This window comes from Microchirus variegatus (assembly GCF_963457635.1).
Source record: "Microchirus variegatus genome assembly, chromosome: 18".
Lineage (NCBI taxonomy): Eukaryota > Metazoa > Chordata > Actinopteri > Pleuronectiformes > Soleidae > Microchirus > Microchirus variegatus.
This window is the reverse complement of record NC_139819.1, coordinates 18,104,808-18,248,986: the sequence shown is the minus strand read 5'-3', so window position 1 is coordinate 18,248,986 and position 144,179 is coordinate 18,104,808. Positions and strand designations below refer to the sequence as shown.

At 40.0% G+C, this 144,179-nt stretch overlaps 1 protein-coding gene across 1 annotated transcript; it reads left to right on the top strand.

Moving 5' to 3' along the window:
* Positions 1–30,965: 30,965 nt before the first annotated feature.
* On the top strand, positions 30,966–135,350 carry kcnt1b (potassium sodium-activated channel subfamily T member 1b; the record flags this gene model as incomplete). Its single annotated transcript, XM_083904649.1, has 29 exons — positions 30,966–31,060; positions 92,371–92,450; positions 93,483–93,588; positions 94,457–94,513; positions 94,599–94,647; positions 94,829–94,888; positions 98,084–98,158; positions 98,276–98,359; positions 101,210–101,304; positions 101,927–102,107; positions 102,357–102,521; positions 102,785–102,921; positions 104,440–104,503; positions 104,661–104,769; positions 104,853–104,961; positions 113,008–113,157; positions 113,253–113,488; positions 115,357–115,570; positions 116,862–116,967; positions 117,936–118,108; positions 119,695–119,766; positions 120,639–120,773; positions 120,856–120,971; positions 122,540–122,637; positions 122,813–122,896; positions 122,985–123,113; positions 123,960–124,257; positions 130,792–130,876; positions 135,230–135,350. The coding sequence occupies 29 exons, from the start codon at positions 30,966–30,968 to the stop codon at positions 135,348–135,350; spliced, it is 3,483 nt and encodes a 1,160-aa protein (XP_083760775.1).
* Between the last annotated feature and the right edge of the window lie 8,829 nt (positions 135,351–144,179).

The window sequence follows — 144,179 nt, the reverse complement described above, 5'->3', positions numbered from 1 at the left end:
GTGCCTGATGAAATAAAGCGCGTAATTGAAGAGATAGCTGATGAAATAGGCGCACGTCATCTGCCCTTTTTATCAACAATCTTAAACATACAAGCAATTGAAATCACTAACATAGAAAAAATGCCATCAAAATAATGTCCCAGCAAAAGCAAAAGCAATGCTTTATTGTTGGCTGATGAGACAGGCAAAAATGCTTTCAAGAGATGCAATAGTGAAAATTTTGAAAGAGGTGAAACTAGCAACGCCTGAAATTGTCACAAATTGCCCTCAAATACAATCTGACCAAACAACTCCTTCAGAGGAGAATGAAGATGATTTTCTGCTCAATGTAGCTGCTGCTATAAATCAGATAAGAGACAGACAGTCTGCAGCACCAGCCGCCGCTGCTGAGGAAAACAGAGAAGAGAGTGTAATATTCAAAAGACCTGATAATGTCAGAGGAGCGGAAGCTCTCCCAATTAAAACTCAGGCAGCAACCCGACCAAAAGTATTACCTGAAAAAACTAGTAGAAAATCACACAAATCGGGCTCTACTTCACGGAGAAAATCTAAGTCTGATAAAGACAAGGCGGAAGTAGAGCGTGAAGGAGATTTTGGGTGGGAAAGAGCCAGACCCAAGGGGGCAGGCCTTTACACAGACGCAGAGGGCTCTGACGAAGGCAGCATACAAGAAGCCCGAGTCACAAGAGCACGAACGCGTAACTGTGATCCTACTAGATTTTATTCAAGACAACATAGCCCCACAGATGCAGGCCGATACACAGATGCAGAAGGCTCTGACGAAGGCAGCGTACGTGAAGAAGAAATCACAAAAACATGCATGCGTAACCGTTGTCTTGGTAGACGCACGGGAGGCCACAGGGCTGGGAGAATAGGAAGAGCATTTCATAATCTAAGTGCTCCAAAAATAATGATTGGTGACGTGCCCATTTGTAAACCATGGACACCAAAAGAAGCTTCAGAAATGACAAAGGACACTCCATGTCCTATCACACGGCCTACTGAGTTCTTAGCATGGCTAGAAAACACAAGCAGTTTGTACAATTGTCTGATACCTGATGTGAAACACTTACTTATCAGGACTTATAAATCCCAAATTTATAAGTCCTTACAAATTGCAAATGTGTAAGGATGAATTTCACTTCCCTGAATCAGAAGACGGCCAGTGGCCAGAAACAAAAAAATTGAAGGATTGGCTACGAGTTGAAGCACAAACAGCTGTGACAAAATGCGCCCGGCAACGTGCTGACTTCTCTGAAGTAGTTAACTGTATACAGGGCAGTAAAGAAAGTGTACCTGACTACCTACAGCGATTTGTTCAAGTATGGGATGAAAGTGCAGGCATTAAAAGAGAAGAAAGTAATTCTTTGGCTGTACAGACACTGTTGCTTAACATGAGACCTAGGATTGCTCAAGCATATAAGCTAACACAAATTGGCCTTTAACACCATGGGCTACAACACTTGATACCTTGTACAGTATGCATAGAAATGACATTTTTGCCTCTGAGCCAAGAAAAACTAGTAAACAGTTGATGCAACAGGTCCCTAATAATAAAACAAACACAGTTCCTCGTCCAAGAAAAGGTCAACAACAAGCGAGAGGCGTTTGTTTTAAATGTGGACAACCAGGACACTGGGCAAAAGCATGCAGAGGTAAATGAGCTCACAACAATGCTTTTAATACTGATCAAAAGCCACAAGACTGGTCAGCAGGACCAGGTCAAAGGCCGCAGGGCTGGACAGGAGTGTCAGGTCAAATACCAGTAATTTGGATGGGAGGACAGGGCTATACCCCACAAGGATGGGGTGGAGGAATGCAGGCGTACGGCCTTCAGCAGGCGTACGGTTCTCAGCAGGCGCTGAGCCCTCCGCTGGCGCTGAGCCTTCCACCAATAGCCCCTCCCGCATCTCCATATCTTGCACTCCCAGCTCCTCCAGCTGCTGATAACTCACATTCAACCTTCAACTAGGGTTGCCACCTTTCAGAAATGAAAATAAGGGACGCCCCACAACGGCTCATCGGGGCCATGACCACCACGGAGCCGACTAATCTAGAACATCTAGGCACGTGTGTTGTAAGGGTGTCAGGGGTTTTTCAAGTAAAATTTCACTATGGTGAGTACATGGCGAGGGAGCGGAGCGCCTGGGCGGGGGCGGGTTGGTGTGGAGCATTTGAAAATTTGAGGTAAAAATGGGGCATTCTGAGGCTTTTTGAAGGACCATTATGATGACTCATGAAGTAAGGCCAAGTAACTCAAAACATTACAGAACTCTGTATTACAGAAAACATCTACTTTGGGAAGCAGCTGGGGGAACACATGAACATGAAATGTCTTTATTGGCAAGAGCAATATAACTAGGGATGCACCGAAAATCAGGAAACAGTTGGCCGAAACGGAAAAACCGAAATAAGTTATTGTGCCAATTCTGTACCATTGTTTTTTTTTCTTCTAATTTTGTTATGGCAGGGACTGTGTGTGCTTACCTCACTAAAATCAAGGCATTGCAATTATATTATATTATAGAGTGTGCCCCCTCATCTGGTGCAGCTGGCCTTTTTTTCTGCGCACCGCACCTGCACTGTGGTTTCTCTCTCTTTCTCTGCTGCGTTGTGCGTCGCTGCTGCGCTCTGCGCTTTTCCTCCAAGCGATCTTTCCGTATCAGCACAGACTGGATTATTTCTCTACACGCAGTGTTATCTTTACATCCAATAATAATCTTTATGACGATGATCGAGTACAGTTGCGATGACGTGCAGGGGATCAGAGTACATCTTAGTGTTTACAACTCTTAACAGCGCACTTTTAATTGTTTTCACTCCATGGTCTCAATCTTTTTGTAGGAGAGTTTTAGTTTAGTTGTAATTAAGGGGATATCCGATTAATCAGATGATCTGATGTCTTTAGTTAACTGTGAGCAGCACCGATGTGTGGCGTCTGTTGCTAGGCAACCGTGACAACAGCACGCGCACAGAGGACCAGAGCCGGGGCGGCCGAGATCCTGCGTAGATCCCGCCACGACAAGTTTGCTGGCCTTATTATTCCCTGTGTTTTATTTTCATCTTTTTCTTTAGTGTCGATGTGTGTGTGACAGACATGTGGATTGGATATTTAAGGAAATACGGAACAAACCGCGTCCCGTATTGGTTCAATACGGGACGCAACATTTAATTGCCAAATAAAGGACGATTCCGTATTTTACGGGACGGGTGGCAACCCTACCTTCAACCAACAAAGATAGGGAGGCCTAGGGGAGAAAACAGGATCAGAAAAATTAGTGAACTTACAAGCAGCCACAATACAAATATCTAAAAATCCCAGAGAAGATCCTATTATACCTGTTCAGGTTAATGGTGGTCATGTAGACATATTGATTGATAGTGGAGCAACTATTTCCACTGTTAGAGCTCAAGAAAATCTTTGTGAACCATCAGATGCATTTGTAACAACTATGGGTGTAGCAGGAATTCCACAAAGAGAACCCATGTCACACAAAACAGATATTAATGTAGCCTCTATCCACTGTACACCAGAAGGTTTGTTTTTAACTCTGCCTGATGATAAGGCTGAACACGCATATCAGTTCATGCAAACAATTGAAGATTGTTTATATTGTTGGACTTTGCCAAATTATGAGATGCTTTCTGTGTTTACAGTACATCGTGTGCAGGCGATTGCAAAGGTCTCTCCCTCCTGTGCTACATTGGTGTCTGCAATGAGGCCACTTCTGAGCTGTCATTGTACTGCTGCATTTAGCCCAGGTGAACAATACAAACAATTTGCCAAAAGATTTCTGAATCAACAGCTGGTTAGTGAACAGTGTTTATTTGTTGGGCCTGAAGGGTGCGCAATTCCAATTGCATTAACCTACTCACAGTTGCAATCATTTAGTGTGACAGAGTCACATCCACATGTCACAGTAGCTGTGACTTCAGGTAAGGAACCAAAACATCTGGGGAAGATGGTGGCAAGGTGCATTTATTTGCGTCAACATTTGTCCATTGATACAACTCAATCAGTGGTACATTTGGGAGAAAATCTGTATATGATGCACTTGAAGGAGCACATTGAGTTACCTGAAAGCACATTCATTTTACAACAACCCCCACCTCCACCTCAGTATGGTCCTCCTTCAGATCTGGCAGATGTTCCTCCCACCTTGTGGGCAAAACATAAAAATCACGTTGGCCTTGTTACTTCAGCGCCCCCACATCATGTTGAGCTTAAGGCAGGAGCATTTTTGCCCAGAATAAGGCAATATAATTTGGCTCCAAAGGCTGTTGCAGGTATTGAAGGTGTTATTCAGGATCTTTTGGAGCAGGATGTGCTCATTCCAACCACCAGTCCGTGCAATACGCCTATTTTGCCTATTCCAAAAGCCAATCAGCCTGATGTGTGGCGATTTGTACAAGATCTAAAAGCCATTAACAGCATTGTAATTCCACCTGCTACTATTGTGCCTGACACTAATTCGATTTTGGCTTCATTGCCTTCAAATTCTACACACTACACAGTTGTGGACCTGAGTTCAGCTTTCTTTTCAATTCCTTTACATCCAGATAGCCAGTATCTGTTTGCATTCACATATAAAGGCAGACAATACACCTGGAAAAGGCTGCCACAGGGTTTTGTTTCCAGTCCCACAGTTTATGCTGCAGCAGTAAAAAGAGACTTAGACGATCTACATCTTCCAGGAGGTTCCACTCTCCTGCAGTACGCAGATGATCTTTTAGTGGCTTCACCATCAGAGGACGCATTTAAAACAGACTCTGTCCTGCTTCTGAAAAGACTTGCCGAGTATGGTCACAGAGCATCACTGACTAAGTTGCAATTTTGTAGGTCAGAGGTCACCTACTTGGGTCATGTTTTGAAGAATGGACAGCGTCTCTTGTCACCTGAACGTGTGTCATTGTTATGTAATATGCCTCCCCCTATCACCAGGAAGGAGATGCTTTCTTTCTTGGGGATGGCCAATTACTGCCGCCACTGGATTTTTGATTATGCTACAATGGACTCTATTCTGAGAACCGCAACACTGCAGGCTGCTCCAAACACAATACAGTGGACTGATGACATGTATCGTGCATTTAACAACTTGAAGGGAGCTCTCACCTCTGCTCCTGCTCTGGGACTGCCTGATTACCATCAGCCATTCCATCTCCATGTTCATGAAAGGGAGGGCGTGGCTACCGGTATCCTAGTGCAGAAACATGGGTCTCATTTTCGCCCTGTAGCATATTACTCGTGTCGTCTGGGTAACGTGGTCCTTGGCATGCCTGGCTGCCTTAGAGCAGTAGCTGCAGTTGCAGCAATGATTGACAAAACAGCTCCAATAGTACTGGCCCATGACTGTGTTGTGTACGTTCTACATGCGGTTCTTCATGTCTTGAGTACATCAGCAACTCAACACATGACAGCTGCGTGTCGTTCAGGCTATGAAGCAATCATTCTTGCAAGTCCACACATAACTGTAAAACGTTCACCTTTGAACCCTGCCACTCTCCTTCCATTGACAGATCCTGATTTAGATCACGATTGTACAGCGGTCATTGATAAGTGCACTTCTCCCAGGCCTGACCTGATGCAAACACCAATTCCAAATTCTGAAGTGATCTATTACACAGATGGATCAGCTAGCAGACCTTCTGATCATGTTCATTTAGCAGGCTATGCAGTTGTTAATGATTGGGACGTGATAGAAGCAGGACCAATGTCTCCAGGTACCTCAGCGCAAGCTGCTGAGCTATATACACTCACTAGAGCATGCCAGTTAGCTTTAGGGAAAGTTACAACCATTTACACTGATTCCCGATATGCGTTTGGAGTTACACATGATTTTGGTCAAATTTGGAAAATGAGAGGTTTTGTAACATCTTCTGGGAAGCCATTGCAACATCATGCCCTTGTTAATGACCTGCTAGATGCTATTTTATTGTCATCACAACTTGCAATTGTCAAATGTGCAGCACACACTTCTGGTACTGATCTTGTCACACGAGGAAATGCACGAGCTGATGTCGCAGCTAAACAAGCCGCATTATCCTCTTCTTCCTTGGTACATCAATGTGCCTCCGTACAACCACCACAACCAATTGACTTGACTTCCGTTGATGATGTCGTGATTATGCAAAATCGCGCTGATAATAAGGAACGTGATCTTTGAGTTAGGAAAGGTTGTACAATCGATCGGGAGTCCGGCTTGTGGCTCCATCCTGATGGGCGACCCGTTTGTCCACGATCTTTCCTCCATGTGTTGGCACGTGTTGCTCACGGCCAAGCACATGTGGGAAGAGGGGTGATAAACGATGTAATTCGGTCTCAGTGGTTCGCGCCAGGCATCACGCAGGTAACTCAGACACTTGTAGAAAACTGTATGATATGCCAGCAAAACAGAAAAATTACTAGCACAGTAAGGCATGACCACTTAGAGCCCCCATCAGGTCTTTTTGTAAATATGCAAATAGACTTTGTACATATGCCAAGCTGTCAGGGTTACAAATATATGCTAGTAATCACTGACCGCTTCTCCAAATGGGTGGAATGCTTTCCAACCAGAAAAGAAGATGCAAAAACAGTTGCGAAATGCTTGTTGAGAGAAATCATTCCAAGGTTTGGGGTACCACAAGGAATAGATAGTGATAGGGGACCTGCGTTCATTTCAAAGATAATGCAGACTTTATCAGCCATTTTAGGGATTAAATGGCAGCTACACGTGCCCTATCATTCACAGAGTTCAGGTCAAGTTGAACGAATGAATGCAACAATCAAAGAGAGGTTAACCAAGGCAGTAATGAGCACAGGTCTGAAATGGCCCGATGTGCTACCTCTGGTATTGTATTCCATTCGAAGCGCACCAAACGCAACTACAGGGCTTAGCCCTCATGAAGTGTTGATGGGGAGACCAATGTCCACAGGGGCAAGTCCCCCTTTGACACATCATAAAACCAGTTTGCTCTGGACAGATGAGTTCATGACTGAATATGTGAAGAAACTAACTGAGATTTTAAGGAAACATCATTCACAGGTAGCAGAGAGGCTGCCGAAACCCTCGGAGGGGCCAATTCACCCTTTCAAAGAAGGGGATTTTGTATTAATGAAATCCTTGGAAAAAGTTTCTTTGTCTCCTAGGTGGAAAGGACCATATCAGGTGCTGTTCAGCACACGCACGGCTCTCAAATTGGAGGGCAAACCAGAATGGATCCATGCCACAAGATGCAGGCGTGCTCCAGCAAACAATGGGGAAGAAAAGAAAGACCAGGAGCAGCAACCGGCTGGTTGCTCCTCCTCCTCATCTTCCTAAGCAGTGAAATTGGACATGACACTGCTGTCAAGGAGCAAGGCACTGATGAGAACTGTAAGACAGATCTTTTTATTCCTGATGGACCTAAGCCCACTGTTAAGATGAATACAGTTAAAAGAACAGATGAAGACTGCATCTTTAATAACAGGCTGAGACGAAGGAGTCCACATGTTAAAGTTGTTAGATATTCTCGTGCTATGAAAACTGTTGTGTTTAACTGTCCTGTTAACAGGTGTGTTGAAAAGGACTGTCTTGTTGCCACAGCTCTCAACCCCTGTCGTGAGCGTTTCTGTTGGACGGTGTATGACCGGAATAGTGTTAAAAGTGTACGGATATCCACCAACACTGTGGAGGTAACATTCACAATCACACAAAGAATGACAGGATCACTTGAGTTATGGTGCTTCACAAAGTTGCAGTTGTTTAGCTCACCAGACTGTAATTTGTGGAAAGTCAGCTATAGAGAAACAATAGGTAATCTGCAAAGCTGTAAGTCCCCACATGTACCAAATGTCACAGCCATACAGGCATTTGCAGGTAAAGACAATTCAGCTCTGCAGTTAATGATAGATTATGCGAGGGAACGCAATCTCAATAAATGCTGGGTGTGTCAAAACATGCCCGCTTCAGTTCATTCTCCAATGTCAAAACCGATTCCGTTTGCGAAAGCAGATTATGATCAATATGATTGGAATGGATTAAGCATCAGATTAAATAATAAAACAGATGAGTGTTACACCCCAACATATCCCATTGAGTTAACGAATTCCACTCAGTATCAGGATCTAGCTCTCTATGTGGTTAAAACTATTAATGCACATTATTTACCAGAGCATTTCAATCAAACTTATCTTCTTCATCTTGTCCATGTTCAATATTATGTTCATCTAGGAATGGAACATAGGTTTCAGGTTGTATTAGTCCAAACTAACTGTTCAAAACCATCCAGTGCCTACAACTGTGTTCCTCAGCCATATTCTGACATAGCCTTAGCTGAGGCACTAGTGTCTGTCCAGCCCTGGATTGGTGAGCGACAGGTGAGTATGGTTAAAATTCGAACGCGAGACTGCGCAGCTCCTCAACAAACACTTACCACTCCCTTGAGAAATTGTGGCACCTACTTACCCCCAGGGTACACTCATCCACTTGTGGATGTACCTATTTGTTTTCGGGGTGTGGGAAGGGGACAGCAAAACTTAGGTATAAGTCATCGCAAAACAGTGACTGATGTTATTCTGAGGAAAACTGCATTACCTGAGAGGGTATATTTGGTTTGTGGTGACAAAGCTTATAGATGTGTACCTTCTAATGAACCTCAAGGTGAATGCTATTTGGCTTATCTGATTCCCTTGATTAGGAAAGTAGATGCATCTGAAATAGCTGCTCTATATAGTCCTTTACATCGTGATAAACGGGAAATCTCATTACCTAATCGCATCTTTGGCACACTTCTTCCCTGGTATGGTATTTACACCACCCAGGAGGAACTAAAATCTCTAACACAAGTTTTGGAACGCCATCTTAATGCCTCTACTGGGGCAGTGCGGGCTGAAAATAGAGAAATTCAGGAGATCAAGGCTGTCACTTTGCAAAATCGTATGGCTCTTGATTTGACCTTAGCAGCGCAGGGGGGAACATGCAAAGTTGTTGGAACTGAATGTTGTACTTATATCTCTGATTCAATGTCGGAAGTTAGAAATATGGTTCATGATACTGCTGCTGGTATTAAAGAACTTCACCAGGAGCATGGTTTTGGGAGTGGGAGTCTGTCTACATTCTTTGGACCCTGGGGAGTGGGCTTGTTCAAAGTTCTAACTCCCCTGATTGTTGTGTGTCTCCTTGGCTTTATTCTCTGTACTTGTGTGTCAGGGGTGATCAAACTGATTATGGCACGTGCTGCCAATGCTGTAAACCAGGCCACACAGGTGCAGATTGAAGTCTCAGGTTCTCCAGGGGCCCAATGTCCTCCTGAGTTTGAGGAATGGATGTACGGGCCTGCAATTGGTGATGATAATGACGTTGTTGTTGACGACTGGGAGGAAGATACATGTTGAATGGCAAACTCATATTCCTATTCTAGCATATAAATTGGACAAAATTAAAAAAAACTGTTTGAGAAATATTAATAACATTCCTAGAAAATTAGCAATGTGTTTTGATAAGATTACTTTAATCTTTAGTTTTAATTATCTGTACCTCTTTAACATTTGCTTTCATGTTGTGCTTTCAATCATTTCAGAGCAATGATCAGATCAAAACTAAACTGTTTTGATAATTTTTCATTGCCAAGGTTAATTTAGTTTATTGATTTTTAAACAGTTCGGTTTATGTTTCCACCTTCCTCCCATTATGAAAAAGGGGAAATACATGTTTTTATTAAGCAACAAAATGTAAAAAAAAAAAGATTTATGTATTTAAATTGGTTGAACACTAGTCTGTAAAATGTTTTGTTGGTAAAGAAGATAACGACGTTGGTTTTCAGACCGCCATGCATCGTATGTGCTAGTAACCTCTCCATGGCTGGTGACTCTCTACTGCACGGACAGTGCACGAGTTGAAGTGAATACGATTGCGCGAAATACATTTTGCAGTAATGTGTTTATGAGTTGAAGTGAATACGATTGCGCGAAATACATTTGCAGTAATGTGTTTATGTGTGATTAGTATGATTTTGTGTATGCATTTTCAATTCCCTGCACTACATGTTTAATGCTGATTCATGATAATTGATGTTTTTATTTCTTCATTTATCTGGGATGTAATGTATGATGATCATTGTATTTCTACATCACCCACCACAGTGTGTAACATCTGACAGATGGAGAAGTTTTCTGTAGGTCTTTTTTCCTCAAAAACATCGAGGTTTGACCATTATAGATCAGAATAGTCAGCGCAGGTGTCTTTTTAACCCTTCTTCTGCATACTGAGGAAGGTTTTTGGCTCCTGTGTCATGTGATATGTGACCTCCGCTGTGAGCGCCTGTGATGCTCTGGTGTCATAGGGGTTCTTCTTTCCATGAGGAGACAATTTTGTCTAAAATGTGTCCTTGTTGACCTGGACGGCGGAATTCATGAGTCATATGGTACATAAGAGATGGCTAAAGAGGGGTGATGTTATGATTTCTTGATGTCTTGATTACAATGTTTAAGTTCTTTGTATCAGTCATGACTATGTTTATGATTGATTGTGTTTTTTTGTTAGAAAAGCATTTTCTCAACTGATGCCAGGTGAAGTCCTTGGGTTAGGGTATTTGATACATGTATTCTGGTGATTTAATGGTTAGATGTAATTGATTGGGTTATTGAGGCTCTGTGCTTTCTAGTTTATTGATTGTACAAATCAATAAAAGGGGGCATTGTAAGTGAAAAATATTGCGACCTGGCTCTGGCTACAGAGCCTGGCTCTGGCTACACTCGGCCAGAGTTGCTAGCCAGAGCCCGCAGCGGCACAAAACGTTCGCCAGGTACTCGGTTTCGGCCGCAGGCACCGTGAAAAAGCTGGCATTTTCCCTCGCACCCACATCAGTTTGAAAACTACATTCTGTCATTATCTTCTCAGTTTGCAAGGCCAAATTAAAGAGAGCGAGAGCCGGTGGTAGCTTTTTAGCAAAGATGACGGACACTGTATTTACATTCTGGGAATGAAGTCTCGTCCATTCTGGGAAGTCTCGTCGCCCTGTGGGTGAGTCAAAAAAGTGCAGAACTAGAGTTGTAGTTTCAACACTGAAACTAATGCGCCCCCTCACACGTGACACACCTCGTCAAATGACGCGTTTTGCGTCATCTGACGCGGTTTGTCACGTGTGAGGGGGCTCTATTGCAAAAGGGAAAACGGATTTATTACAGCTCAGTGAAAAACTGCGGGAGGGAAACACATTTTCTAAAATATACTACCCATATTCTAGCAACACAAAGCCACATGCAAATCAGTGAAGTATCCCTTTAATACTCATAATGCTTTATACAATAAAAAGGTAAATAATACACTGTGAGGATTTGATCCTATGACCTTGCCGGTATAAGTCCATCTTGTTACCCACTGGACTATCGCTGATGATGATAAAGGGGTAAGATAGTCATACCATAAGGGAAACTGAGGGAACAGTTTACAAACAATTTTTATTTTTTCCACACCTGACCCTAGCAGGACTCCCTAGGAAACAACGCGCGTTGTTTTTTGAATTGCGTTTCCGTTTTGAGATGCATTTCCGTTGTGTTGTGGCTTTTTGATTTGGCTGGCGTTGTGAGATAATGTTGTTGTGTTAAACACTTTGGTGTTTGTGTTTTCTGCTTGGGGCTCTCTGTAGTGTGCACTTCTACCAAGTGGTAGCTGCAGCGGCAGCTCTACCAAGTGAGCTATTGTGACTTAATGTTTTCTTTGTTTGCTTTGGTGTTTGTGTTGTCAGTTAATGTTTTTTCGTGTTTTCTGCTTTTGTGTTCGCGTTGTGAGTTAATGTTTTCGTGTTTTCTTCTTTTGTGTTCGCGTTGTGAGTTAATGTTTTCGTGTTTTCTGCTTTTGTGTTTGTGTTGTGAGTTAATGTTTTCGTGTTTTCTGCTTTTGTGTTCGCGTTGTGAGTTAATGTTTTCGTGTTTTCTGCGTTTGTGTTGTGAGTTAATGTTTTCGTGTTTTCTGCTTTTGTGTTTGTGTTGTGTGATTTGTGTTTCCGTTTTGAGTTAATGTTTTTTTGTTTTTGATTTGCGTTTGTGTTTTTTGATTTGAGTTTGTGTTTTTTGATTTGCGTTTGTGTTTTTGATTTGCGTTTGTGTTTTTGATTTGTGATGTGTTTTCCACCTCAGGGCCACCGTAGTATTGGGAGCAGTGTGGTTGTAGTTTTACACAGTTGGAACCTGGCCTCAGATTTTCCTCTCCTGGGGCCTCATGTATAAACCGTGCGTACGCACAAAAAGACGGCATATGCTTGCTTTCACGCACACGATGGCATTTATAAAAATGTCCTTGGTGTGGAACCTCTGCTCAGTTTCACATTTGATGGGATGTTTAACCCTTAAACGCGCCTTTAAAAAAATCACGTTAACACACCCAGAGCACCAAATGGTGCGCATGAAAGTACACAGCTATAAAAATAGTATACACATTTTTTTTTAGGTTTTAGACCAACATCTCCTCTTTCCATCCATATCAAATATGAATATATTTTTTATATTTTTAATCCTTAAATTTCCAGGTTTAGTCATGATGCACCTCATTTTATGATCTAAAAAAGACAAAAAATGAAATATTTTCAATATAATTCATGCAAACTGGATTTTTTTTGTTTGGATTATTGCAGCCTAGTATATGTGAAAGATTAGCAGAAAAAAGTTGCATTATTATTATTTTATAATGTTAGATTTCATAAAATATTCAGTTAACACACCTATAGCACGTGTGCTCATACAAATACAAGCTATACAAATTGTGTACATATGTATTTTTGTTTTTTTATTTTCTTATTTCTTAGACCAACATTAGACCTCATTATAGATACCAAATAAAATTTAAAAAAATGGTTTTTTTTTGTGCTGTAATGAAGAACTTCCACTCTTGGTATCCTCTCCTTTGCAGAGGTTATAATCAGAATGATCTGGGGCTTCTGGGCCTCTTTTTTTTTCCCGTTGCTGATCTCCGGCTCCCGGTGTTTGTTGCTGAGCAGGAGGACATTTGTGTCCAGCCATGGCAAAAGGGTTCACATGTCTACTTCGGGACATTTGGAGTTATTTACAGATTCCAAAAGTGTGATATCTGTTTTTTGATTTGCGTTTGTGTTTTTGATTTGCGTTTGTGTTTTTGATTTGTGATGTGTTTTCCACCTCAGGGCCACCGTAGTATTGGGAGCAGTGTGGTTGTAGTTTTACACAGTTGGAACCTGGCCTCAGATTTTCCTCTCCTGGGGCCTCATGTATAAACCGTGCGTACGCACAAAAAGACGGCATATGCTTGCTTTCACGCACACGATGGCATTTATAAAAATGTCCTTGGTGTGGAACCTCTGCTCAGTTTCACATTTGATGGGATGTTTAACCCTTAAACGCGCCTTTAAAAAAATCACGTTAACACACCCAGAGCACCAAATGGTGCGCATGAAAGTACACAGCTATAAAAATAGTATACACATTTTTTTTTAGGTTTTAGACCAACATCTCCTCTTTCCATCCATATCAAATATGAATATATTTTTTATATTTTTAATCCTTAAATTTCCAGGTTTAGTCATGATGCACCTCATTTTATGATCTAAAAAAGACAAAAAATGAAATATTTTCAATATAATTCATGCAAACTGGATTTTTTTTGTTTGGATTATTGCAGCCTAGTATATGTGAAAGATTAGCAGAAAAAAGTTGCATTATTATTATTTTATAATGTTAGATTTCATAAAATATTCAGTTAACACACCTATAGCACGTGTGCTCATACAAATACAAGCTATACAAATTGTGTACATATGTATTTTTGTTTTTTTATTTTCTTATTTCTTAGACCAACATTAGACCTCATTATAGATACCAAATAAAATTTAAAAAAATGGTTTTTTTTTGTGCTGTAATGAAGAACTTCCACTCTTGGTATCCTCTCCTTTGCAGAGGTTATAATCAGAATGATCTGGGGCTTCTGGGCCTCTTTTTTTTTCCCGTTGCTGATCTCCGGCTCCCGGTGTTTGTTGCTGAGCAGGAGGACATTTGTGTCCAGCCATGGCAAAAGGGTTCACATGTCTACTTCGGGACATTTGGAGTTATTTACAGATTCCAAAAGTGTGATATCTAAGCTTTCCAACAATGTCAAACCCATGTCCATCTGATCATTTTTGAGGAAGATGTGGTCATTTGAATGTAGGCACTCCTCAAACTGCTTTAGGGAGAAATTCAGCCTGAAAGATTTCGACCCTCTTGAGGAGCCAGGCCAATAGCTGCTCATTTGCATGACATTAACATGGTCACAACCCCCCACCCAGTCTAGCTGTCAGTGACATCTGATGTCTGTTAGCCCACAGGACAGTAACAGTGTAGCAGTTTGGAAAAAAAAAGGAATGAATGTAGTTCATGTCAATGTAAGGCAAGGCAAGGCAAGTTTATTTGTATAGCACATTTCAACAACAAGGTAATTCAAAGTGCTTTACATAAAGCATTAAAAAGCATAGAAAAGAGACATTTATAAAATCAGATATAACATCAAAATAAAAACAAGCAGGTAAAATTTAAAGATTAAGATTAAAAACAAAAACATTTTGTCCTGCTTAGGACAGCAGGGTGTGAGTAAATGAAGAGATGGAGGAGCCTCGGGAGCTGAGGGGGAATCTCTGGTCAGTTTTTACGCATTGTGCCAAAGATGGTGATCTTTCGTCGCAGCAGCTCCTCTGCCAGCCCAAATGAGGAAAATAAATGATCAATAGTCACAGTCACCCTCCCAGCCCCTCCGTCATGTCCAACACGACCCTCTCTGTCCCATGGTTTTGTTTCTGCAGCGCACCAGCTGCCCAATAGACGCCAACAGAAGGAGTCCAAACTAAGCCCGCATGGTGGTGGTTATCGAGGTCCTTCCACTCAGGCACTGTCCTTCTCCCATGCAGTTTGGTTCATTCCATGATAAGTTTTGTGATCTCTGTGGTGAAAAATAAATAAAAAGTGTCAATCAGCTCACTAACAATGGCCCCGGCATAGCGGGGAGGTTCTGGAGTTAGTCCTGAGTCTGGAGGCTTGAACTGGAGCATCAGGGTGTTTGTGGGTGCCCAGATCGCTCCGTTTTAGGATTTCCATAAAAGGTCCGCTAGTGTCACCTCTTCCCCAAAGTCAGAAGAGTCAGTGGAGTTGGTGGGATACGGGAAAGCCCCCGGGAAGTACTCTTCATCGGCTGTGTCGGTGTCCAAAGCTGATGGAACGCATTGCGCTCCGTGCGCTCGTCTTCAATGACCATGTTTAGCGCCTCTGTGGTGCCGCTGTGATGCTTCATTGTGTGTGGTTTGACATGCAAAGTCCAGCTATGCTCCTTAGCGCTGCACAGACACCTCATCACCTGTATACCTGTGATCATTGCAGCCCGGCGCACAGGTGCACAGATCGGGGTTTGTTTTGGCTCTAATTTTTGCTGTACATTTCATGTGCTGGGAAATCGCCTGCATTATGGATATTTCAAAAGCTGTGGGGACCCCACAATTTAGATTTCGGGGTGCTTTGGAGACTGTACTTTGAAGTTTTGGTGCTTTGAAAGTTTGAAAAAAAAATTTTACATGAAAGGAGGGCATGGAAAAGGTGCCACTTGAAAGCCACCTGCGCTTTTACGCATTGTGTCACACTGTAAATGCACTGTGCACGTTAAAGTGTGCATGTGCACACGCGCACACTCACATGCACAAATGCCCACACATATGTACTCACACACCCACACAAAATTTGTGCCTCAGACCTTATGTGGAGAGAGGGGGAGCGGGCTTTAGTGGGAGTGCCCTCGATCAGAAAAAGCAGTTTTTTACTCCATGTGCCAAAAAAAGAAAAATGACGTAATCTTGATGGAAATGTGTCAGAGCACATATTTAAAGCCTTTTGCTTCAAATGATGTGAAAAAATTAGATGATTCATGTTTTTTACTTTACATTTGAGCAGGATCAAAAATAGTGATTTGAATGCGTTTCAATGAGCACAGTTTGGTGCAAAGGTGTGTTAACGTGAGTAAATTTGTCACAGTTGTTTAGAATGTACTAAAAAAAAAATTCACATGAAAAATTTTTAAAGCACCCAAAAATACACAACCTAGCAAATTTTTAACAATATGCATGAAAAAATGAAAAAGATATGCTAAAAAGAAAAAGTCAAAAACACAAAAAGTTGTCTAGGTGTGTTAAAGGGTTAAAGAGAAGGTGTGCAGGACTCGGCGTACGCACGGTTTTATGTCTGAGAATTTCTTTGCGTACGTACGCAATGCATCATCAGTGCATCAAAAACTAGACCTGGTTCAGAGCTCTGTGCTCCTCCAGAGTCGTCTTCGCCACAAGTCTATGAACACAAAACACAAAAGAGAAAAATAAAGTGTTAGTTTGAATGATGTTTGATAGATGACAGCGAACTGCATCTTATGGTTAGTAGGTTATTCAGTATTACAATAACATATGTACGGAACATAATTTGGTCTGTGCATAAATATTAGTCATACTCTCCTGGTTTTCATATAATCATTCAGCTGAAGTTACCCAGCAACAATAACTGTTATGGTGAGATAACATGTTGTAGATTACACTGTCATTTACAATAATATATAAATACATTTTGTATTTCTGTTGTTACTGAACAGACCAGGTAGGAAAATCACACAACATTATCAGTACAAACCTCGGTAACTTGTCTTCAGTGTGAGGAGCTTCTCTTCTCTCAAATGAAGTTTGCTGTCCTCCCTCGTCTGCTTCACTTTCTACGACCGTGAACACACTCGCTCTCTCTCTGTCGTTCAGACTGATCATGTACAGTAAAATGCAGGAAAATTAAAAAATAACCTTGATGCTTCGCGCCTCCATTGTCGAGGCGGCTGACCAGAGCTGTGGCCGCAAGGTGGTTGGTGCCGGTCAATCTACGTTCCTACCCTCACCTATGGTCACGAACTTTGGGAAAGAAAGAACATGATCCTGGATACAAGTGGCTGAAATTAGTTTTCTCCGCTCCCTTAGAGATAGGGTGAGGAGCTCTGTCACCCGGGAGGAGCTCGGAGTAGAGCCCTTGCTCCTCTACATCGTAAGGAGCCAGCTGAGGTGGCTCGGGCATCTGTATCGGATGCCCCCTGGACGCCTCCCTCGGGAGGTGTTCCGGGCATGTCCCATCGGGAGGAGACCCAGATGAAGACCCAGGACACGTTGGAGTGACTACGTCGCTTGGCTGGCCTGGGAACGCCTTGGGGTCCCCCCGGAAGAGCTGGAGGAAGTGTCCTGCGAGAGGGAGGTCTGGGCGTCCCTTCTCAGACTGCTGCCCCCGCGACCCGGCCCCGGATAGGCGGTAGAAATGGATGGATGGAGATGGATGGTTTTTAACTATACGGGAAACTGACTACGCATGCGCAAACAGTCCCATACAAGCTGATGAGACAGAAAGGCAGTTGGAGGTCTGTGCCTTTGCTCTGTAATAGAACGCTATGGCAAACGAATGGCTTATGCAGCCGCTGCCTGACCAGAAAACATCGCTGTTGAGTCGCTTTTATTAGACTATGAAAATCACCAAATGCGGATGCGTTCAAACCTGTAGTAAAGTTATCTGAAATTAAAAAATACAAAATTAAAAAAAATGATCAAACCTTACATGAACTCAACCTCAAATTTTCCCTGACAGCACACCACTGACTTTAGTTACCCTGGAGGCTCAACACCATCTTACAAGATAATCATGATGGTGATTTTGATGTCTTCACATCACGTCCAAGAATCGTTGTGGTAACTCGATAATCACGGATCTGTGCCTAAATTTTCCTTTTGTCTTTTTTTTTTTTTTTAGCTCACACTGCATTTAGAAAGACTCAAAAAGTAAGATTAAAAATATGACTCAAGAACAGTATTTTTCTAAATGATTATTTGCTATTTGACAAATGTATTTTTGTAGTTTATAGCTCTTTTGTTTGGTCTCTTTTTCTTGGAAAATCATTATCCATCCATCCATCATCTACCACTTTATCCTCCACCAGAGGGTCGCAGGGGGTGCTGTGCCTATCTCAGCAGACATTGGGCAATAGGGCCAGTCCTATTGCCCAATGTCCTGGCCCTTGCAGACAAGGGCTCTATATGTGCCCAGGGCCACATATAGAGACAAACAACCATTCACTCACACACTCACACCTATGGTCAATTTAGAGTGACCAATTCACCTAATCCCCATATTGCATGTTTTTGGACTGTGGGAGGAAGCCAGAGAACCCGGAGGAAACCCACGCACACACGGGGAGAACATGCAAACTCCTTGCAGAAAGGCCCTTGTTCCGAAGATGTTCCAAACGGGGCTCGAACTCAGGAACACGGGTCTTCTTGCTGCAAAGGCAAGAGTGCTAACCACTACACCAACCGTGGGCGGAAAATCATTATAGTTCACAAAACAAAAAAGAGATCTGTTCTACTGCAACCAGAGACATAAGCCTGCATCTCAACACCAACTGTGAATAAGTTCTGAGTGCCACTGTTTGTTTGCTTTTTGGTAGTTGGAGGATGGACCTGGGACGACCCATCTTGCTTGGTGGAACAGTTCTGTCCTGAGTATAACGAGTGGAGAGCAGCAGCACGTATGGTCAGAAATCGTGGTGCGGTAGCTGTGGGAACTCTGGATGGAAAGATCTATGCAGTGGGAGGAGAAGATAAAGTCAGATGTTTCAGCAGCGTGGAGAGGTGAGTCAGGACGTCTTTTTTGTCTTGAGTTGGGAAATATTTTTTGATTTTGGGAATCTAATTTCCTTGCTTGCTATTATTACTTTAAGTGCTTTACTGCTGAAAAGATTGTCTTTATTTTGTCTCATTCTTAAATGAATTTTACATCCCAGTTACATTTAGACTGCTGAGTGTGTGAGTCCTTGTAATTAAAACATTATATTATGTCCCTATTAGCTGATTCAAACTTTTAATGAATCATTTCATTATCTCATGCTACTCCTGGAGTAATGTAGCAGGTAATTCTGGAGGTGAAATTACTGTCTATCAATAACTAAGAGCTTCTTGGCCCCTGACAATCAGAACCTTTTAAAGCAAGGGTGTCAAACTCAAATGACCAGGTCAAGGGGGGCCGGTTTGGGGAAAAAAAGTGGGAAAAAAACAACTGTTTGGGAGCAAGTGGACTATATGAGTGACACAATATTACATCATGATATCACATTAAAGCTATGCATGACTATATTTCAAAGTAAAAGTGCTTGTTTTGATATGGAACGATGTACCCTTCACGATAAAATGTATTCATGGTGCAAAATAAATGTATTAATATCAAAAACAGACAAAAATAAACCTAAAATTAAGTGAATAGTGTTAACAACTGTAATTAAAACAAGCTATGTGTAATGTGATAATTACAGCCACACGCATGTAATGTAATCAAAACAAAGGATTGTTTTATCTGTGGAGGGTTAAGTTTCATAGTAGTATTGTTTGTATGACTTTGCTTACCAATGAAGGAGCACAGTGTGACATATAAAAAAAATGGTGGTAGTGGAACCAACTACTCCAACACGTGCAGCCAAAAAAAGCTGTGACAATCCCCATTAATGTACGAGAAATTAAAAATGGGTTTGAAGATATGTAGGTGAGTCATTAGGTAGGCGGGCAGAAAAATGACACAAGGGAAAATTCCATAACGCCGCATTACATCACCAGTCATCCACAATGCCACATACACACATTTAAAATGGAAAGAAAAATGTGTTGCTGTTGACATATCTTTGAACACTAGATGTCAGCCTTTAAGCAGAAATCATATGTAGACCTTATGATATTTAAACCAAAGTTGAAACCCCATGTGAGCAGTGGACCACATGAAATATCCTCAGGGCACAGAATTCCCCTTTATCTACTCATGTTAGCCATACCACAAATAAACCCACACACTTTCTCCCACTCCCTGTCCTCCTACTTTATCAGCTGTATGTCTCCAAGGAGTTGGCTCTGCTCCCAGTTCCCACAGTCACTTCTCAGCTGAATACTTGCCAATTTACCCCGTAATTACCGGCAGTGGATGGCTTTCAGACCAGCAGGGAAAGACCTGCTCCTGTCCTGAATGATCTGCTTTAAATGGTCTCCAGGAGATCTGATTGATATCCCTGAGGAGAGCTTACTGTGCTGTTGGAATCTTTTTTTGGAAAAATGTGACCCAAGCCAATTAGGAATGAGATGTGTTTTGTTCCCTTTTTCTCCTATTGGTCTTCAGCTGGAAGGTAAACAGCTTTTAATGGCCCTCGATCAAAAAAGGTGGAAACAATCTGACAGATGCTCACACAGCTCAGATACCTTATCCCAGCTGTGAAGCTGTGTCCTTAGACACACACACACACATATGGGGAGGCATCAAAATATTTGATAAAACAAGTTTTCTTTAACACTTGTCTGTGCCGGTTCTGCTCTGTCATGACATCCACACTCGTTGACTTCCATCACTACAGGTACAGTCCAGACAGAGACAGCTGGAGCACAGATGTAGCACCCTTGAACAGCCCCCGCAATGGAGTGTCTGGTGGCAATGGACGGATTCCTGTATGCAATTGGCGGACACGATGGTATTACTGCCATGAACACGGTGGAGAGGTAGAGTTACTGAATTACTGTGAAAATATAAGACATTCATTGTATGTACCACTGTCATTTAAAGGCAAGCCTGGTTCTAGAGCTTTGGTTCTCACAACAGACTATAAACACATTTTGTTTATACCAAGTACCACCTGAGAAAATACTGAGCTCTTGAAGTAACACAATTATCACCAATTATGTTAAAATACAGTGGTGTAAATAGACCAAAGTCAGCTACAGGCTTTTCACAGGAAGCAGTTAAGATGGATTAAGATGGAGCAAGAGATAAGATGACTCTAATTATTATTCATTTTGTTTTGTGTATTATTTGTTTAATTTTCTGAGCAGTTCAGTCAAAGATCCCTCAGCTCCACTTCCATCACATACTGGAGTAGAACATTATTTCTAACCACAGGAAGCTTACATAGCACTGGTGGTACCACAGTTTGACAACTGGTCACTAACTGATGGACATCAAGACATGTTACTGGAGAGTGTTCTTTTTGTCTGTGATATAACACATGCTATTTTATGTTTGGAAATCTCACAAAATGAGTCAACTCAAGCAGGAATAAGGAAATAATACAATTTAGTTATACACCCACTTATGATTGACACACATTTAAAAAAAAAAAAAAACTAGTTTTATAATTATTCTTGGTTTTTTTTGTTACCGTTGCTCCAGATATGATCCCAAAATAAACTCATGGAGCAAACAGGTGCCGATGCTGACCAGACGTACCAGAGCAGTGGCCGCTGTGCTTGATGGTTACTTGTATGTGATTGAAGGGAATGATGGTGACATGGCTCTGAACTCAGGTGAGAGAAAGCCATTCATCTATACATATTTTGCCTTTATTTCATGTGTCACTGTGTGCTTCTGCACACAGTGACACATTTTACTTGATCACGACTGATGGAGGCAAGGCAGTAGCAGTAGCTATAGTAAAGTGACATGCCTGCATACTGTTGGACTTTGGCTGAAAACATTGTGGAAAAAAAGGACAACTTTCAGATGTGGAATGTACTGCTAAAATTAGACCTGGACTGCACAATCATATTTCAATCACCAGGATGAGTGAAAATACATGCTCTACCACACTGGAGCTTTAATTAATCTCAATTTGAGAAAAAATACACATTTCTTATTATAGTTATTCAAAAATGCAAAATAAATAAATAAATATGATTAAAATTATCAGACAAGACTACCTGATTCTTGTCTTCTTTCAGTTCCCATTACTGACAGGAGCTTAAAGATTGCAGTAGACTGGATGACTACAAAAATACAAATATTGACATGTAGCAGGTCATAAATGAGTAGGACTTTCTAGCCCTAAGTCACTCCCACCAATTCTCTCTCCCTCTCTCAAGCCCCTTGACCTTGCCAAAGATAAATAAGGGTTATGTTGTGCTCCCGCTCGTCACTGACCATTTCAGTCTGTGAGAAGTGTATGTCAGTAAAATTCCCACCAGTTTTTTTTAGAAGAGCTTAATAATATTTGCAATAAAACATTTATGTATATTATTTTACTATTCACATAGTAGATAAATGTAAACACCACATTATAGTTGTATATTATGCTGTGTGTTTGGCCTCTGCCTTCCTCTAAATGTTCCCCAGTGGAGTGTTACAATCCTGTAGACGGCTCCTGGTCCATATGTGCCCACATGCGAAGTCCCAGGGAGAATGCAGGCTGCACCGTGTACCTGGGACACATCTACGTAGCCAGAGGCAAAGATGAGCTCAGTCTGGAGCTCTGTGCAGCTGAGAGGTTTGACCCTGACACCATGAGGTGGTCACCTGTGAAATGTATGAGGAGCAAGAGGGACAATGTAAGTAATGCATGGGATCATATGGCACAGCTCCCCTATGATTTTCTGTGTGCAATGTTCAGGGTGGATTGTTAGAAGAGGTGGAGAGAACAGAAGAGGAAAGGAAATGAAAGGAGTATCTGTTGTTGTTTTGTTCTCTAGTACTCTACTAGTACTAGTACTGAATAATTGAAAAGTTTGACCGGACAATTTTGCAAGATGAAACATGAAGGGATACAAACAATGTATATGCCAGCGCCACATGCAAAATAAAAAGTGGGAATGCAACACCACTTTTGCGGATTGTGTTCGGATCGTTGTCGTGTAAAGCCAGCCTAATTTATATCCAAGGCACATCAAAGGCCAATCCAAATTCTCAAAACCTATCTGTTCCATGCAATTAAGACTCAATAAATGATACAATTAGTTACTCTTATCAGCCAAATAAAAATGGACGACTATGGAAAACTCTGCAATAGTAAATATATTTTTTTTCGTTTTGTTGTTTTGTCTAAATGAATAGTTGTATACTTATCCCTGTGTTTGGTGTCTCAGGTGTCCCTTGTGGTCTTCAATGGTGCCATGCTGGCTGTGGGAGGTTCTGATGGTGTCACCAGTCTGAGAACTATAGAAGTTTACAGCCATGAAAGCAACACATGGAGGTAAGAGGAAACACAATCATGCGACATCCTGGATACTGCTTAGTCTTTTTTCATCAGAATTAGTCATTCTGTAAAAATAACATTCAACAGATGAGAACAGACCACTGGAAATCTACTGGAAGTACACAAATAACCTTATATGGTGCACATTAAGGAAGGTTAGTTTACAAAAAACAATGGAAAATTATCTCTCTTTTTAATTTTGAATTTATTATTATTATTGTTTTATTTTTTATTTTTTTGGTCACGTTTCATTTATTAATTTTCAAAACATGATGCAAAAAACGATATATTTTAAAGGAATTTATGTTTAGCACTTTGTAACTGTGGTAATAGAAATGCTAAGTAAAGTTTGTCATATTATAATTACCTAGAAGCAATTAAGACATTGGTACTGTAAATCAAGCATTTAAAAGTTAATGTTGACAATTGTTTGGATAAACTTTACCAATTTTGATACATTTTCAATTTAAATAGGACAAAATGAATCAGAACCACAGGACTTTAGATCAACGATTCCTATTCTTCATAGTATTATTTAGACATAGTTTCTTATTCCATTCCATTGTGGCGATTCTGTTTCAATCAAAATACACTAAACGTTGGCCATTTTAAATAACAGGTGAGGATTAGCTGAGAGTGAGTTACAGAACTTAATTTATTTGTGCCAAAGTCTGAATGTTTCCTGTTATTTACAGTTGTCAAAATTTATCAAAATCATAGTATGAAATGACATGGGATGATGATGAAAACTGCTTATTCATCAATGACAATTTAATTGATTGTCTCCTCCTGTGATACAGTTGTCAAATGAATTTCAAGATGATCTTCCAAAAGAGACTTGTTTATAAATTCAGGGAGACAGTTAGTTTCTGATTCATGCACGTACCTGGCTGCATGAACTGTACCGACAGCCTCTATATATTATATATGCCTTCAGGCTGCTGACTAAATCTGAGTGCTTTACTGAGTCCCACTGTCTCCGTCTGTTTTTAGACACTTTGGAAGCATGAAGAGCAAACACCCCGGAGGGAAAGTGGCTGTGCTTTGCTGATCCACTCAACAACGCTCGTGTTATATGGACAGGACGGAGGTGTGAGAGAAAAAAACGACGACTGCTTAATGGATGTGCACCAGAGTTCACTCCAAAAGGTGTATTATTCAAAGTTTGGAGCTGCTGTTTATTGCTGATTAATTAAATGAATTAATTAATTCATTAATGCATGTAATAGGCTATATGTTCAGCAGTTAAGTAATGGCTCTTTTTATGAATCCAGCTTACAAAACAGACATCTTAAACTGTAGTTTGTAAATAAATTCAACATGCATTAATATAAACAGTGTTCCTTTACCTTCAAAATGAGTTCACACAACGCTGATTACGTCTTTCAGCCCTCTGCTGTCACTGTATACACACAAATACTCCCTCATTCAGCTGTGATAATAAAGCTTGACCATTCCTGTGAAGGACGCAGCATACAAATCATGTTCACAAAGACCAAACTCAGGCAGAATAATAACATCGACGACGACAACAGATTGGCTCAATAAAAGTAGCAGGCAATGACAATGAATGACTAAATTATTCAGTCCAATCTGACTTTATTTGGAAAGCACTTTGAAACAACCACAGTGCTGTGCAGAATAGTTGATAAAAGACAAATAGCAGGGAAGCTCATGTGAGGCGATAAATATCCATCCAAAACCACTCAAATAAATGAAAAGACATAAATTATGCACTGCAGCTTGACATAGATGTAAATCCATGTACACCAAAAGTTGGTCGACATCGCAGGGTGTTTATTTCTTCTTTATGGGAGAAGAATATAAGTTAGATAGTTGGAGAATATTAATTTGAAAGGTCTAAACAGTGACTGATATCGGTGTCTGTAGATGTGGTGTTTGTGATATCAGTAATGAGCACAAAAAAGTGGTATCGGGCCATCCCTACTCAAAATTCCTACAATATGAAAGTCGTCATTTCACATAGATAGATTGTAGGAATTCAATTTAATGGGGTTTTGAAGGTGAAAAACTTAGCTAGCAGTCCATGTCACTGTAATCACAGGAGGTATTTAGTACTTTCATCAGTCTCTCTGAACACCTGTCATCGACATGGAAATGACCCATTGCTGGAAATTTAAAAATATAAACAAATAAGTGCTGTAAATTATTCAAAACAGCTGGACTGGGTTGTGGTAACACATGTGCGGCAATAAGGATCGTGCCTGAGATGAGCTGCTGACTGGGAGCTTACTGCTGACATGGGAAAGCATTATCGGCTGTGTGGGCTTTGAAATGATGACGCCTGGAGCTCGTCCCCCTCGAGATAATGGGCTGAAATGTGGAGAGAGGGCTGAGTGAGCGCAAGAACGCACCACACACACACACAGACAGACACTGCTTTTTTCTGGAGAAGCACACACAGGATAGCTGCTGCTGCCAGCGCTGTCTGCCACCCGTGCTGTCTGTGAGCTTCACCATGAATTTCTTTTTCAATTTGAGTGGGCCATTTGAGAAGCAGATCGAAGATGACAGAACTGTGGCAGGTATGTTTTAATAGAAATAATAATATAGTATGTGTTGTCTGGTAAATATTGTGAGTCTTTGAAAAGTTACCAAGACTTGTGCATGTTATGTTAATTACATTGGCGAATTGTTTTTGGTGAAATTGCAGTGCAGATGTTTGTGTATGTGTATTTACTGGTTGCATATTCCTCCTCTTACCACTGCATTAGGACAAACCTGTTTTCACCCTTGGACTTCTAATCGACTTTTAAATAAACTCTGAAATCACATTACAGAAGAAAGTATGATTTAGATGAATTGGACAAAACCATTATAAGGCAGAATCACAATACACCAAAGTGTTGTGAGATTTTATTCTCAAATTATAAATGTTTCCCTGTCAGACACTGAATTATGTTAAAGTTCTCCGGTAGATGGCGAGAAGAGCTGGAGGTGAGTTCAGGTTGAGAAACAGGCAGGCGCCCTCCTCCTCCTCCTGCTCCTGCTGCTCCTCCTGCGGCTGCGGCTGCTCCTTCGTGGTGGAGGAGAAGAGGCTGGAGAAGATGCTGATGCTGACAGTTGACAGCGAATATGGACATATTTGGCGTATAGGACATCTATAAGAAGCGCTTCCTCCAGGTGACATTCAGGTCGGACGTTGTGATGTAAGAGCACCTGAAAACAAAATACGGATATACGACTTCTACATTCAGTAAAGTCAGACTAAAAATAACGTTAAAATACATTCCGCTAAAGGAAGGAGTTCGTGAAAAGCGTCAAACTATAAGGTGTCATATGTATTGATATTGAAATCAACAACGCAGGTGTGCGAAGGACGACTGTTTTCCACCGCGTGTCAGCCAATCAGAGCTGAGAACTGGCACGATTTAAAGTTAAATTAGCCTTCGTGCTAGCTAACAGGCGGTGTTGTTAGCTTTCCCAAGCCTTGACGGTTTTAAGGCTAATATGACCGCAGCTTTACTTCACCGTAGGAAAAGCCGTTTATCAGCGATAAACGTTTAGCACTTTGTCAATGTGAGGAGGTTTTCGCTGCTAAAACCACACCTGTGTTGACCACGATGTGACCTGACACAGGCAGGTAAGTGACGTTAACGAGACTTCACTTGACTAAGTATATTGTGCATGTAATGTGTTTGAGTCGTGTGACATAATACTGTCATGTTGTGTGACGTCACGGTGTTTACGTGTATACTACAGCAAAATGACTATATTAACATTTCCCAACTAACAGTTCCCTGGGAACGTTACCTGAAAGGTTGCTCTAGTCCCACATAAGGTTCCCCGAACGTTACTTACTAACCTTGATACAACCTTTGTTGAATATTATTTTGGTTACATTAACATATTATGACTGCATTTGGTACACATTGCTAACTTTATTATGTATTATTAAAAAATTACTGTCTGCACATTAGCACTCATAATCGCAATTAACAGGCAAACTTGATAGGATTAAAAACTTTTATTTCAATATAAACAATTATACATATAGACGTGTGTGTATATACGTATGTGAATATTTTTCAATGAATCTATGATACTGTAACCTTTGACACCGAATTCATATACTATTTATGAAGCCCAATTGTCTTAACGGGGAGATGTTGAGTGTATGGTAATACGGCACAGTATGGTATAATACTATCTAGTTTTGTTTTATAAGAAAATCCTAGAGACCTCATTTAAGTTGAATTTACGTTGGTGGGACCGGTTGATCATGTGCTTCATCCTATTCCTTTTTGAGTAATACTTTGTCTTGGTTGCATTGTTATTTAATGTGTTTTTGTTTGTTGTCTAATGTCCCTTAAATATGTGGTCAGTTTAACAGCAGATGTTTTGGATTATCAATTTACATGTACATATATGTAATTAAACTTGTATTTGAATGTGTTTTCCAGAGATGTTTAGCCAATATTTGGCAACCACAAGTTCCTGATAATGTTAAGGTGAAATAATTGTCAGAACACAAGAAATTGCATTTGTAAATTCCACTTTTTTATTAGTTTACAGTCACATTGGTCTGTATCTATGGTATTATGTCTCCTAAGTGCAGAGCAGATGGTCTATTACTGGGATGTTGCTCCCTATTATTGTGGTCACATTAAGATGGTTCTCAAAAATTGTAGGCAGGAGACAGTTTGTTTTATTTGCATAGTGGTGGACGTTATCATGTCTCTCTACTCTGCTGTGCACTCATGAGCTCATCAGCCTCTCTTCTCTGTCTATACTTCTTCGGGTCTGTACTTTCATTGGTATTTTGGGGAGAGTGTGTCTCTAGTGCTTGTAAGTGCACTCTAAGCTACCCACGCTGTGCTGTATGAGGACCGAGCACAAACCCATAGCTCTGTGTTACCCACTTCTTGTTCCTTCTCGGGACACTTTACATGGAAATCAATGCAGTCAACACTGCGCACAGGAAAATCTTGCAAATTGAAACTGAATGGAAGTGAAGTGCCATTTTCCTCTCCTTCCTTTTACGTCATGTGAAGCCAAGTACTTTGTAGTTATCCATTTACAACATGGGGAGACACCTATTTTATACATGGTTAGACAACATACTATAAATCATGAAAAACAATTTAAACTCTTAATTTTTAAACTTGTTTCTCCCTCTCTCCATCCCTTTGTCTTTCATGTATCTTTTATATATCCTCATATCTACTACAAGAGGCAGCCATGAGCCCCCCACGCCAATCATCGAGTTCCCATGGAGACAGGTAATTTCCTGAAGCACTTTATTTCCCTACATTGCAGTACATGCACCGCAGGTATATAATCGTTAAGTATGTAGGTGCGTTGTTGTGTTGGGTCTACTGTGATGATGGAAAAATTTCAGATTTTTTTTTATGCAAGTGAAACAGAACAGTTACATTAAAAATAAATGGCTCAAACTTTCATATATGTCTTGTTTGACACTATGGTGACTCCAATATATTTAAAGTATAGGTTAAATCTGATTAACTGTCCGTTCCTTCATAATATATTTACTTTCAGTCCATAATTGTCCACCAATCTTGCGAATAGAGATTTATGATCATAGTTTTTTAAGTTTTGAATATTCCCTTCTTCTTTTAACAACCAAACACATGCATGTTACTTTTAAACATTGTCAAATGAGTTCACACAATGTCGATTAAACCTATGCATTCATAACTTTTACATCAAGACTGACGAAGGGAAGGTGGAAGAGTATCCGCAACACCATTGGCTGAGAAACTATCAGAAAAGAGTGTATTGCATCATGTAGGGGTGTCACGGTATGAAAATTGAACCTGTTTTCGGTATTATCGCGGTATTTTTAAAAAAGTTTGTGAATATGTTCAGAAAGCATTGATAGTCCTAAAAGCCATGCATTTTTAATATGCTGGCGTTGGGCGCTGCAGCTGTACTATCATGTTAACATTATTGACACAGTATTGTGGGTCTTAAAACCATAAACTTTGTGTTTGAATTAAGGTTGTTTTATCGCTGTGTGTCAATCCTAGTTTGGGTGTGACGATCTCACATTCCAGAGCTTTTGTTGCTTTTTCAGCCAATCAGCTGATGATCACATGGCTAATTAATATGCAGTACAGAGAGAGCGAGAGAAAGGGGAGAGATAGTGCATAGAACTTTCCTGTGCTTATGTGTGTGTGTGTGTGTGCAGTGCGAAATTAAAGCGTGATTATCATCAAAGCAGTCATCAACAAAAGCTTTGTTTGACAAAGGAAGGCAAGGAGAACATGACTCTAATTGTCTGTGGCTGAACATCTTCACAATGACAGCCAAAGCATAGAGACTGCTGGTGTGTGGACTGTTAGCATTTAAAGCTAGCGATCTTTATGCTAACGTGTTAGCAGACTTCATCGTCACAAAAACAACAAACAGATGGATTATTCAGCGGCTGAAAGAGAGCAGGACACACAGGGTAGTTGTCTGAGATGATGACGTGATGCCAGCACCGCGCTGTACTGTTATGGGTGAGTTTTCATATACGTATATGTCCTGAGGGCTGTCGTCTCCTCCTTCGGCCATGATTCCAGCTTCGATAAAGTTTGAACATCAGGTTGTAGGCTACAGAGTGCGCCTGCGCGGCAACTTCAGCAGACGGAGACGCTGGAAAGGCTCACGGTGCCTACACCGCGGGCACGGTTATTCACCGAGATAATATTTTTTTTTTAAATGAAGACGGTAATTATTGTCGTCAAAAATGTTATCGCGGTTTACGGTTACACCGTTTCTGGATGACTGAGACATTCTACACCACCCTGAGCTGCAGAAAACCTGCACTACCACCACTCTGTCTCCTTGGTGATATCTCAATGTCCCATCCAAATTCAAAAATCCTATGATTCATTTGGTAACTGTCACTAAGAAATATATTTCTCCAGAGCTGGAAATCATATCATATCACTCAATTGTCTTTCCTAATTTCAGAATAAAAAGTAACGCTCATAAAAACAACCATATGTCAGGAACTCATGTACAACCTTTCTAAATCCAACCAAAACATAACTTCAAATTCTGTATATTACAAGGATTTTACCCTTCTTCTCCCCTTCTCTAAAGTTCTTTAAAGCGGACCTAGACCGGAAGTTCCAATTAACGCTGTTTTTTAGTGTGTATCTGCGTCCTTACCTTGTTTAAGAAGCCCTGAAGGTTCAAAACAAACAGTTCAGCCACTGCTGAGAACGCTGTTGTACTGCGCTTCTGAGAGCGGGTGTGCTGATATGTCACTTCCGTGTACTGACCAATCATAAGACAGTTGGGAAGGCTCTACGCTGGCTGGCCAATGACAACACACTCTGTCTTCTGGGTGTGAGAATTGAGTCTGAAATATCGAGGGGTGGGGAACATTGACCATAAAAACAAGTTAATGTATGTAAGTAGACAAACAGGACCACTCTATGTGAGCTTTAAATTTTCATTTCTGACCCGCATTTCTCTCTGTCTGACAATCTTGTTGTTGTTTGTGCTGTCTGTGCTCACTTGGCATAAACCTCAAGAGACGAGAGAAAACACTGTGAGGCGGCTCTGACCTTGAGCTTAGATACAAAAGATTGGTTGGTTCACCTTCAACATAGACACACACTTTATATGGCTTTGAAATCCTTGGGATTCAAAGTGCGTCCAATTTATGAAGCCAGTGATTGAACAGTTGCTGGAGAGCTTTATTTTGTTCTAATATTGGTTGTTGTGTCTGAGGGCTCAACTGCTGCCATAACATGAAAACATCTCAACGATTTGTCACCTTGCATTCACCTTTTTTCCATTAACTTGGGCATTATGTTGAATTATTGTAGTATAACAGTGTTAGCACAACAGTGCAGAAGCTGCCATGTTTTGACGCATGCTCTGCTGCTCTCCTTCTCGTCCCCTAGGCCATCCATTGACACCCTGCAGAAGAACAACAGCAGCAACTCTGGTGTTATTCTTGACATTTCTGCTCTCAAGATGGCAGATGTGGACTCAGAGGTGCCTCCTCTCCCACCTCGCTACCGCTTCAGGGACTTACTTCTTGGGGACCAGACATTTCAGAACGATGACAGGTAGCATGAAAAACTGTTCTTGCTCAGTATTAGAGGCTGCCAAGGGATTACCTTGGAGACGCCTTTGTGTTTGTCTCTGTGTATACAGCTACTTAACGTTTGAATCTTTTTGCGTTTAACGTTGTTCACACATGTTGCATGTGCATTGCTCTCATCATAGCTGCCTCTTCTACTTCTACTTTAGTTACTGTCACCTATAGTGACTTATCTCAAACCTTCCCTGGGGAATGTGGCAGGATTTGTAGTTTTCTGTTGATTTGATGTGTAGGTGGAAGCACCTACTGAAATAGAAATGATGCACTGAGAGATTTTGTAGTAGAGGTTTTCCAGACTATTTGGACTGCTGTCAACCACGAAAGTGGTGTCTTTTCTTATTTCAATGTGACTTTTGCAGTAAATCCGACACCATAATGGTAAGTGTGTTTGGAAATGTATTCACAGTTATGAGGCATGTACTGAGATAAACTACCTCATTAGTAGTGATGATGGAGATTATATACTTTATTCAAGCTAGGGTCTGCAAATATGGAATATTTAGCTCCTAAGCCACCAGGCTACACTTTCACAGATATATCCCACCCCTTTCTACTGGTGTTTGTCAATGCGACGCCCCAAGACACTGGAAGCCATTGTCTGTAGGGGAACTATGAGTTTTGTCTGCACTATGGACTCTCACCAAATTCTGGCTATTGTCTATTGTCTGTGCCTCAGTGAAGTATTCCATGCCATGAAGTTTGCATGATCGGGTGTATTACAGTATGGCGAGAGCTACAGATTCTGTTTTTTTACTCAGCTTTTTTGGATATTTTATTCATTAATATTAATAATTTGCTATTTGGACATTAAGAGGATTTTAACAAATACGTTTTACAAACACGCTCTGATCGGATCATATAATTGCCTCTTCCTTGGCCCATCACTGGCGTCATAGACAGTACAGCACTGCTCTGGAGTGTTCAGGCGTCTCCAAAGAGGTCAATTGCTGCTGCGGTTGGAGAGGCAAACAAACAGACGCTGTTTGTTGAACAAGAGGCTGAGAATTCTATCCAGTGGAGCTCTCCATGGTACTGAAATAAAGCTATTTCACTGAACTAGCTATTTCACTGAACTATCAGCAACACACTTCTATCTAACTTGCTAAGAGCACTTGGAGACTATGGGTGGGAATCTTTAGGTGTCTCACGACCCAGGTACGATTCACCACTATTTTCAACTTCAGTGCATTAGCAATGAGAGACAAGAGTTGAATTCATTTCCATTATTTCCAAAGAAGTAACATCTTGACTCACAATTCACATATTTCAGACAAAGTGAATAATGAATCGTGCTTTTACATGCAATATGTTTAACAGCTCAGCATCCTTAGCCCCTTGTTTGGAGCACATGTGACATTAGCCTCCAGCATCACATGTCGTTATTTAGTGTTGCAATTGCTGTGTGAGTAAAATAGTACCGTTGTATCTTGGCTCCACCCCTATTAGAGACTACTGATTTGTGTTTTTCCATTTGTTTTAGTTATCATAACTAAGGTTGTTTGTTATATGGGCTCCACTGGAAAGGTCATTTTACAAACAATGTTCAAGGCACTGGTTTTATCTTGACATTCAGGCGCATCTGTTGTCTTTTGATTATTTGAGGCTTTGAAATGACCATGGCGTCTTCTTTCATTAGCCTGAAAACCTTTTCTCTTGTTGCTGCACAATTACCAAGCAGTTACATTTAAAAGCTTATCTAGCTGATCCGCATTGCAGTTTGCTTGTGTAACTGATTTATAATTCAATCAGTACCTTATTCTGACAGACAGTGTATGCTATCGCTCAACCTCAGGCTGTTGATTTGATAAGTGTTGTGATGAGAGCTGTTAGGTGATTGATCCCTGTCTTGTATAAATGGAAAACAAACTGAAAAAAAAATGACACGTTGTGCCACGGGTTTTATTTGAAAGTAAATGACATTTTGCCACCAGTGTTCTTTCATAACTCTTTGTTTTTACTGTTTCCTCTCCTCATGGTCTCTGGAGCTTCCGGTAGCAGAACACAGTCCATGCACTTTGTTTTATCAACACAAATTTAGAGAGGTGCTACAGTATTTGACCATTTTCCCCTAAATATTGGTCTGTGTGCCTTCACAAAGAATTGCAATGATTTTATAGTGTTCATCTAAGCTCCATCATGTCAGTTCAAAGAAAAATGGTGTGAGCTACTGATTGTATTATACGGTACATATTAATTATGTGGAAATACAGTCAACAGTAAACACAGTACAGTTACATTTATCGTTGAATAGAGAGTTTGTGTGTAATAACATTATTCAGGCTTGTTGCAGTAGGGATGTTATTGATTTGAACTTATTGACACTGATGATTATTAATTCTCTTACTGACATTACCCACGGACCCTATTTTTTTTTTTTTTTTTTTTTAAACAAACCCAGATGTAATGGTAGATTTTCACACACAGTGTGTATGTTGGGTAGAGGATGCAGAAGTATCCTCACAGTGCCAGTGCACAGTAACTGCTAGTTTCTGAGCATCTGGAGTGGAAGTGGAAATGGACAATGTGGGCTTTGGGGGTGCTCTATTTCATGGTTGATTGTCTGCATGCTCATGGTTTATGATGTTGATTATTTCCTGTGCTAATGCCTTGTTGAGCGTATAGCCTCAAAACAAATTAGCCCCTAGAGGCAGAGCCAGACCACCCCCCCCCCCCCATCTCCCGCCCACTGCTCTTAAGGGCTTTTGCATCTGTTTCCTAACGTCTGTCACTATGGGCTATAAAAGACAGTGGATTATTGAAGAAATTGGGCAGTGATAATGCACTGAATAAAATCACATTGTATTTTTTTTAAGTAAATAACTGTGTCTATCTACAGACTAATGTATGAATGAGTTCCCTCATCTAGTCTCTTTTCCATTACTGTGGTGACGGATCACACTGACTTGGATAAACAGTGTTAAACAGTGCTAATTATGAATGGTCATTATTATGGTATCCATGTTTTTAAGTTAGACAGGAACAGTAGCCACAACATACAGAAGAGCAGACACTTTATTTCCTTTCACGTGGGTGTGAATTGACATTACAAAGCAGATATATGAATTAAAGAAAGGTGAAGCTATTGGTTTTCTGCTTGCCCAGGGAACCGTTATAAAGGGTGCAGTCATACACAGATACACTATACAATAAGTAAAGGCTTGTCCATTTGTCAGTTTGTTTTTTTATCTTTACAAAGGTCAATTGAATCACTACTCTTGAAATAGCCAAAGGGTTAAAGGTTCTTCCTGACCCTTGACGTTTTTCGAAAGGCAACTCTAAACCGTCCTGAACACAAATACAAATGTTCTGGTCTGTACTGTATACTGGAAAAAGCAGGCTAAACATTATTCCTTTGAAGATGTGTATGAATGGTAAAGTCATAAAATGATCTTTAACAGAAACAAAAATCAGTAAAAGCCAAAGTATTGTATTAGCCCAACATGATATCGTTGTGCATATTGAAATATTGTGATTTGGAAATTTTCTTTTAAATCAATTATGAAGTTGGTGGATTGCCCAACAACACAGAAATGTTGCATTATAGTTAATTATAGATAATACTCTTCAAAATGTGGAATGTTGGGTATTGTTTAAAGTGGACCATAACAAAGTGAGTTTCTCGCAATATGTTTTTGTCTTTTTTATTACAATGCATTTCCCTCCAAAAGTATTAAGGCAATAAGCCATTGTATGATGTTAAAAGTATGTGGTGCATTGTATTTCCGCTTGTCCCTTGGTCTGTGATGAGATTGTGGTCATAGAGTTGGGGAAGGGGTGAGTCGTCCTTCTGTGCTGTCATTATCTCCAGGGTTTGGTGTCAAGGTGCCTTTAATGATGGCTTGACTGTGTGGGTGTTGAAGAGGAACAATCCTGTTGAAACCATGACAAGGGACTCATCTATTACTCTGTTTTCCACTGGTATCTGTGTATGTGCTCTCATTGTGGACACATTGGCATTGACTACTTGTGAATGTGTGCATCTATCGACCGAGGGGAAACATCTTCAATCAGTGACAGAAATGGAAATAAGCCACTACATGATTTTTCATACATGTCATCAGAAAACAGAACAAGCGGGAGGGAGGTCATTACTGTAGTTCTCAGTCATGTTTCTTGTGGTTTTTCCTTTCCTCTAACCAACCAAGAGATAATGCTGATGGGAGTAATAGTGACAGCAGGAACAGTGTTAATTGGTCACTAAAGTCACCTCCTCGTGAGTCAAGTAGTGCCATTGTGATCTATTTGTGTGTTGATTCTGATCATTTTAATAAACCCCAGCTGGAAGCTGTGAAGTTACATTGTTTCCCTGACAATTTAATTATTATAAATCAAAAACATGTCATGTTTTAATATGAGTCTAGAGGAGGTCGTATTTAAATCTGGCTATGCTCATATCACAAGTCCAATCCCTCAAGTGGAAAAAAAGTGTCCCAAGATCATAATAGTGCTCTGGAAGTGTCAGCAGCAGCTGTTTTCTGACTGATGCCGTGGTGTGTGTATGCTGGGATTTGACACCTGGGTGATTTTCATGTGGCAAACAACAAAGACATGACTTTAATGTCCCGTCTTAAAGGTCCCCTATTGTGCAAAATCAACTTTTTAATCTTTTAGTACTTATATTTGGGACTCAGTGGGCCATACCAGTCCCCAAAATGTGAAAAAACAAGACTCAGTCATGTTTTAGTGGTTCCACTTTGTGTAAGTATAGGCGATAAAACATGCAATGTTTACACCCGACCAAGTGACGACAGTGCGGACATTTCACCGTGAATGTTGGCAGCCCGCCAGGCAGATTACTTCACAGCTCCACCGTAGCTCCCCCTTGTCCCTGTGAAATAGGAGACTGCAGGCGAGGGAGCAAGAGCGGAGCACAGCGGAGCAAAGTGTTTTACACAAACTTCCAGCCTCAGAAGATTTTTGTGTCCAGTGGATATATTTTATCTATGAAAAAAATGTTCACAAGCTTCACAAGCCCTTTGTTGTTGATCGTGTATGTAAATTCCTATGCTGGAGGGACACCTTGAACGCACCAGTTACGTGCCTGCAGTTAGCGAGTGGCATGTGTGGATCGGTGATATGAGGAGCACGCGTTTGAAAGCACTGCAGAAAGATGTAGATGTTGTCCTACATTTCTTCTCAACCAAAGGCTGCCTTTCTGTCGTGTTTCCAGTTCTCTCCTCGTGTTGTTGATCCGCACACCAGTTGGAGTCGCAGTTACACTGGTGCATTCAGGGTCTTTTTCTAGCATGGGAATTTACATCCACGCTGCGCGGCGCATTAATCGTTTTTCTTCTATTTTTTTTATGATCGCAATGAGCCAAAAACGGGTCACTCTATGCATTACGGTGAAACGCAGTTACAACGGGTAAACGGACATTACTATTGGGTATATGGAGCGGGGGTTGTGACGACACTGCATGACAATAGGTGATAAGTGGCGACACTCCCCTGGAAGCAGTGGATGTGTATTTACCTGGGTCTCATTCACATGTAAATGATCAGGCACAAAACCGAGCTTTCTGAAAAAGGCTGTTTTGGCAGAGTATTTGAACTGCTATTGTGCTTCATCCTTATGATATTTTGACTAAAGCATGACACAGACATGTTCATTAGGGCACCAGGACCTAGTTTAACTTGGGTTAATAGGGTATAATATGGGACCTTTAAGTAATTACTACATGTCCAGCAGATGGCTCTGCGAGAGCAAGTTGGCCTTGGATTGGCTTTAAATGCCCTCTTGTTGCATCTCAAAAATAACACTTTCGTTTTATGTTGTTTTGTGGAAATGGAGGACAGAGGCAGGCTATATTGTCCTCCTGAGCAGACGCTCTATTAAAAGAATAATGAACAATTCTGTGGACTTGGCTGTTTTCTTGACCAAAGTGAGGCAGCAGAAGAGACATCACAAATGTTCAGCACAACGGGCAATGAACCTCACTTGACTTTTGGTTATGGAAGGTTATGGAATCCAGGTGCTATACAGGCCCTGGGGCAAAACGTTTAAAATGCCCTCATAGCAGAATTAAGCGCTGATGTCAACGTTTATTTTACAAATGAAGTTTGTTTGTCTGTCACGGACTTCTGCTGTTCCCAATCCTGAGGAAAAACTCTGTCAAAGCCTGTCTGACACACACACATACACACACACACACACACACACACACACACACACACACACACACACACACACACACACACACACACACACACACACACACACACACACACACAGAGGCATCGGAGCCACAGACACAGACCTGCTTTGACTGAGTTGCAATGGAGAAAGATGAAGATGAAGATTTAAAGGTCCCATATTATGCAAAATGTGCAACTTTTTAATCATTTAAATCCTTATATTTGGGACTCTGGAGGTCATATTAGTCTGCAAAGTGTGATGATGACTCACTCATGTTTTTGTGGTCCTCCTCAGTCTAAGTACAGGGGGCCGTTTCACAAAAGTAGGATAAGGGATTAAGCCGGGCTATGTTGCTTATCCTGGCTTCATTTATCCGTGATCCGGTTTCTCAAAAGCAGGATAGGGGACAGCAGGATATCTTATGACATAAGTTACCATGGAGATTTATCCTGTGGCGTTAGCCTGGTCTGGAGCAGGCTAAATTCCAGGATTTATTCAATCTCATCCCTCATCTCAGCCAGCAGTCACCACAAATGGAAATTAATAGTTATTCCACTGCCCACTACACTATGTTTTCACAGTCAACTATACCCACAGTCATTATCTAAACATTTGTAATCATTGATTACAATAATTTATTAATTGAAAATTATTAATAATAATTGTATATTTATACACACAATAGAAATATAAAAACACATCAAAGAGTAACACGATGCTGCTTTATTGAATAAGGATAAATCAAAGCAAGTAAATCAGCTCCTTTCAAAACTGAAGAAAGCACCAATTCAAAGCATATTATAGAACATAAGAATTAATTAATTCACATTCAAAGGTCTGTATATAATACAGAGCCCACATGTCTGCACATTGAAATGAATGCAGGACAAATCCATACACAAATGAAAAGACAAATGAATGGATGCCTCCCAGCAGCTTGTATCAATACAGTATACAACACAAACATCATAAGAGGCACCGTCAAAAAGCAGGCATTTTACCTCGCAGCCACATCAGTTTCAAAACTATATTCTGTCATTATCTTCTCAGTTTACAAGGCCAAATTAAAGAGAGCGAGAGCCAGTAGCAACTTTTTAGCAAAGATGGCGGACACTGTGTTTACATTCTGGGAATGAAGTCTTGTCCATTCTGGGAAGTCTCGTCCCCCTGTGGGTGAGTCAAAAAAGTGCAGAACTAGAGTTGTAGTTTCAACACTGAAACTAATGAGCCCCTACACACGTGACACACCGCGTCAAATGACGCACTTTGCTTCATCTGACGCGGTTTGTCACGTGTGTGGGGGCTCTATTGGAAAAGGGAAAACGGATTTATTACAGCTCAGTGAAAAACTGCGGGAGGGAAACACATTTTCTAAAATATACTACCCCTATTCTAGCAACACAAAACCACATGCAAATCAGTGAAGTATCCCTTTAAGAGTGCACTTTTTATTGTTTTCACTCCATGGTCCATCTCAACCTCTTTGTGTACAAGACGCTTTACTGCTGTAATTAACCTCTTCTTCACGGTTGCCCCCGGAATCAGGGGCAGCGTCAGACGCAGCGACAATCTAACTTTAACAAACACAGACATGCTGCATACCCACAGAAAGGTCAGAAACTAGGCTAAAAGCTCATATAAATCATTCTTATGTTCAGGAAACACAGTTAAAACACCGATTGATCAAACAGCAGGAGCAGAAAAAAAACGTCACAGCACATACATTGAAAAGCGGCACCGGAGCGCCAGCGTGATTATGTAAACAAAAAAAACATGTGTCGGCTGGACAGCGAAGAATCTACAGATTCCAGCAGTACAATTTTTATCACTCTACGACCAAGATTCACGGATCCAGCCCCAAAATAAGAGCAAAACAACAACTGACTTTCAAGAAATACTACCAGAAATATTGTCTTACCTTGCTGTTTATCAAAACAAATTATTTCCACCGGAACAAAACCACTTCTAATACAGAACTGCACTTCCCAGCATGCTTTGGGGACAAATCCCGGTCTGATTGATAATTACAGAGTGACATTAGATCGTTCTGATTAGAGAAGGGCGAATGTCCGCCCAAATGCGTCATATGCATTTATGTCCTTTTGACTCGCTAATGAAGAGACTGGGGTCTGATTCTACCAATTTAGTTTAAAACGAGCTGTCAATCACCCTAATTGACCAAGGTAAGCCAGAGCTATGGCGCTGCGTAACTGAAGACACTTCAGAGCCACAGAGTTGTTATTACGCACCGCACAGGGAGCATCCATTTAAGGTGAGTTATTATACTTTTTTTTTTGCACAGCTCATGTCCACATGTTGTTACATGACCTCCATGTGTTTTTAAGCTCCTACTGCATATTTTAAAGGTTATATTTGCTTTAAAATTCAATATTTTTTTAGGCGAGAGAAAAAAATCCTTCAGTTATGCTGTGTTCCATGTACATTTACTCTGACACAGTGGCATCTACAGTGAAACTTACACCTCTGGTGGAATCTCACAAGTGTTATCTTTATTTTGATACCAAGATAATCCACATAGAGCTTGTAACTGCATAGGTTTACTCTATTTAGTTTGGGCATGTCATTTTCGAGCAGGGACTCCAAAAGGAGGGTCAGGGAAGAAGAGGTTAATGGAATAATCAGATGAGCGGATCTCTTTAGTTAGCTGCTCAAAGGGGGCGACAAGAGTGAGAATGTTCTCCATTTAGGACCACTGCTGTGAAGTGAATTTAGCGAGGAGTTCATAATTTGCGCTGGATGCAGCCAAGTTTCACTTTTGCGCAAACAGACAGCGTTTAATAGGTGCTGTTCCACCGTGTACTCACATCTTGTTGGTACCATTTTATTGTTATTCCAAACTGACCATGGACAGACTCACTATTGGAATAGAGAGGCTTGAGCTAGCCACAGTTTTTGCATGTGCCATCACAATATCCTGTTTTGGTCGTGTTGCTAAAAGTATTTTCTCCAAAAAATGGAAAATGCCTTTTTTGGCAGTTTTCAGCCGAAATGTTTCGATGGCTGAATTTTCGGTGCATCTTGAGTTGACGTCATATGGCTTACAACTTGGACTGGACACATGTTGTTTTGGAGAAAGCATACAGTTTGTCTTTAATTGCATGTGCAGCACAGGCTCATTACGATCTGTCTCTGGACCACATTTCTATGTACAAATTATTCCAATAAATGATAAAACCTCCATGTCTACTCGGACATTACGAGACCCTTCACACGCCAAGCTGTGCCTGTGAAGTTTCCCAGTGTCATCTCACCTAAAAGCCTGAAATGAAAGGCCAAATGTTTTGGTGTCATTAGTCATCAGCACCATCAGCAGAGTGAGTGGGCTACACTTATTAAATGTTAGATTTGTTCCCATGAGCAGCAGAAGGACATGCTGTCAGTTAAAGGATTACTGCTGGTGTCACTGGTGTGAGAGGCTACAAACATGTTTTCCACATCATGTCTGTTTTATCACATGAGGGAATCAAAGGATTAATGCAGGCAGTGAGCAGTAAGTGAATTTGGAAAGTATTTCTCAAATAGGACATATATACAGTTAGGCCCATAAATTTTTGGACATCGACACAGTTCTCTTTATTTTGGCTCTATACACCACTACAATTGATTTGAAATGAAACGAACAAGATGTGCTTTAACTGCACACTTTCAGCTTTAATATGAGGGCATTTACATCCAAATCAAGTCAACGGGGTAGGAATTACAACACTTTCTATATGTGCCCTCCCACTTTTTAGAGGACCAAAAGTAATTGGACAAACTAAACAATCATAAATCAAACTTTCATTGTTTAATACTTGGTTACAAATCCTTTGCAGTCAATTCCAGCCTCAAGTCTGGAAGGCGTAGACATCACCAGACACTGGGTTTCATCCCTGGTGATGCTCTGTGAGGCCTCTACTGACACGGTCTTCAGTTCCTGCTTGTTCTTGAGGCATTTTCCCTTCAGTTTGGTCTCCAGCAAGGGAAAAATGCATGCTCAATCAGATTCAGGTCAGGTGATTGACTGATAACATTCCATATTTGCCTTAAAAAACTCTTTGGTTGCTTTTGCAGTTTGCTTTGGGTCATTGTCCATCTGCACTGTGAAGCTCCGTCCAATGAGTTCTGAAGCATTTGGCTGAATATGAGCAGATAATATTGTTGGAAAAACTTCATAATTCATCCTGCTGCTTTTGTCAGCAGTTACATCATCAATAAATACAAGGGAACCAGTTCCATTAGCAGCCATACATGCCCACACCATGACACTAGCACCACCATGCTTCACTGATGAGTTGGTATGTTGTGGATCATGAGCAGTTCCTTTCCTTCTCCACACTCTTCTCTTCCCATCACTGTGGTAAGTTGATCTTGGTCTCATCTGTCCAGAGGATGTTCTTCCAGAATTATAACAGCTTTTTTAGGTGTTGTTTGGCAAATTCTAATCTTGTCTTCCTGTTTTTGAGGCTCACCAATGGTTTGCATCTTGTGGTGAACCCTCTGTATTCACTCTGGTGAAGTCTTCTTTTGATTGTTGACTTTGAAACACGTACATCTACCTCCTGGAGAGTGTTTCTGATCTGGCCAACTGTTGTGAAGGGCTTTTCTTCACCTGGGAAATAATTCTTCTGTCGTCCACCACAGTGATTTTCTGTGGTCTTCCAGGTCCTTTGGTGTTGCTGAGCTCACTGGTGCGTTCTTTCTTTTTAAGAATGTTCCAAACAGTTGATTTGGCCACACCTAATGTTTTTGCTATTTCTCTGATGGGTTTGTTTTGATTTTTCAGCCTAATGATGGCTTGCTTCACTGACAGTGACAGCTCCTTGGATCTCATATAGAAATATAGAAAGTTAATGGCAACAGATTCAAAATGCAAATGTCACTCCTGGAACCAACTCCAGAACTTTTACCTGTGTCATTGAAGATGAAATAATGAGGGAATAGCCCACAATTGTCCATGAAATAGCTTTTCAGTCAATTGTCCAATTACTTTTGGTCCCCTAAAAAGTGGGAGGCACATATAGAAAGTGTTGTAATTCCTACACCGTTCACTTGATTTGGATGTAAATGCCCTCAAATTAAAGCTGAAAGTGTGCAGTTAAAGCACATCTTGTTCGTTTCATTTCAAATCCATTGTAGTGGTGTATAGAGCCAAAATAAAGAGAACTGTGTCGATGTCCAAATATTTATGGGCCTAACTGTATAAAGGTACGCTGTGTCAGAAGGATGATCACTGACTGCTCAGAGGAAAAGTTAGAATGAGTTCCTCCTCTTGACCAGTGCATCTTGTCTGTTTATCCTTCATGCTTTGTCTTGCCAACTGAATTAGCTAGTTTTTCAATATCAAATTCAAATACCCTGGCATATACACAGGAACAGTATCTCTGATTTTCCTCCAAGTACCACCAGAGGAAGCTCTACCAGAGTTTGAGAACTACAGCACTAGAGTATTCATGACACTCTTAATGGGAAACCACTGATATTATTTGCCACAAACACAAGTCTTTTATTTCCAATATTACCTTCAGATGAGAGCGCAGTGGTGGCCCTGGCACACAAAGGTATTTACAGAGAATATTAGGTTACTTTGTGCACCAAAGCAGGGGCTTTCAATCTGCAGAGAGTGGGCTTGCATCTCTAAGATGCTGTGATTGAAAACTGTCATATAATATGTTATATAATAAACCTTACCTGCACCCTCTGCTGGACTACTGCTAAGAGCTGCTAAGTACAGTTTGAAACAAACTTTACAGCCCACGTTCAAATTAATATCAAACTTTGAATAAATGACAAATTAGTGACATAAATTAAGTTTTTATTGTCTTATCAACATGAATACTGTTTCTGAAACAATTCTAATTAAAGATTCTCCAACTATTAGTGATAAAAAATTATAACTTCACCCACTTAAAAAGAAACCTTTATATAGCTGCCAAACGTGAGCAGATTTTCCAGTTTCATGCAAATGAGATCTGTATCAGTGCTTTTGTGCTAGCTGTCATGCTGGGAGCATTTGTTTTATTCATGAAACTGTGGAACGTGGCCCAATAACTCAACGTTCTCAAAGAGGTTTCACAGAAAATGGTTGTCGTATGTAGGGTAGAAAATCTTATTCAGCCCTTTATTCGGAGGCATGTGGTATGAAAGCTGCACGTTCTGTGTTTCACAGGCTGTAGTCGATCTTTTCAGGACACGCATAGAAGATTAAAAGAATGAATTTAATGGCTTCATAGACATTGTAAGACGAGATGTTCATTTTTTTATGTCAAATGAACGATTTGCTCTGGCAAATTCTTAATTTGTGAGTCAGTAAAAAAAAGTTATGTCAGTAAATAGAAAGCTTCATCCCTTTTTTCCATGAAATATAGCCATTGGCAAAGCAGCAGTGAATGAGGTGTATATGTATGTGTGTGTGTGTAATGGACAATTGGAAAATGTAATGGTCCATTCTGTGGGCAGGCAGACATTTTGCCTACAGAAATGCAAGCTTGCTGCCTTTTGACTGATAAAGTATTATCATATTTATTCGTGGACATTTACAGCATTGAACATGGAGCTGAGTTGTGCCTGATGATTTTGACGCTTTTTTTTTTTTTTAATTATCTGTTACATCATCACCTCACAGGTAGCATGTAGCTTGCAAATAAAAGTAATTTGATATATTTATGTCATTTTTAACCAGATGTCTATTACAAACAGATTCCATGAATGGCAGCTTGTGAGTGATCAGATTACTCGTTTCCTGTTTCTTTTTTGTTTTTTTCTCTATGGCTGGGAGTTATGTTGCAGAATCTGTGAACACCCTGAAGAATATTTAAGTTATCGTTGGGCTCTGTCACTTTCTATATATATATGTATATATATATATACATGTGTGTGTGTGTATACGTATATATATGTCTGTGTATACGTATATATATATATATATATGTATAATGTATGTATATATGTTAAAATAGCTGTTATTTCGGGTTTGGGCAATATGAGCTTAAATGAAGAACACAATATTCAATTGTGATATTGAAATATAGATATTAATTACGATATTATACAGAATTTCGAAGTAAAAGCGTTTTCATATGGAATGATGTATAGGTCACAATTAAAAATGCATATTTATGATGTGAAATGAATCTATAAATAGCTAAAACAGAGAAATAAAAATATTAATTAAAAACTAAAACACTGATCTATATTTATACAGTATATTTGATGTTGAATGTAATACATTTAATTATGTGATAATTATAACCAAATGTCTCGCTTATTGTTATACAAACACATTTAGTATTTTGTCTGTATTCTATCAAGTTTCCGGCAGCTGTGTGCTGTGTTTAGAAGAAAATATAATATGAAATGGTGGGCCACAGCAAATTGCCGGTTTGAGACCTCTGTGTTATATGTATGTCTACAATAATGGTTGTTTTTGCTGCTCACGCCTTCAGTCAGGGAAAACAAGCAATATCTATGGTAAAAAGTGCACATCAGGGACATGATAACATGAATCCGACTCAGAACAAACCAAAAAAGGAATGTTTGCTTTATGCTTGTTGAGCTGTTTAACATTCTCTGTGGCTCAGGAAGCCAATTATACCATTACACGTTGTTTTGTCCATCTAAGCATTGACTTTGACAAACTCAATATTATCCATTGTTAAGCTTGGCTTAAAGGTTATATGTCATTGTATGACATTTAATAATGCCTAGCCTACTATGTTATATATTTTTTTCTATTTTTGAAAATATCCTAAAGGACATATTTTATGTGTACAAAAATATTAGGTGTAAATCTGAAGCTCAAGACTCAGTGATTTGAGAGTCCACCAGTTTTTGTGATGTACCTATGAAGCATCTAAAGGTCATGGATTGAGCAGGGAAGAGAATTGCAAAAGTGTGATGTCACGAGAGATAAATCCCTGGGTTGTACTGCCATCTGAGTCATTATATACATTGTATATATTATTGCTGTTGGTAGATGACTTCTCACAAGTTGCAGTTTGCTACTTCACCACATAGTGTCTCTCAGCTCAAATCTGTCCAACCTTCCTCCTGCATGTCCAGACACTCACCGACACTTAGAGCACACCTCCAGAGCAGATTTGATATCTGTTGAATTGATTCAATTATACTATCATAGTCTCCATTGATAAGTATGTTATGAATGCATTAATACTATGAGCCAATGGCTGGCAACTAGAGGTGGTGGTGGAGATTCACATTAATATCATTTCTGATGATTTACTTCTAGTATACTGATGTATGTGGTACTGATGTTTTAAGTAAAAACCCTCTAAATAGATATTTTCATTGTCATCCATTACATTGGAACCATAAGTCAACTGACCACAAGCTGCGAGATGGTGATGAACTGTTAGGTGCTCATGTAGAAGCCACAAATGTGTGTGATTCAACCGAGGGCCTCTCTGTGTGGACATAAAGGGGGGCCCCGATCTCGATTTGTTAATTGAATATTGATCAAAGCCACGTCACAATCTTGACCGAAAGCAAAAAGGTGGAATCAATGATTTAGCCACATCCCCAGCGTGATGTCCTGATGACCTTATAGTATTATATATTATAATATAATATAAAGAATCTGAAAACTATTTATTATTATATCACTCATGGAACCACTCAGAGTATCAAAATGGCAATTTTAAAAATTATTGAGATATCACGACATAAAACCAAACCTAGGCTAAATTAAAGTCTAAACATGGCAGACCCATATGCCCTAAAAGAGAGAAAAATATCTATTCGAATCCTGACCTTAAAATCAAAAATAAAGTGAAATGAAGGTTTTGGAGAATGGTGATACTCTAGTTCTTTCCAAGTCCTCCCTCAGTCCAAAAACATGCAGATTAGGTTAATTGAACATTCTAAATGGACTATTTTTTATCAATGTGAGAGTGAACGGTTGTTCTTCCCTGTATGTTGACGATGATGATGATCAGCTGGGATTGGCTCCAGCTCCCCTTTCACCCTCACCTGGAGGATAAAGTGTTTCTAATGGACATTTTCAAACCCAATACAGGACGCAAACTACAACAGTCTTCTATTCTATATTGGCAACAATGTTAAATTTAAGAAATAAGTGAGTCTGATACCCATTCGTTTCAGTGTCCCCGATATTGTTGCTGCCAAATCACGTGTTACAGTCGTGATGTATCTTGTCCCTTAGTAAAAACTGCAAAAGGAAATGGGAAATAAACTCAACCAAAGTCGTCTTAAAAGTGGGTTGTCAGTGTTGCACTTTGATCAGTTTTAAATGAAGGACTGAAAGAGAATCCGCATTATTGTTTGAATATACCAGTAAATGTTTGTCAGCCATTGAAGAGATTTATTGTCCGTTTTCCACATCTGTGATTCAATATGTTGCCCTACACACAGGTCCATCTCTCTGATCCCAAAGTTATATTAACAGATAATCTAATGTGTTCCCTGAAGCCTGAACCCAAAAGACCATGTGTTGATGTATCATGTGTTTCCTAAATGCATTACTAATAAGGTTTCTGCTCATGTGGCTCCTCTGATTACGTTTCATCATGACTGTAAACAGTAAACAGGGCTGTAAAATCATGGTACAATGAACCGTGGATAGAAAGGATAATGAGCTGGGATCTAATACCACGATCTAGTAGAAAACATGCTGTACATTTGAATCCCAAACATGAGAGGGTCATGGCTCATTAGTTACAACTGTCACTCTCAATTTATTCAAAATCTCCCATCCCCATGTTTCATTATGATGTTTATATCCAGCTTACGGTCACATTTATTTATATAGCGCATTTATAAATAACCTCCAAAGTGCTTTACATTTTTAAATGATTCAAGATAAAGGAAGCAATACAATACAATAAAGATGAATGAGAAAACAAATAAGCTGTCCTGAATGTTAGTGTATTTTGAACTGGCTGGTTGTGGTAGTTTAGTGACATTACAGACCATAAGTGCAAACACAATCTCCCTGCTCTCCTCTTGTAACTGCAAATGTACTCTCTGGTAGATAAGCCCAGTATCTCCATGACAACGAGTCAGGGATGCTGATTGGCTATCCTATAAGGTTCCTCTTGTGACCCACATCACACTGAAAATTAGTTGGGCTGTTGACTTAATTAATGGATTAGGTGTTTGGTCCAAAAATGATGTATAAAAAAAAAAAAAGAAGGCAGTTTTATGCGCTACAAAAATCTCACTGGAGCAGCTAGCTTCTTAGTAAGTCTATCATAATTTTTTCCACTTTGTATTTCATATTTAGGGCCCAAACACTCACACAGTGGTGCGAGAACATATTGTCTCTGTAGGATTTTTATCTTATTCTGCAATGTTTCCAGTTTTGGAGGCTATAAAGCAGTAGTCTCAGACAATGGGCCCACAGGACAATATTTTGTGGCCCCCCAGTTGATATCAAAGTTTAATGTAAGTGTGGCCCACAGTAGCGATAACGCAGAGCGGTGCAAGATGGAGAGAAAAAAAAGCGACAGACCGTAACAGCTGCTGATTCAAAACAGCAGTTACACACACACACACACACACATCTATATCGCAATGTCTCAGCTGTTGTCAAGTTACTATAGCAGCCTATATGTGATTCTGTTTTCACTTAAACGTGCGTCCAGCCTTTCCACCAGCAGGTTCCAGGGAGAAGATATCAGTCAACACTCGCTGCAACCAGGATATAACTGCGGTGTTCAACAGAGTCAATGGCCCGTTAGTGGGAAGTTCGAGGATAAGACTGACTGTGGGACTGCTGTAATGTGACGAAGACAGGAGCCAGGCGCAGGCTTTTAGCCAGCAGGGTCTGTACTGTACTGAAAATAATAAGAAATTAGACGCCCTACTTTTAGGCAGGACGCCCTAAAGACGCCCTATTTTTTCTCCTGTTTTCCCCGGTAACCACCGAAGCGATATTATGATGATGCACGCAAAGACTGCGGCCAGCACGCGCCTATCTATACTCGCTTAGAGTCTCACGATCAGTTTGGAACATCAATTAAACCATTCCAACAAGATGCGTGTACACGGTGGAACAGCACCTATTAAACAGTGTTGTTTTTGACAACCATCTTAGATTTAGTCTTAGTCTTTTGGACTAAAATGCTTATTAGTTTAAGTCAAATTTTAGTCTCTTTTATATGTGATAGTTTTAGTCCCATTTTAGTTGACGAAAACTCAAAAGGGTTTTAGTCTAGTTTTAGTCAAAAAAATAAAAAATAAATATAGTCTTAACAAATGTATTTGGGTCAATAAGTATTGGAGATTGCTGTTGGGCAGTGTCACTCATAAGTTGTGAAAATAGCAGCAGATCTATGAGTGCAACACATTGCAACACAAATTACTTTTTTTAAGAGGCTGTGCATCGCCCCTGCTTGATGCTCTGCTCCCTCTCCTGCATTGTGTGCAGCATAATGCAGGAGCATATTAAACAAGTATATTAAGTCAAGTATTTATTAACTGACCAAGGACCAAGAGCTTTCACAACCTTTACAAGATACATACAACAAACATATGTCAAGATAGTGCAGTCAAATTATTCATTAACTGTAAAGGAAAGTGAAGAATTGGACCTTTAAAGCGGACCTAGACCGGAAGTTCCAATTAACGCTGTTTTTTAGTGTGCATCTGCGTCATTACCTTGTATACGAAGCCCAGAAGGTTGAAAACAAACAACGCTGTCCCTTCTGGTTACGTAAACAGCAGTTCTCCTGAACAGCAGATCCTCCTGCTCCGGGCACTAGTCCGGGCACATCCGGTTGCGTACATTGAATTACATTACACTAGGGATGCAACGGTATTCGGTATTTTTACCGAACCGTTCGGTACACCCTGTTGTGTTCAATATACACTGTAAAAAAAAAAACGTTGTTTTTACGGTAAAAAACTGGCAGCTGTGGTTGCCAGAATTCTACCGTAATAAATATGGTAGAACCTTTTCTTACATTACGGTAAAAGGATACAACTACTGCTGATGTTACGGTAAAGATTGTTGATTTTTTCCATATTCTACCATATAAATAAAAAAAATTTTCATTGAAAGTAACAATGTTTTTGCCATATATTTAACGTGAAAATACTGTATAAGTAGAGGATTTTCTCTATGAAATAAGACGGTATTTTACTGTGAAATAAACAGCCTGTATTAACATAAAATACCACTTTATTCTTTAAAAAAAACGACATATTTTTACGGTAAAAAACTGGCAGCTGTGGTTGCCAGAATTCTACCGTAATAAATACGGTAGAACCTTTTCTTACATTACGGTAAAAGGATTGAACTACTGCTGTTGTTACGGTAAAGGTTGTTGATTTTTTCCATATTCCACCATTTAAATAACTTTTTTTTTTCATTAAAAGTAACAATGTTTTTCCATATATTTAACGTGAAAATATTTCTCCATGAAATAAGACGGTATTTTACTGTGAAATAAACAGCCTTTATCAACAAAAAATACCACTTTATTCTTAAAAAAAAAAACAACACTAATTTTTACAGTAAAGTTAGGATAATATTTCCATATTCTACCATATAAATAACTTTGATTTGCCATATATTTAATGTAAAAGTACTGAGGTTTTGCCATGACATAAAACTTTATTTTGCTGCGTAATAAACCGTCTGTATGAATATAAAATATTGTATAAAAAATTTTGCCATTCCATAAAATGCTATATTACTGTGAAATAAACAGTCTATTATAAAATAGTACTACTTTATTCTGTATAATTTCTCTCAAAATATCGTTTGAATAAAATAGGGTTTTACTGTGCAATAAATAGTTTGGAATAGTACTACTTTCTTTGTACAATTTCCAAAATAAAAATTGCATAAAAATGTTAGTTTTGATCAAACCTCAATGACTTTACGTTACTAGCCCATGGAAAAAACTACATACAAAGTTAAAGTTGTATACAATATTTTAATCATCGAAAGAGATCTTACAACAGTCCTCAGTATGACGCTTTAGAGTAATGTTAACGGAATTGACTCCAGAAACACATGAAGGTGTCAGTTTGGTGTAACAATAGGTATAACAATGTCCTTGAATAGAATTTAAGAATACCATGGCTTTCTCCCACAATCCATAGGCAGACAGAAGTCCAACATTTGTATAGTCCAGTGGCTTAAAACTTGCCCGAAGGATCAGCAAGCTGTCAAGATGTAGCTTTCTCGTAGCTGTTGAATCAACGTAGTAGCAAGGGAGCAGCAAATGGACATCGAGGTTCCCGCCAGGTTGAATGAGATACTACAATGGATCAGGATCCCAGAACTTCACACCAACATCAGGGAAAGAGTAGAGAAAACATCAAATGGTCAAAAGGATTAAAGCAGTGTTGGGAGATATTGCAAACATTTTATATCACGATATACAGTAAATCAAAGTATACAGACTTTTCTGGCAATTCATTTTGAAAATAGTTGCCACATTTTTGTATGTATTACGTATTAATGCTCGTCTTAACATACAATGACAGCATTGTGTGTAGTGATTTATGATGAACAAGGGCAATAGACCATAAGAACAGCCTTATCTATCATAGATGTTTGTGTTTATTGACAGTTTTGAATAACTTTTACAAAACATGATCCAAATTTGGAGCAACTCGTAGAATGTAGAAGTTTTGCTCTAGTTTTCACAAAAGGTGGCTGGATGGAGTGCAAAGCTATTGGTTGGCCAAAGAACAGCTGTACAGCAGGCTGTTCAATGCAGAAAAAAAAACAAAAAACGTAACCTGTAAGTGACTGAGTGACCCAAATTTGCCACTTTCTGCACCCATGCAAAATGTTACTCTGTGGGAACAATAACTTTTCACTTGATATGATGATTTATAATTTGAAGTTGGGTTAGATGACATGATGGCATGGCTTTAGACAGCTATGAGTTTGGTCTACTTTGTCTTATTTGACACTTTATTCTCTTGCTAAACATTTCAAATGTGTCCATGCATTAATTAAAATCCATGCATTAATTAATATCTTAAAGCAACATTATATGATGTAATGTATAAGGTTAAATGACACTGATCCCTCATCCCACAAAACAATACCTGAAAGAACAGTAAGATAAGATAAATGGCAAAAAAGATTATGTCAAAACCCGTAATTATGCCAAACACTAGACCGAAATAATGGACTTCCACCACTAGGTGTTGCATGTCACACAGCAAGCAGCGCTTATAATAATATGATACGATACACCTTTATTGTCCCACAATGGGTAAATTCCCAGTATTACAGAAGCAAAGACAGTCACACAAATAATAATAATAATAATAATAATAAAATAATAAATGTAAATAGATCTCATGCATGAGTGTATTGGCAGATTTAATTTGATATCCTCTGCAGCACAGGCAGAGCGATATACTGAATTGCACACACGGTCTGGCACTTATTTGTTTATAGGCTTATCAAACATATGTAAATCATTGAATTGCATCAAGTTAAAGCGGTTTAAGCCTGTACACTGGACCAGAAAAAAACGGGGAACCAACCCAAGCCTAAAGCCTGTCTCACACCACCCTTATAACCACAGCAGAGCCAGTGGATTCCAGAGGAGCCAATCGTTTTTAATAGTGTCTAACTGAAAATGTGTAAGATACAGTAGATAACCAGTTTGTGTTGAATCACTCACCTTTAATATCCTCACTGAAATGCAGAAACAGGCCCAAATTCAAAGATCAAGGAGAACTTCCAGCAGCACGAATACTGTGTAGAACTTGGTAGTTTTTGACTGGGCCCAACTCAACCTAACAAGTGAGAAAAACACAATTTTTAAAATACAATTTAAATCAACCAATTTATCTATATCTCTCATGTATATGTCACTTAATGAGTAAAAATAATAAAGCTGTATAAGGAAGATTGTAGGAATGTGTGATACGATATGTGTTCTTATGGTGTAGCCAACTTACCCACTTAGTTTTCTGAAGGTGCCATCAGAGGAAACACAGGCCTTATATAGAGTAAAACACAGTCATCTTAAACATTATTGAACAATCCAGGTTACCTAAACTGGTTTGAAAAAGCTTACGTTGGCTTTCAATAAACTTTTTGGGACAATTTTAACAAAACACACAAAAACTGCAAAACACATTGTCCCAAAACACCAATCCCTTGAGGGTTAGGACTAGTTGTGTAGGTCTATATCCACTCGTGGTCTGCAAGGTCTGCAATGAGAGTGAGGACTCTTGGATTGACTGAAAGAACTTTCTTCTTTTTCTTCCACTCGACTTTGGTGCCATGCTCCGGATTTATTGAGAAGAAACACCTTTACGAAGACAAAAACAAGTAAAATAAATTAGCAACAATTGAGGGACAAAATCAAAGCACTTGTAATCACAATTAGTGATATTGTAACAAGAAATTGTACCTTTGGAGGAACTCTAGCGTTGAACGTAGTTCCACTGGGTAGTGGATATTAAAGCAGTAGTAACTGCCAAACAACAGGCAGAGGGCAAACATGAAAGAGGTAATGTGGTCATTGACAATCTTTTTGTCAATGCTCAACATGAATGTCCCAGCAGCAAAGCAAGATGACCCTGAAAAGATTAACAATGAAAACAAAAGAAACTTCAACAACAAGTGCTTCTGTCAGCCGTTGACTAAACTTCAACATAACCTACAACTCAAAACATAACACAATTATAGAACTCATTATCAGTGCATGTGTAGATTTAGGAAGAGGATTTGGTTACATTTTCAGCTTCCCATTTACTTACCACATACAATAATGCAGGGTGTTGCCGGCAAGTTCTCCGTCTGAACCTCTTTGGCCAGACATGTCTCCTCCACGTAATGGAACAGGTTCTCTTCCTTCTCACCAAAATGAGCCAGTAACAGAAGTACCATCCGTATGATGTCTTCGGAGCAACCATCCAACTGGGATCTCTCAGTCTGGAACTTGATAAGCGCATCAAGGACTTGTTTTTTTGCATCCGCTTTGAAGAAGTTTAGAAGGCGCCCCCCCTTTTTGTCCATATTGGCAGCAAAGGACTCCATCAGACCAACACCAGTGAGCTCCTGGAAGTGTGCTGCCATACCAGCTTCTTGGAACAAAAAGGGCAACTCTTGACTGAGTATATCGATGCTTTTCCCTCTGTTGATCTCTTTACGCTGGGTATAATAGGTGGACTGAACTAACTTTTTCACATCATCTGTACTGTAGCTCCTCTCTTCAAACATCTTCTTCATCTTGTCTTTTCTTTCTTGTTGACTCTCCACAGTTTCAGAGAGCGGTAAGTATTTTGGCTCCCAGCTTACACAGCCATATGTGTCTTGAACACTTGCTTTTTTTTCAGCAGGAATTTCTTCCGTGTCATACTCATCTGATGCTGCTTTGCGTTTTGTTATCTTTGGTGTGTTAGGTCGTTTAACATTTTCAACTCGTGCCTGTAGTTGCTTGACTATTGAATGATATCCAGATCCAATAACATCACCCTCGATAACATCTTGAAGAGATTCTGGATATCTGGCCACCATTCTTTTGCCTATTGCTGTAGTGTTTTGCTTGGTTGGATTGTTACACATCTTCATAATTTCAGAAACCACAATCCTCACCATCTCTCTGCGTAGTCGTGGACTAGGTCTTATCTTCCTTTCCAAACTCTGCAATAACTCTTCAGGGAGCTTCTGCCATGGTATCTGGAAATGTTCTACCCAGTCTGGCACAAAAGTGGAACAGCCTCCTATGGGTGATGAGGTGGCTGTGGATGACGCTGGTGAGAGAGAGACTGAGGGTGGAGAGGAGCAGAAAGGCACTGGAGAGGGACACGCCAAGGTTGGAGTTGGTGAAGTTGAGTCTGTAACAGAAGAACACAGTAGATTTAAAGGCATTTAACGCTGAATTTGGTTATGCTGCTGAACTGAAAATCAAATGCATTGTTACATTTCTATATAGTTACAGCAATGTTAATTTGATTATACTTACTGCTCTGGGCCCAGGCAACAATAAGTTTTCTAGCTTGAATTGGCTTCAAAACTGGTAGCAATTCTGCTTCGTTAATGTACTGCAGATCATCTGTGGTGTCTGCACCAAGTGAGTTTAAAGTATCTTCCACTGAATTGAGTACTGCAACAGGAAGATCCGGTAACACTGCAGTAATGGCACTTCGAATCTTCTCAGTCTGTGATTCAGCCATATCTGCCAGATACAAACACACAAAAAAGCATTTTTCTTTTGGCCAACTGATATCTAAGCATTTACACTGACAATATGCTGTGCTTCAATGGAACTATCTGGTATCCATTTTTCATGTAAGATGTTAATGGGCACATGTCAATCAGTTGTTTAATGTGTAAGCATTGCAATCTTCCACTTTCATTTTTCACTGAGTACATATGGTAGTGAGGGAGAAATTCGGCTGAATATATTCTCATCAGAAAATGAAGTGCAGAATCGTTTTTCACTGCAATGAGGATGAGTTCCCCAAACTCCACAGAGTCATCATTCCTGGTGACAACAAATTGGCCCTTCTTATAGGTTATCCCCTTATATTGCACATCTACAGGAATCTTTGTATTTTTATCAGTGAAGTCAAATTGCATGACTGCATTTTTAACTTGTTGACTGTAAAGCTCGGGATAAAACGGCAAGCTGTCCATTATTTGCAAGGCTGGGGGACTCAATGACCCAGCTGAAAGATAGGCCTGAAACATTTGATGTCTTTCTGAAAGTGTGAGGCACAGATTTTTGAAATTCTTTGATTGCCTTGCACATCTTTTAAAGTAACTATGTTTGCTTTCAAAGCGCATAGTCCATAATCTGATCAGTGGGCCAAATGTCAGAATCAACCCTGGATAATGTCGTAGATAATGATGCTTTGGTCTCAAGTTGGTATTAGGAAACAAGTAGCAATCATTTAAAGTTAATCATGTTGGTTTGTGGACAAAGCAAGACATTTGAGAACATCATCATTTCAAGGTTTGTAGAGCACGATCAACATTTTTTAAGGTTTTCTGATATTTCATGGACCAAACGATTAATCAAGAAAATAATCGACAGATTAATCGATTATGAAAATAATCATTAGTTGCACCCTAATAATGACACAAAAAAATGAATAAATTCACATTTTAAAACGATCACATTTAACCACCAGCATGAAAGCACAACTTGCTTTTTGTTAAGTTAATTTGGAAAATGACAGTGTCTTTCTCCTCAGAAAATACTGCTGCCTCACACTTGGCTGGGTGAGGAGGTTAGCAAACTAGCAACCAATGTGACACTATCAATAACTTGTGCCTCATATCTAAAAGTGGAGCTTAAATAACAGTCACAAACCAAAAGAATGTGTATTCATATAATAACTATATTTGTAATCCTACTATATTTTAAGCTAACAAGTTTACCTCTGTGCCTCTCTGGCCAGGAATGTGAAAAAAACAATAGAGTTGCGATGGCAGCATTCAACGAATGCTCAACAAAAAACCTGGGAACAGAGAAAGACACATTAACATATGACACACACACACACTTCAAATGTTATAATGAAGAATATCTCAGAATAAATGTGTGGAGTCAGTGCAACAGACAACACCTGCTGTGTTCATTCTAATGGCATCACATTGTCAGGCATTGCCTGAATGAAAGCATAACTTGTCTTTTGCTAAGTTTTGAGAAGCAACTTACAGGGGAGTTATTGTTAATGTTATTGTACATATGGAGGCAGTGCAGCACACGCAAACACCCCAAAAATGATCTAATTTTTGAATCCATACCTGCAGGCTAACACATAAATGGTGACATATATGTATGTATGTGTAGGGAGATTGATATATTGAAAATTTCAGATGTAAACGTATAGTTTATAAAATAAATATATATGAAATATGAAACATGCTACAAAACCATAAATACAGCAGTCTAACAAATTATGCAAATGATTAATCAGTCATTTCTGTATTATTTGAGAGATTTGCTTTGTTGTGATTCGTTTGAAGACATTTCATGCTTAATGCGATCATACACCACACAGAGCTTAAACGATATACATTTTACATACAACAGTAACACCACATCCCATTATTATACAGGCCAGAGAATCCAGTGTTTGTGAGTGGGGTGTGTGGGGAACTCAGCCGAGTGCCGCCGAGTCCCCCCCGAGTGCCGCCGAGTCCCCCCGATCGCGGCCGAGTCCCCCCGAGTGACGCCGAGTCCCCCCGAGTGCCGCCGATTCCCCCCGATCGCGGCCGAGTCCCCCCCGAGTCCCGCCAAGTCCCGCCAACTAAGCTAATTTAAACAAACTAACATCCGCAGAATGGGCGTTAGAGTTGCCGTAGTCATAGGTATGGCCGTAGGTATCTGGCCAAGATGACGGCTCGTTTGCGCATGTTCACTGCACATCGCGTAGTGACAGCGACAGTATTATTTTCCCAGCAGGCTAAAGTTGCTAAAGTTAGACCCATAGAATGTAGCTTGCTGCACTAATGCACTTACACAAATGAACTGAACGCCATTATTCCCGTTTCGTTTGAAGTGACAAATCGTAGCAGCATAGTTTCATGTCAAAATGCGTATCAGCTATGCAAAATGAGTAGAGGTTGGCAGGTCTGCTTCTGCACATGTATGGGCGAGGACCAGGCAGATGTTAGCAAGCTTGCTAGCTAATGTGACTCTATCAATCCAATCACTTCACAATAACCTCACATCATTTGCCGACAAAATCAACAGTATATCAAGTAAACAATATTTGTAATAATACCATATTTTAGGCTTTAGACACATTTACATTTTCATTAAAACATTTTAAAAAATCATGGAAAAATTGTACACATTATATTTTCAGACTTATTGCACACACATTTAACCGCCTGAATTTAAGATTAACCACTTATTAATGCTAAAACATTTTTACATAACTGTAGATTAATTGGCATTGTGTCTTCAAATGTGAAATATCATATCCTTAAAATGTTTACTAATGAATGCTGCAACAGTTGGCTAGACAAAAAAACATATTCAAATAAACTGGACAACTCTGATGCCAGAACACCAATATGCCGCAATGTGACGCACTGTAACACCAGTGACACAATGTTAAGAAAATGGCACAACAGAACATTTTTCAAACAGATGTTATCAATTTATTAGTATTTCACCTCAAATAATTTCACATCTAATGACTTGCTTTATTCTAATGTAGGCTGGGATGAAGCCTAAAAATATGTATTTCATAACACAATGTGTGTGTGTGTGTGTGTGTGTGTGTGTGTGTGTGTGTGTGTGTGTGTGTGTGTGTGTGTGTGTGTGTGTGTGTGTGTGTGTGTGTGTGTGTGTGTTCTTGGTATTTTTTACACAACTTAGTGTATATATATATATATATATATATATATATATATATATATATATGTATCTCTGTATTTCAGGATGCCAGGTGTGGTGCTTAATATATGGGGCATTCGCATGGTTCCTTTATAGTTACCAGAGGCACCTCAGGCATCCCCTGTGCCTTTCTTTCTATCTCTTCCTCGCTGACATAATGCAACTGTATTTGTCTGCCAGAGTTCTTCAACTCCTTATAGAAAGACATTGGGTCTGTTATGTCTCTCCCATGATGGACCAAAAGGTCAGCTGAACTCTTTAGCAAGCCCCCTACTCCATCCGGAGTACCCTTACCATGTGCGGCGTCAAAAAAAATTCCACGCAGTGCTCTGGAAGCTCTTCTTGTAAGGCTCGGTGCGAACCATGTAAAAGTTTCCCTTCTGTTTATATTGCGAGGTAGGGCCATCACAAGAGAAGTGAATGTGTTGCAAACTGATGGCTGCTGTCATATGGTCTTTCACCATATTGAGGAAGGGTTGTAGGTGAGCCTAGTGAGATGGTGCAAATGCATAATGCAAATCTCACCGTAAATAACAGTACAATTAACAGTGTACAGCAAAAAATTACACTTTTGGCTGTTGTCTGTTACATAGGCTACCTTATGGAATGTTTTCTTTATTGACACAATGGTTGGTATCTTAAACAGAACAAAATAAATATACAGCATATTTCCATTATCAGCACAGTGTGTAATACGTTTGACAGTAACACATTGTCATTTTTAACAAAAATTAATGCATTAATTACAGTTTAGTTTTTTTAGGAATATTACAGCAATTTCCCGAGTATACACTTTTATTAAATTCTACTAATAAAGTTCATAAATGTATTCTTATTTAATATTTCTTACAAAACATTTACGCAGAAATGACAGGTTTGGCTCTTATAAATATTACAGAATTTTTTACGTAATTAACACAATGGCTAATAATTTTAACAGTAATCAAATTTATTTTTTTTACAAAAAAAACCCCACAAAAGATTCATTTTTGGCTCTTAAAAGTGTTACGGTATTTTTACGTAATTAACACAATGGTTAATAAGTTTAACAGTAATAAAATGTATTTTTTACAAAAAAAAAACCCAGCAAAACACAGTTTTATCTCTGAAAAATATTACGGTATTTTTACGTAATTAACAAAATGGTTAATAAGTTTAACAGTAATAAAATGTATTTTTTACAAAAAAAATATGCAAAACGTAAAGTTTTGTCTCTTCAAAATATTACGGTATTTTTAAGTAATTAACACAATGGTTATTAAGTTTAACACTAATAAAATGTATTTTTTACAAAAAAAACACACAAAACATACAGTTTAGTCTCTTCAAAATATTACGGTACTTTTAAGTAATTAACACAATGGTTAATAAGTTAAACACTAATAAAATTTATTTTTTACAAAAAAAACACAATATTAATATAATATTGGCTCTAAAAAATATTACGGGAAATTTCCATAATTACTACAGTTCAAGATTATTTAACAGTAGATTAATGTAATTTTTACAGGAAAAAATATGGAAAAATTACTGTTTTGGGAGATATATATATTTACGGTACTTCACTGTTACAAAAACTTTATTTTCAGTCTTTTTAAGTTTACAGTCTTTTTCTATCATGGTTTGACAATTTTTTACTGTAAAATCTACGGACATTTTTTACAGTGTATTTCGGTACGTTTCAGTCCGTCAAAATGTATTAAAATATACAATGCTGCATGATTAGATCCACTCAGGAGCAGAGACATAAGCGCAGCGCTGCGCACTCAGCTGCACACTCAGCGCCTTCAGCGTCAATCAGCGTGAGTGAACGAGACTCTGAAAAAGTTAGTTTGAATCGGCACCGTCTTCGTGTAAGTCCGCTGTGTGTGATCATTTAGGATTCAGCGTAGACTGCGATGAGAATGAGAAAATGAATGTCAACAAACAAACCACGGTATGCAAGCATCTGTTATGCAGCGTACTGAAGTTGGTTTGAAATTGGATATTGGACAGACACTCGCTCTACAGCGCCACCCAGAGCAAGCGTCATCACCCATCTTTTTCACTTGGAGCAGCATGATATATTTGTAGTTGTAGTTTCTGTGAGTGGGTTAAAATGTTGTTTATTTTTAATGGATAGCAATAAACTTTATTTATTTTTAATGTGTGTGGTTTTATGTTTGCTGTTTAATTAGATCTGATAGTGCACCATTGTTAAAATAAAGTTTGTGGTGTGATTATATCTGTGCTTTTTATTATTTTTGAGTCTGAGTAGTTTTATATTAAGATATCGAAACCGTACCGATACCGTGGCCCCAAAACAGCGATACATACCGAACCGTGGGAAAACCGTTGCATCCCTACTATGCACCGTCCACCCCTGTGGGGTATGACACGTATGTGTCATATATGGATGTGGGGATATAACTTTGCATAGAGAAATGATCCATTCTGCGTTGGATACGGAGAGCCCGTTTGGAGCAATGCACAATGCAGGAGAGAGAGAGCAGAGTCAGCTGGGGCGGTGTGGAGAAAGAAAAGAGTGAGATGATGAAGATGAGGGGGCACCCTCTATAATTGACTTTAGTTTTGTAAGTACACACAGTCCCAGCCATAACAACACAATTAGATTAAAAAACAATGTTCAAACCAAATTTCATGAAACTTGGCGTGAACATATTACAGCCCAAGAAGAATAAAACAAAAACGTTCATTGGGACCATGGCCTCAACTCAACAGGAAGTCTGCCATTGAATTTGGCATCCATATTGGTGATTTGCTCTTTTCATAAATGAATGAGCATGCTTATTGCACCAACATAAAATCGAATCACTTTCTAAAAAACACATCACACAGATTCAAAAGGGTGTGGCCACAGCAAAAAAAATGGAAAAAGGTTGTTTACCAGGCTTCTACAGAGCTTAATGATGAGGGTTATCTGAATCAGGTGTTTTTGGAGCACGGTAACATCTAAAACATGGCAGGGCAGTGTTCCCTGAGGACCAGGGTTGGGAAACATTGCTCTAAGGCAGAGTGCACACACCATTTGCACTAGATTGCTCAGATTTTTTTTTGTTTTTGTTTTTTTTGTTTTTTGTTTTTCCATTGACTTTGATTTTGAAATGTTTTATTTTTGTTAGGATTTCAATGGTGGTGGACCCGAAAGCAGACTGAGACGGTGGTAAAATTATAAACAATAATATTTATTTACAATAAACGGATAACAAAAAGCGGAAGTGAACGAGAGAATAGAGGGAGAGAGAGAAATGCAGCTGTGACAGGTTTGGCTCAGCGATCTGGCAGCGGCCCTTTAAGGAACAGACTCACGGAGTAGCTGGTGTGAGTAGGAGAGATTCCCAGGAGCATAGGGAATGCAGGCAAGGACCAGAGGCTCTCAAAGGTGCAGGAGACGTGGCGATCTGGAGCGAGGAGAGACGGGTAAGTATCCAGCGAGCAGGTAAGTTTAAAGAGACGACTAGGAGCATGACTTTACCAACTGACTGAGGACAACGATCTGACGCCGGTGAAGAGGAACGGCTCCGCTTATAAGTCCTCCTGATTGCAGATCAGGAGCAGGTGAGGCGGAGCCGCGCAGGTGTAGTCAATCACCGGCGTCTTGAGAGGAAGTAGGTCAACCAAGCCCCCTGCAGAGAGAGAGAAGGGGAGAGCACACAGCAGCAGCAGCAGCAGGAGCAGAAAAACAATAATAATAATAATAATAAAAATAGTGTGGAAGGTGTGGGTGAGATCGTGACAGTACCTCCCCCTCAAGGAGCGCCTCCTGGCGTTATGCCAGGCTTATCTGGATGGGCCTGGTGGAACTCCCACAGCAAGTCTTTGTCCAGGATGAAGTGACGAGGAACCCATGACCTCTCCTCTGGACCGTACCCCTCCCAGTCGACCAGGTATTGGTGGCCCCTGCCTCGACGACGACAGTCCAAGATACGCCTGGCAGTGTAGGCCTCTCCCCCCGTCGATGAACCTGGGTGGAGGAGGAGGGTTGGAGGGAGGGACCAGCTCAGACTCCACCACGGGCTTCAGGAGTGACACGTGGAAGGTCGGGTGAATCTTTAAGGAGCTGGGGAGCTTGAGGCGAACAGAGGACTGGTTGATTATGCGATCAATGGGGAAGTGACCGATGAAGCGAGGAGCCAACTTCCGGGATTCGACCTGTAGGGGAAGGTCCTTGGAGGAGAGCCAGACCTTCTGGCCAGGTTGGTAGTCTGGTGCAGGGATTCGGTGGCGGTTTGCTTGCTTCTGGGACTGTAAGGAGGATCGTTCCAGGGATGAACAGACCTGTCTCCAGACTGCGTGGCAGCGACGAAGGTTGGCCTGGACAGAAGGATACGCGATCTCTTCCTCCTGGAACTCGAAGAGGGGGGGGTTGGTATCCGAGCGACGCCATGAAGGGAGAGATGCCTGTGGACGCTGATGTGAGGGAGTTGTGGGCGTATTCGACCCAGGGAAGCATGGAACTCCAGGAGGCTTGATGATGTGCAGCTACACAGCGAAGAGCGCTCTCCATGCTCTGGTTCGCTTGTTCAGTCTGGCCGTTTGATTGGGGGTGGTATCCGGAGGAGAGACTGATGGATGCACCCAGAGCAGAGCAGAACGCCTTCCAAACCTGGGAGGTGAACTGGGGACCTCGGTCGGAGACAATGTCAATGGGTAAGCCGTGGAGGCGAAAAGCGTGATTTACCAGCAGGTCTCCAGTCTCGGTGGCGGTTGGCAGCTTGGGAAGGGGAATGTAGTGGACCGCCGTGGAGAAACGGTCCACCACCGCCAGGACCGTAGTGTTGAGACAGGAGGGAGGCACAATAGGGTCGGAGGAAGTGGTAGGGGGGTCAGGTGAGAACTGGCGTGATTATGCGTCGGGTTTTACGTTACGGGAACCAGGAAGGACGGTGAGGGTGAAGGTGAAACGGCCCAGGAAGAGAGCCCAGCGTGCTTGTCGGGTGTTGAGTCTTTTGGCGTTACGGAGGTAAGAGAGGTTTTTTGTGGTCAGTCCAGACAATGAACGGATGGGAGGCCCCCTCCAACCATTGCCTCCACTCCTGCAATGCCAAGATGATGGCCAAGAGTTCTCGATTGCCCACGTCCTAATTAACCTCTGCAGGAGACAGTCGATGGCTGAAGAAGGCGCAGGGGTGTAATTTCTGGTCAGAAGGAGAACGCTGAGAAAGGACAGCTCCTACCCCAGTGTCGGAGGCGTCCACCTCCACGATGAACTGGAGGCTGGGATCAGGGTGGGAGAGGATGGGAGCAGAGGTGAACAGATTCTTGAGGTGGTTGAATGCAGCATCGGCTTCGTCGGACCAGGAGAAAGTTAGTAGGGGCGAGGTGAGTCGAGTGAGGGGTTCAGCCACCTTGCTATAGTTCCTGATAAAGCGCCTGTAAAAGTTGGCGAAGCCCAGGAACCGCTGTAGCTGTTTTCTTGTGGAAGGTGTGGGCCAGTCCTTCACCGCGCTGATCTTGGCTGGGTCTGGTGATAGTTTCCCCTGGTCCACAATAAACCCCAAAAAGGAAACGGAAGAGGCGTGAAAAGTACATTTCTCTTCTTTTGCGTAGAGTTTATTTTTCAGCAGTCTCTGCAGAACAAGACGGTCATGCTGGACATGTTCCTCTTCGGTCTCGGAAAAAATCAGGATGTCATCGAGGTAGACGAAGAGGAACTTGTCCAGCATGTCTCGTAGCACGTCGTTGACCAGGTGTTGGAAAACTGCGGGGGCGTTGGTCAGTCCGAAGGGCATCACCAAATATTCGAAGTGTCCCAACGGGGAGTTGAACGCAGTCTTCCACTCGTCGTCTTCTTTTATGCGGACCAGGTGATAGGCGTTGCGAAGGTCGAGCTTGGTGAAGATCTGGGCCTTGCAGAGTGGGCTGAATGCAGCGTCCAGGAGGGGAAGAGCGTACTTGTTGTGTACGGTGATTTCGTTTAGGCCTCGGTAGTCGATGTAGGGTCTCAGAGTTCCGTCTTTCTTCTGTACGAAGAAAAACCCTGCACCGACGGGGGAGGAGGAAGGGCGGATGAGGCCCGCAGCCAGCGACTGGTTTACGTACTCCTCCATGCTGCTACGTTCAGTCCGGGGCAAGTTGTACATCCGACTGGAGGGAAGCGAAGCACCAGGAAGAAGATCGATTCCACAGTCGTACGGGCGGTGAGGTGGAACCGATAGAGCCAGTTCTTTAGAACATACCTCACCGAGATCGTGGTAGTCCTTCGGGATGGACGACAGGTCCGGAGGTTTAGGTGGGTTAGGCGTAACCGTGGCTGAAGAGGGCATAACAGAGTGGAGACAGCGGGAATGACAGGCAACGCTCCAGCTAGAGAGTTGAGCCGTAGACCAATCAAAATGGGGGTTGTGGAGAGCCAGCCACGGGAGACCCAGGACGACAGGTGCAGATGACGCCGGAATGAAGAAGAGTTGGATGAGCTCATGGTGATTACCAGAAAGGATGAGGGTGATGGGTTGAGTGCGGTGAGTCACTGTAGCCAGACATCTTCCGTTGAGGTCGAGGATCTCCTTGGGCTTGTGTAGAGGGACAGTAGGAATCCCAGCCCGGTTAGCGACTTGCAGGTCGCTAAAGCAGTGATCGGCACCAGAGTCGACCAGACAGGAGAGGGAGATGGACTGCTGTGACCACCGAAGCTTGCCAGCGAGAGAGACTCGTCTTGGAACTGGGCAGGAACTAGCTCCGCACCCCAACACTCCTGCATGTGCTGACGGACTCAGTCTTTTTGGTCGAAGTGGACAGGAACCCCTCCGATGATCTGGGCCCCCACAGTACAAGCATGCTCTGCTCTTTAATCTCCTGGTCCTCTCGGTGGAATTGAGTCGTGCCCGACCCAGCTGCATGGGCTCGTGAGGGACAGAGAGAGGTAAAGCGAGAGACGGCGGAGGGAGCGGAGGGGTCGACGAAGTGGTTGGAGTAAAAGGTACCGTGTTAGTTACGAAGCGTGGAAGGTTAGCTTTCTCGCGGCGTCTCTCGTGTAGGCGATTATCTAGCTGAATAGATAACGGTGAAAGAGGCATAAGTGACGGATGACGGAGCAGTGCTACAGAGCGTGGCTGTCGCCCATTGAGCTGCCCGTCAATAAATGCGATCTTATCGCTATCTGTGGGGTACGTGAGTGGCTGTAAGTCAAAAACCAGGGAACACTGAAATAAGAACCCCGTACATCTACCCATTTCCCCGGAGAATTGTTCCGGAATGGGGATGAACGGTTTCTGAGGCAGAGACGAGGGAACGGAAACCCCGGAACTGCCATGAGCAGTGTCCCTCCTCGTGTTAGCAAGGGAAGGAGTAGCCGCAGCCGATGGTTGGTTAGCAACCATGGTGATGCTAGCAGATAGTTCCCGTATAGAATTCATTATATCGGTTGGGAGTTGTGACGACTGATTAGCGTGCCCTGTGAAGTGATCGATAGTCGGAGTGAATCTAAGTCCGCCGGGTCCATAATTTGGTCAGATCGTTATGTTAGGATTTCAATGGCGGTGGACCCGAAAGCAGACTGCGACGGTGGTAAAATTATAAACAATAATATTTATTTACAATAAACGGATAACAAAAAGCGACTCCACAAAAAGCGAAAGTGAACGAGAGAATAGAGGAAGAGGGAGAGAGAGAAATGCGATCTGGCAGCGGCCCTTTAAGGAACAGACTCACGGAGTAGCTGGTGTGAGTAGGAGAGATTCCCAGGAGCATAGGGAATACAGGCAAGGACCAGAGGCTCTCAAAGGTGCAGGAGATGTGGCGACCTGGAGCGAGGAGAGACGGGTAAGTATCCAGCGAGCAGGTAAGTTTAAAGAGACGACTAAGAGCATGACTTTACCAACTGACTGAGAACAACGATCTGGCGCCGGTGAAGGGGAACGGCTCCGCTTATAAGTTCTCCTGATTGCAAATCAGGAGCAGGTGAGGCGGAGCCGCGCAGGTGTAGTCAATCACCTGCGTCTTGAGAGGAAGTAGGTCAACCACGCCCCCTGGAGAGAGAGAGAAGGGGAGAGCACACAGCAGCAGCAGGAGCAGAAAAACGATAATAATAATAATAATAAAAATAGTGCGGAAGGTGTGGGTGAGATCGTGACAATTTTTCCCTAAAAGAGATTTCAAAGTTTGATAAATCAGATATTCTCATGCTTTGTTTATTGCACAACACAAGATTGCTCTTAAACACAAATGAATGTGAGAGATATGTGTTCCTTGTGTTGGAAGCTTGACAGATAACGTAGTTCAGGTGTGTTTCTATGCAAACCTGAAATGAGTGTTTGTCTAAAGGCTTTAGGCCACCTGCTCGCTGGTCTGCGGTTTTGTCATTATGGTCTGTCTCTTTGTTTACAGTCAGAGCACAACAACATTTGAAGGAGGCTGAATTATGAGTTTAGATAATTTAGATAATCATGTAATTGCTTAGATCAATCATGTGTTGTGCTGTTAGGAAAAAAAAACATTGTCTAGAAAAAAAACACGGAACATGTGGATAAAATGGATGATTATTTGAATGTGTTGTGTATGGTGCCCCAGACATGACATGGGGGAAAAAATGTATTAGTTCCCATGAAATAGAAAAAAACATGTGCACGAAATATTAAAAACGCAAATTTCTTCCCACGAAATACTAATTTGTTCACACGAAATAGGAAAAACATGTGCAGGAAATACTAATTTGTTCCCACAAAATACTAACTTGTTCCCAGAGTGGGTATAATTTTTGCACGAACTAATGATAATAATATCATTCCTGGACAGCTGGATAAGCAAATTGAGTGCACCTTCTCTCATGTCTCAGGTAGAGGCAGAGGGGCTACAGCTGCACGATGGAAAGGGAAAACTTAAGTAATGATTGAATTTTAATTTAGGCTGAGAATGAGCTACAGAGATATTCTGCAAAGCCCGACATTGCAAGGAACCATTATTACTGAGAGGCATTTAAACAGAATATTGAGAGCCAGGTTGCTTTACCTGCGGAGGTACGACTTGGACGCTATAGTGTTGTTTCTAGAGAATGTGCGCTCCATTTGTTTACCCAGCTGTCCAGGAATGATATTAATATTATCAATTGGTATTTCGTGAACACATTATACCTACTTCGTGGCCACAAATTAGTATTTCGTGGCCACAATTGACTATTTTATTGCCTCGAAACAGTATTTCGTGCGCACGTTATAGCTATATTATGGCCACAGTTTAATATTTTTTTTGTCCATGTCATGTCGGGGGCTCCGTAGTTATGTAAGTTATGTAAGCCGCCGGAGAGACCGTTGCGTTGTCGAGCGCATGACGCGTGTATCTAAGGCGCACGAGGACCTTTATCTTCAGCAGGGATGGAGGAGAGCTCAGCTCCATGAGCAGGAGCAGACGTGGCGATGCTCTGTGAGCTCTCTGTGATGTGATGCTGCAGCAGACGGGGAGACGTACGCTCTCCCTCCGCCTTCGTGCAGAAATATTGTGAGGATGCGGTTTTCCGGCAGCGTCGCTCGCTGAGCTGCTGCAGCTGACACCGAGACGAAGAAACATAATTATTGGCCGTGCTCCGGTGGAAGCATCAGGCAACCATGGCCGGCGCAAAGCTGACGCCTTCGCCCTCGGAGATCGACCCAGACGTGAAGACCGAGGTGCAGAAAAGCCCAGAGAACCCCACATGGGTGAACCCCTCCAATCCTCTCCGGACCGCAGACTCTTTTGGGAGCGATGCGGGCCAAAGGTAACTGCCGCAGATCCACACCAGAGTGGCATGTTTCTGAACACATCTCGCCCGCACACACGCATGCAGCATCCGCCGAACAACACGACGCACTGAGCATTACGGCTAATAAATAACTTGTAATTATCCTTACGCAAAAGTTGATCTTTATCCCACCTGAATCAATCAAAAGACATTTCCCACGCATATTAATAAGAATGACATGGTCGTTACGAGGTGACAACAGTGAGTCAGTTTCAGGACTGAAGCGGTCATGTGGCTGGGATTCATTCAGCGGCTGCAGTGTGTGTATAGTGATTACATAATTCAAAGGATGCTGCATTTACATTACAATTTTATGACTCCTCATGTTTATAAATAGAGAAAAGTTTTTTTCCCCATCACATACATCCAAGAATGAATACAAATGCAAACCACATGCGATGATGTTGACACTCCAATTTAAAACCTGCATGTTTCTACATTTATCTCTGTATACTTTATCATTTGATAGACAAACTAGATTGTGGATTGTGCAAATCGGGTCAAGCCTGTAACAACTGAGGGAGACATGGTTTTATTTTGCTCTGTTCAGAAAGGCAACTTGATGAGAATTCTGTGTTATGTGTGCTGGAAATAGAGAGTATTTCAGACAAGTGATAATAATAATAATTATAATAATAATAATGAATTATATCTGGAGGCGCCTTTCATGACACTCAAGGTCGCCGATACTGCAACTGTGTGCTGGTGTCTGTTTTTCTTATTTTATTGTTAGAGGCATGTCAGTTGCAAGATTTGCAGAATACTTGCTTTTTGCATGAGATCCAAAATGCATGGTTATATGACAATACAGCATTTTAAACTAGACATATTTCCCAGAAATGTCACTTTTTTTTTTTTTTTAGTAAAAGTTTTGATCCTGACTTTTTTCACATAACATAACATGTTTTTAGGCAGCCATTTTGTTTATGCTAATTAGATGGCTAAATCCTCAAAATCCAGATCAGGTTCTTTTACTGATGAATGTTTCTAGCGCGTTGTGCGGTGCCCTTTACCAGAAGTGTGTCAAACTCTGTGGTTTTATGAACCACATTATCGGACAGAAAATGCACAGACATTGCCTTATAAACAGCCGCTGATCTGTTTATAACAACATAAGCAAAAGCATCTGTAATATGCTTTTGCTTATTATGCAATGATATATTATCGTCTTTATATCTGACGATTGTGCTGCATTTCATTAACTCTTCACTTCACCAGAATGATTGCTTAGTTTTTGATGGTTAGTTAAAGCATAATGTGTTCCTTGGGCTGTGCTGTTGATTATGTTATTGATTAATCAAATAGCTTTCCATATAATGTCAGGAAATGGTGACACATGCCTATATACATCTATGTTTTGACAAAACTCAGAATGACAGAAAGAACTATTAATTAGATTGATTAATTATCAAAATAAGTCTCTGAAATCAGTAGCTGAGCACTAACTTATTAATCAATTCATCACAAAAGTTTGTAAACGTTTGGAAGTACACTTCTTTTAACTCCTTGTCTTTATAATCACAACATTGGAATCTCACTTTCTAAAATATGCAACCTTTAATCACCTTTACTCCTCTTCTTCCCATTCCAGAAGGCAATTATGTCTCAGATAAATCTTTCCAATCCCTGTGTCTGATGACAGATCTGTGCAAAGCTTTCCCTGAGAGCAGCTGACTGTTTTATCCAAAGTCCAAAGAATGGTGTTCGATTAGGTTTAAAATGTGTCGAGAATACCTTACGCTGGGTTTAAGATGACACTTGCTGAAATTATTTTGATTTTGATTGACCTCCTGATAGTTGTCATTTGGTAATATGTGGATTTGTGAGGGTGGTCTTTCAACATTTTTGGAATATAAGCACTTCTTGAATGTCATCTTTTCTGATGTTTTTGAAAATCATCAGGAGTAAGAAGTTCACCTAAGGATTGACAAAATGATGACGACTACAGGGAGTTGTGTTTCAATAACACATCCTCTCATCCCTGGTTTCCCGTCTTCCTCCTATCGTTAGCAACACTGACAGTGGATAATAAGCATAAAATATGGCCTATGCAGTAATGAAGCTCATGGTGTTAAGAAGCTGACTTCAGATCTGTTGTTGTGATAAAATGTCAGTGAGTCCGCTGACAGCTGCTCTGAACACATCAGCTGCCACAATCAGTTGAATTGGCCCTGGGTAGGCCTGGGGGATATATCGATTAAGTCCAGTTTTTTGTTCCGGACGATATTAAAAATAAATACATTGATTTTTTTCTCCTCTTACTACGGCGTACCTTTTGCTCTCTGGAGCTTCTGCGCGGAACCTGCAGAAAGGACTAGTATCTTCAGTGATTTGGAACTGGTTTGGGTTTGCGGCGACAGACTTGGAACAATGGGCTGCAAAGTTTGTTTAAAGCCCATTTCAGCAAAAGGCGGTAGCACATTACGGACAGCACAGCTGATTGCGAGCGGCGAGATACCGCTGTATGTGACTGTATATCAGACTGAGTCTTTGCTCCAGAGACCTCCGACACAACTATGGAGCTGAACAGTGCCGAACTGTAGATCATTTAAAAGTATTTAACGGTCACACAAATATGGGTTAATCGCTCACAATTACCAGGGAAATGTCTAAAATCTCAATATTTAACACAGTAGTCTGGTCCGTGACTGGCATCACGCAGTCGCTGTATTTCAGTCCAGAGACTGTGACACAGACACGTCAGTGCTACGGTCATGGAGGACGTATTTATAATTAACTGACACTGAAACACTGTATATGTGTGTGTAAAACGTCATGCATTTACACATAGTACATTACATGAATAATTATTTTGTCTTTAGCAGTTTAAACAAAAACAAAAAAACGTAAAAAAAATCCAAATCGAAAATCAAATTGTATTTTTAGGCCATATCGCCCAGCCCTAGCCCTGGGTTACCAGATTTTCAAAAAAAAGCTATAACTATATTTCATATGTTATATAAGTGTTTCTGAAGATCACCTCAGGCTGACAGGATGTTGGATGTCAGGAATCAGAGAGTGCTTTACTTTGTGAAGTGTTATCACCAAAGGGTTTGTGTCCAGCTGGCTCAAGAACAATATGAGGAGAGAGATAATCAATACTGAGGTTCAATCGTACAAGACAAAACTAATTTATCTCCACATCATTATCATAATCCTCTTTATATTTGTGTATTTTATGGAATACTCCATAAAAAGTCTACAGTAAACCACATATGGAGGGTTGACAGCAGAAATGGCCAAAACAGAAATCTGGACGGATTTATTTTGGTCACCATCATATTGCAATTCCTTGAAAAATCTGCCAACACATTTGGGGAATGGAGATCGTTTAAAAAAAATCTATTAAGTGTTAGTCTATAAAGTCTGAATTCATCTGTGGACTCCCTTTTCGTTATATCCAGGCACATTTTGTTATCCCAATTCCTTATGCAGTTATCCTTTTAAAATGACAAAATGTGATTGTTATATAATACATCTTAAATGTATTAAACATTTCTGGAGTTATAAGGGGATTGCCTCAGTATTCCCACACCTATAATACTATCTATCCTAAGATTATTAAACTAGCTTATTGTTTGAGCTTTTTGAAGATATAACAACTTTTTTTTGCCAGCAGGGTTATTTTTTATTTTTAACAACATGTTACCAATTTTAATCTAATATTTACTTGAAGATTTCAAAGTCTGTAGCATTGTTTAATGTGCTGTGAAAAGTGTTAGTTTGACATATAGTAGATCATACCTACGTTCATCTTGCTCACAGCTACGGATTAAGGTATAGGCTGTACGAAAAATTCTGTCCTGTCCGTGCCCCTCTTAACCCATTTAGGCCTATAGCGCCTAAATAAAATGTCTCTAAAACCTGAGCTTCAATGGCTACTAAATGACTGATTTCTCAGCCTCTGTAGCAGATATAGGAACACAATTCAAAAAGTATTTGAGAGCTTACACATGTGGCTTTCCTGTGAAATGTTGTTTATTTAGATACAAAAATGTAAAATTGTGAATAACTATTCACAATTAAAAAACAGTAAGAAAATAAAGTAATATCAACTTCTGTCAGTGCCGTGATTTAGTCCTGATGGAGTGTGAAGAACAAGAACATCATGTAATGACTGTAACAGTCTCCTTCACATGGTGATAGATCTTACAGCACTGTGGCATGGTTGTAAACACTCCGTCGATGACAGTGGTATTTATCGTCATTATCGCCGACCTCGTTGTCTTCAAACATAATTATGTCTTAACAATAAATCCCGGTCAATTTGCCCAGTGCGTTTGAAATTATCAGCGATGACGTCATCGTAGACGAGAAACTCTTCAAAATCACTGCCTTCAGAAATCTCTCCGCTGACAAAGTCCTCCATGTTCGCGCGAAGTAATTTCAAAACAATATCGCGAGGAACCCTTATACCCCCGGAAATTGAAGTATCCGCTTCACCGGTGTCTATGAGAGAATAAAACGCACAGCCGCTCTCCCGGCGTCAATGGTAGAAGTGCGGCAATGCTTTCCCGGTGTCAATGGGTTAATTGCTACACTAAGTAAATAGTACAAGCTTTTAATTTTGATGGTTTCCAAGTCTCAACCATTTATGTGATAAAGACCTTGCCTGATAGAGCACAATAAATGTGTGTCCGTACTCCCGCTTTTAGTTTTGGCGATGTACTGAGGAAAAGGGCATTCCAATTGCTAAAAAGACACTAAAGACTTAAAAGATACAAGCTGTTAATCTCCTCACTAAAATAGTAATGAATTCCTCAACATTTTCTTTCACAGATTTTTTCATTAACCTCTTCTTCACGGTTGCCCCGGTACAGCGTCACATGCCGCGACAAAAGCGTCATAAAACCATATCTAACTTTAACACAGATATGCTGCATACCCACAGAAAGGTCAGAAACTCAGCTAAAAGCTCATATAAACCATTCTTATGTTCACAAAACACAGTTAGAATTTTAGAAATGTTATCATTCTACAACCAAGATTCGCCGATCCAGCCCCAAATTAAGAGCAAAACAATAACTCACTCTCAAGAAATACAAGCAGAAATGTTGTCTTACCTTGCTGTTTATCAAAACAAGTTATTTCCATCGGACAAAACCGCTTCTAATGAAGAACTACGCTTCCCAGCATGCTTTTGGGACTATTCCCGGCGTGATTGATCATTACAGAGCGAAATTAGATTGTTTTGATTAGAGAATGGCGAATGTCAGACCGGGGTCTGATTCTACTGGTTTAGAGGTTTAAAACGAGCTGTCAATCACCCAAATTGATCAAGGTAAGCCAGAGCTATGGCGCTGCGTAACTGAACATGTCACAGAGTTGTTATTACGCACCGCACAGGGAGCATCCATTTACAGTGAGTTTTAGTACTTGTTCTTTTTAGACCAATAGTGACTTGTAAATAAAATTAAATGGGTTTTAATAATTTGGTACCTAAGAAATCTCAACTGGCACAGATGGTGCCAAACTGTGCAAAAAGAGAGAACACCTTGACATCTCTTTACTAAAACCTCTGTCATTTTACTCTGCTTCATTTCAGCAGCATCAGACTTTGCACAGCTCATGTCCATATGTTGTTACATGATCTCCATGCGTTTAAAGCTCCTACTGCATATTTTAAAGGTGATATTTGCTTTAAAATGCAATATTTTATTAGGCGAGAGAAAAAAATCCTTAATTTATGCTGTGTTCCATGTGCATTTACTCTGACACAGTGGCATCTACAGTGAAAAGTGGAATCTCACAAGTGTTATCTTTATTTTGATACCAAGATAATCCACATAGAGCTTGTAACTGCAGAGATTTACTCTATTTAGTTTGGGCATGTCATTTTCGAGCAGGGACTCCAAAAAGAGGGTCAGGGAAGAAGAGGTTAACCCACATCTGGTACACACCCCCATAGACTTTAGGAATGGTCATTTCCAGGGCAGCCTGGTATGGATATTAGATTAAATATGATATTCCCCTAAGATAATTAAATTAGCTTATTGTTAGTTAATCCTGCAGATGTGAATTGTGTCTTGAGTTCATTTTAAGTCTTAATCTGTATTCTTTGCTTTCTCTAATGTCCACGGTCTTGAGTAATGAGGCCATTCATCTTTGTTAACAGGAGTCACTTGGGAAATCGCAGGTAATAACAGGTAAAGAACAGGTTTCAATAAAGTCTCAGATTAGTGCCCATGTAATGAGTGAAGCACCTCATTAGAATTGGCAGGATGGAGTTTTTCTCCACTTTTTTATCTCCATTATGTTCTATTCTCTTTAATGTAGCACACAGCTGTATTGTAGCTGTCCACTTAAGATACAATGTTTTATGCATGTTTTCATCATTACTATCTCAGTGATGGAGTGTCATTTATTTGCAGTTAAATTCTATTCTACGTTCTTTTGTAAATGCTGCTGCTCAATTACTTCGTGATTATAAGAGAGTTGTCCTCCCATTTGTCTTTGTGTCTTTATAAATAGTATTCTTGCTTTTCACTGAACAATTTTGCCATCATTTTAATTGGTGTACCCATGTCTTTTGAGGGGGTTTTCATGTGCTGGTTCTTGTGGTAAATTAGATGTTGTCCAAGTTTGCTGTTCATTAAATTCTCTCAGTCTGACTGTGGAGTCACTCTGAAATAACAAGATCCCTAGTTACAGTGAACAGCATTTCAAGTCTTCGTAACACTCAGACACTGTTTGTGTGGATACCTGTATTTCTTACGTCTTTACAAATTTTCCTGGCACAAACACTGACATTGTCAGGACCGTTAGTCCTCATGAAGACCAAAACATGGTCCAAATCCTGCAGAAACTAATATCTGAGGCATTGGACTAGATTAGGGCTAATATTTGAACTGTAGGTTGGGTTAAGTTTAGGGTTAGGCATGAACTGATTATGGTTAAGGTATGGTAAGGTTAAGGATTTTCCAGCTTATTAAAAAGCACCAGGTAGTCTTTTAGCATATAATCAAAGTGAGTGCTTAAGAAAAGGAAGTGCAACATTGGAGTGGAAAAGCTGCCAAATTTTGAACGTCTCATGCTAAACAGTTTCTGTACTGAATCTGAGCTGCGCTAAATCTCATCTAAAAGTGTGGAGCACTTACAGATTCTCTGTGGCTTGATTGCACAAAACGAATGAATAAAGCGCTCTGATGGTTAGAGCAGATGCTGTGGCTTGAGTAAAACCCAGTATACATGGTGCAAGAAAGATGCCAATGTGGAACAATCGTGCCTATTTCTTTGATCATGTCTCCTAAATCGAGAGGTTCTACAGTCTTGTGGCCAGAGATAGCTGGAGGCAGAATGATGCAAACAGTATGTAGCACGATGTGTGTGCACACATACACAGAGCGATTGCCAGAGATAGCCTGATCTTCTGCTGGGGTTCTGCCGGTCCACTGGTGCATGCTAATTGCATTGCCAACTTGCGTCGCAGCTGATGATGCAACTGATGATGTTGCCAAGTTGTACTGTGTTGTAGCTTACGATTCAGTAGTTTTCAGCATTGTACAGACTGCACACATCATACATAAACAAGTTTCTACTGGCCAAAAATAAGTGTTCTATAGATGTCATCTCTGAAACGCACATTTCATGCAATGATCTGAAGTGAAAGCTGTAAAAGTGTAAACACTACAACATTACCACTCTAGCACAGCCCTCTTTTTTGTTTGTGTGTTGTTCCAGGCTTTTACCATATCACTTATGGAGTATGGATTGTAGTAGTTGTGAAACCACAGTGACACAAAGGAGTAACACAAACAGAAAGGCAAACTTCTTTTTCAGTGGGAAATCTCTGTTATCAGTGACTTTTTTGTGGGTTTACATGTATTTAAAAATAATTTATACTGTACTGGTTAATCCTGGTGCAACAGAGGTACAGTATATGAGAGAAACTGAGAATGGTACCGTTCATATCAAGATAAATACTCATTCTTAATGTATTAAAAGTGGACATGCTTCCCTCTTAGCCAGGTGCCTCTGAGAGGCATGGGAAGTGTCATTCATTTGAAGACATTGGTAAGCTTTCATACGCAGGTAAACACAACAGACTGAAAAGTACCACTCCCATTTGTCCTTTGGCGCAGAGATGATGTATGTGTGGAAGATCCCATCCCACTTAATATCAGTTAGTGTTGGAGGCAGTTCTCAGTGCATGTGATTGTGCTTTGATAGAGCATTGTTATCTCAGCTGCTCAGCTTACACTTGAGTTTCATCTTCTGCGACTACAGAGGTGAGAATTGCTTTTCTTCATTGGTGTACAGTATGACTTCAAGGGCGTTATAGTGTTAGCTGCATGAATATTTGGATTTTTTGATAAATGTTAAAAATATGGAGAGGGGATCTGAGTGCTTCAGTGAACCAGCTAATGGAGGCTCAGTTTAAAGCTCTTAGCAGCCAGATAGCATCTTTTATGCTCATAAAGTTGTTTTCAACTAGCCATAGAGTGGACAGTGAGTTTACAGCAGAGTTGTTCATTGTTGTGTTTCTGATAAACAGACTCATTCTATACTTTATTTCCAATGTGAACTTACAGTTTTTTTATTAGGTTCTGTTTGAAACGATTAATCACGCTGATAGCCTTTCTAGTGGCAAGTGTTTTTAGCCAGATAGTTTCAAAATAAGTATTGCTCTGCCATACTGCACACTATATCACTATGTTGCATATTTGTGAAAGCAGTTCAGCTTTTTAAATGTCAAATTTGAAATTCTAATGCATCTTTTAGTTTTTCTTTCTTTCTTTTTTTAAATGTGACACTTATGCAGTGTGATTGATAACCAAAATCCTCATAAGTCACATTTTGTCAGTTTGTCATTTTTAGTAAGGTTAAAACTAAATGAACATTGGGAATGTTCATCTTTTGCCAAATTTCCACTAAAAGCCCTTTGACTTTAGTGGTGTCCCAAAAGTGGTGAATGAATTCCTGTGGGAGTAATGATGGAGGCTGCTCAGTTGCAAATGGTTCTTTATTAGTTATAAGACATCTCTTGTGACCTACAGTGGCTGCTTCCTGTACTAAATGCACAACCCATTAGTCCATTTAAAAAAAAAAGGTTAATGGTATGATGACGTTTTTTCCTTTTGTCATAAAGCTTCAACTGTCAAATAATGACAATATTGTTTTTAAGTGAATTCCTTCACGCTTTCTAATTAATAGTTCTGACCAAACGACAGCTTTGGAACAATCCAAATATTTTATGATACACTCTTAGAAATAAGGGTTCCAAAATTGTTCTTCTACAAGGGCTGAGGTTCTAGCTGGAACCACTTGCTTCTGAAAAACCCTTTCCCAAGAAAGGTTTTTTTTTCAGGTGGAACCTTTATAAAAGGTTCTAGCTGGAACCAAAAAGGGTTCCAGGTAGAACCAAGCTGAAGAAAATTATATTGTTCTACTAAGCACTTTTATTTCTAAGAGTGTACTGCATTATCAGACAGAAATGTGTGACAGAATAAAGATAATACCACATGGACAAATAGAAATGGACAAACTGAGTCACAATGTTCATGTTGGCTCATTTAAAGTTTTGAAGAACAGGAGAACACGGAATAAACAAGTCACATAATGGGTTTTGTCTGTTTAAAGGCTCCATCTGTAACAATGTGGCCAAAAACTACTACACTCAAAATCAAAATACTGCGGCGAGTCGTATCCGCCTCCCACTCCACCCCCTCCCTTCCAGAGTCGAGGTTGCCAGAGCGGTTGGCATATCCTCCGTCAGCAACGAGCGAGGAGCGAGCGTTTTATCATAAATGAGTAGCTCTAAGAGACACAATTCTGTTCTCTCATTTTTTGAGTGGGACATCGTGGCATGCGGGGAAAATTACCACAACACACACTCAATATATTTATTTATAGTAATATTTTATCCATCCCAAGTTTATAAAAACACACACCGGTTTGTGTCCACAAACCCACAGCCACCACCGACAGAACAACCACCCGGAGAAGCAACCACTACCGCCCCGTCGCCCCGGGGGCAGCTGCCATACCTGCTTCGGTGCTACAGGATGGCGGCCTCCAAAACCGAGGAAACAGTTCAAAACAGAACTCGACAGTCGATCTATGATGCTAACTTAGTTAGCCAAGATTAACTTACCTGTCTAGGAGAAGAGTAGCCAATTCTGCATCCGTTTTTGAAATTCCTCTCAGCTTTCAGCTCTCTCCACCGTTCAAAAGTATGTCCTATAGGTCTTTTAGGTTTTGTTTCATTTCCATTGTAGCTTAGACGTAACTGGCAACCCGTGGTTGCTCCGCAGCTAAGACTCTACTGACTGCAATGATTGGTAGATTGTGGTAGGGGGCGTCTCATGCCAAAACATAATTTCAAAACATAAATTTGCGGTGCGAAAGAAATTTTTTTTAATGCAAATATTTTACGTTTTTGTTGGTAAGTTCAGTATGTTATATGAACATTATTCCTGGTCCTCTGTGACATATTAGGAGGATTTTATGGCCAGATGCTTTACATTTATTACTTAATGCACCTTTAACCCCAATACCCGAGTATGTGTCTCTGTCTGTCGATGTCCCCCGGTGTTACAGACTTCCCTGTTCTTCCTCTGGTCTGACTGAGTGAGAGGGTGTGTCCACTTATCCCCTGTGGTTTGCATTTGGTGTCCCATCTGTTCTCAAGTCAACTGAAACGTTACTGTATATTTTTAAATGAAGTCAATAGATCAATGAGTTAACTGTGAGTTAAGGCCTGAATACATTTCCACTGTAAATAACATTCAGTGTAGAGTTTGAAGATGACTCAATGAAACCTTGGTGGAAACCAACATGGTTAATATGTTCTGGTTCTAATGATATCCTACAAGGAATATAAACTTCTGAGTTGGGATGCACACTGACTGCAGTGGGGTCCTTTTCTTGCTGTTCATCCTTTTCCTTCCCTTTCCTGTCCTGACAACCTCACTCTCTCCTAATCTGTGCCTGTCTGTGTCCACGTGTGCCGCATCCAGGTATCAGGAGGAGTACAGTATGGACTCAACCAATGCCCAGTAAGTGTCTGGCAGCATCATGCTTGCATTGCATGGATTGTGACCTGCTGTGGTAACTGTACACAGAACTGATCGTGAACTGTTCTCAAGCATACTGTTACTGTTGAATTTAACACACGTGTACTGTATGTGGACATAGATGTATTGCTTCTTGGACAGCCCATGGGCAACAGGAATGGAGTTGGGCTTGTAACCAAAGGGTTGCTGGTTCAAATCCTGGGAATGGGGTTAAGTTATCCCACTGCTCCTGCACCCAGCTTGTTTGTGTTCACTACTGGTGTGTATAAGGATGGGTCAAATTCACAATCACTAATTGTTGTGTGTGCAAAAATAACACATTTGAATTCTAATTGTCGATGTTTGGGAGTAACATTTGCCATCATGATCACAGTGGACAACGTGTGTTGTGGTTATGACTGATTGAAAAGCAGGTAATAACCCTTTTCAACATTTGTTGTGGCAGACTCAGACATTTGCATCTGCAGCTACACCACAATACATGGTGAAAATGCTGCTTGTGTGTGTTTTAAATTGAATAAATCTAGTTTGTTATGCACACCAGTCTTCACTCCTCCTGTCCTGTAACATCAGCTTGAAACATCATGTGAGCAGAGAGAGAATCTTGAAAAGCTTATATTGGTGAAACGTTTGCTGAAATCTCCATCACATCACTCGCTGTTACCTTGCACGCTGCTGACTGTGAGAATGTTTCTGCCTCTTTTTCAGCTGTTGTAATAGTTTCAAGTGTACAGTAAGGCTTGTACTGCAGTGAACTGAGCTGTCTGAGTGATGGTGAAGCTGCTGGGTGTGGTGATAACAGTTAAAGCATGGAGGACATATCAGGAACTTAAAAACTGTCTGATTTCATTAATAATTTGTTGAAGTTCATCCTTTTAAAACTTAAAGTACTGGTTAAATATGAAATGTATTACTTTGCTGTGTACATCCACTGCAGCAAATGCATCTGTGCTGTTTGATTTGGTCAAGAAAAACAGGTGCTTGGAAACAAATAATTGAATGATGTTAAACTTGGAATGCCCTTCATGAAATTTAGTCTGTGAAGCTCACAAAGATGTACTGGAAAGTCTAAGTGGTTTCAAACAAGAGTGTTTTCTTTCTTTGGCATCATTTCTAAACAACATTTTTTCAGCTTTGACTTGGGTCTATTGCTTCCATTTATCTTAAAAGTACTTCAGTCAAAAAACATCAAAAATATGTTCAATGAGAGCAAACCAAGGTAGAGCAAAGGTGGGAAAAGACCTCAACAAAGCCAGTGACTCAGATAGGAGGTTAAATTGGACATGATGGACTGTGAATGACTTGATGCTTTAATGTTCATTTGGTGAAAATATAATGTGAAAAATATATTGATAGCTCATTGGTCTGTTTGCTACACCCTGTTCAGCATTACAAGTCTGTTATTTCCGTAATGTGTCATTTCTAGAGCTACCACCAAGAACACATTTTAAAAAGTGAACTGACAACATTTCATTTTGTTTGAAATTACCTTTACTACCTCCTATACACTATACAATCTTCTTTTTATTGTCATATAGCAGCCAATGGCAGCACTGATTCTCATGCTTCACCTTTCAGCTGTGATGGGATGATTTGAGAGTGTTGTGTTAGATGAAGCCTTGGAAATTGGATTGTGATCTTTTGCTGAGTGGTGAACTGTACATATTATCACTCTTACTCTTAGACATCAGGGTGATGGATTCTAATTCATCTATTTAATTTAATAAGGTTATTGGGAAGAATTATAATGAACATTATTAGACTGTCAGTCTAGAACTGTCATTTCACTTTTGTCTATAATAAAAACACAAATAAGATGCCTGGTATACTGGAATTTCCTGTAGCACGTCACTCACTCACTCACTCACTAGCTATGTCCCAAATGCGAGACCGCGGCCGAGGAAGGGTGGATTCGTCGACCGGATGTTGTCAAATTACGTCACAGCGCAGCGCCGTCGGCTGTCCCGAATGAACCGGTCCACCTCAACTGCTCCGTATGCGGCCGAGATATGCGGCCGACGTTAGCTTGTTTTTGAAGGATAGATCTGGGGTATCCTTCGCAGCCGACCATATCCCACAATTCTTTGCGCGCCAGCAGAAAAACTTTTCCAATCCAACATGGCGGACGTGTTGCGGGAGAAGCAAGTTCGTTTTCATACGTAAGTATTACAAAAATCAGAATGAAATAAAACAAATTAAACGTTTCTTCTGTTTTAAATGTTCCGCTATTTATGTAATTAATAAGCACAAGTCACAAGACTGACCGCCGCATTTGCTGTTCGCTGTGTGCTGCCTGTAAGCACCGTGAAACGGTAATTTCAATCACGGCGTAACTTTCAAACTTTTGTTTTAACTTAAACTTTAATTAACATATATGTGGTGGTTTTATATAATACTTATTTCACCACGTACACTGATTGTAGTTGGTGGCAAGAAAGAAACATACGTTAATCATTTTATTTTCTAATAAAATGATGCTCGATGTATTGTCCTCAGAGATGAGCTCACCTCTTCACTCTGGAAAAGACATAAATGTTGTTGTTGTCTTTCCTAAAAGAGAAGCGTAATGTTATTATGCCTATAATGATCATTTTAACTGTGAAAGGGGGCAGCAACATGTCATTTAAACCCCCGTGCTAAAACTTCATCTTCCCTTGTTGTATTTTGTCTCTTAATAGAACTATTTTGCAAAGAATGGACCTGCAGGAAAATGTAACTCCCTACATTTGGTTTATCTTGGGCATTAATAATATACTTTTGAAATGTACTTTCATTGTTGTTTTTGTTGACTTGATGAATCCCCTATTTCAGGATTGCAAGTGTCGGAATGGGGAAGCTCACTGCTGTAACTTTGCCCTGCGATGTCCTCAGGGATGGAGTGCTTCTGTCCCAGCACCTCATCCATGAGGACAGACAGACCAGGGCAAAGTTGCAGCAGTGGGTGAAGAGGAGGACGATTGGGTGGAGGAGGATGATAATGATGATGAGGAGGACCCAAACAGACCAGAACCTCAGAGGAGGAAGAGGGACAGAGACGTTGAACTGATCAACCTCCTCACGGAACACATGAGGAGAGAAATGAGAGGAGGATGGAGAGACTCCTCCCTATCCTTGAAAGATGTGTCCCCATATTAATTATATTTTTGTTTATATTTTTTGATAATAAATACACTGTTAAATAGTATCTTGGATTTTATTATTTTAACATAAAAAGCTATATATATAGCTATATATGTATGTGTATATGTATATATATAATATATGTGTGTATAAAAATGTAATACACAAAACAAGCACTATTAACAACACTTACATTAAATAGGATATAAATGTCTTGGTTGAGAAGATCCAGAAGCACAACCAGGGCTTCTCTGCTCAGCCTGAAGTCTGCCCATGTGTCCTGCCTGAAGAATCTTTCCAGCACGAGAACAAACATGTTGATCCTACAATAGTGAAGAAAAACTACTTTACTTTTAAAGCTTAAACATTTCTTAGATTTCTAGATAAAGCTTTTCAGCTGATGACTAAAACTATATATGTGTGTATACATATATGTATATATTTATATATATATGTGTGTGTATATATAATATATACACAAATGGACACAGCACAACACTATTGTTGAAATGCGCTCATAGCTGTGGACCACTGGCGCAAGAAACATAGGCTAATAGTAGAGAAGAAAAAACTGTTATTGAATTACACGTTTATGAGTTTATAGTACTACACATAAAATTATTATAATAATAAAATAATATAATTCCTCACTTTCTGAGAGGCCTCGTCCCCCTCAACATCAATGCCCCCTGTGATGCCTTCAGAGGCCGTCTTCTCGATTATGGAAAGGACTTTCTCTTCATCGGGAGTGAGGGTCGTCCCACCCGGTGCTCCACCACCCGTGCCCATGGCTTCCCTCCTCACCTGGGCACTCCTCTTCTTGGTCTGGCTTTGGAATTCCACTTCTTTCGCACAGCACCCCAGTCACGCAGGCCACATGGGCTGGAGGGGGACATCTTCTCCGCTATAGCCTGCCATACACGATTCTTCACCGTGATGTTTTTGTTTCCTTTAGTTCCACCAAATAAAACTTCACAGTGCTGCCACACCTCGTCCACCAACACGCGCTATCCACGTGCTGCGAAAAATCTGCGAATTCACTTAGAAATTCAGAGTAGGGGTTGGGTGGGTGGTATACAATAATTAACTGGAGTCTGTTATTTCGGATGACATTGCTCACTGTAGCCAGAAGCACAACAACCTTGCGTAGCGTCCCCTACTGATTGGGCGGGAAATTGCAGTGCGTATATGGCACCACGATGGAGAACTATGAGGGCTGGAGGGGTCACACAAGTGACGCTTGAGAACCTAAAACCCCGTTTCTCCCAGCTGACACGACACATAACCGGCATTTTCAGAAATAATCATTTTTCTGTGATTAAAAACAGGGCTTTTGTGTAGATGAGAGGCCAAACTGCAGGGAAATATCTGTGTTTTCCCTTTGTGTAAACGGCCTAAGCTATCATGCCAACATCACAGGAAATGTTGTGGTTTGGTTTGAGCTAATCAAAGAGCAAGTTTGCATGTTGCACATTCAGGAAACCACAACTTTTGTGCAAGCAGCATGTTATGTTAAGCAACAACAACTTGAAAAAAATGGATTAATTGAATGTGTGTTCTGACCCATTCTTCACTGGATCCTCAAGTTGTCTGTCTGTCAATTCAACCATTCTTGAACATGATTTCTTCAATTTTTGTGCAAATTTTCAGTTTGTATAATGCTGGTCCTTTTAAATGCCACACTATCATTGTTGGCTGTCTTTGTAGTGTGTGTGCACAGAGGCTCGTATACTAGGGCTGTAAAGTCAAAGTCGACTGGTTGACTAATTGGTTGACGTGCTCTGGCTTGACCAAAATTGTGATTGGTCGACTAATTATTATTATTATTATTTATTTTTTTTTATGGTGAATTTCATTAGGAGGAAAGTACCAAGTGCTAATAGGGGTGTTTTAGAGCACCCGTGTTTCACAGGTAATGGCGTGTCTTCAGAGAACACCCCCCTTGTTTTCCACTATTTTGGTTTAGTCCAGCCTAGTCCAGCCCATTGGGTTGTTTATTATTTACATTAGCGTTGCCATTAATTAGACATGAATTTTGAGCTTTTAATATAAGCTACAGTCAGTCCTCCTGTCACATCCATGTCAAAGACATCAGCAGTGTGGCAGCATTTTTCAAAAGTAAAAAAAGTGGAATGCAAACTTTGCTTTTTCACAGAGCTTTTCACAGCTCTACTACAAACATGGCATATCATTTAAAAACGGTAAGCTATGGTTGCTCTGTCCGTTTTGAGTATGAACATATCAGAATTATTAGCATATTTCCATGTTTTAGTCTAATAATCGTTGATTGGTTTTATAACTGCAGGCGCACCTGCTCACAACAGCGGCAGCGGCCCGCGGTCTATTTGTGTCTCAGCCGCGAAGCTGTGTTCAGTCTAGCTCTGTATTCCTCAACACTTATTGTGCTGATATTACTAGTTCACATATTTTCGGATACCACGGGCTATGGTATTGCGCAGATGAACGTAATGCAAAAGGCTCTCAGAGCCATCAGACTCTGTTGAACTGCAGCCATGGCTGCAGGTATTTTCAAATTAAAATAGTCGATCTTTAGTCGAAATTTCAGGGCTTTAGTCGACCAAGGGTTTCTTTGGTTGATTACAGCCCTATTGTAAACGTCACCTTCTCTGAAAGTGGCACTGTATGAGTAGAAAGGACACATTTTATTCTTAGACTTAGAAAGACTTTATTGTCATTCAAGTATCCACAGAATGTATACAGAACGAAATACTGTTGCATTTGCTCAGACAAAATTTAAGTAAGACAAAATTTGAAAATATATGTGCATAATGTGCATATATATAAATGTGCACGGAATAAATAAGTGACTGTAACACAAGCATGAACCTAATACTCCATTGCACATTTCCACTAAAGTATTGAAAGCTAAATGACCTGCATAATTCATCAGTAGGTTTTCCTTATTATTGGAATTGAACACATTATGCCTAGAAAATGACGCAGTAGTAAACAGTATATTATCAATTACTATTTTATGGTGCTTTTGTTTGATTAAACTAATTCATCCGGTAAGAATTAGCTCACTGCACCATGAAACATGAACAACAGTGATATATAAAGGTTACTGCAGAATGTTGCTGCTCTTTTCAGTATTTCTATGCAAAAATTCCCTTTACAATCAGGCCCTTTTGTCTTTGAGCCACATGATATCACTCATCGAAGCACTGATATTAGAACTGCACATTTGTGTATGGCTTCTTGACAGACTCTTACATGCGACTGTCAGGATAATTTGGTAAAAGATGGATGTTGGAGCCAGCTCAGGAATCAAACGAGTTTATTTCTGTACAGAAAGAGCAATCACGAAGCAACTTGCAGATTCAGTCACCCCGCGAAGACTGCCAGCAAATTGGAAAACCTCTCTAGTTAACCTGTCTGGTGGGCGTGTCAACGACCCCCCCCCCCCCACACACACAGACAGAGTAGAACAAAAGGTTTCCTCCCTCCCACGGGAAGAGAGGGAATCAGGTAGACCACCCATAGGGAAAGAGGAAGATAGGGTGTTTACGACTCAAACCCCTGTGTAGCAAATGGTCCCTTGATCTTAGGTCACTAAAGTTCATACTTTTACATTTATACAATATCAATACAAAATTTCCGTAACAGGGACAGCTCATTTTTAAATGTTGTGTTTTTTAAATGACTAGTGCAGTGCCCGTAGTATGTTCCTATAGTGGGAGCTAGAGCTGAAACGATTAATCGATGAATCGATTATTAATCGATTACTAGATTAATCGCCAACTATTTTGATAATCGATAATCGGTTTGAAGCTTTTTTCAATGTGAATATTTTCTTTGTTTCTTTGCTCCACATACCAAAGAAATCATTAAAACTGAATCATTTTGGTTTGTGAACAAAACAAGACATTCAAGAACATCGTAATTTCCAGCTTTGACGAATACTGATCAACGTTTTTTAACATTTTCCGACATTTTATGGATCAAACGATTCATCGATTAATCGAGAAAATAATAGTCAGATTAATCGATTTACGAAAAAAATAATCGTTAGTTGCATCTCTAGTGGGAGCTAAAGAAGATTTTTCAGTTATGGTAATGCATGATAAGGAATGTAAAGGCTAACATAATACAAACACTGTGCCACCTCATTTGGCACTGCAGGGCTGCCAACTTCTGAGAAAACCTTGGAGTGAGACATCGTGGCATGCGGGGCAAATGTTTCAATAAACTGTTTGTCTGCCTGACTAGATAGTGGTAAATCTTGCATAATCAACCTTCAATCTTTTAATTGTAACGGATTTTACATAATTATCTGTCCGATATCCGATCTTGTGATTTTGACCAGTATCGGACCAATACTGATACTGATACTGACCGATACCGATTCCCATCCCTACTTAGCACCACTTAACTGTTGAAACATACTTCTGTGATAGTTGATGATCAATGTTTCCCAAACCTCTAAATGTTGATGTTCTTAAATGTTTTGTACCAACCAAAATGATTCAGTTTATGGAATGAAGAAACCAGAAAATATTCACATTTAAGAAGCCTAAAAATGTGATTCTTTCAATAGTTAAAAAAAAAGAAAAAAACATTTAAATAGATTTTCAGAATAGATTACAGTTTAGGAATTGATCGTAATCAATTAATTGAAGAATATACTCAACCCTCATGAGGCTTCCAGATTTAACTTAAATTTTAAAGAGCGTTCTTTATCCGGCTCTTTTTATCCGGCTCTTTTATTTTTGCCTCGTAATGAGGAGACAGGGCAACAAGGGCTTTCACTGTGTGAAATGTCATATCAAGCTCAGTGGAAAAGAAGCAGATCATTAAAGATTAGATTCAGATTCAAATTAAAGATGACCATGTTTCTAGGGAGGCAACTTCAGAGGTTGAGACACTCCCTTTTCTGAGCAGGTAACTTTGTCAAAGGACACTTGAGATCAGATATAATAAAATAAACTTTATTCAGGCTCCAAAGGAATAGACTGTGATCAAGATGTGGTAACATTATAATGATGGTGTGATAATTATTAAGACAATTACAAACCCTCAGGCAAGCTTCCTCTTTAACTCGTGCAACCTAAGTGGCCAGAGACAGTATTTGCCACATGTTGCTATGCCAACATGTGTGGTCATTTATTTATTCAGCAACGGGTTTTCTGTTTTCTGCTGCTAAATGGACATTATATGATGCTACAGGAAGCATCGGTGCACCATTTCAGGACTAATACATGTTGTAACTTACCTCCACAGCTTCCATGATCATGATCATCCTCAGGTGATATTCCACTTGGTTAACTGACACTGTTGTTCACTTGAATCTGTCCCTGTGATGCAATATTCCATGTGCCATAGAGCGTCTGTTACTGTTCGACGTAATTCTTTTTTATGCAGGCTATCCTGAGGTCAGTGAGCTCTTTGTTCTATGCGCTTTACTTTATGTTCATTTACTGAGTTTTAGTTGTTCAGTGTTTCAGGCAAGGCATGCATGTAACTGTAATGCATACTGGCAGTGGTCATGTGTACATTGCGTGCAGTGTCAGTCTGTTCTCCCTGTGTCATTCATGCTGACTTCACATGCAACACAACACAATGTCTGTTTCCAACAATGTAACCATCCCTGCCACCATACTGTACTTCCATGTGTTTTTAAGTTGGCATGGTTGTTAAGCAGTAAACCCACTGGATGGCAGTGCAAAGTTGTCAACATCAACCATGGCGATCGTTGAGGTGGTGATACTGTACCCCTTATGGAAGAGGTAAAAGCAGCTTCATTGTAGTTGTCACTGTTTTTTTTTTGCCAGCTTGCAAAATTGTTAAAATTGTCCTCATTTCTCCATATGGTTGACTGACTGTAACTATTGGCTACAATAGCAGTCCCATGAGTTCCCATGGTGCTGCTTTGTTTCTGCTGTTTTGTTTAAGCCCGTAAGCTTTCACAGAGTGCACATAAGGCCGAAATGAATATGGCCAGATGGTTTCATCCTGGAATATTGAGCATAAATGAGACTTAACACCAAAAGCTGGATCTCAGCTCCATCTTTCCCTTCTGTTACACATATGCCTCTTGTTACTTTCACAATGAATAAGGACATATTGAGGACACAAGGCTCTACATACCATGTAAACTTGTTAGCTTAGCACATACATTAGCACTATCAATGTATTTACCTATTGTGCCTACATCTTAACATTTTTGTCGAATGCCTTGCTAAGTACAGTTTGTGTAAACCTTTCTAAGGTGCAGATGTTAAAGAAACTACTATATATGGAAATTCAGACTACTTGTATTTACACTTGACAATTTGGCAAATATCCAAATCAGTGTTTGTACAGATTATCAACATGATTGCTCCTGTAACATGTAGAGAAGCAACATTTTCACCATGTTGGTGGTAGTTTGACGACATATTGCACATAAACAGGGGTAGTTTAGTAGCAGTCCACCCTCTCTTAGGGTGCTTTCAGACGTATAGTTCAATTGATTTGGTCCGCAACAGACGTGGGTACGGTTTACTTTCACATATGCATAGTTCTAAACAAACCAAAATAGACCGGGAAGACCATCGGCACCGGAACCAGATGAACCCCCGATTTCCACCGGTGGGGATTGACGCTGGGCAGAGGACGGCACAAAAAACACGCTGCTGACGTTCCTCGCGGCTGATGTACCGTACCAAAGTAGGGCAGATATCTTGACACTGTATTTGAGGAGGAGTTGAGATAAGTCTGGCTCCTGTGTGTCATGAAGCCATATTTTTCCAACAACTACGGGACAGTTTTAATTTGATAATTAATTTGTTCACATGTTCTCACCCACTATCTAACAAATATAAGAAATGCATTTTCACAGGATCTTTAAATAATGATTTGAATTAAATTAAAGTATTCATGGTGCCATATAGGCTCAACATTGACTGCATGGTTAATCATACTTTGGTCTTTAAGTGTCAAATGCTATCAATTTTGGGGAGGTTTTGTACTCATGCTTAGTGTGAATAAAATTAGTGTGAAAAGTTTAGTGCAAAACCATACCTTTTGGAGCAACTTTTTAGATCAACCGAATGCTGTACATAATGACTTAATGTAAGCTTTAAATTTGTATAATTGTACTATTTGTTCTGTGTACTTTTTTGAAAGGCTGAAATGGGAACCTTTTGACATGATTTACAGGCTGCTGGCTTTTTTCCTCTGCTACCTTTTTTTAAATGAACACTCTTTTCCTGTCACCAAGAAACATAGGAGTAGAGTAGGCAAAAATGTTTTCACCTTTAGAAAAAAAGCATACGTGATAGGGCTCTTAATAGTCAACAACTAGCTAAATTACAGTGTAATAACAGTGCTGACGCCACATAGTTATTGTTTCACTTTGAACAAAAAAGGGATGCTGTCTAGAGCCAGCGAGGGCTGAACAATTCATCGAAATGCTATCAAAATCACAATATGGCCAGTAGGTGCAATATCTATCTTCTATCTAAGCCTGTTTCCCAAGGTAAGCTAGCGAGGCTACGATTAGCATTAATGTAGGGCTAACAAACACCTTATTAGGCACAACACAAATGTTTACATTTTCGATTAGCATTAGTGTAGCTAGCTGTTCAAAATGTTCCTTATCATGCATTACCATAACTGAAAACTCTTCTTCAGCTCCCACTATAGGAATACATTAGGGTTGGGAAGATTCACCGATTTGCATTGGTATATCGATATGAACATATACGATGCGGTTGCATCGATGGCAAACGTCTGCATCGTTTCAAAATCCGAATGAACTCGAGATGTATCGTATCTAAACATCTGCATCGATATAAACCGAATAACATATATATTATTATAAACATATACAAACTATAAAAACTGGTCTATTTCTGGTTTGAGTTCTCTCCGCAGCCCGAGGCGGCGAGTCAGGTCAGAGATGGTAGAGACATGGAGGAACAACCTGACGTGATAAACTCGCTGGTTGGCGTCAAGTGTAGAGCTGAAACGATTAATTGATGAATCGATTATTAATCGATGAATCAATTAATTGCCAACAAATTTGATAATCGGTTTGAAGCTTTTTTCATTATTAAAACAAGATTTCTGATTGTTTTAGATTCTTAAATGTGAATATTTTCTTGGTTTCTTTGCTCCACATAACAAAGAACTGAATCATTTTGGTTTGTAAACAAAACAAGACGTTCAAGAACATCATAATTTCCAGCTTTGACAAACACTGATCAACGTTTTTTTTTTACATTTTCTTGCATTTTATGGACCAAACGATTCATCGATTAATCGAGAAAATAATCGACAGATTAATTGATTATGAAAATAATCGTTAGTTGCTCTAGTCAAGTGTGTGGAAATGTTTGGGCTTTTACAATTGTGGTGGAGAGCTGGATAAATCAATTGCGATATGTAAATTGTGCCGTGTCGCTGTTAAATACACCGGCAGCACAACAAACTTAACTCCTCACCTGAAGCGGCGACATGACTTGAATGTTTCTCAAACCCTCGAGTTATTTTGCTCCCGTTTACGTCAATATGTAAACAATTTTACACACAGAGCTACGCAAACACTCACTTCTTCAGTGCTTCTTTTATTGTAAACAAGAACGTATGCACTAGTTACTTAGTGCCACTACTGGTAGCAAACGGTATTAGACATTTTGGCTCATAAATAACAGTTGTCTTTTCAGATATTTGTTAAAGGTTATACTTGTATCATTTCCAGAGATACCTGTGAACAATCCATTGTCTCTGCTTCAAAGCAGTGTGTCTCAGCACATTCAAGCTCTCTCTGATCTCTGTTGTATTTCCTATGTTTCAAAATAAAAGTCACAGCCAGCTTTAATGCTTAAAGTGCCATAACTTGAAAACTACTTTGTATTCGATAGTATAATTTTCTTCTGCATCGCATCGTATCGTATCACACTGCATCGCATTGTATTAAAATTAAATTGTACTGTATCACACTGTATCGTAATAGGTGGGAGAATCATATTCGATTCGATGATGAAGATTCCCAACCCTAGAATACATACATCCTACGGGCACTGCAATAATTTCTCAAAGCTAAAATGTATTTCAAATAGCCATTTTAGATGAAATAATGTCCTGACCTATGCACATCGTATTTTATAGACTGAAGAAAACAACTTTGTTGCTCACAGATCTGCACGAATATCACACAGTAAATATTTTTAAAATGTTATTAAAATTAAAATTTGAATAGTATAAAAATTACCATTTCCTCACAGTTTCATTTAAAATATTACAATTAAATATTGATATAAAATTGTTCAGCTCTAGCAACCTTCCTTTTTACTGACAGACTGCACAGCAGGTGGCTTGTTTTTCATCCAGAGAAGCAGGAAAATAATCATTACGAGAAGGGTGAACATGCTGCCAGAGGTTTATCATTGACACAAGAACACATGGTTCATTGGCTCTGCCACAGTATTGCCCCACCAATGTAAACAGAATTGCATAGAAACCTTTTTAATTTGCGCTTACTGACACTGACTGACTGTGTCAGTGAATGAGTCGATGTATTATTGATCACTTGACTCGGACATGTTTTTTAATGGTTCTCAGATGATTGTGCAGTTGATACATTGTTTATGTGGTTTTCATGGTGCTGTGCATTAGATTTGGATGGCGTCATGGGAATGGGAGAGTGTGAGGTGGTCGTTCCTATAATAATGCTCAATTCCTCACACTGGAAACGCGTAACATGCACAGTGACACACAAGTCAATATTTCTGGAAGCTGTCACAGGGGTGATAAAGACGAAAACGGGAGAATAGCCGGAAGATGGTGCCCACATAGTGTCTTCCACCTACACACTTCATCTCCACAAAGGCTACATACCTTCCTCAGGATTCATCGCTCTAATTGCCTTCTGCTCTCTCTGCTCCCGTGTTTCTTTGTGCTCTATATTCATCTTGTCAGACAAGGAAGAAGGCTTCCTCCCTCCATGCTCATTAGTGACCATGTCTGTATTACAGAAATCACCTCTTACACTACCTGTATTTATATAATCTACTCTGAGTAGCTACATCATCATTTGCACTACTAAAGTTCATGTACGTTTAATACCTGCAGGTTTGACACAGTGGAATCACTAGAAAGAAACCATATTGTTTTGGAGACTAATATTAATTATTTATTGACTGTTTTGTGAAGACCTAAGTGCCACACCAAATTATATTTCGTATTACGTGGCTAGATAGCCAATATGTATATACAATATTAAAATAAATATAAAATAAAAAAAACTAGGTGCCTGTGTCATAGATGAATAGATCAGTTTGAATGAACGGCTCAGTGTAGCATTTAAAATGCTGTAACCCAATTTAATCTGAGTATGTCGTGTCTTTACAGTATTTGGATATGAATAATTACAAGTGTGCCATGAGGATAGTGCCTGTGGATGGGAAAAAAATAGGTCTATATTTAATTGTAATTCCTGCATTATTGAACAAGTTCTACTGTTGCTCAAGAGGAACGAAGCTCTTGCATAATGTGGCTTATACTGCTGCATTTTGAAGTATACATATAATGACTGAAGGTAGGGAAACAGGATTCCTGCAGACCTAGTTTCCCATAGAAACATTCGACAAACACAATTATAGCAATTGTTGAAGTTACCAGCTGTATTTTGTCAGTAGGAACCGAAAAGAAACAAAGACTACATCTATTATTTATATTTAATATGCTGGGTGGTATGAAACTGAGCTTGGTATTCTTGTTCTGTGAAGCCTGTGGGACACATTCCTTCATTAAAAGTTATGTGTCTTCATTTCTTGTTAAAAATGATGTTTGATGTTGCTATAAAAACTCTAATTCTTCGTCATACAGCTGACTATGTACAGTGTAGTATCAGTAAATGCTCTGCATTGACAGTAACAGTTGTTGTGAATGTGTTGACTGGCACCCTCATGATGTACATCAGGATCCATGTTTTCAGTTACATTGTGTCCATGTTGCCCACAGGGTGCAGGTGGAGTTCTACGTGAATGAAAACACCTTCAAGGAGAGGTTGAAGCTTTTTTTCATCAAGAACCAAAGGTCAAGTAAGTACAGCTGAAAGTGGTGATCATGCCGAGAAAATCTAAGATCATGGAAGAAAGACAAGCACAAGCCCAGTAATGTCATTTTTCTATTTCTTATGGGGTCTCCATTATGTCCAGCATAGAATAAAGAGTAGAGTATATCACATTTGTTCATGGGGAGGAATTAGGACATAAGGAGGAAACACTGGTGCAGCTTGGTGGTCTGGTGCATTGTGTCTGGAAGCCAGTTTGTGTTATCTTGTTATGCAATTCTGCTAAAACATGTGAACACATCCTTGACACTGACGTAGGTTGATGTGACTGGCTCTGCTTCTCACTGCCACTTTCAGGAATAGTCTTTGATGTAAAGCAGCCAAGGCTGATGAGTAGGTCTGTAACTGAAGAGGTCATGTCACAAGTGGTTATGTCACTGATTAGGCTCAATGAAAATGGATAAGAAGGTTTGCACCACCACTCTGTTTGCAGCCAAGTATGCACAATATTAGTGGCACAATATCTGTATTGGCAGATATTGGTTTCAAAACGTTTAATCAAAATCTGCCAACATGATTTATGACTGCAACATTGGGCTAAGTAGGCACTTTTGTAATATATTGTATATATATCGGTCATCAGCCCAAGCACTTCTGAAATATCGGATATCGGCAAAAAGTCCAGTACCGTGCATCCCTAGTGTATTTGCTGGTGCATGCCGTGCATGGCTGTCAGTTTACAGAAGATTGCATCTGTCAGCCAAGTTTTGGCATTATTCCTGGAGGAACTACACATCAAGGGAGTCCAGTTGTGACAAAGTGCCAGAGCAGCATGGATGTGTATTAGTCACGCTGCAGGACTTTAACATCACTGTCACTGCCTCTCATTAAAGACACTTAAAGTAATGGTGTTCTTGCTGGATCTGCTTCCAAAGACGAGAGGTAAAGCAGCAGACGTCTATGTATGAGTATGAGAAGATGAAATGAGATGAAATACACTAGTTCCAAGATGTTAGCGCTTAAGTTAAAAGCTGTTAAAAACTGTTTTGTCGCTTCACAGGCCTGAGAATCCGTCTGTTCAACTTCTCACTCAAGATCCTCACCTGTGTTCTCTACATCGTGAGAGTCAGTCTGGATGACCCTGAGCAACATTTACAACAAACCAAGTATATTTCATTTACTGCCCTTTATATAATCTGCAGTTCCTTTAAAGTCTCCAATATGAAAGCTGTGTTAGCTCCAGACCAGTTGTCTATCCAATTACATTAATATCAAAACTTGAAATATGTTTTGAAATATCAATTGCTTACATGAACACTGATCCACATTGTTGTGGAAATCCTCTGCTGCTGCTTCTGTTGCTGCTGGTGAAGAATGAAATCGAGACTTCTGCCGGCCGACAAGGTTTTATTTTCTTTGCAAAGAAAAGGTCAATATACACACAAGTGATCGTAGCTGAAGAAAGACCCAGAGCATGGCGAGAGCTAAACATTTAGGGGTCTGCCCCTCCAGGCCGTGCTTTCACACCCACTTTGTCTACTGCAGGTATCAGGGGTACCACAGAGGTATCCTGCGGATGTTGAGTCTAGACATCCTAATTTAAATACACAAAAGGACCTGGTATCTTGTGTTAGGAAAGGCTCGAGCTCAGAGACAAAGAAATAGAATTTGCCATTACAACATAAACCAGCTCTCTAGAACAGATTACATTTCTGGCTGAATGGGCTATATCAGACCAGAGCATTTGGACTGGCATTTTTGAACTGAGCATTAAACTGCTCAGGCTTTTATTTAAGTATCTACTTATGTTATGTCATGGCTATTGTTTAAGGATTACATATTAACATTATCAAGTAATGACATTTTTTACAATAATTTTTTCCCTCACTGCATTGATGTGAAAGTTGTAGATAGTCTTGACATTGCTTTGTGCATGCAGGTTTCTGAGGCGGTGTTATTTGGTGCATCACATCAGCTAATGAAAATGTTTCCACTCTCACTCGCAACTACACTATTTATCCTTTTTTTCAGCAGTACATCATGTTACAACAACAATGGGACAAATCCAGCAACACCAACACAAATTGACTGGTATGTTTCGGATAAATGTAGCTGTCTTTGATAGAATAAAACACTAATGAGTGAGGAATAAACTTTGTTTTGGGTTTTTCCACAGGCATCTGATTTTCTCGGTAAACAGACGGCTTTCTGTCTGGGCGATACAGGTAAGAGTGCTCGTAAATCAAATTTTTCCTGCATGAATTCAATGTCAATGGAGAATTCAAGCCGAAAACACTTCCAACCATCTATTAAATCAAAGAATTGCAGAGCACAGTAGTTTGTCAGTGACTGAGGAGCTTACAACTGCTTAGCTCATTTATCTCCTTGTCTCCCTCTCGTGCTCAGGTGTCAGTGGCCTTAATCAGTTTCTTGGAGACCATGCTTATCACATATCTGAGCTACAAGGTAAGAAACCGAGTCCTCAGCAGCACACTTTCTCACTCTTAATCTGAACTGATGTTGATGCTGTTGTCTGAATAATGTCTGGTGCTTTTCCAGCTTGGCTGTCTCTTGTGGGCTGGCAGCTTTCAGGGTTCAGTTCAAGTGCTGATGCCAAGGCATCTATTAGGGGAAACAGTCTATGCAAACACTGCACCTTCATTTTAAAGGGGACATATTATGCAAAATCAACTTTTTAATCATTAAAATCCTTATATTTGGGACTCAGGAGGCCCTATCAGTTGGGGTGAAAAAAAATGACTCACTCATGTTTTTGTGGTCCTCTTCAGTCTAAGTACAGGAGATGAAGCACACAATGTTGACTTCCACACTCATTGGGACGTCGCAATGCACTAAATTCCTGGAATTGTTGTCTTGGGGAGCTCCGCAAAACACGCGAGAGTGCTGGCGAAGGCAACGTTATCTGAAAACCGGAAACCGTGAAAAGTTCTATTCTTGTCTCCACAGTGCAGCACAGAGTCCTACACAAACTTCCAGCCTCAGAGGATTTATCTGTCCAGTGGATACATGTTATATATGACGGCAATGTGACTGCTAGAGCCTGCAAATTATCACTTTTCCAAATTCCAGTAGCCTCTGTGGCTGATGTCATTTCCTGTTCCTTAAAGCGGACCTAGACCAGAAGTTCCAAACGCTGTTTTTTAGTGTGTATGTGCGTCATTACCTTGTTAAAGAAGCCCCAAAGGTTCAAAACAAACAGTTCAGCCACTGCTGAGAACGCTGTGTTGTATTGTAATCTCGGGCTCAGCAAGATCTCTGAAAAAACCCGGTCCGGTTACGTAAACATTGGTTCTCCGGAACAGCAGATCCTCCTGCTCCAGGCACTAGTCCGGGCACATCTGGTTGCGTACATTGAACCGCAGAAGAAGAATAGCGTCCGTTGTGGAGGTGTTTCATGAGCGACAGTGTCTTCTGACTCTAGGTCTGACTCCAGGTCAAAGTCATAAAAGGGACTGCGGCGGGGAGTCGTGAAGAAGCTTTTTTTAAACATTGTTAAAACAACGTTTTGATAATGAGTAGCAGTGCATCCACCGTTCCAGAGGGGGGAGCTGCGCTTCTGAGAGCGAGTGTGCTGAATATGTCACTTCCGGGTATTACAAGACAGTTAGGAAGGCTGAAATATCGCGGCTCAGGACAGCTTCAGAAAAGACAGATTTCTATCGGCTCGTTTATAGCAACTAGGAGGTTTTTGACCATAAAAACAAGTTAATGTATGTAAGTAGACCTCCATAACTAACATTTATGTGCAACAGGACCACTCTATATGAGCTTTAAAGGGGCATTATGTAACAATGTGGCCAAAAAAGGTTACTGCACTCAAAATCAAAACACTGGGGCAAATCGTATCCGCCTCCTACTCCACCCCTCCCTTCCAGAGTCAAGGTTGCCAGAGCGGTTGACATGTAACTCAGTCAGCAACGAGCGAGGAACAAGCGTGTTGTGTCTCCGGGAAAAACCTGCCTGCGCCGCCGCAGACAGGTTCTGCCCGGAGCCAAAACCCCCGGTACCATGCGGGTATGGCAGCCGCCCGCCGGGAGTGGCTGCCATACCCTCCGGTGCGTCAGTACGGCAGCCCCAAAACCGAGCGAACAGTTCAAAACACAGAACTCGACAGTCGAGCTATGATGCTAAGTTAGTTAACCAAGCTGAACTTACCTTTCTAGGAGAAGAGCCCATTCTGCATCCGTTTTGAAATTCCTCTCAGCTTTAAACTCTCTCCACCATTCAAAAGCATGTCCTATATAGACCCTCGCTTTGCCGCAAACTTTATCTTGGCGTTTTTGACATTCATACCGAGGTCTTTTAGGTTTCCCATTGTTTCATTTCAATTGTAGCTACTGGCAACCCATTGCTGCTCAACCGCTGAGACTCTACTGACTGCTATGATTTGTAGACGGCGGTAGATGGCGCGTCATACCAAAACATAATTTCAAAACATACACAAACTTACACAAGCGGAAAATATTTTTTTTAATGCAAATATTTTTTTTTTACTAGTGTTGTTGGTGAGTTCAGTATGTTGTATGAACATTATTCCTGGTCCTCTGTGACATATTAGGAGGATTTTATGGCCAGTTGCTCTAAATTTATTACAAAATGCACCTTTAAGTATCATTTGACATTTTTTTTAACGTGGACGTGGGTGATTTTTCTGATTTTTTTTTGACAAATACACAGGTGGAAAACATTAATAACCCCTGTTTTCTAAATCTGCCTTCTCCTATTATAACAGATAACTTCATCTGGAGTCAGTGTTGTGCTGTCCCATGATTACATACGTTGCCTTTGACTTTTAACTTCACTATATGTGACACTGCTGTTCATTACCCCGGATTTCCACTGGACGCGGAACGGCCGCGGAACGTCAGCGGCGCGGTTCTGCTTCGTCCTCTGCCCGGCGGCAATCCCCACCGGGCGCGTCACGGCAGCGGCGTGGAGCCTTGGGAGCCGGCGGTATTCACGGAAGATCGCGCGATAATCTCGAACGGACGCGAGTTCGCGAGATCCAGCGATAGACTGTGTGTATAAAGTAAACAACAACAACACAGCTTCTTTTCATTCTCCGACGTGGAAGAACTGTTGATCTGGTGTCATAAATGATTTTATGTTTCTCCACTTCAACAATCAGTCTCTCGTTGTACATTATGACTCTCCGAGACGCTCTGATTAATTGACTGTTTACCTGACAGCACCGGTCACGACGTAATGTTGATGTGAAGTTGTGACGGGCGATATGACCTGCGTATTGTGTTTTATTTTGAAAGGGGGGCGGAAATGTTTTACTTTGATTCTGTGTCGGACTTCCTGTCTTGTGCGATCTGCTTCGTTGAAATTTACGAGGTTCAGCAGCGGCAACGGAAAAAATAGAACTGATTCCTATCGATAGCGCTGCGGCGCGGCGAGCCGCTTCTGGGCCGCTGCTGAGACGCTCCGCAGCGCGTCTAGTGGAAATGCTCTCATTGATTAGAATGGAAACGATTTGCAACGGCGACCGCGCCGCTGCCGTTCTGCGGCCGTTCCGCCGCCAGTGGAAATCCAGGGTAAGAACAAAACTGGTGTCACACGGTGTTGTTCTCTCTTCGCAGCAGTCTGCCCTTTCACTGGTTCATTCAGTTTTTCCTTTCAATTTGAATATTTCAGGGTAACATTTGGGAGCAGATCTTTCAGATATCCTTCATATTAGAGATGATCAATTCAGTGCCATTTATAATCACTGTGAGTATTTTTATATTTCATCTACTGAACCAAACAGAGCAGATGTTATTGGAAAAAAGAATCCGATTTTTTTTTTATGATTCTAATGTTCTTTCTTTCCTTCCCCTCTTCGTCAAGATTTTCTACCATCCATTGAGAAACATATTTGTCCCTGTATTTCTCAACTGTTGGCTCGCCAAAGGAGCCCTGGAGAACATGATCGTAAGTTGTTTTTATCTTTTAAATAATTATTTCTAAGGAAAAAGGGGGTTATAGCCATAGTCACATAACAATAGTGTAACCCAGTAAAAATCTATGCAAACTTATTTATCCACTCTATTAAAAAGATCTGTGCTTCTTTATTTAGTCATTTTATGTCATGGCACACAAAAGTTGTTGCTGCCTCCATCAGTGAAATGTGTATTATACTGACTAATAAAGTAAAGTAAAAGTGTGTGAGAGTGAGCGATACAAGACAAGGCAACACAAACTATTTTTCTGTCCCTTTTTTCTAATGGTGAGGTAAAGCAGGAAACATGTTCTTAAGAGAGTGTATTTACTAACTGTCCCTTGACTGAAATATTTGAACTTGGTAATGAGTGATGTTTCTATGGTCTGAGTGGGCTGATACTGAAAAGATCTCAGGACATCCATTATTATCCAGTTGGTTTCTCTGGATTATGAAGTTAAAATAGCTCATTTACATGTATAATGTTAATATTTGCACTGCACAAATTGTATAGGTTTTGCAAAAAAAGAAGAAGAAAATGCTTGGTTGGTTTCAGCAACCTATCAAGGAAGATGATCTCTCTGGTGTCCGCCATGTTGAAGCTCATGACTAATACTGGCTGCAATGCTTGAATTGGTTTATTCAATTATCTGAACACAATTCAATTTTGAAGGTGAATCTCTTTCCTACTCGTTAGCTGACACTGTCTTTAGGTGAATGCACTTAATTTGTGCTTTGGCTATTGCTGTCCCTTTAAAGTCTGTTTTATTGGCGTCATCCATTTGTTTGGTGTTGTTATTATAATGCTGTTTATGATGACATGACATGACATTTAAGGTATAACAACAACAGATCTGGTTAACTGAGCTTCCCTGTGCCAGGGAAAAGATTAGTTAAAGAAAGAAATTAGTTTACATTTCACTATAAAATAAAAAAAATAAAAACATCTTAGGCTGTTTGGGCTGTTGCAGTTTTCTTTTTCATGTGCTATTTTATTTGAATGATTACATAGACAACTAAATGTCACACAATATGTCTGCATTATTCCCCCAGCTACAGTTGCTTGAGGTTGTTAGTAGAGCTGCACGCTGGGCAACTTTTAATAAGATACACATTTAGTTGCAGCATATTTTGAAAGAACCCAGTATCAAGGCAGGTCAGCCAAAACAAAAAGAAGCTACTGTAAGCAAAACAATACAGGACAATACACTGCAACGCATCACAAGAACATACTATAGAAAGGATTAAATATGTCAGATATGCAGAATCACCCAATACATAGAATGTTGTTGTTGTTAAATCATTATTTTCATTTTCATTCCAAAAAACTGATTAAAAATGATTACTGTGTGGCATTTGTGCAGATCTGTGAGAAAAAAGATCTTCTCTTCAGTCTGTAGAATAGGATGTGTATATTTCAACACAATAATTCATCTAAAAATGATATTTTGACACACATTTTGGCTTAAAAAAAAAAAAAAAAATCCTGCGATTTGGAATTGCAGTATAGGCTGGATTGCCTATATGGCCCACCGCGGGCCGGATCTGGCCAATATTTCCTGCTACTATCCTCGGGCCGGGTCGGTCCCTTTGTATTTTTTCTTCCTCGTCATGTTCGCGTGGTATGTTATAGCACGTCGTATTGTGTGAAGGTGTAAAAACCTGCGGCCGTGAACGCATCATTTAAAAACCAGGAAGCGTATCGTCATTAGCAACATATGCGTTCATGGAAGCGGATCTCAGCGGCTCTGTTATTGTTGTAAATTAGACTGTGGCAGCAGGTACAACAAGCTCCCGCTGTGGGGAGGACGTGGACGTACCTGTACATTTACTGCTCACGTATTAAAAAAATGTCGGGTTTAAAACAGTGTCGGGCCGGTTCGGGCTCGGACACAACGATCATGGGCTCGAGTTGGGCTTCATTTTTTGGGCCCGTTCTAAGCTCAACTTGTAAGGTCCGAAATCGAAATACCCCAACTAGTGCTACTAGTAGTTGCTCTTGTAGTTGCTCTGGCTCTTACTAGTAGACAATTTGAGGGCCATAGAGTCTACTAGTAGCACTAGTAAGGGTGTAAATGTTCACTAGTATTACTAGTAAGGTAAAAAACATCTTACTAGTACAACTAGTGGACAATTTGGTACTTACTAGTAGTACTAGTGAGGTCAAAAATGCCTAGTGGGCATTTTGGTGCTACTAGTAGGGTCCAGGAGGCTATTAGTGTGCGGCACTAGTCATGGAAAAAGCGTAACTTGTAAGTCTCAGTCATTCTACTAGTGCGCCCTAGTAGTTCTACTAGTGTGCCAGGTTGTCTTACTAGTGAGGACAAATAGCTGACTAGTACAAGGACCTTAAGTCTAATATCAAGTACATTGAATAAACGATCAAACAGCTTGCCATAGACCCCTGATTTAGCGGATATCAGCTGGTGGAGTGTAAACTCTCACTTTGATTCAAATGAGACGATGCCAAAGGAAAGCAACAAGGCTTCTGTTGGGCCAGATGGTTGAATGTGAGGCCATGCTGATCAGCACATGGAGAGAGAGCTGTGGCACTTTAAAGAGGCGCCTGCTGGAAGAACGTGCTAACAAGGTGCAACAGGGAAATGAATTGTGAGCTTCTACATTTCAAGATGAACACATAGCTAACGTAGTAGAAGAAGAAGAAGACATGCTGTCCATGTGCACACTAAACTGTGAAGAAGAGAGAACTTCCACCAAATTCTACACACTAAACCTTTGCTTTTGAGCCTGAGAGATGTTATGGAATAACAGAAAATATAAGAGGTAATACTGTACCAATCAGTGTTATGGATGATGATGAAACTCTCTCTTCGTCTGTCCAGAATGATTTCCATCGTGCCATCCAGAGGACCCACTCTGCCATGTTCAACCAGGTCTTCATCCTCATCTGTACCTTAATGTGTCTGGTTTTCACTGGGTGAGTTTTTAGTCACAGAAATTCCTCTTTATCCATAGAACATTTCATTTTCATTACATCCAATGCAAAATATAGTCTGCCTATTCTGTTTTTTACATTTTCTTATATTACTAAAATCTTACCCCCTAAACCTCCTAAAACACAGTTGGCTGCAGATTAATTCATGAAACTAGAGACTGAATATTGGCATGCTGTAGAGTTGTCAATATCCCAGTGAAATTGCAGCATATTTCAAAGAAAACTGTAAATGAATGTAAAAAGTTGTGATAAGCAGTCAATTAAAATATGTTACCCATAAAGGCTCTAAAATATAGCTGTTTTTTGGCTGTGATGTCTATCCTTCTTTCCTTTTTGACATCTCATTAAGTTCAACTCTTATCAGCCTTGCCACCCTTGGCCATCATCCAGTGTCTGCTCAGATATTCTCAGCTTTCCCTGCCAAAAGTTTTCCATGCAATCTTGAATTTATTCATCAAAAAACAAACACATAATTAAGCACATGTAGTGAAGTGGAGTAAAGGAGGATTGAGCCATTAGCTGTAATAATCTTTAGAATACATGTGTGTGTGTGTGTTTATCTTTACTTGTCAGAGACATTCTGTAATTATTCTTTCTTTTATAGAGCTTGTGGGATCCAGCACCTCGAGAGAGCTGGGAAGAAGCTGAATTTGTTTGACTCGTTCTATTTCTGCATCGTCACCTTCTCCACCGTGGGATATGGGGATGTCACGCCTCAGATTTGGCCCTCGCAGCTGTTGGTGGTCATTCTCATCTGTGTTGCTCTAGTGGTCCTCCCATTGCAGGTAGTTATCGTAATCTCTATATAGACTCAGCGTGTGCATTTGATGAATCTGTTCATCACTTCAGAAAAGTGTTGACTCTCTTGTCTCTGAGAAGAGAAACTGAGATTAGCTTTTGCTCTGACAGCATCAGCACTTTTTCACTCCAGAGCTTTTCCCATCAGTGTCCAGACAGCAAATCCATCTTTCTAACTTATTTTCTAATCCGTGTTGCCTCTGACATCACATCAGTATGCATTGTCATGTTGTCAGTTTGAGGAACTAGCGTACCTATGGATGGAGAGTCAGAAGTTAGGAGGGAACTACAGCCGACACCGCGCACAGACAGAGAAGCATGTGGTGTTGTGTGTCAGCTCACTGAAGATTGACCTGCTGATGGATTTCCTCAACGAGTTCTATGCTCATCCTAGACTACAGGTACAACAGAAACTAACTCTTATAATAAATCTAATATAATTTATTTTCTGTTTCTGCCAAATGTTCTCCTGCAATAAAAAAAAAAAATATGATTTCTATTTTAGCTGGCTCATTTATTTGAATTGAGCAGCTCTGTGCCAAACTCTAACTCTGTGTTCTGCATATTCAGCCAGGAATATTTCCTATAAAGAGACTTGAAAAACTTCAAACTCCACACAAAGTTCTCAGGGGATTTTAATCGCAGTTTTGTCTGTGTCGTGCAGGACTACTACGTGGTGATTCTGTGTCCAACAGAGATGGATATTCAAGTTCGCCGTATCCTCCAAATCCCTCTGTGGTCTCAGAGAGTGATCTACCTGCAAGGATCTGCTCTCAAAGACCAGGACCTGATGAGGGCGAAGTAGGTGAAAGCATGACATTGATCCCTGACAGTGGATCCTTCATTTAGCCAAGTTTAAGACTCTGAATTGTTGGTGACTTCTCTGACTGAATTAGTATATCCAGGTGTCAATGCATTTTTGAACACTTATCTTCTTATCTGTTAGTCAGAAAACTTGTATCTCTATATGTTCTTCTCATAAATCAATTATCTTGAAACTCAATATGTTTGTCAGTGGATTTTCCAAACATCTTACCATTTTTTTAGCGTCCTATAAATGAAGCCTAGCCCCAGTTCCTGCAAGACATGGTAGTAATGCACCCCAGCGATGAACAGCTGAAAGCCAGCTGGCCATTTCAAAAAGATTCTTCCCCCACCCATTTGTTGCTACACCAGTGCTGCCTCATACTGCTGCTGCTGGCAAAGCTTTGCGAAACCACACCAGGCTCTACCTTTCTAGCTCAGTTGTAAAATGATATTTATTTTCTTGGTTGGGATGATTCTTGTGCAAGTTTTCCTACTGTTCTCCCCTGTTTGGCTTAGCATGCTGCATGGTAAATCCAGGGAGCACAATAGGAAACCTCATTCAAGTGGCGGCAAAGCTTTGGCAGCAGCAGAAATTTAAGGAACACAATATCAGGAACACCTGGAAGAAGTACTATTTTGCACCAAGGTCCATGTGGACTCAATGATGACCTGTTTAGAAGAAGGTTGCCAAAGTTTAAAAGTAACAGTTTCCTCATAACACAATGTTGCCTATATATATATATCTCCATAAAGCTTACCTATTTTAATTAAGTAGGTTTCCACTGTTATATAACTTAAATGACAAGGTCATCTCTGTGCATTGGTCCTGCGATGGACTGGCGACCTGTCCAGGCTGTACCCCACCTTTCTTCCGATTTCAGCCCCCCATGACCCTCATGTGTAGGATGAAGCTGTAGACAGTGATTGAGTGAAATATAAAGTGTATGAACAGGCGATCCAAAGCCACCTCAGTGTAGTAAAAGACAGAGATCCATCTGGGCCACTGCTTACACGTCAGTGTAATGACATGTCACTCTTCATTTACACACATTGTGATAGATGACAGTGGAACATACCTGACCTTTGCTTATTGCACTGGTTTTACTACTGGTTTTATGGTAACATCAGGGGTCTTACAGTTAACTGGCAGATGCTGTTTTTCACAATTAGACAATTAGATACAACAGCAGTTTCCCACACAGCCACAGAAGCCTTTTAAAGACCAACCCTGCTTTTCTTATTTGAATGAATCACACTGTAGATCTCTTACAGCTTGTTGTAATATATTAAATGATAGTGAGACGGTGAACAGACCGTTTTCATGCTAGAATGGTGCTGTTGACCTTTTCAGTCATTGTCATGAGAAGTTGGCACTCAATCCTTGGCAAGCTTTTCTTTAAAACACTGCTTTCATTAAATGAGTGTCCTGCATGGATCGGTTGCCTCTGTCACTTACTAGCTCATCACCTTCACTGTCTGCCTTTGTTTGTCCTTCTCTATGTCGATCATCAGGATGGATGATGCTGAGGCCTGCTTTATTTTAAGCAGCAGGAACGAAGTTGACCGAACTGCTGCAGTGAGTCACATCCACAGGAATTTGTCACAATCATAATACAGCAAAATAGACAGAGTGCACTGAGTCTCTGAGGCAAAATTCAAGGTCCATAAAAGTAAAATTCAATTTACAAATGGGTCACTGCACAAATAAAATAAAATAATGTCTTTTTCTGCAGGACCACCAGACGATTCTGAGGGCCTGGGCTGCAAAGGACTTTGCTCCAAACTGTCCTCTCTACGTCCAAATCCTCAAACCAGAAAATAAATTCCATGTTAAGTTTGCTGGTAAGTGCATGGAACTGCTACTGTCATTGTTTCCACATGTGAGGCATTTTTAAATCTAACCTATTCTAATCCATTTGAAACAGATCATGTCGTCTGTGAAGAAGAGTTCAAGTACGCCATGTTGGCTCTCAACTGTGTGTGTCCAGCCATGTCGACCTTAGTCACTCTCTTGGTTCACACTTCCCGAGGACAGTGAGTATCTCTGTTTGTTGTCAGTATGTTCTTTTAAAACCTTATCTGCTGTTATGGTCCTGTCATGTTTACACTAATTATATTCATAGGCCAGATGGCGCAAATGACCACTCTCCAGTGTGGAAATGAAAAGCTCTTTTATCATATACTTATGTTTATCTGCAGAAAAAAACAAAGAAGCTGTAGAAATAACCTTCTTTTTTTTTGCCTGTTCTAAGGTCTTATTCTAGAGGTGATGATTAATTAGTCTGTTGTATCTATTAATGTTCATCCTAAGTGATTTGATCACTTTGGTGTAAGTGCATCCCTTTCCTTTCTTGTCTTTTTTAACTGAAAAGCACTGAAAGCACTTTTTCTACATTCAGTCCTGGAATGAAGTCCAGCTAGTCAACATTATGTGTCGTTGAAACGAGATGTGATAGATGCACATGATTATTTTACCTGTCTGTGAGAAAGGGCAAGTGAACTTTATCATATAGGATTAAAAAAATTTATGGTAGTTTCAATGATCTTGTTCCTGTGGGTGAGAGGAAAGCAGGATTTCTTTACTATAAAATTAGTCTATATTCTGACAGAGTTTGCAGGTGAGATAATTGATGTGGTGTTTAAACACAAACCTATCATCGGGCCACAAGCATTCGAATTTTAATTGAACGTGTCTTTAGATCTGTCCACTCAAAACATCATTGAGAAGTTGCCTGGGACACGTGCCCACATGTTTTACTAGCGTAATTTACGGACTAAGCGCACCTGAATATAAGCCGCACCAACTGACCAAAAGTCATTGATCTCTTTCTTCATCTTACTCCTGCACTAAAACCACTGAAGTCGTCTTCAGTGTCAGACTCTAACAGCCTCCGAATGACTTCTTTAGACACTTTCACAGTCTCTCTTTCGTTGTCGATCTCACTGTCACTTTGTTCTCAAGGCAAATTTGTGCATGTGCCGTTCTCTTCATCACAGTCCAGCCTTTCCAAACCCATTGGTGATCGTGGATTTTTTCACACTGGCAGACTTGAGCTAAAGTTGCTCTTTGCATGCGGTCAGTTTTGGCCCGTAGAAATCTATAGATTACATTACATGTCATTTAGCTGACGCTGCGTGACCCGAGCTCTCCACACCAAGGTTTGTGGACTATACCACTGAGCTATGCCAGCTGATTAGCAGCATCGCTATATAGGCCGCAGGGTACAAATCGTGTGAAAGAAGTAGCGGCTTATAGTCTGGAAATTAAGGTATATGTGCGCAATGCATTTTTATATTTCGCAATCTCCAATCTTAAAAATCTTTATGGTCAATGCCAACAGTCAATATCCACTAAGTCTAACCTGGATAGTTATCCTAACCCTAACCTCAATCCTTATCCTAATCTTAGCTTCAGTCCTATCCTGGTCCCTAACCCTAACTTTATAATGCCTACTTGTATTTTACTGCTGCTCTGCTCTGAGTAGATACAATAGAAATCCTGGTGCATCTCTTTTAGACGTGGGTGACACTGAGAGATGTGACGGAGTGGCACTTTATGAAAATGAGTTGCAGGAGCAGACCTCAGCTCACCTGAAAACACTCTAGAGTTTCCCCTGACATGCTTATGAAAATGAACCAGAGAGCTAGTGGCTCTCACCTTGACATGACTCACTTTGATTTGATTCAAATCAAGCCAATCATATCATTTCTGCCTGCAGAGCTCAGCCCCTGTCAAACCATCAATAAAGAGTTTTGCTGGCTTTGAGTGCTCTGTCAAAGTTTAATATCCTTTTATTCATGTGGGCAGACTTGTTCCCACTTAACCCTGTAAGACCCACGGTTGTAAAATTACAACGTTAACTTTAGCCATCCCTAAAAACAATCTGTTATATGTTATCTGTTTTTTTACCACATGTACATAGTCACTGGGTCTTACTGTTCAGTCTAACAATGTTAGTGGATGTTACATTTGTTTATAAGTCCTGATTTATGGCCATAAACGCAGACAACTTTTCAAGATTTCCTCCAAACAAAATCTCTTTGATTCATTGGACTGGATTCATCAGATTAAAGTAAGTAAAATGTCTTTTATATTTTTTTTGGATGTTATTATAATGTGTAGAGCATGTACATATTTAGTTATTGTGGAAAAGATGCATCAAATTTAATTTAGAACTTGTTACATAATTGTTGTAATTTTACAACACTGGGTCTTGGTGGTAGCAAAAATAGCAGGCTTGTTTCAATGGACACAGACAGGTGATATTCCCTCCACTACATCACTGCCTGAAACAGAGTATTTTCTTTATACATGAACAGTATACATTACATACATTATACCCTTGTGTTGTGTTCTGGTCAAATTAGACTGATTTAAAAGTTTTATCTCTAAAAAAATATATAGTTCATTTGATCAGACTGAGCTAAAATCCCATGTCTTTGTCCACAAAGAGGATATCAACAATTCATTTCTGGGAAAGGTGTAAATGTTCCTGAATGTGGGGTTTGGATGTAAGTGGGGGTTTGCATGTTTTTCTTTTAGTATGATAAGTAGAGACCATAGGCTCAGACAATTACATTTACATTTAGGTCATTTAGCAGATGCTTTAGTACCAAAGTGACTTACAATCAGCAGACAGTATTGTCTGCCTTGAAAACATTTCTACCCAGAGGACTTGGTCCACCACCCTATCTATTCCTTCAGATTATGTACTACTATATAAAAAGCATATTTATACATGTTAACTCATTGCTTTTTTTTCCCAGAATGCAACCAGCAAGAGCTGTGATACAGTGTGCAGGATGTGATTGATATCATCCAAACTGGAGAGAGTGAAGTTGAGATGGAACTCAATGACACTGATGAGAGTGATGAAGACTCAGATGAAGATGTCTGTCAACAAGTGGACAAAGAAAACCAACCACCCATGGACTGTCCAGCTGATCATTACTTGGACATCGAGCCAAAAACACACAAACACATCATACACCGTGACAGGTGTCGCTGGCCGATAATATTTCATCAGTCCCAACACAGATTTTTCTGATCTGGATTCATGTTCAGGCAAAGAGAGCCCAGCAACACAGACAGTGACATCATGAACTCTGAATGCTCAGAAGAGACCATTCAAGAGATGTGCACACCTGCCATTGTATGTACGCAAGGACATGAAGACAGGGAGAGGATGCTGCAGTAAAGCATACACCAACACATAATGCAGCAAGTGTGATGTTCACCTTTGCTTTTCAGAGGACAAGAACTGTTTTTAGGACTTTCACTAACAATGAAAGTTTGTCATGAAAAGAAAAAAGGAATGAAGAAGTTGCTAGAAAATGCTAGAATTTTATCCTTTTTATTTATTTAATTATTTATTTTTAATAAATGCTTTCATAAAAAAATGACTAATGTGTGAATATTTTTAAATGTTTAATACATTTATGAAGCTAAGAAAGCAATCAAACTCGCAAATTAACCTTTAGTGGTTGTGAATTTTTCAGACAAAGTGAGTAAAAACACTGAAATTCTGCTACCACCAAAGCCCAACGTTGTAAAATTACAACGTTTCTCTAAAAACGTACATAAACATATTTTTCCCAAAACATCTTTGATTTCTGCATCAAAGGCCTCCTATAACAACATCTGAATGGTCAAATAATTTTTTTTTTAGGTTTTTCTTAATTTGGGTCTTACAGGGTTAATAATTAAAAGTAGAAGACAAAAGACTGATACTCCCACAGCTGAGGTTATTTAAACACCTGGGGCCTCATGTATAAACGCTTGCTTTCACGCACACAATGGCATTTATAAAAATGTACTTGGCGTGGAACCTTGCGGACTGCAGCGCAAACTCTCGAGCTGCCGTGAGAATTTGCGGAGCGCTGCGCAAACTCTTGTCAGGTGGAGACGCTGCAATATTAAGCTCTGAAACATATCACAGTGTTTCAAAATAATATTATTAATGTGTCTACAGTGACAAACATGAATTATTCTGTGACGAACAACAATGATACACCATCGTAAGTTTGAACATGTGTGGATAAGATCAGTGGACACTGAGGACAAAACTGATCCCACTCGCAAACACACACTTCAAACGTGTGTGCGCGCGCGCTCGTGTGTGTGTGAGTGAGTCACACTTTTCTCTAAGTCTTTAAACAAATAACTGAAATTGATTTAACACAAATTAATATTTTCTTTATGTAAGCTGCTGACGTGAACGCATGGACACACGCCAGTGTAACCAGCCTAACATGTTTTAAACGCTCCAAAATAAAGTTACAAACTCATTTGTTGTAAGAAAATGGGACTTAAACGTTGAGTAGAACATTTCCTTATCCCATTTTAATCCATACGATAACAAAATAACTGCAAAAAAGTTATTCCACCACCGCTGCGCCTTTCATCAGAAGAGACAGCTGATGCAGGTGCGCGCTCGTCAGCCGCTGGAGACACCGGCACACCAGCACACCTGAGACATCGGCACACTAGCATCTTCTTCCTCCCTCTTCCTCCCTCCCCAGCGTCCACAACACAATCAGTGACAGTAATGAATCATTATATGCAGTAACTCAATCAGCTCTATCTGCTTATTCTGTGCGTAATACGCGTGTGCGTAACTGGATGATGACGCGTGACACTGACAGATTACAATCTATACATTTTATAGATTGTTGAAATGATCTGTAAATTCCGCACACATGGATGTCATGTGTAAACAAACATGTTACATCAGAAAAACACCCACAGAATCAACTATCAATGCACAGCCAGTTTTTTAGCATTTAACATTAATATGAGAGCAGACGCGGTGACCTTCACATTTAGTTCCTTCGTGTTTATATCTAATTCCAAATAAACAAACAAACAAAAATATTAATATATCTTTTTTCAAATTTATACATCATAAATCGATGCGTCGATCGCACATTTTCCATCTTTTTATTTTATTTTCCTCCTTCGCTGCCGCATTTGTCGTTGTTCTTCAGGAAAGAGGCGTCAGAGAGGGCGTTTTAGAGTCATTTGTATATTAATTTGTGGGTGGAACGAGGGCGTGGTGTGTTACTCATTCACCTCCGCTCAGTTTCACGTTTGATGGGATGTATAAAGAGAAGGTGCGCAGGACTCGGCGTACGCAGGGTTTTATAAATCTGGGAATTTCTTTGCGTACGTACTTTTCAAATTTTGTGAGTACGCCCTCTTTCAGTATGAAAGCTGCGCACTCTTTTATACATGAGGCCCCTGGACACCACTTATACTGTTGTCACTGTGGAGTCAGTAGATATTCCACTATTCCCTTTTAGGCTGTTAAAAAACAGCATCATGATTTAAGTTTCTCTGTGAGGCAACCTCTGTGTTCCAGTGATGTGCGGTGAGTCACAGACCAAGACAATAAATTAGTATTTCATATGTTGCAGACAGTGCACCATGCAATCTGAGTATATCAAGATTGTAGTACTGTACTATAACAGAAACTTAAACTGTGTATGTGTGTGCGTGTGTGTGTATGCGTGTGTTGCATGTTAAAGAGAGAGAGTGCGTTAGTTCAGACTTGCTTAGTTCATTTGAAGATGAAGTCCATGAGCTGTTCCTTCTTCACAAAGTTGCCGATGACAGAGTTATAAAAGTCTCCTGACTTGGCCTTCAGTTTACAGTCAATAGAGTTTACAGTTGCTCTGTCCTTTTTCTTATACCACTCCTTTTGAAAAGTACATAGAATTTTCTTTCCCTTCCTTTGGTGAAGGTCCTGTAGCTCAGACGAGGGTCTCCCCTCTAATAAAAGCCAGCCTTAAGAAATGTTTAAGCCTCTCTTGTAGAGCCATCATCACACCTCCTGCTAAATTGCTGGACATAAAACAGCGAGGGGACGTGACGGTGTGTTGACAATTCATGAAAGCAATGTGAACGTAAATGCAGCACAAACATAGTACAGTTACGTCAATAGGCAGCGTAGTGATCTGATTTTTGACGTACATTTTAACTATACAGGAAACTGACTGCGCATGCGCAAACAGTCACATACACGCTGATGAGACAGAAAGGCAGAGGAGGTCTGTGCCTTTGCTCTGTAATAGAATGCTATGGCAAACGGCTTGTGCAGCCGCTGCCTGACCAGAAAACAGCGCTGTTGAGTTGCTTTTATTAGACTAACAAAATCACCAAGTGCAGACACATTCAAAACTGTGGTAAGATTATCTGAAATTAAAAAATACAAATTAAAAAAAAAAAATCTATCCTTACATGCACTCAACCTCAAATTTCCCCTGACAGCCTAGGGTAGACACTGTCTACCCTGCCTGCACGTCACTGCTGTGTTCTTCACTGCAGAGATAGAGCACCTTTATGAAAACTGCCTGGGGCTGTAAATGTAATAGGGGGAGAAGAAACTGATGAACACACGTACGTGATGCGCACTCCCTAAAGACACCGTCTTCAATCTCAGGGCAGTTCAAGGAGAGGCCACTCTTATTGGCTGTTTTATAAAGTGGAAAAGTCACTATTCCAAAGCAATTTACAATGAAAAAAGTCTAAAAGAGAGTTGCACAATAAACACAACAAATCACATGTCAATACAGGCAAAGCAGAGCTGGAGATGAAGACATCACCTGTGTCTTACACTCTTAGAAATAAAAGTGCCATATGCGGTTCTTCGGCTTGTCCTCATAGAAGAACTCTTTTTGGTTCCAGGTAGAACCTTTTATATAGGTTCCACCTAGAACCATTAGTGTTACCAAGAACCCTTTTAAAAGCCTTTACTCAGGAAATGGTTTTTCAGAAGCAAATGGTTCCAGGTAGAACCTCAGCCCTTGAAGAAGAACACTTTTTGGAACCCTTATTTCTAAGAGTGTATCTGCACTCTTAGAAATAAAAGTGCTAAGTAGAACCATATAAGGTTTCTTCGGCTTGTCCTCATAGGAGAACCCTAACCCCGGATTTCCACTGGACACGGAACGGCCGCGGAACGGCAGCGGCGCGGTTCTGCTTCGTCCTCTGCCCGGCGGCAATCCCCACCGCGCGCGTTGCGGCAGCGGCGCGGAGCCTTGGGAGCCAGCGGTATTCACGGAAGAGCACGCGATAATCTTGAACGGACGCGAGTTCGCGAGATCCAGCGATAGACTGTGTGTATAAAGGAAACATCAACAACAGCTTCTTTCATTCTCCGACGTGGAAGAACTGTTGATCTGGTGTCATAAATGATTTTATGTTTCTCCACTTCAACAATCAGTCTCTCGTCGTACATTATGACTCCCCGAGACGCTCTGATTAATTGACTGTTTAAATGGCAGCACCGGTCACGACGTAATGTTGATGTGAAGTTGTGACAGGCTGTATGACCTGCGTATTGTGGTTTTTTTTGAAAGGGGGGCGGAAATGTTTTACTTCTTGTATTGTGCGATCTGCTTCGTTGAAATTTACGAGGTTCAGCAGCAACGGAAAAATAGAACTGATTCCTATCAATATCGCTGCGGTGCGGCGAGCCGCTTCTGGGCCGCTGCGGCGAGCCGCTTCTGGGCCGCTGCTGAGACGCGCCCCAGCGCGGCCGGTGGGAATGCTCTCATTGATTAGAATGGAAGCGATTTGCAACGGCGACCGCACCGCTGCCGTTCCGCGGCCGTTCCGTGGCCGTTCCGCGTCCAGTGGAAATCCAGGGTTAGTGTTACCAAGAACCCTTTTAAAACCCTTTATTCAGGAAAGGGGTTTCAAGGGTTCTCTGGTTCGAAATGGTTCTTACTGGAACCACTAGTGTTACCAAGAACCCTTGAAAAACAGCCCTTGTAGAGGAACACTTTTGGAACCCTTATTTCTAAGAGTGTTGAACCTCAATATTTTGACTAGTTATGGTTCTTCAATAGTTGTGTGGCATCAACTATATTGAACTTCCACTGTAACGCCTAATAATCTCATCGCCATCAGTGAGCCAATAAGCATCCAGCATGCTGTTTGACTGGAATCTAAAAGCACCCATGATTGGCCGTCTCAAGGCAAGGCAGGGAGTTACAACCAGCAGGACTTGATCTGATCCTGCTAAATTCAGCTTTAATGTAATTCATATCATGATTATTGGGAATATTCTCTTCCAGGGAGGGGCAGCTGTCACCAGAGCAGTGGCAGAGGATGTATGGACGCTGCTCAGGGAACGAGGTCTACCACATCCGCTTGTGTGACAGCAAATTTTTTGGGGAGTATGATGGAAAAAGCTTCACCTATGCTTCCTTCCATGCCCATAAGAAGTGAGTTTTACCAGCTCACTCAGGGCACCAGATTATTATGTAATCAGTTAGAGTATTTCTCGAGGTTAATGCTGCATATCTTCTGAAACACACAGGTACGGTGTGTGTTTGATTGGTGTGAAGAGGGAGGACAACAAGAGCATCCTCCTGAACCCCGGCCCACGCCACATCATGGCTGCCCCCGACACCTGCTACTACATCAACATCACCAAGGAGGAGAACTCTGCCTTTATCTTCAAACAGGAGGAGAAACACAGCAAAGGTCTGCCCGTCACTGGCCTGTACGACGCCCCCTCCAGGCTGCCTGTGCACAGCATCATCGCCAGCATGGGTGAGAGGAAAAAAAAAGAGAAAATATGTGAAGGTAGTGAAGAAAGACAAAAACACAGAGGAAAATTGAAGGATTTATAGTTCCATAATAGGCTTAGTTTTGATTGGCGGAAAGGAAGAGAAAATGGATGCTTTATTGTTTACTCGAAATAGATTGACTGCTGCCTTGATGATGTAATATGCTTTCAGCTACTCTTGCTGTGCATGCGTTTATTTCTTACATGCTTTTTTGGTTTGTTGGCTGAAAATATTGTGTTGTGCTTTTTCTTTGACCTGTGAAAGTTGATCAGACCACTTCCTATGGTAAGTTTGTGCATGGTGCATCACTCTCTTCCACTTATTTACTGCTTCTGAAATGTTCTCCATTTATATTACACCACTAAAGGTATAACACAACACTAACATTGGCTTATTGGTGGCACCTCCCCAAAGTCTTTTGTGATTTTTTGTGAAGTGGAAATGGACAACTTGTGCTGGCGAGGGGGTAATATGACATATTTTATTTCTATATATATACATATATATATAAATATAATCCAGTTTCTTATAAAATATTAAAATCTTATTTTCCAGTTGACCAACACACAGTTCTATGATTTATTATAAAGTGCAGTAAAGTGGAGCCTGCATCTTTCCAGTCATCCATCCAGTCTGAACCTCTGGAATTAGGAAGATTATTTCATTTTCAAATACCGGGTGCTTAGTCTCCTAAAAGCGTTGCTTGCTTTCACCCTGTAATTTCACCCTCTTGGTCACTGTAATGTAGAATTGTATGGTGAAATGACACACAAAGGAGCTGAGTTACCTATTCCATTAACTAAACAAGACAAAAGATGAGTGTTCACCCTGTGTTTCATGTACATCCCCAATAAAGGAAATGGCAGGTGGTGGAACAGACTAGCAACTTAATCTTGCAGGAGAAAAAAAATCCAATGACAGAGGGACAAAAGCAATGAAAGGAGAGTGATAGGAACAGAGATAAAATAAGAATGAACGGGTATTCACCTGGGGGAGAGCTCTGGGAATTTATAGGCTTCAAAAACAGTATACAGTGTGCCTTCTTTCTACTTTATCAATAAATAACACAGCCAGCCTGCATATCAATACTGCAGAATTTGTCTCAATCTCAATCTCAGAAACACATCGTCTACATTGTCTGTCATCAAGTTAGTCTGTATTTTGCTGCTTCCTTTGTAGAAGTTTTTTTGGAATTGCACTTGAGGCTTGTGACAGCTCATATATATTAAAAAACTCATAGTTAATGGATTTCTGTCAGTGTGTTCCTGCTTGAAAGCCTGCTGTAAACTCGGTCAAACTCGGAATGGAAACCATGAGGCTCAAAAATGTCTCTCGCCTAAATAATCAGAATATTCACATGCAGGATCTGTTTATGGAGATTGTGCACATCCTTGCAGCATTATGTCACTATAATAATATCTCATTGAACCTCTAGGGGCATGAAAGTTGTCTGTTGCCATTTAAATGAGAGATCCCAATCCCATCATGTATCTGATATACATGATATAATTTATATAATTATGTGTTGTATCATACATCATATTACAAAGCACTAATATGATGTAGGTCAAGACTTTATTTACTGACTGACACGATGCTTTTTGCATGTCATTGTTGGTAGAGAAATTCAGAAAGCAATGCATTTTCTCCTCAAGCTCAAGCAGTTGAGAGAAAGTGAAAGGAATGTAGGTTGCTGAACAAGCTAAACATGGAGTTAATATACCTCCATATAGGATAAGATATTTTCCATAATCATATGGTGAAATTTACTGTATGTGCAAACATTCCCTACTGACCTAAAATGGCTTTTTCTTCGTTGTTCTTCACACGCTAACGTTATGCTACCTTTAGGCACTGTAGCCATCGATCTGCAGAACCCTGATCCGCCCAAGGAAAGCAGCAAGCTGACCTTGCCAACAGAGAATGGCTCTGGAAGCCGCAGACCGAGCATCGCGCCGGTTCTGGAGATTGCAGATTCGTCTGCGATTCTGCCCTGTGACCTCCTCAGCGACCAATCGGAGGACGAAACAAACCAGTCGGATGAAGAAGGCTCTGTAGGGTCAGAGTGAGTAGCTGTGGTGATGATGATAGGCCAAATGTGCTTAGACCTAAAGAAATTTATATTATACAATAAATCTTGTGATACAGCAGTAAAAAAGTCAAACATCCTAATAGAACAAGTGACGTGTGCTGTATTCTTGATGGATCTCAGCAGCTAACCTTCCCCTCTTAACGCCTCGATGACTGGAAGACCAGAGATGAATGGGTTTGTGGTGATGTTGTGTGGTGCAGAAGAGTTAGTGATGAATGTGCGTGTCATAATAGGATTGTCAGCACTTTCCTCCTGAGTGAGGCGTACGCTGTGCTTCCTCATACACAATCCCCTCCTCGCGTCTCTAATCCTTCAGCCGGTCGGACAGACAATCGGCCTGATAGTTCAGCAAGTCCAACAAATCACTTAATCTCAGGGCTTTGTTCTTCTCTTCTGTCACTCTGTGTGGTTTCATAACGTTGAGAGAAGTTCAGGATTCAGATTCTGTTTGACCCTGACATCAGTGGCTCTCAGAAACAAACTCTGTTGGAGAATTTCAACTTGAGGTCCCACAGTGCCATCATGTGGAGATCAGAGTCTCTTTTAGGAACAAACTATAAGGGGCACTGTGAAAGTGAAGAGGGCAAATTACAGCTGATCCTTTACAAATCAAAGAAGAGGGGACTTCAACCAACCTGACAAACAAAATGAGACATGATTCAAATCTTCAAAGTTATGGACAATTAAGTTTTAAGGAGGAAGGAGTCGATAGGAATTAGAAACACAAGCTCTTTTCACGCAGCTGCAGAATTTTCTTACAAATTGAAAGGCAGAAGCAGTGTATTTTGTCAGTCATGTAATGTGGTATTATGAAATGAGAGGAGGGATTGAGCACTTCTTTGGTTAGCATGGAAAATCACTTCATTCTGCATACCATTTTAAAATAGAAACTAGTGCAGTGCCCGTAGGAAGTATGTATTCCTATAGTGGGAGCTGAAGATTTTTTTTTTTCAGTTATCTTAAAGGCTAACAACATTGGCGTGGCTGACAATCACAACAGCTAGCTATGCTAATGCTAATTCTGATCAAAACACTGTGAAGTGAAGCTCATAACCAGCAGTCACATGACAGTAGTTCTGTGAAGTTATGGATCGAAATGTATGTTAGCAAAGCTTTTTAGTGTTGTATAGCATATGGAGCTCATTATTTCCTACAACTGCTCACTTCTTATTATTTGTAGATTCTTTTGAGCCCACAGTTAGTAAGATATTCATTTTAGTGTTGTCTTCTCAGAGCTTGCCTCTCTCGTTTTCCGTTCCTCCAGTTTTGTAAAGGGTTACCCTCCAAACTCGCCCTACATCGGCAGCTCACCCACTCTGTGTCACCTGCTCCCACAGAAAGCTCCATTCTGCTGCCTTCGCCTGGACAAGGTAAATTCACCTGCAGCGACAGACAGAAACAACAGAAAGTTAAAACTGAAACTGTGACTACTGCTTAGTTTTACTGCTAAACTCTTCAGTTTATTCTTATTTAATATTTTACCATTTTATGGGCATAGAAATGGCAATTAACTCTAAATTAAGAAGACATTTCATTAGAATATATTTACATTATTATTACATTACTTTCACAAATTAGGTAAAATTAAATCGATATATGTTGCATTGTCACGTGTTCTTCGACAACGATTCCGACAGCGGTTTACAACTGTCCAGTTTTTTACCAGCTGCTCCTTACAGCTCGATAAACTACCCTCTGGAAAGGGCGACCAGAACCAGTATGGCAGACAACTCGAGTGTCTTTAAGAGGTTTTATTCTAAACACAACTCAATACACTACTTAATAGGTTGTAAACCGGCAAATCATACAGGTTCTGATGATCATTTACAGATGATGACAAACAAATAAAGGATTTGCTATATACAAGAAGCACTTTGGTCATCAAAGCTTTGATGACGACTGCTTTGATGACAATCGCCCTTTGATTTCGCACTGTACGCGCTGGGCAACTGCTAGAAAGTTCTACAATCACAGCTTAACTGCTGAGTTTGTCATATTTTATATCTGTATCTGCTAATGAATATACTTTTGACCTAAAAACTACACGTTTCAAGTTATTTATCTGTCTTTCCATCCATACCTCTAGGATGAATTGATTCGATAAAGTAGCATACACTTAATACCTTTTATTTAAGCCTCAATAGTCTTCATATATTATAAGGAAAGACCAATTATTGGTGGTGTCCAACCACAAAGCAGTAATGATTTATTCATTAGGTCTATGCTAACATGCACTTTCACATGTTAGTACTTCAGTCTTGATGCTGCTGGTCCTGGGTAACAAAGCTTGTTGCTGAAGTACAGTAATCAATCTGGATCTGCCTCTTTCTCCATCCAGGGCTGCACACACAACAGCTTTGAGGACGCCAAGGCGTACGGCTTCAAGAATAAACTGATTATAGTGTCTGCAGAGACGGCAGGAAATGGCCTCTACAACTTCATCGTTCCGCTGCGCGCTTATTATCGGTCCAGGAAGGAACTCAACCCCATAGTGCTGTTGCTGGATTACCCGTAAGGCTGTTCACTGTGCTTCCAACCCAGCATGTATACACTATGTTCAGAAAAATACAAACCCTAAAATCTTGTATTTAGGTCTGGTGATGATAATCATCATCAATATGTTTGTGAGGACATTCTGACCTCGTGGGGACATTTAGGGTTAAGGTTAGAACTGGGTTTAGGTTAGCCTGAAGGCTTTGTATTTGAGGTTAGGTTAAGGGGTTAGGGAATGCATTATGTCTATGATGTGTCCTCACTAAGACATAAAAACAAAAGGTTAGGGTGTGTGTGTTCAGCCCCTCCAGTGGACACATCCCCACATTTAAACTCTTCTTTTGAAACAGTCCTTCACATTTGGCAAAATGGTTACACATTTTTCTGTGGGGTGACAAAGTCAGAAGAGATTGTGGTCACTTTAAAGTTCGATTTGGTGGTCGATTTGATTTTGCTGGTGCCAATCCCAGCTGACATAGGGTGAAAGGTGGGCTACATAGTGATCAACTCTAGTCAAAAGATTTATGTATAAATATTTCTGTTCATACAATACATAAATTACATTTTGAAATAACTAAAGAACTTATGTTATATTGCTATCTATAGAGATCAGCCAGTATCCATTATCATTATTGGTCTGATACTGGTCAAAATCATCAGGTCAGATATTTGCACAATAAAAACTGAAATTCCAATAATGGTCCAAATAATGTATCATACTTTAGATCCTAGAGGAGAGAGCTCAAGCTGTGTGATTTTAAGATAAATGAAAAAAACGCTAAACAGACGAGTGTAAAATACTGCATCGTACTGATATTGGTATCGGTAAAGCTGTGATATCACCCAACTCTCTCTGATATACATACGTCACCTCTGCTTACAGTAATGTAGACATGACACATTAAAGATAAGATGTTAATTTTAATGTTCCTCACCATCACATCATCAATGCCAGTTTTCGCCAGAACATACTGACTAAAAGATGCTTCAACACCTCAAGTTTCAATTATAGTCCTGTAAAATATACTGATGTGACTGTGACTTAAAAGCTTGGCAATAAAACCAGTCGATAACCAGTTTAAACCAGTCAATAAAACTGAGCAGGTATGTTTGTCTTCAGGCACTCAGGGAAGCTCTTGATGATTCCACACCTCTAAGACAAAGGAATGGAATGAGAATGCAGTAATGGTGGCATGTCTAACTCCAGTAAGACTACAATATAGTCTTACATTATTAATAACATGAAGTGTGTGTTGTTTGTGTCAATGTGTGTGGGCTTAAATAAAAGCTGCAGTGGTAAAACAACCAAATTACTTCCACTAGAAAATTGGAGCTAAAACTTGGCTTTTAAGATAATGGGTAAAAAATAAAATACAAAAAATAAAAGACACTGCTTTTTAATTATTCATAAACAAAGTTTCTGTCCATATAAGAAAATGTATTTGTTTGTTTCATAAACTCCAGCTTCCTCAGTGCAGTCTCTGCCCAGAGCCACCAGAGCTTTCTGCAGATTACAACAGTGATGTCATCATCCTCCACCATGGTTTCTAGGAGATCATTATTGTGAGATGCTGCTGCTTCATTATGTTTCCTGTTTCCCACAGGCCAGACAACCACTTCTTAGAGGCCATTTGCTGCTTTCCAATGGTTTACTTCATGGCTGGCACAATCGATAAGTATGTGTTTGCACAGATGATCTGCAGTTGAATTTGAGTGGTGGAGATTTATTTATTTTTTAAATGACCTTATCATTAAGATTTAAAAAAATAAGTAAATAAAGATGCTGTCAGTGAAATGTGACTTAAAATCCTGATTTATGACAGTCATTTACAGTTATTGTTCTCAATTTCTCAATTTAATTTCTTCTTCAAAAGAACATGATGTCTGTTATGTCAATTATGTTCACGTTTAGAGGGAAAGAGATGATAAAATATGACACTGTTATTGTCCAACGTGTGCTAATAATACATTAATATCTTGGTAATGGGTTATCAGGACTATAACTGTACTGATAACTATAAGCTACCATAAATGAAATACCTCAATTCATGATTTTAATTGATATTACCAAGTATTGGTGATTCCTATAGAAGTAAGATTGAATTACCATTAAATTAATATTATAATTATTAATAAATGATTACCATATTGTTACTTTTCAGTTGGCAATAGATTATTTCTACTCTTTAGATGTGGTCCAGTGACTTCGTAAGTGAAGATAAGTGTAGACTTTTATTTGTATATGGAAAAACGTGTCTCAGAGTTATGAGTGTTGTTTAGTGTAATATTAGGCCACTTATTTGCATGACATTTAATCATGTGTCATTTAAAGTGTAGTGTTTAGAGTTACTCGTTAGCGACATGGCAGTTACAACTGGCAGCTATTTTATTGAGATTTAGTCTCATTATAAGACCTTTAGTTCTCTTCAGGTTGGATATATTGAAATGTAGAGCGTTGCAGACATAGTATAAGAATATAATGTGTGTGGTTTTTTTTTACTTTAAACTTAATAGATTGGTGTAATATTGTGTTTTCTGAATGGTCCAGTCTGGATAATCTGCTGCAGTGTGGTATAATCTATGCTGACAACTTGGTGGTCGTGGACAAAGAGAGCACCATGAGTGCTAAGGAGGACTACATGGCAGATGCCAAGACCATCGTCAATGTCCAGACTATGTTCAGGTAATAGGGAGGACAAACACAGCTCAAATTAAAAGCCTTAATCATTTAATCTCTCCTCTAACTCCAGTCTCTTTTCTCTCAGATTGTTCCCCAGCCTCAGCATCATCACTGAGCTCACACACCCGTCCAACATGAGGTTCATGCAGTTCAGGGCCAAGGACTGCTACTCGCTCGCTCTCTCCAAACTGGAGAAGGTTAGTGCCGTGATGAGACGCTCACATTTTCATTTATCTTCAAACCACAAATCAGTACTGGATCAGAAGAGATCAGAAGTTTAAAATCAGTATAGTAAAGTTTCAGCGTGCAAATCTTGAAAATGCTGGATATTTTTCCCACAGTTGTGCATTGACTTTTATGTGCATTTAAATGCAGTGATTGCAAAGAAAAGTAAATTCAGAAATGATAATGGAAGTAAACAAATAACGGAAAGGGAAAAAAGTGGCAGTGACAATTATCAGTTTACAGTGTAAGTTGAGCTACTATTAAGGTGGTTATCTGTTCTGATATCATTTAACTTAATTAAAATAATTAAAATAATTAAAAATTATAATTATTATTGTTATTTTCTTCATGAAATACTCTTTATTCTTTCATGCAGTTGTTGTATAAATATAGTAACAATTGAGTATATACTTCTTTCTGTTTTCAAAAGGAGAGCTAGGGAACAGATCGAACTCTAAATCAATATTTAAAATATAGTTTATTAAAGGTGAAGTAAGTAGTTTATAGTGCCATCTAGAGGAGAGGCTGAAATTTACTAAATCTGCTCACCCCCTCCCTTCCCCGAGCGCTACGGTATCCGCAGCCGGTCAAATGTCGTCCTCGTTGTCTTTCTCTGTGTCAGCTGATGAGGTTCGTGAGGCGAGGGAGAGGGCGAGCTACCGCTCGAAGCGGAGAGAGTGGAGGCGGGACTTCCGCTACAAGTAAAGCGACGCTTGATTTGTTCTCTCGCGTTTGTCCTTACAGGCTCCGGTAGAAACATGGCGTCTCGCTGCTAACAGTGGCTATGCAACCGCGGCCCGCGACCATGTTATTTTACATGACTTTTTGAAACTCTTAGAAAATGAAACAAAAACTATTATACAGCGACTAGACAATGCAGGAGCACATAATATGAATAAAAAAGTGGATTTTGGGTTATATAAACCCATAAATACTACACAGTGTCCCTTTAAGTTCCATTTCAAATTATGACAGTCCCCATCAAATTTTGAAACAATTATGTCAAATGCTAAAATGTAAAAGTTGTATTTTGAATGTTTTACATTCTATGCCAAGTGTTAATCCAAGTTGGAAAGAACTAATTACTGTAAGTTCTTACATTATAAAAGTTCATATTTTGATGGTATCTTGTGTGGTAATGCTTTAACACGTAATTGTTGCAATTAATTGCGATAATTAAGTAAAGCTTGATTTAAAAATAATATTGCAAAGGGGTTTGTGGACATTGTGTTTATTTTTCTTTTTTGTCCAACTGTCCCATTCCTTTAAAAACATTTTTTGAAAATCTTAATATTTCTTCAAATTAAGTACAAATGTTCAAGGTCGCTGTAATCTCATGAAACACTTCTTTTGAATGTGTGATATACAACCCAAAGTTTGTGAGTGTTTCTCTATACTTTTACTCTCGCCAACAATGATGTCTTTAGCCTTCACAGTCCCTTTTGTTTCCATATGCACACATATAAAATAGTTAAATACATTGTTCACTAAACATAAAAGAGAACAAAGTGAGACTGTTTCTCAAAACTCTCTTTTCCAGATAGAGCGTGATAAGGGCTCTAACCTGGCCTTCATGTTCCGGCTGCCGTTTGCTGCGGGCAGGGTTTTCAGCATCAGCATGTTGGACACACTGCTTTACCAGGTGGGATAGAAGATAACACACTGTGTACTAGGATTGTTTAGTGATGATATATACAGTTTATAAATCATGTCTTGAGATGTTGCTCAGTAAATATGAGGGAAATAGCTGAAAGTATGGGCACACATACAAATGGGAATTAAACTGTTAGAAGATAAGATCATTTGTCTGTTTTCAGTCATTTGTGAAGGACTACATGATCGCTATTGTTAGGCTTCTTCTGGGTCTGGACACCACGCCAGGCTCTGGATACTTGTGTGTTGTAAGTTTCTAATCTCCCACATCTAAGCGAGCAGAGTTTAGGTCCACTTTGGTGTCATGTGCATCAATTCATACATCCTCTCGTGCAGATGAAGATCACAGAGGAGGATCTGTGGATCAGGACGTACGGCAGACTCTTCCAGAAACTCTGCTCCTCCAGCGCTGAGATCCCCATCGGGATTTACCGCACTGAGTCGCACATGTTCTCGTCCTCAGAGGCAAGAACACCAACATACATAAGTCATAATCTTGGCTTTGGCTTCAACTGTGGCTTCTGTTTGACCTCCATTATTAGATATTATTTTATTTGATTCTCCTTTCACACCATATTCCTTTAACCACCTCTCTGTAAAGTATGCTGTTTCTTTTCTCATTTCTTCTTTTTTCCCCTTTCGCTTTGTTCCGACTAACTGTCCTGCATTTTTTCGTTTTTTCTGTGAATACTGAAATAGAAATCACTCTCTAAAAAGTATTTTTGGTAGACTGTTGAATAAAGCAGCAGCTTGGCCGAGGTGCTCTCGTTCTCTTCCAGCCGCCATGATGCGTTACAGTCACAGTTCCTGCTTATCGTCACATGACCGGAAGGCCTTCCACTCACACATTCACTTTTTTTGGACCTCATACATTCACTTTTTTTTGGAAAAAAATTGTATGTGAGAGATAAACAAATTGTATGTGAGAGGTAAAAAAAAATTGTATGTGAGAGGGAAAAAAATTGTTTGTGAGAGGTAAAAGAATTGTATGTGAAAGGTAAAATTGTGTATGTGAGAGCCAAAAATAGTGAATGTGGAAGGCAGAATTGTCTATGTGAGAGGTAAAATTGTGTATGTGTAGGTAAGAAAGGAATTATGGCCTACACGGCCCCCCATAGACAAATGTGCTTGGCCTTTAACAATTTTTTTTAGCTTTTGGCTGGTAAAAATGAAAAATACCTTACTGCCATATTAACGGCATTTTACCAAGTTGATAACAATCACTACATGATAACACAGGAACCTGAAAAGAGCATTTCTAATAATCCAGACATGCTATTGTCCTTTAACACTGTCACTATGCTCTCCCAGTCTCAGGTGTCTATTAATGTGGAGCATGGTGAGAACCATAGAGAACGTGGAGACACCTGGAAGGAGAAGATTGGCCACAAAAACTCGACCGCGAGCGACCAATCGGATCACCCGCTGCTGAGGAAGAAGAGCATGCAGTGGGCGCGGCGCCTGAGCAGGAAGAGCACCAAACCTCCAAGTCGAGCCGAGCGCATCTCGCAGCAGAGGCTCAACCTGTATCGACGCTCCGAGCGCCAGGAGCTGTCCGAGCTCGTCAAGAATCGCATGAAGCACCTGGGTCTGCCCACTGTGGGATACGGTGAGTCGAGTGTGGAGTTATGACCAGGAGATATGTTCAGGTTAAATGATAGTTAGCAATGATCATAATATATTCCTGAAAAATGACTCATAATCATGCAAATCATGGTGTTTGTTGCAGATTGGAGTCTGAACTCTTTATTTAATGGAAGAAATAATATTATTGGCTGGGAAATTGTGGGAAAAATTAGTTATATTTGTAAAATCAGGTTGTAATGTCCATTCCCCTGGGAAAAAATCCCACTTGTATAACTGGTCATTTGAAAAAGTGTTTCCCAATTATTGTGGAGATTGTAGTGATTGTAGTGTGCAGTATATTTGTTACAGTTAGATCTGATTTGTGTGTTCAAAACCTGGAATGGTATGTAATTCAATTCTGTTTCTCATGTGAGAATCTCCGGTCTGTGAACTGGTCCCTTGGACTTTGATTGTATTAAAGGAGACATACTATGCAAAATCTACTTTTTCATAATTTTAATCCTTATATTTGGGACCCTGGAGGTCCTATCAGTCGGCAAAGTGTGAAAAAAGATGAGTCACTCATGTTTTTGTGGTCCTCCTCAGTCTAAGTAGAGGAGATAAAACACACAATGTTGACTTCCGTACTCATTGGGACATCACAATGCGCTAAATTCCTGGAATCTCGTGGAGCTCTGCTTTGTCCGTAAAACACCAGGGCCAGGGTAACGGTATCTGAAACCCATAAGTCCCCCAAAAGTTCTATTCTTGGCTCCACAGTGCAGCACAGAGTTCTACACAAACTTCCAGCCTCAGAGGATTTATCTGTCCACTGGATACATGTTATATATGACAGCAATGTGCCTGCTAGAGCCTGCAAATGATCACTTTTCCAAATGCTAACTGCTGTTAGCTCCCAGTAGCCTCTGTGGCTGATGTCATTTCCTGTGCCTTAAGTTTTGTTTTAAGGTGGTTCTAAAGAGATACTACTACACAGAGCGTTCTGAACAGGGCTGTTTTGGCAGGGTGATTGAACTGCTGTGGTGCTTCATCCTTATGGTATTTTGACCAAAACATGTCACAGACATGTTCATTAGGACACCAGGGAACTAGGTTCACTTGGAGAAATAGGGTATAATATGTCTCCTTAAATTATATGGGAAACAGATACTAAACTTTCACCACAAATGAATGGTGCGTGCATATTCATCAATGTAGGAAAAAGGGTTGAAACTCGTCACTGTGCCTCCTTTAAACGTGAAACAAAAGCAGGGAGCCAATTTTAGCTGGTTCTTTATTTAGCTCCACCCACTGACTCTGTTCCCAGCCAATGAGATTGTTTCTGCCACAAGAGCAATGCAGTGCTTTAAGAGGCTCTGTTCAAAACTCCAATCTCTGCTGCAGCCATTTTGTCTCATCTCCTCTGTGAAGACAGATCAGTGACATCACCTCATCTCCTCATCAGAACCTCATTTTCTCACATCCACACACATCATACTCCTTCTTCCATGTACCATAATCTCATTCCCACACCTCACCCCACATTCACCATCATCACATATTGTGCCAGAAGATGCAGGAGCAGTTTCTCAATTGCATTTGATCACAGACTGCAATTTGCCTGCATTTGTAGCCGCTCACCTCTCTACCTTTGTTCTTTGCTCCTCCCAGCTTCATGCTTTCATTTATTCTTTTTAGTTTCTTCAATAAATGGCAGAATCATGCTCCAGGTGTGTTGCACTTGCCAAATATCATGTAACATGTTGATTAAATACGTTTCAGGAAGATCCCCAAACGCTCAAGACCTTCTTGAGAACGATGAAAGTCAGTGAGAAATAATGCAACGTGTGACAGATGAATAATTTGGAAGTGATTCTGTGCACACTGTCTCTAACGCATGGCTTTCTTTGCATCACCTTTACTAAAAGAGTTCTTTTTGAAACTGCAAACACATTCGCTGCCTGCCTGATTGTTTTTGTTGTTCTTCTTTTTTTCTTGTTTTCCCCTTCCCTCCTCCTCTCTCTGACTCTTCTATCCTCCCTCCTTTTGGCTTGTAGAGGATGTTTCTAATCTCACTGCGAGTGATGTCATGAATCGAGTAAATCTAGGATATTTGCAAGGTAATTTATGTGCTGTTTTTTTCCCTCCCTCATGTAATCTGTAGCACATGTGGTCCATCTTGTGGAGAAAGACATTTTGTCCTCTCATCAGCATCCGTGGACAAATAGTGCACCTAATTGACGTCACTATAAAACCCTCATTTGTGGATGTTTGTTGTCTCACATTTGTGTCTGTTATGGAAAGAACACAGTTAAACGTCATTGAAGGTAACAGTGAATGCCATTGCTTAGAGTTGCAGGAAATTTCAGAGGGGACCAGGCCGTCAGGTTAGCTTCATGATGACAGTATTGCAATTATAATTGCATGAGTGTGTGAGTGTGTGTGTGTATGTGTATGTTTGTACAGTAGCTATGTGTGCCTGTGTGTGTGTGTGTGTGCGTGTCTCTCCTGCTATAATCAATGGTAGACACCGGCAGCCAATCTACCTTCCTCTACTGTCTCTCTCTTTCTATCTGGTCTTTTCTGCATTGTGTTCTCGTGAGGTGACGTCACAAAGGGCTGGAGTTCAGCAGGGCGTAAGAGTATGGCTTTAAAGAGTGGAGCGGAACGTCTTATGTCTGTGGATGGAAGGTTAGATTGAGAAATTAGTTACCCAACAACAATTTTGCCAGTAGTCTGTCGACTGATACTGATGTTTACTTTTGTTTTTTTAGTAACATGGAAATTAGTTTTCATATTATCACTAACTTTGAACTCACCAACAACAACAGCACTGACAAAATATTTGCATTAAAAAACAAATATTTGCGGTTTTTCAGACCGCAAATGATATTAATGTTTTGAAATCATGTTTTGGCATGTCGCGCCACCTAGGGATGTGAATCTTTGGGTGGCTCACGATTCGATTCCGATTCTTAGGGTCACGATTCGATTCTGGATTCAAACGATTCTCGATTCAAAAATGTATACAATGCATAGTGTGTTAAGGCAAATTATGGCATCAAAACAATACAGTTTGTATAAGATAATGTGATATTGTGATCACACAAAGGCAAACTGAACATTTATTCATTCAAAACAAATAAAAACTTACTTACTGTACAAAAAATAACTTGCATAAATAAAAGCTTAGGCTCGCTGCTTTTTTCTCCCAGAAGTTACAAAAATAAACTGTACACAAATAAAACCTATACACAAAACTACCGTTTTGTGTGGTTTTTCAAAATAGAAACTTAGAAATAGAAAAAAATAGTTTTTTTAAGTTTATGAATCAATTCAGAATTGTGGAGGATTAGAATCTTTTTTCCCCCACCCCAAGCGCCACCTACCGCCATCAACCAATCATTGCAGTCAGTAGAGTCTCAGCTGCTGAGCAACCACGGGTTGCCAGTTAAGTCTGAGCTACAATGGTTGAGAAAACGTAAACCTAAAAGACCTTGGTATTTTGAATTTGAGTGTAGTAACCGGTTTTGGCCACATTCTTACATATGGCGCCTTTAAATCATACAGAAATACCCCTTTAATAATACCCTCAATCACAAATAATAACAGTCTTTTTGCCTCTTATTTATTACATTTTCAGTTCGATTTTTACGGCAAATGAAAATCGACCATGGAAAAAATAGAAAATGATAAACTGAAAGAAGGAGAAGCATTGTGTTGTTTCTACATAGGGCTCTTCACAAATGTAAACATAAATGATTTGCAAGTGCCTGTTTTTCGGCATTCTAAAACAAACTAATAACACACCATTGTAATCCTAAGTGCTTCCTGTGGCTGTGAATCATGAGAGAAATGTGGATCATTCCTCCCACACATATCTTTGTCTGTCTGGCATGAGCATCACTTTTGGGTTCAAGGGTTAAACCAGTGCTGCTCGTATCTGGTCTGGATTTTGATGCTGGGACTCCAGCTTTGTATGAGTCACAGATTCTTTTTAAAAAACAGTCTGTATTTTTCCTCGGCTGTTCTTAGCTGGAGCTTTAACTGAAACCATAAGTCTGGTGTGCATCAGTTTAGGTGACAGTTGTGATAAATGTTAGTGTCGCATTCATAAAATTAGTTAAGGCAAGTTTATTTGTATAGCGCCATTCTTACACAAGACAATTCATAGTGCTTTACAGGCAGGAAATACATTTGAAATTAAAACACAATCAATTAAAAACTATTTAAAATCAAGCAGAAATTAATAAAACATTGGAATGCAATTTAAAAGCATTATTTAAAAATTATTAAAAGCATTAAAAAGGAAAGTTAAAGTGGTTATTATAACAATTCTTCAGGAAATGGTAAATAGAGAAAAACCGTTGCTGTTACCTTCTCTGTATGTTCGTCATTGAGTGTAAAAACATAACCATAAAAATAATAATAAAACATAACTTTTTTTTCTTTAATTTTGCATGTGTGATGTTCTAAAGCACGTGTGTCAAACTCAAGGACCGGGGGCCAAATGTGGCCCGCCACGTCATTTTATGTGGCCCGCGAGTGGATAATTGGTCTTCTGTGTTAAAATAGGTCTATGCTGCTTTAAGGCGTGCATTGACCATAAACTACATTTCCCACAATGCATGCCGATTGCGTTATCCGCAAAGTGACGGCATCACCATCGTGGACCAGGTTACATCTATAATGCTATAATGCATCACATTTGTAACTTGAATTGAATTGAAGTAATATATACAGAATGTCATTTAGCAATATGTTACGGAGTAGTTACCTTTATTTTACATTACATTTAGTTACATTAATTCTGTATGACATCTGGCCCTTTGAGGGTAACCTTTATGCCGATGTGGCCCTCAGAGAAAATGAGTTTAACACTGACCCTGTTCTAAAGGAAAGAGCCATAAAAACAATCTATTGTTATTTACCTACTCTACATATATAGTATATCCAGTATCACACATACACACATATTGAGCATGATATAAAATAATCTAAATAATATAAAAGCAGGAAGCAAAACAAAGACAATAAAGACCCAGAACTAAAATCATAATTATGATTAAAATATGTCCATGGTCTATATATTTTTCTCATTAGTCTATTTCTCTAATGGCAGGACTTACCTAGTCTATATCTAAACAGTAGGGGGCGCTTCATATTACCAAGATAAGGGAAAGAGAGGAGGACCAAATATGTATCATGTAATATTAATATGTGAAAAAATAACTTATTATTATAATAACTTACTTTGACAGGTCACAGTACCAACACATGTATGAATGAAATAAATATTTGAGTTTAAACTTAATCTTTCCTCTTTGTTTATGGTTCCATAAAGTGTGGATTACAGGAGAGAACTAATTGGTATAGTCCTTTATCACTCCTCATAAATCCACTTCTCGGCATCACTGCAGCACTTTGACCTCTTCCACTCTCACACTCCCAATGCGTTCTGCTTCACTCTGGGTTTGGTTTGGTCCAGTCTGACGGACGCTGGAGCATGTGTCCTCTGTGTCTGTGAGTGGTTGTTGTTGGGGGGGGCTACGTTTGGTCCGCTGGCATGGCAGCCTGCCGCCTTCACAGCCTGTTGGTCCAGTGTCGAATGTGCAGGGCGATGAAGGAATGCGATGGATATCAGTCACGGTGCGTGGCCTCAGACGCAGTCTGCATGTTGGCCCCGTCCTGAAGTTACGCATGGAGTCTTTAAGCAGCATGGGCCTCCCCCTCCCTCCACAGAGTCCCTGTCAGTAACAGTTAGCCCTTCTCTCTCTTCCACCCCGCCTGGCTTTATTAAGGGCCACTCCAAGGTGGGTTGTCATGGAGACACTCCTGTTCTCCTTCCCCTCCTCTGTCCATCACACAACACAAGAGAGCACTCAACAAACACACACACACACTCACACTCAATAAAACTGAGTTTCCTCTTGCTAGTTAAGATTTTTATTTTTTAAAGTCTTGGTTTAGATTGTGGAAATAAAATGTCAATATCATACGAATATTTACAGCAAATTCTAATCACAGCAAACAATTAATAATAATAATAATAATAATAATAAATATATGTTTTTTTCTTGTTTTAACAAAATGAATGGTAACATAATACCATATTAAAACAAATATTTATTAAGCCATGACTAAATATATATATATATACATATATGTATATATGTATATATGTTTGTATATGTATATATGTATATATATATATGTATATATATATACATATAATTACATATACTATGAAATAAGTAATGCAAAGTCAATACAATACAATTCAAAGTTGAAATTAAGACAGTTGTGAGGAAAGTCAAAAGTATGATATAAAATAAAGAGATGGTCATAGTTGGGACAAAATAATTAAACATCTTATGAAAGAGATAAAGCATGAACTATGAATTGATAATAAACAGCTGTAATTGGTATTGAAAAAGAGCTTTTCCACATCTAGTAATCTATTACTTGTTCTTACACTGCACATGGGTCCTCAGTGGAAGGTTGAAAAAGGTAAGAGGGCTTATCTCGCGACTGAGTCCTGACTCTGAAGGTGTTTTCTCTCCTTTTTTCTAAATAGACGAGATGAACGATCACCAGAACACGCTGTCCTACGTCCTCATCAATCCTCCTCCTGACACCATGTTGGAACTCAATGACATTGTGTAAGACTCACAGCCAAACACGCCACACTCTCACTTACTGTCATTGATCCAGTGGACAACAGCTGTGCTGTTTGTCATTTGGACATTTCAAATGTAATGGCTGTGAGTGTATGGGCCTACACGGCCCCCCATTTGAGTGTCAGCCTGCAGCCACACAATAAACACGTTTGGATTAAATTCCATAAAATTACCTTGTGTTGAAATTAGAATAAATTTTCAGGCAATATTGCATAAAATGTATATTATTTACTATTATTATTATTTTACAAAGAGAGATGTATTTATACATTTTCTGGGAAACACTTTCTGGGTTTTACACACATTACTCAGGCGAGTTAAAAACAAGTTAAAACATGTACTACTTCATTTACTATATTAATAATCAGGAGTGTTCAAATATCTGAAGTTATCAAAGGATTGTATGTCTTATTAAACAGTAAGAAACTAGTTGTGCAGAAAATTAAACAATAAAACCCCCAAAAACAATTCTAGATTTAATTGTATCCTGAGAATGAGGAGTAAAAACACCAGCTGTGCGTGTAACAGCTGATATAGCATGTTGGCTTTGTGTATTCACACTATTTGTGTCTCTTTTTAGGTTATATTTGTGTCCAAAAAAGGAGTTTTCATGTGTGCACTGAATAGAAGCAGTGTCATGAAGTGCATGTGAAAGTGTGACTGTTAACGGCAGTGAGGAGGCCAGAACACAAACAGGATTTAAGCTTATATTTGTCTTTTTTTTCTTTAGCTCTGTGGATGATTTTACACAAAGAACAACATGATACATATAAAGTGTACTTTGCTATAACTGCATTTTTTCCATTTCATTACTCCCAGCGAAACAGAGCAGCACAAGTGTCATTAGGAGTTTCCACCCGGCACAGTTGTCATATTTGCACACCCACGCTGTGTTTTTGTATTAAATGCACTTGCAGACATCAGTGCACCAGTTAAAGTGAGGTGCAGTCAGATGCATTGCTGCACCATTAATGTGCAGTAAAATTGATGTAGTTGTACATTATCCGTCTCCTCAGCAGAGAATCGGCCACTTTTCCAGTTTCCTGTACTCATCCTTTAAAATAACAACGCACAAGATATAGGACTGTCCTAACTGATGGTAACGCAGCATCAAATGATTCACACACTATGAACATCAACTTTGTGATTTGTACATCACTTCTGGGCAAAAGTACAGTTGGACACGCCCTAATGCCACATGCGGCCCCCCCAGTCAATGTCCTGCTACTCTACACTTATTTTAAAATTATAATGAAAACTGGTGAACAACAATAATACATTAGTTTATATTTGAATCACATTTAATCAATTAAAAGCTTGTCTAGTGTTTTAATTACTATTGTCTGCATGTTATTTTGATTTAATGTTTTGAGTCTGTTTTTCAGATTCATTTTGTATCATAAATACTTGTAAGTAGGAAGTATGTAATCCTGTAGTGGGAGCTGAAGAAGATTTTTCAGTTATGCTAATGCATGATAAGTAGGGTTGCCACCCATCCCGTAAAATACGGAATGGTCCTTTATTTGGCCATTAAATGTTGAGTGGTTTGTTACGTATTTCCTTAAATATCCAATCCACATTTCTGTCACACACACATCAACACTAAAGATAAGGATGAAAATAAAACACAGGGAATAGTAAGGCCAGTAAACTTGTCGTGGCGGGATCTACGCAGGATCGCGGCCGCCCTGGCTCCGGTCCTCTGTGCGCGCTGCTGTCACGGTTGCCTAGCGACAGACACCACACATCAGTGCTGCTCACAGTTAACTAAAGACATCAGCTCATCTGATTAATCTTTCATTCCCTTAAAGGTCCCCTGTTGTGCAAAATTAACTTTTTAATCTTTTAGTACTTATATTTGGGACTAAGTGGGCCATACCAGTCCCCAAAATGTGAAAAAACAAGACTCAGTCATGTTTTAGTGGTTCCAATTTGTGTAAGTACAGGCGATAAAACAGTCGATGTTTAAACCTCCCGAACAAGTGACGACAGTGCGGACATTTCACCGTGAATGTTGGCACCCCGCCAGGCAGAGTACTTCACAGCTCCACCGTAGCTCCCCCTTGTCCCTGTGAAATACGAGAGTGCAGGCGAGGGAGGAAGAGTGGCTGCACAGAGGAGCACAGTGTTTTACACAAACTTCCAGCCTCAGAGGATTTTTGTGTCCAGTGGATATATTTTATTTATGAAAAAAATGTTCACAAGCTTCACAAGCCCTTTGTTGTTGATCGTGTATGTAAATTCCTATGCTAGAAAAACACCTTGAACGCACCAGTTACGTGCTTGCAGTTAGCGAGTGACGTGTGGATCAATAATATGAAGAGCACGCGTTTGAAAGCACTGCAGAAAGATGTAGATGTTGTCCTACATTTCTTCTCAACCAAAGGCTTCCTTTCTGTCGTGTTTCCACGTTCTCTCCTCATATTATTGATCCACACACGTCAGTTGCGTTAATCGTTTTTCTTCGATTTGAATGTTTTTATGATCGCGAGAAGCCAAAATCGTGGTCACTCTATGCATTATGGTGAAACGCAGTAACAACGGGTAAACGGACATTACTATGGGGTATATGGAGCGGGGGTTGTGACGACGGTGCATGACAATAGGTGATAAGTGGTGACATGGCTGTGGATAGTAAGTCTCATTCACATGTAAATGACCAGGCACAAAACCGAGCATTTTGAAAAGGGCTGTATTGGCAGGGTTATTGAACTGCTATTGTGTTTCATCCTTATGATATTTTGACTAAAGCATGACACAGACATGTTCATTAGGGCATCAGGAACTAGTTTAACTTGGGTTAATAGGGTATATATGATATAATAGGGTGTCGAGAAATTATCCAGTCTGTGCTGGATACGGAGAGCCCGCTTCGAGGAGAAGCTCAGAGCGCAGCAGCTGCGCACAACACAGGAGAGAGAGAAGCCACAGTGCAGGTGCGGTGCGCGGAAAAAAAGGCCCGTCTGCACCATATGAGGGGGCGCACTCTATAATATAATATACTATAATTGCAATGCCTTGACTTTAGTGAGGTAAGTAAACACTGTCCCTGCCATAACAACAAAATTAGATTTTTAAAAAACAATGGTACAAAATTAGCACAATAACTTATTTTGGTTTTTCGGTTTTAGCCAACTCTTTCCTGATTTTCAGTGCATACCTAGTTAATATTGCTCTTGCCAATAAAGACATTTCTTGTTCATGTGTTCCCCCAGCTGCTTCCCAAAGTACATATTTTCTGTAATACATAATTCTGTACTGTTCTGCATCTGTGGTAACTTGCCCATTTTGAGTTACTTGCCCTTACTTCATGAGTCACCATAATGGTCCTTCAAAAAGCCTCAGAATGCCCCATTTTTACCTAAAATTTTCAAATGCACCAACCCGCCTCGGCTTGGTCGCTCTGCTCCCTCGCCATGTACTCCCCATAGTGACATGATGTTCCTAGAAAAACCCCTGATACCCTTACAGCACACGCGCCTAGATGTCCTAGATTAGTCGGGTCCATGGTGGTCATGGTCCAGAGGAGCCGTGGTGGGGCGTCCCTTATTTTCATTTCTGAAAGTTGGCAACCCTAATGAAAAGGCACATAAAGGCTAACATAATACAAACACTGTGCAACCTCATTAGGCACAACGCAAATCAAATACGCCTTGTAAAGATTCCAGCATGGCTGGCGGTCACGAAATAGCTACCTTCACTAATGCTTATCATAGCCGAGTTAGCTTACCTTTGGAAACAGGTTCGCCAAGTTAGCCGCAAAATAGTAGCATGCTAATGCTAAATAAATATATGCACGCGTATTGGTGAATGGACACCATATACTGCGTTGAACTGTGTGAAATTAGCCGCTGCCTACCTGTTGTTGACACAATCCTGACGCGCTACCTAGTGTAGCGTGCTGGTGTATCGTGATAAATCAGCGTAAATTAAAATTACAAAAAACAAAATCAAGGATGCACACCGTCGCGCCATGCTCAACCCATATCCAAAATCTAAGGGCGATCTGACAGCGAGATATGCCCATCACAGACACACACACAGACATTTTTAGATAAACATTTAATTTCTAATCACTACACAGTACATTTTCCCTGAACTGAACTGACTTTTTTCACTGGCCTCCTCCTGACCAGCCTAGAAGTTCACTAGCCCCCAGGTGATGTTGACTTTGAGGCCCCTGCTTTAGACCATACACTATGATCATTAAAATAAAGCCTTCTGAACCAACTACAAACATTTCAACGTTTAGATCCACAGACTGAAGTTTGGGTTCAGATTAAACCTGGAGCTTCACACTTACTGATCATGCTGGATGTTATTTAATCTTTCCAGGTATATAATCCGGCCTGACCCGCTGGCACACATGCCTGAGGACACACCGGTGGGACAGGCATGTGGCACCAGGACGCTGCAGGACATCGGCATGGAGACGCGAGACGAGACTCACCTCTGAAGCCCCTCCCCCTTTGTGCTCAACACTCTGACCCTTAACCGCTAAGCCACAGCTGGGTCGACGGAGCTGGTTTGTGTCACACAGATGCAGGCTTGTTCTTGGGTCGGCGTCCGTCGTGAATGTGCATTTTTGTGTCTCTCAGACCAAGAACAATGAATATTTTGCAGATTTGCTTTGAGAAGACGCGCTGTCCGACTGAGCTGCTAGAGAAGGATGCATGAAGAGTGTCTCGTGTTGACGCCCCTCTCCCCTCCACACAAGCACATGTCGAGAAGCAGGATCTGCACACGACTAGAGGTCTCTAGAGGTCAGAGAGTCGCCCACGAGACAAAGTCCTTGGACGCTCCCTTTCACGCACATATACATGATATTAAACCATCACTTCACTTCACATGCTTTGCTCAAGGGTGACGCTACTGCTTCTTCTTCATCAGCTTCCTCTCATCTTGGGTCTCAGCTGTTCCTCCAGGGGTTAAAGGTCATCACGACAAGTGGTCAGTTGGTAAAAAAAAAAAAAGAACAGTTGGTGTAGCACCACAATTTTTGAGAAGCTGTGTTTTTTGTTAAACCCTAAAATCCCTCCTCCACATTATGTTTAATGTTTGTTTTTTTAAATATACAGTTCATTTTCTCTGTGTTAACGTCATCTGTGCACACACAGTCATTTGTTAATATTAATATTTATATTTATTGTGTTACTTCACTGTTTATGAGTCTATCATATCTGCTCCGTGTGCCATGCTGTTGACTCTATTTCTTACGTATTTGTTCCATATTTAAGGAAGTAAAAAAAAAGGACGTTACCAATATGTGCCATTCTGAATCTATTGTGATCTAAAATGTTTGTGTTTATTTCAGAGCCTGATCGACTCATACACACACATATATGTAAATACATGTGCAGCTGAGAAAAGCCAAAGTAAATGAAGTAGGTTAACATTCACACAACATATGATTCACTAATGTGTCAATCAGACAGTTTTTAGATATTTGGCCTACAGTGATTAATACTGATAATCACTTTATTTTCATGCTGCTGCTGCTGTCTTAACATTTTAAAAGTGGCCACAACTCTGTTACAAATTCAAAGGATTATCTAATTTTACAGCAGCGGTGTCGTGCTTTTATTGTGATATTGTGTATCAAAAAAAGTCCATATCAAAACAAAATGTTTTACTTTGAAATTCTGTAAAATATCATCATGAATACCTTAACTGCGACATTACGGAAGAGTATTAGGGCATCATGGAAAAAAACAGCATGAATTCTGGGATTAATCTAATTAGTCTGACTTTTTCTTTAATCTCAGAATTAACTTTTTTTCTCTGAATTCGGAGAGATACATGTGGCCCTATACTCTTCCGTAACACACCATGATGGAATATTGTGTTTTAATATTAATTAATATTAATATATTAATTAATGAATTGCTCCTCAACAGACGCTCACTGGTCCTGAGGTCATTGGAGTTTGACTCCTCAAATTCTCTGAAAACCAAATACCTGTAATAAAACTGGATTAGCTGTAATGAACATGTTCACAGAACAGAAACTCGTATATTGGACCTGAATTCAGTTACACCTGTAACACTTGCATTAGAAATAACCTTTAATGAGTATTTAATTACTAGCAGAATTAGTTAGTTTTTAATGAAACGCTGTGATCTAAAATTATTTCTTGTTGACGTGTTACTGTTTAAGATAAGATAAGAAGTCCTTTATTCGTCCCGCAGTGGGGAAATTTCCAGCGAGAGCTGCTGCAACAGGCGACCACACGGGAGGCGCCATCTTGCTACTGTTTACGCCTCAAAGGATCCAGATCCAGTGTTTCCATAAATCACTGATAACTGCCACGTTTTGACGGAGCGCTTGGATTTTAACTGGAGCGACTTTACATATAATGCTTTTTTATTCCATAAGTTTGGAAGGTGATAATCTCTGAGTGGCAGAATCTTCATGTATCAGGCCAATTTTCAAATATCAACATAATTAATTAATGGATTAATTAATTAATTAATTGATTGATTGGTTGATTGATTTATTAATTCAATAAATTAATAATTAAATTATTTATTTAGAGATTATTACTTTTTTTATTTTATTTTTTCTGTTCTTTTTACTCATGAATATAGGTGGAAAATCCTTTGTTGGTCAGGTTCTAGTATGTCTTGTTCTTTCTGGTTGAATTCATTAGAAGTTGGTGGTAAATAGTGAGGTTTTCTTTGAAGAAGTTGCCGTGGTTGTGGAAGCAGAACGGTTTTGCACAAATACGAGCAGGCATTTTAAGCTCTTTTAAATTTTAAACTTGAGCTGAGAATGAAGTTCTCTCCATTCCATAGTGTTTTATTCTGGTTATTCTAACGTATTGTTTGTTTTGTTGTAAATAGTAACTTTGCTTTGTTTTCTGTCTTTAAGCACGTGTGATGAAGTGAAAGAGGACTTGAAGTATTTTTGCACTAAACTCTGAGGTTGTCCAGAGCAGAGCAGCATGACCCTTTAATATGAATCTGTACAACATCACAGCAGACTCCTCTCAATCTAAAATGGTTCAATGCCATGGATTATATTGTTGTTTATTTATTTATTTGCAAATGTGCCATTTTTTTGTTTGTTTGTCATATGTCAAAGAAATATCTAAGGACAGTTGTAATGGTTCTCGGATTATAGCGTGAGATTATTTTATGTACAATCTGTGTATTTTTGCAATGTGTAACTGATCAAAATGCCCCCAGAGGAGTCCGTTTACAGAGAAGAGCGATGGCGTTGGAGGACACAGTCAGCATGCAGATCTGTTTTTTTTTTTTTTTTTTAAATGTGGATGCTTGCCCTCAGTGAAAACATGGAAAAACAGATTGAGCCAAATGACAAAAGATTTGCTTTATAATAGACTGGAAAGTGACAGTGTCAGTTTGTAAAGCTCTCACTTCCCTGCACCAAAGTCCAAAGAGAAAGTCTGTGGCTTTAAAGCTCACATAGAGTGGTCCTGTTGCACATATATGTTATTTATGGAGGTCTACTTACATACATTAACTTGTTTTTATGGTCAAAAACCTCCTAGTTGCTGTAAACGAGCCGATAGAAATCTGTCCTTTTTGAAGCACACGTCAGCCGCGCTATTTCAGACAAAAATCTCGCCTGAGAAGACAGAGTCTTGTGATTGGCCAGTACCCCGGAAGTGACATATTCAGCACACCCGCTCTCAGAAGCGCAGCTCCCCCCTCTGGAAAAGTGGATGCACTGCTCCTCATTATCAAAACATTGTTTTAACAATGTTTAAAAATAGCTTCTTCACGACTCCCCGCCGCAGTCCCTTTTATGACTTTGACCCGGAGTCAGACCCAGAGTCAGAAGACACTGTCGCTCGTGAAACACCTCCACAAAGGACGTTATTCTTCTTCTGCTGTTCAATGTACGCAACCGGATGTGCCCGGACTAGTGCCCGGAGCAGGAGGATCTGCTGCTCCGGAGAACCGGTGTTTATGTAACCGGACCGGGTTTTATCAGAGATCTCGCTGAGCCCGAGATCACAATACAACACAGCGTTCTCAGCAGTGGCTGAACTGTTTGTTTAGAACCTTCAGTGCGTCTTAAACAAGGTAATGACGCAGATACACACTAAAAAACAGCATTAATTTGAACATCCGGTCTAGGTCCGCTTTAAATCATGGCACACAGAAGTTACTGATTCACAAGTGTCAAATGTGTTATTTTGTGACTTTGATGTTTGGAATCCTTAACCCAAATTTGCCAAAAGATGGCAAATTTGACACACTTTTCCTCTAAGACTGGAAAAGTGTGTCTTAGAGGAAGATAAAGCAACAAACATGTTCATAAGACATTGTAGAGGTTATTGAATGAGCCTTTTGTTCGTGGCTTAAGTCTTTCTGGTTTTCACTGAGAGTGACCATACTGTACCTGATGCTGGTTCACTTTCCACACTTAAAAAAGCCTGGTCTATCACGTTAAAGTCTTCCTGGGTCCTCACTTGTGATTAACCTCGACACTACATGGGGCAAAAAAATGATAATAATCACTCCAGACCTCTTTACTGTCCACACTAACACTAACACACAAGGCATGCAGACACTCAACAGCATGTTTTGATAATACAAGCTTGCCAAGTAAGAATCATTTTCTACATTTAACAGGACATTAAATGTGTGATGTCCCGTTGCTCGAGAAAACCCATCGTCAAATCAACTGCTTGCAAGTTGGAGCCATTATTTGATACTGTGTATTTCTATGAATGGATTGTGCATGTTGTGTCAGTGTTGACCAAAAGCCTCTGAACTATGTTTACCTCCACTTTATGATTTGAAGTCACTGTCAGGAGAGAGAAAAAAAAAGGGTGGTCGATCCATTTTGTACTATTTCTTATGAGAAGCAAGTGTCCTTCTCCACATTTAAAACATGAACGAATAAACGCTGCATGCAGCCAGATCGATGAATGAATGAAAACTTGTCTTTATTTAATCATATAATGATGTTGTAGTTCATCTGGATTCAATCATCTGTTGCTTCTTCTTATTTTTTTTTTATTTGGTCTCTTTTTCTTCCGTTCCATCCATTCATGGGGCCCAAAAATCTATTTTCCCATAGACCACAATAGTAAAAGAGACGCCAGTAAAAGTGTCCACAGGACACCTCGAGGCTTTTATAGAGCTTTATATTCTATATTTTTAATTCATGGAGATTCATGTGTTTTTGTTATTTATTTTTTTAATAATTGTCAAATTGTGGATGACGTAGTATAGTATGAATTTTTTGATCATTTTTGGACGACATACTATATTATGACTTTTTCATCAAATTTTGGACGAGATAGTATAGTATGACTTTTTCATCAAATTTTGGACGATATAGTATAGTTTAACGTTTTTGTAAAATTTTGGACCGAACATTTCACAGGGTTGGTAGCATCCTCTGTCCTTAGACCATGGGTGTCAAACTCTGGCCCGCGGGCCAAATTTGGCCCGCCGTGTAATTTCATTTGGCCCTTGAGGCAATATCAAATTAACATTAGAGCTGGCCCGCCGGTATTATACAGCGGCAATCGCGCTTTCAGACGGCGATTTGGCGACTTTGATGGTCAGTATAGCGGTATTTTCAAATTTATTAGCTTGTGGAAAAAGTTAATGTTGATATTTACCTCAGAAGGCTGCAAATAGAAAAGAGGCATTACATTTTTTATTTAAATTTTATTTGATATGCCATTGATATTTTTTAATTATTATTATTATTATTATTATTTGAAACTCGATTTTGCATGTCACTATAAAGTTATATAAGCCTTGCTTGTTCAATATTCAATGCAAAACTTGTTTGGGTCCCTATTAAAAGGTTAATTTGTTCAACCTTGGCCCGCGGCTTTGTTCAGTTTTAAATTTTGGCCCACTCTGTATTTGAGTTTGACACCCCTGCCTTAGACCCTCGACCAGGGTAAGGAAAAACTACCAGGGAAAAAACCCTTATAACAGGGAAAAAAGGTAGAAACCTTAGGGAGAACCACAGGTGAGGGATCCACTCCCTGGACGGACAGTAGATGTAGACGTGCAGTAGATGTTACCCAAAACATACAATACACAATTACAAAGGCAACATAGTTTCGTACATTTTTTCCCCAAAAAATTGTCAACATTTTGGACGACATACTATAATGTGACTTTTTCATCATATTTTTGTCCAATTTTGGACCAAAATAATAATAATAATTAAAAAAAAATGTAAAATTTCAGATGACGTAGTATAGAATAACTTCTTTGAATTTTGAACCAAAACATTTTTTTCCAAAAAATTGTCCAAATTTGCAGGACATAGTTTAGTATGACGTTTATGTTAAATTTTCTACAATATAGTATAGTATGACGTTTTCAGGGGTGTGATTGGTAAAGGACAAAAAAAAGGAAAATGTACGGTACCTACCATGACCGACGGCATTGTTTCACAAATCAAAATAGAGTGCAGTAGTCTACATGGAAGAGAGTTAAACCATGTTTAAAAAAATGTAAATGCTCTTTCACTCACAGAGACTTTCATCTTGGCAGAGATGGCCTCAGTGCCACAATTTCCATCTTGAAGTGAAAGTGGTTGTCAAAGAAACACTGCTAGAGATGTCTGTTCAGTGTTTTATGACATACAGTTTAGTTTTAGAATCAATCTGTCAATTATTTTCTCGATTAATCTAATATATTTTTATCAATATCAGTGTTTCTCAAACCTGGAACATAGTTTTAATGATTTTTTTGTCAGATGGAGCAAAGAAACCAGACAATATTCACATTTAAGAAGCTAAAAAATCACAAAGCCTGTATCAATTGTTAAAAAAAAAAAAAAAAAACTCTTTAAAATTGATTAATTCATCGTTGCAGCCCTACTGGTTACCTAAATGTTTCACCAATATTACATGATAACAAAAATTATTTAAAAATTATTTATAATATATAGTGCTGGGCACTATACGCCGTTAACGTTAACGCCTGACGTGTTTCCATGGCAACTGACGGGAAAAAGACGCACATGACGTCATGTTTATGTGACTCCCATTGTTAAAATGAGTCTCTAAAGTAAATAAACCTTAAAAACAGAGGCACACATACACAGGTACGCTGCTTATTTGCTCTTTTCGTTTAATAAACAGACCGCTCCAGTTCCACTGTAGGCGAACTAAACGCATTTTGAACAATCGGGAGGCACGTAAACATGACGTTACACGCGTCTTTTTCAGGTTAGTCGTCATGGAAACTTGTAATGCGTCATAACTGTATAAGTACAAGTTATAAATGCTTATTAATTACTTATAATGTTGTTTGGTGCATGATAAACATAATACTGGTGAAGTAAGAATTCAACTGAATGGTTTTAGTTCATAACTGGATCAACAAGAGTCCATGAACAAAAGCATATAACAATAAAAAAAAACAATTCAATGAAGTTAGAGTGTATATAGTTGAAATTAAATAATCATTCAGTTTGCTTAGCACATTAATGTATCTTTAATTAATGTAAATAATCAACTTAGGATAACAAATCCACTCTTTATTTGACAATAATGCGTCTTCTCCAACATAATAAACCACAGAGGACAAAATAGAATAAACAGGAACTGATTCCCTGTGAAAACTATATTTATATGCATTTTCTATGTGCTTTATACTTTGACATCCTTTAACTCTTCATTCCTCAGCCTGTACACAGAGCATAGCCCAATATTAGCCAATGAGAAAATATACAGGGCATACGAACCTGGTATTGGACAGTGCACAGTGGACGGACATCGTCTATTTATTTACAGTCTGTGTCTTGTTTAAAGCCAAAATAGTTCCAACTGTGACTTTTGGAGTTCGGTCTTTTGAGCAAAGTTATTTGCCAAGTAAATTTTTTTTCCAAATTTTGAACGACATAGTATGGTATGACATTTTTGGCAAATGTTGGACGACAAACTATATACTTTGACTTTTTCATCAAATTTTGGACGACATAGTATATAGTATGAAGTTTTTGTCAAATTTTGGACAACATACTGTAGTATGACTTTTTTTTCAAAACCGTTTTTGGTCCAAAATTTGACAAAACCGTCATACTATACTATATACTTCATAGGTCTGCCAGTAAATCTAGGAGAAACTCTTCCACTTCATCAACACTTCATCCAATCAGGAGCCACAACTGTTTATCTGTGAATAAATCCCCAAACAACAGAACTTTTATTGACACTTTTATCTTTGACTGAATCACTCTCCAATCGTCTTCCGCTGCTTGTTAGCATGGACATGTCTCCACCTGTCTCGTGTCCAGCGGCCTCTGTTCTGAGCTACTTCATGCAGCAGATCCATGAAGGCGTAGTCGTTGCCATTCAGCAGTGTGTCGTCATCAGGTGAGGCACCACCAGGGGGAGCCTTTGAGGATTCTGCACCCTCTTCATTTCTCTGCTCTCTTCTATCATGTCTGGCCTTGTGTGTGTGTGTGGAGTTTTCTGCAGGTTTAACCTCCCGGTTTGAGGGTTTACGACACGGCGGAGTCGCTGTGGTCAGATCTTCTTGCTTCACGACCTCACAGTGACACGCAGTCTTGTAATCTTGCTTTTGATTTGTCTTTTCTTGCTCTGCCCTCTTGTCCTGATGCTCCACTGTGTTCACAGTTTCCTCCCCTTGACCTGGAAACTTCTCCGCTTCAGTTCCCTGCTGCTCCTCCTCCTTCTGCTGCCACTGAGCTGCAGTCAGAGGCCAGGTGGAGATCCTCCCTATGACTTTAACTGTCTGTGACCTCTGACCCCAACTATCAGTGGACTCTCTGCTGAGATGTTCAGGGTGAGGTGTGATCTGGTTGGTGCTCATGCTCAGATAAGGTGCAGCGTCAGCGCCGACAGAAACACAGCGGCTGCTTTCTTGTATCTTCACGTCGGCATCAGTTTGTTTCTCGTTTTTCTTAGTGATGTATGTGAAACTTTCCACTTCATCTGCTTGCTTCTCTTTCTCCGTCTCAGTCTGTTCAGTCACTGGATTATTTCCCGACGCAGTGAAGAGAACAGCATCAGCTGATTTCGCTCTGACTCCAGTCAAAGTCCTCCTCAGAAGCAGCTCTGGGTTCAGTGCAGGCTGATCACGACTTGTTCCGCTCGCTCGCTCTGATTTCTCTTCGGTTGGATTTTCGGGCGTCACAGCCGCGTCGATGTGTTTCTGTCTGTGCTGCGTGAACAGGAAACACAGCACAAACAGCAGCACACACAGGATCACTGTGAAGGAACAAGAAATAAACTGATTATTATTATTACTACAGATTATTATTAAAAGAATCTGCAAAAAGAACCAAACACCAACCTATCACACCAATG